The sequence below is a fragment of the Ammodytes marinus genome (genome assembly GCF_949987685.1).
Source record: "Ammodytes marinus genome assembly, chromosome: 18".
Taxonomy (NCBI): Eukaryota; Metazoa; Chordata; class Actinopteri; order Uranoscopiformes; family Ammodytidae; genus Ammodytes; species Ammodytes marinus.
In genome coordinates, this window is record NC_137222.1 from 18,938,190 (window position 1) to 19,082,368 (window position 144,179).

Genomic DNA, 144,179 nt, shown 5'->3' on the forward strand with positions numbered 1-144,179 from the left:
CACACACACACACACACACACACACACACACACACACACACACACACACACACACACACACAATATGTAGACGGTATACATTTGACTATATCAAAACGTGAACGTTTCCAAGACACAATGCCGCCTACACTACACCTGAGGAGAACTCTGTTTGGCTGTATTGGCTGGTCTGATGAAGGCTATAATTTGCACCGGATTAGACTATGTCCGCGTTCTCCAGTGACTCCATATGATCGGATCTTGAAGCACTCACAATAGTGCAGGCAAAATATGAAATTCAACCGGATTATGCGAACTTTCTATTTTTCCTCACTTGGAGAGAGAAAAAGCGCTGTTCCCGTGCGCTCTGGCAGCACTACACCTGTGCCCGGCGTGAGCCTCAAACTGCGTCTTAATAGAAAAGATAACTGCAGGTCATATGACAAAACTAGCGATCGGACTAGGTTAGTAAAGCCTAATTAAGCCTTTCCCAGGAAGGGATCGTGTGTGAATAAAACACAGAGTCTGGACTGGCGTATTTTTAATAGCCTATAGCAGAACTTCCTTTGCTGTGCGCTGGGGAGAAACAGACACGCTGGTAACTATTCTGCTCCAGATCTGCACATTGGACAGCGCCACGCGATCCTCACAGTTTTGCTGCTGTTTAGTTAAAATTTGTGATTTTTTGGGTGCAATAGATGAATAACATGTGCCGTCGGGTGAAGCCTCTTATCTCTCTCCAGTGACTCCATATGATCGGATCTTGAAGCACTCACAATAGTGCAGGCAAAATATGAAATTCAACCGGATTATGCGAACTTTCTATTTTTCCTCACTTGGAGAGAGAAAAAGCGCTGTTCCTGTGCGCTCTGGCACTACACCAGCTGTGCCCGCCTTGAGCCTCAAACTGTGTCTTAATAGAAAAGATAACTGCAGGTCATATGACAAAACTAGCGATTGGACTAAGTTAGTAAAGCCTCATTCACACTTTCAGCCTTTCCCAGGAAGGGATCGTGTGTGAATAAAACACAGTCTGGACTACAATAATAATAATTAAATAAAAAAGCTAATTTTTTTCTCTTCCGTTCTGAGGGAAGCTTTCGTGCGTAAATGTGCCACACCGCTACATGCCTACATGTTTGTCTCTGTGTACAAATGAAACAATCGATCGCTGATTATAAAAACTAAATTAAACTAATAGTTTGAGGAGAGTCTGCACTGGTGATTTCTAATTATAGCAGAAATTCCTCTGCTGTGCGCTGGGGAGAAACAGCGCCTGATTTGTTTTGCCTCGCACACGGTCGAGAGAGATAAGAGGCTTCACCCGACGGCACATGTTATTCATCTATTGCACCCAAAAAATCACAAATTTTAACTAAACAGCAGCAAAACTGTGAGGATCGCGTGGCGCTGTCCAATGTGCAGATCTGGAGCAGAATAGTTACCAGCGTGTCTGTTTCTCCCCAGCGCACAGCAAAGGAAGTTCTGCTATAGGCTATTAAAAATACGCCAGTCCAGACTCTGTGTTTTATTCACACACGATCCCTTCCTGGGAAAGGCTTAATTAGGCTTTACTAACCTAGTCCGATCGCTAGTTTTGTCATATGACCTGCAGTTATCTTTTCTATTAAGACGCAGTTTGAGGCTCACGCCGGGCACAGGTGTAGTGCTGCCAGAGCGCACGGGAACAGCGCTTTTTCTCTCTCCAAGTGAAGAAAAATAGAAAGTTCGCATAATCCAATTGAATTTCATATTTTGCCTGCACTATTGTGAGTGCTTCAAGATCCGATCATATGGAGTCACTGGAGAACGCGGACATAGTCTAATCCGGTGCAAATTACTCTTTGCGACTCATAATAGCCTTCATCAGACCAGCCAATACAGCCAAACAGAGTTCTCCTCAAGTGTAGGCGGCATTGTGTCTTGGAAACGTTCACGTTTTGATATAGTCAAATGTATACCGTCTACATATTGTGTGTGTGTGTGTGTGTGTGTGTGTGTGTGTGTGTGTGTGTGTGTGTGTGTGTGTGTGTGTGTGTGTGTGTTGACAATTAGACCTCCGCTCTCGGTCCATGGTGCGCCAAAATGAAGTGAATCATTGTCACTTTTCTCTCCAATGTGCATAATAAACGTTAGATTTAGGCCAAATAGGTTGTAGTTTGGTGTTAGTGTGAGAAAAGAATGCTCCAAGTACTCCTCCATGACACTATTGTGTGGTTTCCCATAAATTAATTGATATGCCTTTGATGCATGGACCATTGGTGACGGTGAGAGAGGTTTGAAGGCAAAGTCGAGATCTCGACTTTGAACTCGAGATCTTGACTTTAAACTCGAGATCTTGACTTCAAACTCGAGATCTCGAGTTCAAACTCGAGATCTCGAGTTTGAACTCGAGATCTCGAGTTTGATTTTTTTTTTTTTTTTTTTTTTTTACCAAAAAATTTTTTTTCCTCCATGTCCCTTTAGGGGCTCCGTAAAAACCAGATGCTTTTTAACAGAATAAGCAATTTCCCATATTAATATTTAATTGGTGATTAAAGTAACAATTTATATTCTTGGCTTTTATTGCTGGAACTTAAAATAGCACATACTGGGCCTCATTTATCAAACTTGCGTGGAAACTGGTGCAGATCCTGTCACAAATATCATCCTACGCCAGGTATCACGTGGGATTTATCAAACTGTCATACTCCGCCAATCTCAGCGTACACCAGAGATCAGTGTTGATAAATGTGGCGGCTGAAAACAATCGTAATTTGAATATCACGATATATTGTCCCTGCGTTCCGAATCGCATACTCTTTCTTTTTTCTATTCTACATACTACATCCAACGATAAAAATAATCTTGTAAGGATGCAGTAGGCATACTATTGGGACATACTTTTACTCTTTTATTTCATCATAACATTGCGCCTTGATCTTGCCTCTTGCTTTTATATCCGCCGCATCCCCGTTTGTTTTCATATGGAGGCTTCTTCGATGTGACGTCACTTCACGTGCGCACCGGATTGTGGGTCAGAATCGCCCAAATAGGATGCAGTTTTCAACACTAACAATCTTGGCCGGAAGAAGTAGGACATCCGGGTACTTATAACCATCCTAAATCTTGCCACAAGAATCGGGACATCCTAAATATTTTTTCTACATACAATATAGTAGAAAGTATGCGATTCGGAACGCAGGGTCAGTTTAGAAGCCTCGACTGGTGGTTTTGCGACATGGATATGCGCATTACGGCAAAGAAGAGGAACTTCTCTGAAGTAGAAATTGAAGTAGACATTGACAGCATAACTGGCTTCTGGCAAGATGGCGGACTGAGCGGTTGTGACTATTTAGAGCACATGTGGGAAAGTTCCTCAAAGTGAGTTTTTTGATCATATACCCCGGCTAAAAAGTCTTAATTGACCGTCTGACCATGTCCAAACAACCAAAGAAGCTAGAAATGAACCGAAAATTGCATGAAGATGATGCAAATAGCGCAGAAGCTACATCTTCTCAGAGAGAACACGACTATGCCATGGATGTGGAGCTAACAGCTAGCGGTGAGAAACGAAGCCTCGACGAGATGAGCGATTCCCCACCACTGACAAAATCCATCTGCCACTGATGTGATGGAGGCAATTCTAGCGCTTCATTCTAGATTCGACACCCAAGAAATAAAAATGGCGGAGATTAATACCAAAATGACCCAAAATGCAGTGATGATTGCTAACATAACAAGATCAATCGAGTTCAACGCTGAAGAGGTAAAGGAGTGTAAGGAAAAGGTCGCTGTTTTGGAAACCAAGGTATCCGTCCTACGAAAGGAAGTTGACAAGCTCACGGAGCGGTCCAGAGAACAGGACCGATACAAAAGACGATGGAACCTGAGAATAAAGGGAATGCGAGAGAAGATGGAGGAAAACATCAGGCAAGATGTGATTCGTCTGCTCGGGGACATCGTTCCAGAATGGTCCCGGAACATGGACGACTACGTTGACACGGTACACCGCCTGGGGAGGATGGAGGAGAACAGGACGCGCCAGGTGATTGTACAGTTTACCAAGCGCCAGCACAGAGACGGCATTTGGAGAATGACTAATAAGTCGCAGGTCTGCGAGGCTGCAAAAATCCGGTTCACCGAGGATCTGACCAGAGAAGACAAGTTGGAAAGAGAAAAACTTTGGCCGCAGATTCTGCAAGCAAGAAAGGCTGGTGAGAAAGCATATTTCCGCGGTCCTTTTGCTTTCATAAATGGTCGACGCATCTATGCTAAAGAGTAAATAATATGACGTGACATGGACAGGCTTTTGAATATATAATTTAAAGGTAGGGGTATATATACATTTTTTTTTTAATGTAAGAGGATTACCCACTTCTTTTTTCTACTTCTAAAGCTAATTTAGAGAGCACTTTAACAGTATATTTGCATACACTGCTGAATTATTATTAACTTTTTTACAGCAGTATTTTACTTTATTTATGGTAAAAACAAGTTTATCTTTTATTTCTTTGAACACAAGGGGTCTAAGGGACAATGTGAAGAGGAAAGCAGTATTTTTATTTTGTAAGGGACAAAAAGCCCACTGCACTTTTTTACAAGAGACTCATGCCTGCAACGATGATGCCACCTTCTGGTCAAACCAGTAGGGTGAAAAAATCCTATTCAGTCACGGTTCTAATCGTTCTGGCGGTGTAGCCATATGTTTCAGTAGATGCCCTGGGAAGGTAATCACCTTTAAAGCTGACGAGTTTGGTCATTGGCTAGCTGTTGTGTTAAATGTTGAAGAGGAGTTTGTTATTTTGATAAATATCTATGGTTTTATTAACGGTAATCAAAAAAATTGCTGTTATCAGAAGTGACAGACGTTATTGTTGAATATAAACAAATGTATCATTCTGAGCTTATTTTGATCGTGGGGATCTAAACTTGACACCCGATGAATGGCAAGATAGATGGCCTTCTAAATATAGTAGTAACCAAAGGAACCCTATTTTATTTGATTTGTGTAACTCCAACAGCTTAAGTCACATGCACATTTGTTAATCAAAAAAATAGATGGGCATCAAGAATCCAGCTGAGCCTTTGAGTGGGGCAGGGGACAGATACAATGCACTTCAGCATGATTTCCACACAACACACAGTTTTTTGCCAAAGCTTTTAACATGGGACCGAAATTGAAAAGGTCAATTCGTACAAATACCTGGGTTTCATTATTGATGAAAAATTGTCTTTTAAATTGCATATTGAAAAACTGGTCTCCAAATTAAAAATTAAATTAGGTTTCTTTTTTAGAAATAAATCATGCTTCTCATGGCAGGCCAGGAAACGTCTGTTCACTGCGACCTTTTTACCGTTGTTAGATTACGGTGACCTGCTGTTCATAAACGCCCCTGACCAGTACCTCAAGAAATTGGATACCGTCTACCACTGTGCTCTGCGATTTTTAACTGGCTGTGGAAACCGTGTCCACCATTGTACCCTGTATGCCACTGCAAAATGTCCATCGCTATCTGTACGCAGACTCTCACATTGGTTGTTTTTTGTTTACAAGTGTCTTATTGGGCTGGTCCCTTCATATCTATGTGGTTACATGTCCACAAACAAATGTAGCTATGGTTTGCGTTCTAGGCATGTGTTACAGATGTTGGTACCCAGAGCTAGAACTGAGTTAGGGAAAAAGGCCTTTAAATATGCTGCGCCTTCTGCCTGGAACACTGTGCAAAAGCAGCTGAAGCTGCCGGAGCTGGTCACCTTGGGAGAATTCAAAGGAATCCAGAAGGACAGAGAAGATAGTTCTCTTGGTCAATGCAATTGTTTGTAAAGCTATTTTCTGATAACGGCCGGGTTTATTCATTCATCTGTCACCACTTTATTTATTTAATTTTTAACTGTACTCATTTCAATCTTCATATAGTCTTGTCCCTGATCTTGTATTGTACTTTACCTGACGTTGAATGTGGTGTATGAGAATTGTGGTTGATTCTTCTTATTGTATCATGGTGCTGCCTTCTTGGCCAGGTCATTCTTGAAAAAGAGATTTTAATCTCAATGAATTTTACCTGGTTAAATAAAGGATATTGATTGATTGGAGTTGGAGGGTACACAGAGTAGATTCCCTGGCCTTTATGTTCAATTTGCTGGTATGTAATGATGCCAGGTCTTTTATCTCGTATTAATCACATACTGGTTATTTTTCTGTTACCCGACACTTTAATTTTTTTTCTCCCCCAGTACATGCCCAAAGATTGCTTGTACTTCCGAAACATCATGCTGTTCAGAAGCCTCGGAGGAAATCGCTATAGTTGCATTCTCTGAATTTTTTTTATTTCTACACTTTTAAAAATCTTGCAGTGTGCAACTGTTGTCATGCATGTTTCCTTTGTCCAATGCTGTGTTGTTTGGCTATACGATATTCTAACTCAAAACATTCGAATATCGTGCAAAAGTTCATTTATTTCAGTAATTTGACTCAAAAGGTGAAACTAATATAGTAAATAGACCCATTACATGAAAGGTGAGACATTCAAAGCCTTTATTAGTTATAATTTAGATTATTATGGTTTACACAGTTTATGAAAACCCCAAATTTAAAATCTCAGAAAATTTGAATAGTACATGAAATCAATAAAAAAACAGATTTTTAATACAGAAATATCAGCCCTCTATAAAGTATAATCATGCATGTGTACTCAGTACTTGGTTTGGGTCCATTTTGCATGACTTCTAGCCTCAATTCCAATTCATTTTCCATGATATTCTAATTATATGAGTTTCACCTGTATGTTTTCTGCAGACAGGTCTGCCTGACGCATATGTGGGGATGAATTTCACAATTCTTTTACATGAATGTCTTGCTTGGAGGAATAGGAATAGCAATTCCCTCATCTGGTTCAAAATCAGAATCATTAGAATCAGAATTTAGCTCAAGATACATCCTCCTCTATTTCACTGTCATGATCAATGATGACTTCCAGAGCCTCCTGGACTGTCGTCCTTTTGTTTCTGCTTCTCATTTTGTAAATGTCTGCCTGACACTCTGCCTGAGTGTAATGTTGGTAGGACTCCCATGCAGCGAATATTTTATATGTTTTGCCCCTCCCCTGTTGAGTGTCCACTGAATGTGGGTGGAGTTTTCCCAAGGGAACATAAATGGTTCCCGTCAAAAGTCATAACACTTGCAACTGTGTGTGTGTGTTTGTGTGGGTGTGTGTGTGTGCGTGCGTGGGCATGTGTATGTGTGTGCGTGTGTGAGATTTGGGTGAAATATGTCTCACAGTTGTAAAGAAAGAAATAGTCTTACATTTCTGACACCATTTTACCTCCAGTTTTACTGCCGGGTCAAATTGACCCGAACAGTATCTATGTGATATAAACATGCAGGGGGTGGTTGCAAATGTGTGAGATGAAACATTTTCATATTATATGTTGATTACACTAATTAAGGCAAGCAGAATAAGTTTCATACTGAAAAAATAATTTTAACTATTTTTCCTAGATCTTCAAACTTTGAAACGGGTCAATTTGACCCGGAACATCACAGGATGGTTAACGGATATTTGGAGGGATAGAAATCCAGATGTCAGTCAATTTTCATGGAACAAACCAAATGGTAACTGTAAATATAGGATAGATTTGTGGTTGGCAACTCCTGAAATTACAAAATATGTTTCAAATGTGTCAATTAGTAGTGCCCCTCTAACAGATCACTGTGTGATTCATCTCACATTAAACCCAGAGAATAGGACTAAGTATAAAAAAGATTATTGGAAATGTAATGCTGATCTTTTAAAAGATGAGGAGTTTATTAGAGTTGTTAGAAACTTAATAGGATAAATAAAAAATTACATGAGTATACAACGTTGTAGCAGCAGATGGGAGTATTTAAAATGTAAAGTAAGAGAGTTCTCGATACAATATAGTAAAGCAAAAAATAGACAACAAAAACAATATGAAGTTCAATTGATGCAGGACATAAGTGATTGTTGTAACAAGACTGTAATATCTGATGCTGATAAAAGTAACTTCATAAGCCTACAAAACAAGTTAGATAATTTATGTATCAAAAAGGCCCAAGGTGCTTATGTTAGATCTTGGGCTAAATGGGAAGAGGAAGGGGAAAAAAATACTTCTTATTTTAGTGGATTAGAGAAAAGGAGACAGGAGAGAACGGTGATAAATACATTAATGGTCAATGATATTGAATGTACAGATCAAAGAAAGATATCTGAAGAAATGTATAAATTCTACTCCAAACTTTATTCTTCAGAGTTTTCCACCTTTGACTCAGATATTTTTCTAGAAAGTATAAAGTCACATGTCCCCCAGATAGATTTAGCTTTTAAAGAAATTTTAATTTTAAAGACTTATAACTCTCATCCCCAAACCAGGTAAAGATAAGAGATACATTGACACTCTTCGCCCTATCACCTTATTGAATACTGACTATAAATTGTTTACACATGTGATTGCTGAGAGATTAAAGGATGGTTTGACGCATATCATATGTTGTGCCTACACAGAGTGTCTCATTTGAAATGTTGTAATGGGTTAAGACGGATGCCACAGTGCATTCCAAGGGACTAAAGTCTAACGCATGTTTACATAAGTTTCTCTGTTGCAACCATCCCAGACCCCTGCGGAGGTCATAAACTCATTTAAGATGTGATAGTCCCTTTTAAAAGGTTGGTTAATCCTACCAGACCTTTGGGGACTGATTCTCTGCAAGTTCCACAGGATGAAACTCTTATTTGGAAGCTACCATAAAGTTCAAACCAGACATGGCAGGGCCCAGGCACCCTGCTGTGTTTACCTTATCTCAACTCTGAGACACAAGCTTCAAAGCTCTCTTTTCCTAAGGAAGGAAAAGCATCTTATTGGCTGGTTTGAATGTAAACACTGCTTGCTGATTATACAACTAACTTCTGATTGGATGAGAATGCATTTGGACTGTTTTAATACAGGATGCAATACTCTCATCTTTGCCATTCGCCTCCGGCTTCCAGCCGTGATAGAAGGTATGACATGCTTAACCCTGAGGCCTAGGATTAAGCAACTCCAAGTCCCAGTCTTTATTCTCGCTGGACGAGTTGATGGACTGCTTGGAACATCTTCCTCTGTTTTCCCGGATTCGAGAGAGTTTTCCTACAGAAAACCGCTTCAGCTGAAGCACACCTCAGCCTCTCCTCAAAACAGAACGACCCCACACGCATAAAGCGTGAGCAAAGACGCAGGATCCCTTCATCAAGACGCCTGCACTGCCCGTCCCACGGACCGGAGACAGCCAGCGGACCCGACGAGAAGTGAAGCCGCCTACCACTTATCATCTGGGCCGCCACTACACTGCCCCCCAGACGCAGCGCCAGCAGAGAGCAAGGCCCGACGCAGAGGGAGTTCTCCGCTTCCTCTCCTCCCAAGGCGAGCCGAGGTTCCCGCTCCCCTCTCTCCTCCTTGCCTACGTTCCTACGCTGCCCATCGGACCGCAGACAGCCCGCTATTGCCAAGAAGAGCTGCTGATCCCCTGCTTTCCTTCTCGGTGTGGCACGCTGCCCTTATCAGCTGAGCTGGTTCCACCCCACTGTCTTCCACAAGACGCGCTCCATCAGCGCACAAGGCCCGGCAAGCGGCCTTTTTCTCCTCCTATCTCCGCCAGCTGCCTTCAACCAATCATCACTGGACCAAGCGATTCACTTGAGGCTATTGTCTGGGCTAAGATAGTTATTTTATGTTGTTCATTAACTTGAAGTAAACGTAAGAGCTGACGAGCTCACTATTTCACTATTTCCTGAGTTAAAGTAATTCTGACTGACTTATGTTTTACATAAGTGTTTTTCGCTCACAGTGTTTTTCTCCCGTTAACCGGGAATGTATTGATGTGTTGTTGCTGTCACTCTTAAAGCCAGTGAATTCTTTCCTCTTTATCAATTCAACTCAGTATACGCAAATGCGCATTTGCAGCCACTGTGTGATTGGAGGAAACAGTTCACTACGCGCTGGAGCTGCGGCTACTGTCTTTTGTTTCCTCTCCTTCTCATTTCTAACTACGTACATCACACACACACACTGACACTCGTGATTTCCCCCTCAAGTATTCTTCATGAATACATGAGTGTTGAGTTTCTGTAATTTTAAAGTTAAGATTGCGTGAAGACAAACCCAAAGTCTCCCAGCATCATCCTTTATAATTCTTATGTGTTTGATTGAAGCAGTAGGTTACATACATGCTTTGCATGCTACTTCCCCTACTGATTAAAGGTAGAATATTCAACTTTTAGAAGTTGTACACATTGCTATTAGCAATTGATCTACCCGTGGCTTAAAAGCCACTTCAAACTCTCGCATGACGTCAAGGTCTCGCGTCTGCCATCTGAATTCATCTAATTCCTAGAGTGACGTTCCTCTGTCACACACACACACACACACCACACACACATACACACACACACACACACACACTACACGTGTGCACTCACCCACACATAGATAGAAATACATGGCTTTATAATCTAAACTGTTCTTATTATTGCTTGTGCTATGTCTGCTTTCTTAAATTAGTTCATGGTTATTGACTTATGTGTATCGTTTTAATCAACTTGCCTAAGTAAATAAACCCTTACATTTTGATTTTAAGAAGCAGTGTCTGTGATATTTGTGTCTTGTATTTCACTAATGGCTGGTAAATAAGGTTTATGCTCGAATATTCACTCCTTCATTATCTTAAATGTACATTGTAACCAACTTTGACATTTTCAAGATAAATCCCTTTAACATTATGACACTGTTTTCTGATTTGATACAAAGTTCCCTTTTTCAAAGGGTGGTGCTCCGTAGGTATTAATAAGTAATTTGATTAGCTGGACTAATTTAATTGATCATTAATTAACAATTTTTCTTAATATTATAATTTCCATGAAATTAATAATATTCTTGACTTTGACCAAATCTACCCCTTATGAATTCCCAACACATATATGACACCCAATATGGTTTTCTCAGGGATAGATCCATACATAATAATATAAGATTGGTATTAGATTTATTGGACTATAGACATTTAATTGAAGATGATGGAGTGATTCTTTTTTTTGACTTTTACAAAGCTTTTGATTCAGTTGAACATTCTTTTATTATAAGAACACTGGAGTACTTTGGTTTTGGAGAAAAGTTCATTAATATAGTTAACCTACTATATAAAGACATTAATAGTTCAGTTTCCCTACCATTTGGAACAACAGGGCGTTTTGACATAAAAAGAGGTATTCGTCAAGGTTGTCCAACCTCGCCTTTATTGTTTATCCGTGTTGTTGAGTTATTGGCAATTCATGTAAAAAATTGTCAAAATGTCCAACCTTTAAATGTAATGGGAAATTCATTGGTTATAAGTCAACTGGCAGATGACACCACTTTATTTTTGAAAAATACGGCACAAATTATAGCAGCATTAAAATAAATATCCTTATTTTCCAAAGCATCTGGCTTGAAATTAAATATGAAGAAATGTGAAATGTTAAGTATCCATGATCATCCTTTAAGTACTGTATATAATATCCCATTTAAAAGTGAAGTCAAATATTTAGGTAGTCACAAAAGATAAAAAAGTATGAGAGACATCAAATATAGAAAGTAATATTAAAAACAATAAAACTATTAACAGTTGGCTTCAGAGAGATTTATCCATTTTTGGACGCATTCTACTTACTAAAATGCAAAGTTTATCTAGACTAATTTACCCTGCATTTTCTTTGGAAATACCCGACAAACTAATCAAGAGAATTAATCAAGATAACTTCAATTTTATATGGAAAAATAAATATCATTATATAAGAAAAAACGATATAGTTAAATCTGCTGAAGATGGTAGTCTAAATGTCATTGACTTTGATCCTATGAATGGTACCATCAAATTAAAATGGTTACAACATTTTATTAGAAAAGGTCAATGTTTTTGGTTTGATTTCCCGTCTAAGATCTTCAGGAAATTTGGTAACATTGATTTCTTATTAAAATGCGACTTTGATATTTCCAAATTACCAGTCAAATTATCAGCTTTTCATCGTCAGGCTCTCCTTTACTGGAAACTCATATACAAGCATAATTGTACTCCACATACTGTCCCAATATGGAATAACAGATGTATTCTGGAGAAAATCTTTTTTTTACAAGGAATGGATGGAGAAAGGTACCTGGTCAATTTGTCATTTGTTGGATAATAGTGGTGATATCTTCTAAATCCATTATCGGACTGCTCCCCTGTTATTTGTCAATGTATCTGGCACGGAAACAGTCCGATCACAGCCTCCGGTCACTGGACTTCATCTCATTTGCCATCCCGTCAGTCCGTACTGAACTGGGCAAGAAGGCATTTTCCTATGCTGCGCCTGCAACCTGGAACAAGCTCCAGCAGAGGCTGAAGCTGTCCAGTTTTATTTCTTTAGGGGATTTTAGACTGCTAGTAGGAAGGCTGTTGAGACAGTCCGTGGGGGTCTGCACTTGTACATAACTTAACTTGTACTTAATTTGTTCTTTGCCCTTTGTACTGTGTTATTTTACCGTTTGTGTTCTGTGTTGTGTCTCCTGTATGTTTAGTTAGTCTGTAACTTTGTGTTGCTGCTGATGCCTACCTGAACAGGTCTCTCTTGTAAATGAGACCCTGGGTCTCAATGAGATGTTACCTGTATAAATAAAGGTTAATAAAAAAAATAAAATAAAAATCTTAACATATAATTCTTTCATTGTGAAATATAATTTGGTTTGTACTGAAAAGCAATACAAAGTGGTAATTAAGGCAATACCACAAGCTATGATCCTTTTAACCAAAGGCATGCTAACCTACTCTGTGATCATTCCACAAGAGCCTTCATTATTCATAGAGGGAGAACATTTTCCAGATAAAAAATGTAACAATACATTTATAAGAACTGCCCTTAACTCTATCTGCTTCCCTTCACCACTTAAGAGAAAACATATATTCCAGAAATTTACTAAACATGATATAAAAAAGATAAGAACCAATTACCTGTCCTTTCCAGTTCCTCCCAAAGTGAAAGAAGTCCACTTTAAAATGTTGTATAAGATTTATCCATGTAATGACTTCTTAAATCAAAGATTGAATCTTGATTTGAATGTATGTACTTTCTGTAATTCCGATATTGAAACTGTAGAACATCTCTTTTTTTTTTGTAAGGCAACCCAAACTTTCTGGAATAGGTTTCAGTACTGGATAAGTTATAATGAGAAAGATATCCCTATTTTGACGTATGAAAAAATAAGATTTGGTCTAAAAATGGAAAACAAAAAAACTCAATTTGGAAATAATAATAAAATTTTATTGGCAAACTATTTTATTCATAAATGTTGAAAACTTCCCCCGTTTTTGTTGCATTTCATAACGAATTAGTATTATATAAAATGAAAGGAGCCCAACTTTTTAGTGAATATTTGTGTGCCCTGATTCCTGATTGATCACTTGTGTTGATGTTTTTTGTTTTGTTTTTATTTTGTTTTGTATGCTATTTCCTTTTATGTAAAGTGTGTTGATCTCGCTCGGTTTTGTGTGTATGATAGGAATATGAATGTGATAGGCTATGCCTTTTTGAATTGTGTAAATGTTGTTCTTTATAATAAAGAATAAAAAAAAACAGCATAACAGCTAACTGCTGCTATCAACAGCGTTGGTGTTGACAAACGAACCCCAGCTGATTGGTGTATGTTTGGTTTACATCAGTATTATCGATAAATGATATAAAATAGAATTTTGTGTCGCAATTGTTTTACATAGGTGAAGAAAAGATGGTCTGACTTAAAAATCGCCACTGAAATGCAACACCAGCTGGAGGTGCGGGCATAAGTGGTGGAGGAGAAACAGACGCACCGACTGTCCAATAATGTATTGGCTAAATATTAGAGGTGGGCATAGATTAATTTTTTTAATCTAGATTAATCTAGATTAATTTTGGAATTAATCTAGATTAATCTAGATTAAAATGGCTCATTTGAATTCATTCATAATATGTGTGTGCTCCCTAAATAATGACTCAAAGTAAGTCTTTGAGAACGTGTTTCTCAAGCCAGGTGGCGCATCAGACCAGGGGCTCATCTCCTGTGCAGGTGCACACCTAATGCATCAAGTTAACTTGCGTGCAGAAAGAGGATGTCACGGAACTCATGTCCGTTAGCTTTTCAATATAAGACTGTCAAAATAAAAGTCCCGCAAAACAATCGTTATTTTGGGGATTAACTTCTCCGCGTGAGAAATTTGAGTTGTAGGTTAGCGTGTGAGAGTGTGAGCTGGTTGATATGAGTGTGTCTCACGGCCAAAAGGGTGAGACTTGGCAGCTCTGTCAGTTGTCAAACAAAGCGGACGGACGTGGTCTCTATAGCAACGAGATCAGCTGAGCTATCACTGATAAAAAAAAATATTGTTTCCATAATGATTTCCATAGCCTTAAGACATAGGCTAGCCTACATGTTGTGTAATTCAGTGATTTTCAACCTTTAATGAGTCGAGGCTATGCATTGGCTTTGGCGATTTCCCTTGCCTCTTTTTTTTCTCTCCACACAAAGCTCTCCCATTGCACACACGCATGCCCCGGCCGCTTCCGAGACCACAGACTGTTAGAACTCCTACAGTAAACCAATTCCGCATTGCACAAGGTGCAAACAACCTTGGTCTTGTCGAGTTTTCCATTGGGAAGCTTCTTAAAAATACATTTTCCCTGAAGCAAACCCGGCGGCTTCCTAGCTGCATCCATGTCAGCACGTTACGTTTGATGTGGTAGGCTACACAGGTGCAAAGTCGGACTCGTTCTGACTCGTGCACTACAGTGCAATTCGGCCAGGTATATATCCGCGCTAAAATAAGAGGAACAAGAGATTAACGGCGATATTTTTTTTTATCGCCGATAAGAGTCTGGCGTTAACGCAGCACGTTAACGCCGTTATCGGCCCACCACTACTAAATATTAAATCTTTAACACATGTCTTGTTTTTTTCCCCATGAAGCAAATACGCGTCTGCAGAGTTTTGAATGATTAGAATGTTTTTGCCCTTTCAGATAGCACTACTCAAAAGGGTTTTAAAAAATAAAAATAACACATTTTCCGTTTTACTGTAGCCTATGAAAGATGCGCTTGGCACGAGTGGTCAGCCGTCAGCTGCACAAGCCGGCCCGTATTAACCTCCACAGGGCCAGGCAACCACCAGCTGTTAGAGCGCCCACTGTCCCTCAGTCACCCCAGCTGCTCCAAGTCAGAGACAACTGCCCTTACGCAGACCCATGAAGTGACAAAGTGGCCTGTGCATGTGCGCACTATTGAATCAGCGCTCCTACTCAGTTGCACACCATGCTGCACATGTTTAAGTGATTAATATGTTTATCTCGGTCTGAGCAAACAATGCATTAGTATTATCTGCTAACAATTGTCCAACAAAGTCATCGGCTACCCGGCTCAGCCGGCACTGCAAGTCCATGCTGTTTCCAAACTTGTGTACACAATGTGAGAGCTGGCGTGTCATTCGAGCACACCCACTTTTCTGGTCTACGCACGGTTGATAAATGAGGCCCACTGTGTCTGCCACGTGAGGCACAAGCTCAGTTGTTCCCACTTCCAAAGTGCACTGTTACGAAAGCAGCCGGTTTGATACAGAGAAGCAGAGGGAAACATAAGCAGGATTCCGGCTTCTTTCTCCGCTGTTTACGAGCACACTCAAGATTAGCACACAAAACAAACCTTCCCTTCTCGTCACCGGAGATTGACGATGACTGCAAAAATTTGGGACGTTATTATTGTTGGCGCCGGACTCTCTGGACTGAGTGCAGCTCATTTGCTCCAAAAAAGGAATGCCAAGTTGAGAATACTGATAGTTGAAGGAAAAGGTTTGTAAATTACATTATGATTTTAAAGTAATTGGTTTTGAGTCGGTGGGTCATTCTAAGGTGAATTCAAGTAAAAAAAAAACAGATATTTGATTCTGATTTAATTAATGTCTGGTGTGCCACACAGATCGCGTTGGAGGTCGCACATTGTCCACCGAAATACCAGCAGCCAATGGTGTTGATGTGTGGGACGTTGGAGGCCAGTGGGTAGGAAGGTATTGTTGATTCAAAAGAAAGAAAACACACAAATAGAGAGGGGTTGCTCTTATGACATCTCCATTACGAAAAAGGATAAAGCATCTCTCAGTTGCGTCATTCGTCTACATTTCACCAATTTTAATCAGCTTTTACACTTGTTCAAGGACTCACCTAGGCAATGTATTCTCAAGCCAGCTGCTCCGAACTCAGAATAAATCTAATCTTATGCATCAGCCCAAAGTATAATTACCAACCCCATTGTAATTCCTGAAACATTGCAACCAAAGGCCTCATAACATTGTCCTCCTCATACTCTTTCAGCACCCAAACGCACATCTTGGAGCTAATAAATGAGCTGGGTTTAGAGACCTACCACCAGTTCAATATTGGCAAGAAGGTGCACCACATGGGCGGACCAGGTGGCAAAATTCGCACCTACAAAACCAGCATCCCTGCTCTATCCCCAGTAGTGCTAATGGACTTCAGCCATCTCCTATGGAAGGTGAGGCAACACATTAACGTCACAATAACACCTTTCTAATTTAACACGTCTACAATAATTTACATAGGACTATTTAGCTAAACATGTCCTCCCCAATGATTCAGAATGAAAATCCGATATGGATTTTAGGAGTGGGTTTAATAAATGTCTTGTTTATCTTTACATGCATGAGCTGTATATGTTAGCAGAGATCCTTCAGAGAGCTAATGCAAGCATATATATTTTATTATCAGCTTCACTGTCAAATATGCTTAACATCTTGGGAATACATATGAAACCCTGTTGATTTTATTTTGCATTCGGAGTTTTGATGCGCATTTGGATTGCCAGGGCGATTGTATATTGTTTTCACACAGTGAACGACACTTTCTGCTTTGAGTCACAAATGGAGCAATTTTGGGACATGCCCGGCACAAGAATGTTTGGCGGCTTCCAACAAAATTGTAGTTTTTGTGTATCAACTTGATGCAATGTTCACAGTGTCATGTATGTGGGTATGTTGTTTACTTTTCATTCAGATTGACAGATTGTGTGCCACAGTATGTGTCGAGGATCCTTCAAGGACTCCCAATGCTGTTGACCTAGACAGTATGACGCTGCACTCGTACATTGAGCAACATGCCTGGACTGCAGGTAAGTTTTATCAGGTTAAAGTAGTACGGTACATAGTACATCTCCTGAGTCCTCCTCAACTGAACATATGCTGTTCCCTTACAGGAAATCCACAATGATTTTTCACATGAGAAATAATTGTGGTCCCAAGTGGAAGATTACATTTTACATTACATTTAACTCACACTTTTATTCAAATGGATATCCAATAAGTGCATTCAACCATGAGGGTACAAGCCAGCATAACATAAGTGAAACGATGTGGGACACAGCTTTCACATGGGAAACTTGGTTTTCAAACATTTTCATGGTGTCATTTGTGAAGCCCATCAACAATTCCAGATTCAACCTCTGGAATTCACATCTGAAACCCACAGGGGTTACTTAACCCATTGATGCCTGATGCGGCGTGATATGCATTGGATACAATGTTGCTTCACGCAGCACCAGGCATCAATGGGTTAAGTAACCCATGTATGTGCTCCGCATGTAACCTGATTCTTACATTGTTACAACATGTTTACATGTGATCACCATGGGAGAACATGTCAAAGTCATGTGGTCATGGTCCGTAAGGGTTCTTTCTTCTTTGTGTTGGCCTTTGTGATGTATGTAAGTGAAGTCGTTTTGATTGATTTGCTTTCAAAATGATTGAATTAAATAAGAAAAAGAAAAGGAAATGCTATTGCAACTAATGCTGGGCTTACACTGGAGGACTTTTAAAAGAATTTGAAAAGACTGAAGACTGAAACCCTCTTACATCTGAAGACAATCAACTCACACCTGAAGACAACTAGTCATTAGTTCTCAGTCACAGAGTGAGATTTTGAAAACATAGGGGGTCTCATATTGCAAGACTACAATTAGATTCCTTTTGAGATTAATATTATTTCCGCAAACGCGATAGTGAAAAAACTGAAAATGCAGCATGTGTGTTAGCATGTTTACATTGCTAACGTATTAAGGACACAGTATACAGCTAATGCGATTGGAATTGTCATTAATTTTCCAGGTATTTGGTCATAAACATTCGGACACATTGAACATTGGACCTGCTGATAGCGCTATATGGACAAAAGGCCAGGGGATCAACGAAGACATAACCAATCAGCCTCTAAGCATCTTATCTGGCCTCACTAATATGTGGTGCGATGTCACCATTCATGGAGCCATGCTCATTTAGTTCGGTTTTAGTTTGTATTCACTCAATACAATGTCTCAGTATAGACTGGTATTCATGCCTGGATAGTTCTGCTTAATCTAACAACACATAACCGTGCCGGATGTATTGACTGCGGGCTAAAAAGGGATTTGATTTGATAACAGAAATAATTATCATCCTGTCTCTGTTACACCGTCAGTTGTATATTGACTGGTGGTCAATGGAACAGTTGTCAACATCATGTGGCAGATTAAATTACAGTGTGTCAGTGCACCGTATAGTGGTTATTTACAGAATGTAATGATATAGCAAGACTGTCAGTGCAGGTGTGAGAGCTAAAGTATGTATTCACCCCCGTCCCCATTCTCTTTGCTAGAGCTAAAAGAAGAGATGGGAGTGTGCAGCAGGTCTGTGTTTGGTATGGAGCCCTCCCAGATGTCCTTCTTGTTCTTCCTCATGTATGCTGCAGCAGCTGGTGGGCTCTTGCCGCTGCTAGAGAGCACTCCAGGCTGTGCACAGGAGTTCAAGATTAAGGTATCTCTCTTAGCTCATATCCGTCCCCCAAACTGCACATTGTTTACTTGAGTGCTTGAGCTTGCCTTTTGTTTCCCTCTGTCAAATCTGGAGAGCACCAGCCACTCATCACAGTCTGTGTCATCGATTGGCAACGTTTAAACACATGCAGCTGCTGGTCTTTTATTGGATTTTCCGATGTTCTATCATTCTCTCAGAATAACAGTTATGGTTTTTCCATACTGTTCTATTTTTGCCGATATCTCCTGCATGTTCTCACTCCTCACAGTTGGGGAAATTCAAAAAACAAGGACGAGAGAAAGCCTTAAAAGAAAAGGCAATGAGGCGTCTCGAGCTCTGCATTATCCAGTCTCTCACACTCAGACGTATACATGTTGAGCTCATGTTGGATTACAAATTTAAATAAAATTTTCTTTTTCAGAAGATAATTCAAAACTATTGACAGCAGCTCTGTTGCCCATAGGCTGAATAAATAAGACGTGATCTTCAGAAAGAGACGCTGCCGAGGTGTTTCTCCAAATGTCATTTGGAAATTGCTTGAGGAGCAAAAAACTAAAGGTTTCATTGCACGTCAAAATGTTGGCAAATATTATTACCTGCATGGCTGAATAGAATTCACCGGGGGTATGTTTTTTATTTTATTATTATTTGGGTTCGGTGACCCTTTAACTTCAAGCACTCTCCCTACAGGGTTAGGGTTAGGGGGCATATCTGTGTTGTAAGCCCCCCCCCCCCCCCTTACGGTGTATTATCTGTCTCTCCACAGGGAGGCACCCAACAGCTTTCCGAGCGTCTGGCAGAACGTGTTGGGTGGAAGAATGTCCGGCTGGGTTGCGCCGTCACGGCCATATGGCAGGTAGAGTCTCTACAGTAACAGCTCACTCGGGGACTGATGAGGCGTGTCGCCGAGTTAATGGCTTCCTCAGTGGGGAACAGGTCTTCCCATGTGGAGCCACTGTTTGTATTGCCTGACTGTCTTCTTTATCCACAGCTGAGTGTGCCAGGCAAGGCTCCCATGCACGTGCCAAGCCTTTCCTCAATATAGCCTACTACGGTTTATGGTTTTGCGGTTAATGTATTTTTTTAAAGGGTATAACACAGAATTTCCATTACTGGATGATACTATAATAAATGATTGGATTATAGCCTATACAATACAAAATTAAAAAAAAGTATAATGTGACAGGAGGCTGTTACTTGACTCCATCGGCATTCCCTAATTCGCTTCAAGGTTGTTCTTAATGATGAGTCGTTAAGCAAATAGTAAATCGTTTTCTGCCGATCAACTGTTTGCTTAACATTTTTAATTATCAATTTGCTGTTTAAGTAATTTATCAAGCAAAGCTGCCATTTATGAACTGGCTGCAGCTACTTAAAAGAGAGTATTCGGTGCTTTGCGGATTTCTTCACGGTAGATTCAGTAAAGTTATCGGCTTATATTTGCTTTTGCCATTGATGGGGCAAAAGGATAATGGAATACTTCTCAGTATTAACTGACTTATTTTGAGCTGAAACAATTTATTGATTACTTTACAGAAAATGAATTGTCAACAAAAAAGCCTAGAAGAGAAACAGATTGGAGCTTTTGAATATCAATATCTGCTCAATTGTAGTGGTAGGTCATATATTTTATGTTTTTATTTTGGACTGTTGGTTGGAAAATAATTCATAATTAACACTAACTAATGTATCAATGTGAAAAAAATACCATTTATTATTGTATGTAAGTCCTTCGCCAAAGTAAACTCAGTAAACAGAATTAAAAAATAAGGAAGAAGAAGAAAAACAGTAAGACATGCATTTTCTATAACCACGTATCCTTTGCAGGGTCACCGGAGGCTATAGTCTATCACAGGATGCATGTGTGGAGAGGCAGGGCAGTGCACACCCTTGACAATTTCCCAGTCTAGTACAGGGCTAACACATTGGCTATTGACGGAGAAACCCATTCACACCCACATTCAGGCCAAGGGCAACTTAGAGCTTCCACTTCACCTAATCTGAACCGAAGAAACCAGAGGGGACTCACACAGGCGCGGGGAGAACTTGCAAACATAAGTCAGAAATGCCCTAAAAGCCTGGTTGGCTTCACATTCAGGGCCATCTCATAATATTTCCATACACATTCAATAAAACAAGGGTATTTCTCTTTTTAAATTAATAATTTGGCTTTGGCAAGACTTTGAGGAAATCTTTTTTCCAAAGGAGCTGGAAGACTTTTCTTTTCTAGCCCTGACCTTGACAAAACTAATAGTCTCTGCTCTAAAGAAGTTGCGGGATGTTACGAGTGGTGCTGGCAGATATGACCTTCTAATTACAGAGGGCCTTGGCTGTGTTAACGCTTTTTGAATGCAATTTTTTAATAGGAAAATAATCTTAAAGTTACTAGGGAGTCAGCCTAGAGAGGCAAAAAAAATTCAGCATCCGAGGAATATCAGGCCAATTTTACAGTCTCAGAAGAAGAAAGAGCTCTTTCTAAGTTGCAAAGTGACGTGCTGCGGTGGGTGAGTTTTAATTATCACCAGGGGCTTAAGTTTAGTGGAAATGCATGTGAGACCAAGGGAGCTGGCACAACTGTCTGTAATCATTCAAAACTCTGTGATGAGCAAGTGCAATCCTCTTGCCATCACAATTTTCCCTTCCCTGTTTAATACATGCTTAAAGAACAGAGTAGCATATCTGACCCCCATGTACTGTATATGGCATTTAATGACGCTTGTCATTTTACAATTTCTCAAAAAGGGTCAAGGTGCATGCATAGACATATAATAAATCATGTCTGCATTAATGGTATGCAGAAAGGCATAGCATTAATGGCTCCAAAAAGGTTATCATTCTGCCGATGCGATTTTTAAAAGCCTATGCACACTTAGATGCTTATAAAATATAGGGTCAGGTAGCAAAAAATGACTTTAGTTAAGTGAAATTCATGTAAGTGCATGCTGTATTTGAAATAAATTGTGTCTCAAACCAGTCATCCAATCCCTCTTAGGAATAGCTCCACAACACCCAAGATGATGTAATGTACTTACAAACCCCATTGAATGTCTGTATTTCTGTGTATGTGTGTCAACAGGGTGCCGAGTGGGCTAGGGTGACGACTGCCACTGACACGTTCTTGTGCCGAGCTGTGATCGTCAGCTGCCCCCCTCATTTAGCAGGTCAGTGTGGGTCTTTCACCTCCGTCGACGCGCTAAATGAAATGCTCACTGGTGCCGGAGGCAAATGTCCCCCACCCTCGCCATATCTGTCAAACTGTGGCATACCGTGCATCCATACCGATAAATATTTGATTTTCCTGAATGTTTTTGTCAGTCAACTCTCTGTGCTCCGTGGGCTGAGGAATTGCCCGGATTGGATTTTTTAACCAGATCGAGTGTTAAGGCCGAATGTGACATCCGTTATGGTCGGTGGTGGGAAGTGGGAAAGTGACAAACACGTCATTACCAACCTCTCGGCTATCGAGCTACTGAGTCGGAAAATATGTGGAGGAAAGTTTAGTCTGGCTGTTTTACAATACCCTAAAAGTTTGAAGGAAACCAAACCTTTTTGCAATCAAAAACATGACATGTTGGTTTTTCAAGGTGCACTATTGACTGTGGGTCCAGTCATTAGACATCATAGTTTTGTGCAAGGGAGTTTGAGAAAACATAGCCCAGTGGTCAGAAAAAAGGTATCCAACATTCCAATTTATAACAAACACGCAGGGCGAAGAATAGTGTCTTGGAGCTGTGTCAGATTACATTATTTACAGTCTTGTTGTGTTTTTTTGGTCACATGTAGGACACATTGTAAGACCGGGGCTAGCGCTGTCTAGTTTTCTTTTTGCCATGTTCTGAGGGGCAGTGGCTGAATCTGAAGGCCAGGTCTTCCTCTGCTTGGGCCTGTGCCCGTTTGTGCTAAGCTGGCAACGGATCTGTCACTCAAAGGCTCATACTCGGAGCCATGGACCATGGCCAGGACCCTTAATGAGACAGGTTTGAGAGCAGCATTGAATTATGCAGCACAGATTGCTCCGGCTTGGGATGCCACGAGGGCCACGCGTTGGCGTTATATCAGCGGCCGGGAAGATTGACAGGGACTTTCAAAAGCCAAAGTCGGGGCCAGCAATTTAGACGTCACCTCTCACAAAAGGAGTTAGGGATGAAAAAATTATTCGCTGCTTGAGGTCATCTGTGTGACACGGTTAATTTTAATTTCCTGGCGTTGGGGGGAAAACCTCAAGCAGCTTTTCAGTTAGAAGACGAGTAAAAAAAAAGAGACAGTGTTTAACATGGACGCTGGCAATAATTGCAAACCTCCCCTCTTGGACAGCATAATAGTAAAGCATTGTTCAAAGTGTCCACGACCTCTCGTGTTTGGCTCTGCTATTACAAAAGGTTTGTTTCTGACATGCCTGATTTATTCCTGAGTCACTAGCTGTTTGAATCAGTGAATAGGAAAGATGGATGGATGGGAGAGAATGTAAAAAAAGAAAGAAAATAATGCTTTCTAGGGTCCAAGAGGTGTTAGATATTAAACCATCGCTACATTAACACAGCGAAACACAAATGCTGGATATGAGCTGTGTGCTCCCTAATATATCACGTTTCTCCTCTTCTTGGCTCCTGGATTTATCTTCCCTTTCAACCATCCATCTTTTATAATGAGTTCCGTCAAGTTTTTTTTTCCCCGCACCCTATTTTTTTGTTACCACTTCTCTCATTCACCTCAATGATTTATGAACCATTTTTGTTCTTTCTTTACCGCATATGAGATTGCTATGCACAGAAAAAAAGTATGAGCTTGGAAAATGGAAAATGTGGGGCTACTTTGACTATTTTCTGAAAGTGCAGTGTGCAGTTGGAGTATAATGCAATTAGGCGTACAGTCTTACATCCAGCCATAGTTGCGGTTATTGAATTATAACATTTAGTCTCAATGGGTTTGTCTGTCCCCACATCAAGTCTCTGGCAGGGCTCGCAAGCTGACTGGCTCTGTGTATGCACATGTGTCAGCGTAGGCATGTGTATGGACAGTTATGTTAAGCGGGTGAGGCTTAAGTTCTTGATGTCACTTTCCAAAGTTCTTGTACCTGACTTAAAGCAGGGTGTTCCACCTGATTTCAACTTGACATGACAGGTAAACAAAACAACTCTACATCAGATGTTGCCATCTATCTTCTCACGGAGGAGGAGCTGCTGTAATGAGAGCAGGCTGGGAGTGGTGAGGAAACAATCTCGTCTGTCACTCACAGTTAAGTCCAGAGCCCCTTGTTTACAATAGTAGACAACAAGTAAGTAGTGAATTAGCATTGATTCGTCAACTGACACCGTGTGTATGGGATTCTGGGCCAGTATTTACTGTGCTGAGAGTGAAAGTAATGGACCTAATTCTAGGGATTAACAACACAGTGGAGCTGAAGTGACAGCTAACTAATTTATGTATTTGTTTCTTATTGCAAAGGTTGTAAACAATTTTTATTTTTTTCATGAAAACTGTCTGTCTGTGTGCATTTTGCATCCCTCCTGATGAGCAATACCTTTAAGTGTGTTCAAATATAGTCGTAAAGCAAATATAGCTGTAAAGCAAGGCGGCAGAACACATGCACTTGCAGGTGTAGTCAGACAGGCAGCAATGAAAGTGGCCACTGAATTAGAAGTGGATGGCATGGTAGATGATATCCAAAGGGCCCATTTAACAAGTAGTGAACAATGTGACACTGACAATGTTAAAATCTTGGGCATAGCCCACTTCCCATTTCTGCGTGGAGCCGATGGTAATGGATGTTTGAGACTCGACTGACTTATACTAGACATATATTGACATTGATATTAGAGAGCTTCTCTATTAAGGAAATTATGTATGTTACACATGTTACAATTTTTTTATGTCAAGGATTCTTACATTTTGTTATCAAAGAAATGTGAAAGATTTGTACTTATTATGACATTTTACATTGCAAAATATAATTTGGTTCATCTAATGGATAGACTTTGTAATGGGTTCCAATTGACCTTTGGCAATTTTGTTGGCACGCCAGTACTGCAATTACTGGCTGGCTTATAGAATGCTGCATCTGTCTATCAATTTCACTATATCTACTGTATATTTATAAAGTTGAATAACTCATCATTAAATATTTTTGTCTAAAGTATTTATCATCAAAAGAGAGTTTGAAAATAACGCCCTATCATAAATGAATAACAGTTCACACCCAATAACCAACCAACACATGCATCTCCTTCCTTGGGACTGTGTGCTGTGGGTTGATAAGATTTGACTGACGGTGGTGCCTCTCTGTCAGCATAGGCAAACAAGTCCATCAAATTAAAAACAGCCCTTCTCCAATCAAATACACCATGCTTTCTCCCACCAAGCATGTTTCCGTTTTCTCCATCATCTAGTGGAACATTTTCAGGGCAACACAGTAGAGCTGCTGCCCCTTATATTCCATGATTTGAGCCACAAGACCACAATAATATACTTGCAATCCGGGAGCAACAGCATGACAGACTGTAACAAGCCAAGCCTGTCTAGAAAATCACCTCAACACAGAAACCACTGTGATGGAAGTCGAGTATAGGGGGATGGAAATGTGATGGCTGCACTACCTCTGTCTGTTGGCTGCTACACCAAAAATAATAGGTAAGGGAGAGTGTCAGACAAGTAGAGCTAGGTTGAGCTATATACAGTATATATTTGTTTTATTTATTTCTCTCTCTCTCTCGCTCTCTCTCTCTGGGTGCATTTACATTGATACAATTGATTTTGATTGTTCTGAGTTTTTTAACGCTGTTCTAAAAGCTTTGGCAAGTATTTCCATCCTTGAACAGTCATGCTAATGAAGCTGTATTGAATTGAATTGAGAGAGATACATTATGTTTGAGACAGCGAGAACTATGGAGATAATGATTGAGATCATGTCTATCCATTCATCCATATACAATTATACATACACTCAACAAAAATATAAACGCAACACTTTTGTTTTTGCTCCCATTTTTCATGAGATGGACTTGAAGATCTAAAATTCATTCCAGATACACAATTGTACCATTTCTCTCAAACATTGTTCACAAATCTGTCTAAATGTGTGATAGTGAGCACTTCTGCTTTGCTGAGATAATCCATCCCACCTCACAGGTGTGCCACATCAAAATGCTGATCTGACATCATGATTGGTGCACAGGTGTGCCTTAGACTGTCCACAATAAAAGGCCACCCTGAAATGTGCAGTTTTGTCTCACAGCAAAATGCCACAGATGCCACAAGCATTGAGGGAGCGTGCAATTGGCATGCTGACAGCAGGAATGTCAACCAGATCTGTTGCTCGTGCATTGAATGTTCATTTCTCCACCATAAGCCGTCTCCAGCAACTTCGCACAGCCATTGAAGAGGAGTGGACCAACATTCCACAGGCCACAATTGACAATCTGATAAACTCTATGCGAAGAAGATGTGTTGCACTGCATGAGGCAAATGGTGGTCACACCAGATACTGACTGGTTCTGAGTCCCCAGACCCCCAATAAAGCAAAAAAATGCACATTTCAGAGTGGCCTTTTATTGTGGACAGTCTAAGGCACACCTGTGCACTAATCATGATGTCAGATCAGCATCTTGATGTGGCACACCTGTGAGGTGGGATGGATTATCTCAGCAAAGCAGAAGTGCTCACTATCACACATTTAGACAGATTTGTGAACAATGTTTGGTAACACTTTATAATAACTGTCCGTTGTAACTCGTTAATAGATCATTAGTAAACTCTTAATTAATGATTATTAATGATTTGTTAAGTGTTTGTTAGCAGTTTGTTAAGGATTTATAACAATGGTAGATAGTTAATAGCTTAATAATTGTATCAGTTCATCTGGGAGGTAATCCAAGATACCGACGAGTCTGAAATAGGCTATAGACTATACACAGTGCATGGGCAACTGAGGGCAGCCCCATTTTCAAATATTTTTAAATAAACTCAATACACACTGTGCATGCCATGGACTTGAACGTGACGTGATCAGTTAATCTCGGATTACCTCCCAGATGAACTGATTCAATTATTAAACTATTAACTATCTACCATTGTTATAAATCCTTAACAAACTGCTAATCAAACACTTAAAAAATCATTAATAATCATTAATTAAGAGTTTACTAATGATCTATTAACGAGTTACAACGGATAGTTATTATAAAGTGTTACCCAATGTTTGAGAGAAATGGTACAATTGTGTATCTGGAATGAATTTTAGATCTTTAAGTCCATCTCATGAAAAATGGGAGCAAAAACAAAAGTGTTGCGTTTATATTTTTGTTGAGTGTACGTACCACATATTGTCCAGGCAGCTATTCATTTCTTGGAGATTAAAACAGAACCACAGAACCAAATGAATTCCTAAACTAATGAGGGCTATTATAACCAGAAGGGTCATCGGTTCTTTGATTCTATTTGTGTAAGAACCATATGTGTGTGTGTGTGTGTGTGTGTGTGCGTGTGTGTTTCTGCCTGTCTGTCTGTGGAGATGGGGGAGGGTGTGTAAGGCTGTTGCCATGCCTTCAATTTCAATGAGTGTCAAGGGCCCACGTACATAATTCAATAAAAGAACTGTCATGTAAGGAGCCCGTAGACTCCATTTTTGGATTAAGTGGTTGGCAAATTGTATCCATCTCCCGTTAGTGCCTCATTCCTTTGAATTGACCTTCCATCTAGATACCTACCTGTGTATATGGTATGCCAGGTTCTTATGTATCTTTGTTTATGGAATTACCTTGTCTTATTTTTCTCCACAACAAGTATGGACATCATACCCCGTGGCAATGCTCTTTTGGCTTTACAGGATGAAAGAGATGATCCAATTCCACAGCATACACAGGCATATAGCCATGAACTCAAACCCCAACCCCAGCTATTGCTTAAGCTATTTGTTTTTCATACCGTTTAAAAGTTCCTTTACAACCATCACCCTTTATACATTTTCATTCGGAAAACTGCATCTCTGAATCATCATCATCATCATCTTCATCTTCCCCTTTGATGTTATGACTTGGTTTGAGTGGCCTATTCATCTTTCACATCCCTCATCCTTTCTTCTGACAGTCAAAGACAGTGAGAGTGATAACGGTTCAGAGTGAGAACATAATGGGACACTCTCAAGCCCATTTTACTGTAACGCCGACGTGAGTCGCAGGCCAGTGACGGGGGGAAATTACTAAAAAGCTAAGGTCAACGATGTCCGGGGCTGTATTTTTTAATATATTTTTTTTCATACAAAAAAACGTAGTAGAAAGAGGATCAAATGCCAAGAGTGTTTCAGAAGGGAGAAAGTAAGATTAAGATGGACTGAGGGAGAGACGATGAAAAGACTCTTAGAAAAAAAAGCCCTACAGTCCAGGCGGAGGGCGAAAGCAGCGGCCTTAGAAGTCAGAATGTTAAGCATCCAGAAGCAGCAGCCGTTGTTGCAGATTTGATCGGGGAGCCGCCAGACACTCTTGAACTTGCAGCTGCAGGTTTTTTTTTCCAAAGATGACAGAGGGATGCAAAAAGCACTGTGATGAACTGACACATGAGAATCCGTGGCACTGAATACAGTTGTGAAAAAAGAAAAAAAAGAGAGACCTTGCTTTATCTGTATTCCCTCCACCTCTGTTCAAAGGATAAACTCTTTATTCTTTAGTCTTTATTTGACTTTCAACTCCCATCGTCGGGGGTAAACTAGAGCAGAGACTCAAATGACTTGGATGGTTCAGGCATCATACATATGGTTTGTATCATTCTAAAATGGCTATGTTCACTTTTGTAGTAGGCCTACATATGGCAGAGTCTAGGTATTTGATTTAACATGTGTTGGCTAGTACACAATGTAAATCCCTCCAACTTTTGTTTGTTGTGACATTCCACGTACAAAAAAAAAAACCTTAAGGTGGCACCAGAAAGAAAAGTCAAGGTATTTTGTGGGAAATGTCATGGCCATCCATCCCGAGCTATTTCTGTATAGACCAAAGTGGTTGACCGACCAGCATTGCCTTCTGAGCCATGCTGTTAGTTACACATGATACACTCCTATTGACCTCACCTACCCCCTGAGTAAATACAATATATTTGGAAGAACATCATTATTTTCTCTAGTTGTGAGTATCAGACAGACTCATACTGAATGTGCCTCCTTTTTGTAGGTTTTTGAAGGTAACCTACATCAAACTATCAACAAACACTAGACTGTTTAGATATTGAAGATTTTTGGGGGTCATTTCTCAAGTGTGTAGGGGAGAACGGGGTAATGTGAGACACTTTTTTAATTTGTTCCCCTCTAAGCGAACTAAAATGAATCAGTCAAATTTACACATTTCCCATTAATTCAGGAAGTTTCCTAGAAAAGGGCATTAGCAGAATTTATTCAAGATAAAGGGCAGAGAAAATATGTTTGTTTTAAAAAAAGTTGTCTTATGTCTCACTTTACCCCAGCTGTGGGGTAAACTGAGACAGACCAGAAAAATCAGAAAAAGGGGGTAAACTGATCCACTTACTTTTTCCACTCTGAAACTACCATAACAACACAGTTTGTAACAGTTAGAATCCTGACAGCAAGCTTGAAAAACAAATATTCCAAAACTAATGTCGGACTAGTAACATAATCATGGGGTTTGGTCAATTAAGCAAAACAAAATTCTAAACACTTGAAATTAACTCTGATCAAATACAACATATAATTAATATTCAATAATTAACATTCAAATTACAGATACAACCAGTAAGATTAAAACACAGTCTGAGGGTCAGAACAGAGGACCCTTAGAGCCAGCTATTGTCTGGGGGTCAGAGCAAAGAACAATCAGAACCAGCTAGAACAGCCTGGGACTCAGAACACAGGACTAGACCCAGCTGTCTTTTTCCATCTTTTCAGTCTTTGAATAATATTTTTCTGCATTTGTTTTATTGGGATCATTCATTGAATAAAGACATATTACTAGAGTCTATTGATGTTAAAGGTCACTCTCCTGTCCCCCACATACATACGTGCCAAACCATGCCCTTGCTGACACCCCTTCAAACATCAACCCCCACCTCCAGCCCACATTGTCTTTTGTCTTATTCAAACTACACCTCAAATATAATGGATTCATTAAAAGAGGGCGTAGACACTGTCTCACTTTACCCCATAGCATTTGTCTCACTTTACCCCACTGCTACAATTTGAGAAAAAACAACCTCTCTCAGCAATTCAGGCTAATCTTCAGTTATCATCATCACATGGTTTCATACGTATGTTGGTAGTTCATCAACATGTGTGATAGAAGTTTTTCTTCCTGAATCAATTTGCTTTGGCACAACAATCGATTAAGTTGACAGCAAGAAAATTTACTTTCACATGCAAAAAAGACATTTTTGTGAAAAAAACATGCTTACAACATCACCATGAGGTCCTCTCTTTCATGGCCAAGGGGAAATGAGAGGGGCTTGAAAACACATATCTCACATGACCAAAAATGTGTTCGATTGCCTAGATACAGGGGGTGTCTCACATTACCCGATGCATCCCATTCCCCCGTTCTCCCCTATAGTTATCTCGACAGGGAAGTAATCCTCAGTATTTGCCCTGTGGAGATACAAAGACCCAACATAGAGTTTGTAATTAAGGGCACTTTTTCAGAAGGTTCCCAAAGTGTAGTGCTTTTGAAAAGTTCAAATTGAAGTGTGGAAATTGCAGGGTGCCAGAAAGAATGCATGGCAAGAGTCTTATTGTGTCACCGCTGCTACATTAGTGTCTGTGTACAAGCAGCACAGCGCCTATATCATCTATCTATCCTTCAAGTAGACACAACCAGACGGGTGTGCTTAATCGCTTATATGTTATCTAGTCACATAAACTAAAACTGCCATCCCATTGAACCTGTTTATTCACATTATCTCAATTTAGCTGTGAGGCTCTGTTGTGATGAAGTTCCTCTAAAGTGTCACAGCAGATTTGTGCATGTATGAACACGTCAGAATATGTCTCATTTTGCCTCAGACAATTTAACATCAGCCTGACAAATAATGAGGTCGAAGGTTTTTTTTTTTTTGCTTCTTCTGCTATCAACTATGATGTTTTGCGGTGTCAAAACAAGTAGAATTATGGATATGATACCGCTTGACAGGTCCTATGTCATCAGCACAGTGCTGTCATTTGAACGTCTAAGTGACCATGTCAAATTTGTTTGGAGTCACTTATCATGTCACTGTTTTTCAACGTTACTGCTCGGGGCTCATCAATTTTCTTTAGCATTAAGGGCATTATTTTTAGCTTGCTGACAGCCTCTTGACAGTTTGTAAATGATGTTTCACATCTTCCACTGGTTCATTCGTTAAAAGCCTGGCTTTTGGCCAGACGTCGCTTCACTCGCCAGAGCAAAAAGCACAATGTAGCAGAGCTGGCTCCTCTGCATGCATGACATGCCCTATACCTCTGACGGAACTGATGAAGTTACTTGACTGCTCTCACATCAGTGGGATGGAGCCTTTTACAGACCTAAGTGCTGTGATTAGTACTCTGGAGCGCAGCAATAGCCAAAGTAGTATGAGGTCATGGGGGATTTCTTTGCAAGACGGCCTTAATGCTTATGATTCAAGATGAAACCATTCTGATCAATACAGGAATTAGCACACAAGCGCTATCCATCTTCACATGTTCTTACGTCCCTTTCTTACTTTGTCGGTCAAATAAAGTGTAGATTTGTCATAATACATGTTGCATAAAAACTACACCTTATAGTGAGACTGGATTTTTTTTTTTTTACCAACAGCAAAGATCCACTACGAGCCAGTTCTGCCCAGCCAGAGAGAATATCTTACCCAGAACATGCCTGTGGGCCACCTGATGAAATTCATAATTACCTACCAGACGGTGAGTCACTACAGATAAATCAGAAGTGAACAGGCGTTTACATGAATCATTTCATGATGATACAAATGAAGAAACAATCATTTCAAAAAATCATTCTTTTTTGCCTTAAAAGTTGTTGCTGCTTTTACATATTTGTCTTCCCCGGGGGGTTAAATAATGTTATAGCCATCACATCCGTAAGGGAAACAATGATTTTGTTTATGAAGTAGATTGGCTATGGTGTATTGTTAAATTGGCCATACTTACAATTGGTTGTTATGTGAAGTTATTTTAATATAATAGTACATAGAACAGCATGCATAATGGATTGATTTCAAAATTCAATACAAATAATAACACATTACATTATGCCATATGCTTGTCAAATTTGATATTTTACACTCGCAATCCAGGGGTCCATTTCATAGAAACCAATTTGCAAGAGCTGTTTACTCACACATTGCAAATGGTGGCAGCGTCACGTCTCACAATTGATTATTGCCTGCAAATTACAGGTGAGTCCTATTCTGCATGCAAATGTATAGTATAGCAGTTGTTTTGATAAGTGGGATTTGGTGCAAATAAGCAGAAGATGTTATCTTGTTTGTAAAATACAGCATACATGGTGCAAATGTATTGGAAAAGGGGTCATGCTTTTTTAATGTAAACTATACACAAGACTTTATCAAAATGCCTGAACACATATGTATCCAGTCCTGACTATATATACAGTATACATTTGAAATCTATTCATTTGAAATCATATTTTCACTGGCAATGTTTTCTTTCATGTAGAATGCGTGTAGAACAGGTCTTGGCATCAGTAAATGAGAGGTGAAACTTGTTTTCAAATATACATTGATTTACCTACACCAGTTAATTTTTCTTTCTTTCTATTGATTACATTTCATTGCATGCCATTTAGCAGACGCTTTTAAGCAGAGTGATTTACAACGTGAGGTAGGCAGTTAGCATTAAGGCTTTATTCACACCAAATCAGGTAGTGCGGCGAAACCGGAGGTATTACGTTATCTTTGTTAGTCAATTTACCCAAGGCACATTGAAATATGTCTTTTCGCAGATACCAGCAACTTCCTGGTTACTGATCCTACCACTCCTATTCTCATTAATTTGAATGAGGCCAGTCATTTTGGGGTGCGGCAGCTCCCCTGAAATAAAACTAGTAGAAAAAGTAGAAGACTAGTAGAAGTGAATTGTATTGGAAGCAAAAGTAGAAGCCTGAGTAGAGTTATAATGTTATGTTTATTTATTGAAACTTCTACCGGGTCTTAATATTGCGGCAAGACTGCAATCACCTGAAGCAGCCTAAAGGTCTAAGGACCCTCACTTGCCTGACCCTGACCTGGAATCCAACTCTAGGTTCCCATACAAAAATCAGTGGCGTTACCATCTTTTTCTTCTCAACACTTTGTACAAAATAGCCTCCAGCACAGGAAATTTGATTTGTTTAATCTTTTCCATTTTGCACTTGACAACCGCACAATTAATTAACCAAATGCCTGTGCACCTTGTTAGTAGATTAAATGTGTCTGCTGCGGTGAACATACAAATCATCAGAGCGCATTGAAACAGCTATGAGATTTGTGCCTTGGTCTCATGCCAGTCTTATGATATCATTAGTCACTCATCCAGATCAGGGTTTATTTGACATAATGTTCTTCTTTTCATATGTGTCCGTCTGACAGGGAGTGCACAGCCATCGGCAGAGAGAGAGACACATAATACACATGAAGCACACATAACTGACAATAGCAGCTGAGGGTCAGACATACCCAGTGCACTGATAGCTACTAAATAATTACTCTCTTTACGACATGTTGTACTTGCTTTCCCTCCGTCATTTTTCAATCCACGACAGTGGCGTGCACAGACATTTCGGGGGGCAGGTGCTCAGTGCAAAAAAAAAGGGCACAATATATTCTATCGATGAATGACCAAATCATTGTAAGGGTACTTCTACAGCTTATATAGCTTCATGACTGATTTAGTACCACCAACCCACTTTGCGTAGTTAAAATAAAATGTGTGGATAGCTTTTAAGATATTTCAATAACATTTGAGGAACAGTTCAACATTAAAATCTGAGCTTTAAAAGGCCCTGAACAGTTAGCATGACTCTGGTCTTGACTCTGACCCTTCATCTTCATCTTCCTCCTTGCTGCTGGTGGATGCTTTCATCCAGGAGAGCAGAGAGCTGCTCCCCTGGGCTGCCTGCTGTAGCTCCCTTTGTTTTTCCTTTTTTAATCTCTCCTTTCAAGGCATTATACTGCAATTTGTAAATAAAAAGAGACCAACCATATGAATAAGACTGCTTGGTTACATTACAACAAGGCACAAGGCTACTTTTTCTGCAGGCAATTGGGAATTGCCTGTTTGTCATTTAGCAAATAAATTACTGCAAGTGAAGTGTTAATTATATAGCCTAAAGTAAACCTAAACAACACTAAATATTCAGCATACTGATAGATTCACATGCTGGACCAATGACAAACTCCGCCGACATTAGTTGTGTTCATCACGTCATATCTATTTTTTTTTTGTTGGGCTAGCTTGTAGCAGGACAGTTGGCTAATTTATGCTCAGCTGTGTGGCGCTGCATGATAGAGGCTACTTTAAAACAGAGACAAATAAATGCAAGTTATAGCTTGGCAACTGAGGCTTAGGGGGCAAACAATACACTCTTGACTCCATTCATGTATGTGTTACCTTGCTGGTGGGGCAAGACAGGCCGGGGAGTAGGTGTGTATGTGCAGCAGCTGCGCTGCGGCAACGTGCCTCCGGTGGTTTGTGTCCACTCTGCGCGTTCACGTTGACAAAGGAAGTGTGTGCGGAGGAAGAGGAGGGGGGGCATATTTATTGGGGCATTATTGTCAAACGTTTTTAATCGTTGAGCATTTATAGATGATAATTTCGGCATGGGCCACATACACTGTAAAAAAATAAAAAACAAACTTTCAGATTTTTTTTTTTTTTTCAAAAGGGCACTCGATTCGGCCAGGGGAAAAGGGCAGGTGCTTCAGCACCACTTCAGGTCTACCTGTGCACGCCACTGATCCACAATATGAGTGTATTTTATTTATTGGTTTATTTCAGGGACATTGCACACTAATCAACAGTCAAACTGTAAGTGAGCCAGAGATGTTAGATATTCAAAAGGCAACCTAAACTTACAGAAATAAAATGCATGTGTACACACAGATTAAAAAAACAACATGGTCGACTCAGAAAATACAGTAACACATAGTAAGAACGAATTGACAGACAATGGCAAACAAACAATAAAATAAGCAGACAATAAAACACATCGTACATTAAACATTATAGGAAAGTGCACAAAACAGTAGATTAGAGCAGGACAAACACACCTACAATAAAAGCACAAACATATACAGCAGCATAAAGCACAGACATGCAGCACAAACGTGCAGCACTAACATATTCATTTAGACCAGGGGTGTCCAAACTACGGCCGCTTTTTATTGGCCCGCGGCCGATTTAAAAAATATAATGCAATATGGCCCTTTGAAAAAAAAATTTTTTTTTTTTTTTTTTTTTTTTGCATTTCTTAGTTAACCCACTAGTGCAGGGGTGTCAAAACTGACTGATTGGCCCTTGGCACATTTAAAAAATATAATGTAATATGGCCCTTTTAATTTTTAAATAATCTAAATGCACTCATTATATTACAGAGAAATATGTCCCATAAAAGAAAAAGAGCACCAAGGCCATCCCAGAGGACCCTGCATAATATTTTAATTTAAATTAATATTATTATGGAAAATCCATGTGTCCTTCTCCAATAGCTTCTAATTCATCTGACACAGTGTTTACATTTTTTTTCATACAAAATTCTTCAGCTTTAGCCTCTTAATTTCCCTCTCAAAGTGCACCAGATTCATGCATTTCACTTTAAAAACTTAAAAAAATCTCCCGGGGGGGCATACCCCCGGACCCCCCTTGGAGGGGCGGGATCTCGGCTGGCTACTATTTTCACCAAGCTGGACATTAGACGTAAAAGCAGAAAACACTGAGTGTATTAATGGCATTTAACAAGAGGGGGGATGTATCTTTTTAATGTGCAAGTAAAGTGTTGCCGTGAAGAAGGATTACAATTTACGAAGACACTATGAAACTAAACATCAGAGCAGCTACATGTCCTGATAAATGTGTTATTTTTGCAAAGTGGCCCGGCCCTTCGTAGATTTTTCTGTATGTGGCCCTCAGTGAAAAAAGTTTGGACACCCCTGATTTAGACACTAACATGCACAGCACAGGACAGAAGCACAAGACAGGACAGAAGCACACAAGAGACAAACAGGACAAATGTACATGTATGCACTGTAGTGTGTCATGAAAAGACAAAATATCTGCTGTGAAAAAGTCCGGTCTGCAAACAACCAAGAAAATGTGATAATCTCTCACAGTGATCACTATGAGACTGAACATGGATTGAGGTTGTGCATCCATTTGTAGGTTTCATATTGAGACTAATTCAAGCAGTTGCAATACTTCATTTCCTCATAGCTGAGACACCTCACACAGTGATCATTATCATTCTCAACCATTGTTATACCTTAGGAGTGACTTGTAATGGAAGCTAAATATCTCGTTGGTCTTGAGTGCTCATTTTAGTCCAGTACATGTAAATGTGAAATAAAGGAGATTTCCTCTTTAATATATATTTGCTATGCGTCTGAATGAGGCTGTGGGTAAAGGACAGCCACAGTGTGGTGAGAAACTGATCAGTTTTTAAAGGACACATCTGGTTGTAGTTGAAGCCCTTATTAATCCGATGCCTAAGGTTGAATGGCGTTTTTTCCACAGTAGCATTGGATATAAATGGTTGTGATGTGCTGGTTTCAATAATACTACTACATAATACAAAACCATTGAGACAACTATTCCTTAAGTTGTGTTCTAAGATAAATGACCTTGGTCATTATTTTGCACCTTGTGTGCTTGCAAATGTTTTTGTACTAAGATGCATCCAAGGCTCAGACAGTTAGACTGCATTAGGACAAGAGACAGCAGAGTCTCATACAGGTCAGAAACTGCACGTTGACAGGGTGATGTAACTCACCTTTTTTCACTGCGTTTTCCTTCTATAATAATGCAGTTAGTGATCTAGGGGTGGGATGGTCGGGTAAATCACCAGAAATCTCCAGTCACGGGAAGGGAAGAGCAAGTTTAGTGCTGGACATTGCCATTTCAGAGGAAAGTGGTTGCTGAAACCCAGTGCCGGAAGAAATGAGACACTATGGTAGCTGATGGCAGCAGACATCTCTTTACTAGAAGAAAACAAAACTGACTTACACTGCTCAAGCCCAAAGATTAAGCAATTTAACCATAAATAGTTGATTCAGCATCCAGCTGCCTTGGATGATCTCATCACCAGTGATGGACAATCTTAGTAGCAGAAGCTTGTCTCTCTAGGGATGCAGGTCCTTAGAGGCAGCCCCAGGCTTGGTCTCACATTTGACATTTGACAACTTTCCTCCCAGTTAGGCAATGCCTTCAACAGCTGAATGTCTTTGGCAGTACTGTATATGGAACTTACGTGAAATTGGGACGCACAATACTGAACTTTAACCAATTCTATAGCCTGACAACCCTATGTGTGCATGGTATGTAGGCAAACCCAGGTGTCAGGTGATGGATGGCAGCAGTTGTCCTGCCTTGAGGTAAGAATAATACTCATAACAACTACCTGAAGAAGATCTGCTGAGGTCAGGATCCTCCATAATGGTGTGTGTTTGCAGAACTGCAACCTTATCCAGCATGCTATGCATCTGTAATAACAGGAAAAAGAGTTGTTTGTTTTAACAGCAAAGGGTCCTTAATCTCATTTTATTTTGAGGGATTTTCGCTACTTCAATAGTTTCTACTATATGTCTTTTTAATGTTGTGCAAAATTGCGTTGAAAGAATGTGCTTTGTTTATTCTTAAAGCAATCCTTGGGAGATTGCAAGATCAGTGGACTGTGAGTTGAATGTGTTTGTTGGACTGCTGTTGATATATGTTTTTGTCTACCTCTTACTGCTATTAATAGTATTATTAAATGAAATTGTATTGTGAGACTGGGAAATGTGAACTACATTGCCCATCTTGGGATGACTACAGTTTTTTCTGATTCTAATTCAGAGGTTGTTTTATTTTACTCAATTGGTTGCTGTACGTTTCCAATGTACCATCAATACGTTAAATAAGCCACCAGGGGTGAATAGAAAATAGACATGTGTTTTTTAAAATGTCAAAATAAAAGCATATAAAGCTCCATCTTTTAGAACCGCTCAGCACTGCGCACCATCACCTCATCCATCTCATCCTTGTCTACCGCACAGTTACAGAGAGAGCGTTGTCCAGGAAACTGTGAACGTATGGGACAATAATGCATGTGAAACATAAAAAGGGTGCTTTGACTGTACAGTCACTCACAGCTGTCTGGAGGAGGCCACTGCCTGTCACTCACTACATCCCTTTTTTGTGAGAAGATGGAATTTCCCACACAAACTATTAAAATATTCTCCAAATATAAACTATGGATCACTTCAAGCCCCAAAGGCCACACTCAGTGAAAGGAAAATAGCTTTTAGGTCAGGGAACATAGTGAGTAGAGTTCAAACTAATTCAGCTGGACAAACAAATAAAGGAGGCCAAGAGAGAGGAAGAAAATTAAGAGGTTTTTCCAGGATGGTAAAGCCTGAAACATCTGGCAAGGGGTTATGACACTGGCTGGTCTATCTAATAATCCAACTTTAACCAGTTGTGAGGTCTGTGTTGATAGCAGAAAGTCTTAATCCACTGGAGAAGGGGGCAGATAACACCTGACCTGGCTGTCATGTCACTCACTACTGCAAACCATATAGAACTGCAGCCTAGGGAGGTGGAATTCACCTTGAAGAGGATGAAACCAAACAATGCGCCTGACGTTGACCAGATGTGTGGCCGCCTGCTATAAAAGCTTGTTTATATACTCAATGCCTTGATGTTTTCTGCCAGCTCTTCAACCACTACTTGGTGGAGCACTCGATCCCCTTCATATTAAACTCCTCAATTGTTTTCCCTGTATCCCAGAAAAGCACTTACAGACCGAAAAGCCCGAGCATACCTGGTCATGAAAAGCTTTACGAGGCTTGTTCTTACCCAGTTATTGAGGGAAGTAGGCATTCACTCTGACCTACTCCACATCCACCTTGGGAAGCCCAGAGCATACAGCATGTCACAATGGTATTTGTGGACTTTTCAAGAGCATTGAATACAGTGCAACCCCACCTGACAGGGAGACACCAAGTGGTGAGAATCAATGGACAGAGCATCTCCACATGGACCAAATCAATTGGACCACCACATGGCTCCATTATCTCATCTGTTCTCCTACCCTATACACTGACAACTGCAGAAGTTCAGACCCAGATATCAACTACAGTATATCAAACACTTAGATGACAAGGTAATCATTGACACCCCTAACAGAGAAGGACACCTCAAGGTTGAGATAAACATAATGTCAAGATCTTGCAGAAGGACTGGTCTGCACCTCAATGTCTAAAAAAACTGCGGTGATGGACATCAATTCTTGTCAAGGTCCACCCTCTATTCCCACACTAAAGGTCAGCTCCCAGACCATACAGAGAGTGGAAAATTACCTTGGAGTGGGTACCAAAATAGGCCACAAAGCCACTTTCAAAAGTGATAGTGAACAAATAGTGTCAGCAACACTTCTTCTACCTGAACAATCTCTCTATTCAACCAAGCACTCCTACTTGCTTTCTTCAAACCCATCCTCACCTTCAACATAACAGCCTGATTTGATGCCTTGAGCAAGAATAAATGTCAACCCTCTCACTAAAATGATCAGAATGAGCAGTAACATCATTGAACTGGACCTTGAACCACTCAGCAGCATCAACAGGTGATGGACCCAAACAAAAGGATTACAAATAGCCTCAGACCTCCCACACACACTTCACTATAAGTACAGCCCCCTACACTCAGGCCGCAGATGCAGGTTACTCCCCCAAAGGACCCTGCAGGCCACATCAACATTTGTATCCACCTCAATCAGACTTATAAATGCCTGATCTTTTTAATTGGGCCCTTTTGGGGGGAAATATCATATATATATATATATATATATATATATATATATATATATATATATATATATATATATATATATATATATATATATATATATATATATATATATATATATATATATATATATATATATTTGTATTTGTCTCCATGCCAAACCATTTCAACTGGTGCAGCCGCCTTTGCGCTTTGCTGAGTAGTGTGTTGTAGTTGTTTGCTGTGGAGTAGGACACTTTTACACAAATGAAGGTCCTAAAGGATGAATAAAGTTTTGTTGGCCTTTGTCCTTGCCATATGCAAATGCACATCACATACAAACAAACACCCACATAGTAAGCAGAAGTGTTAAAGGCTGATATAATTCCTCCAAAATTGTAACACCATAAATAAAGCATGTCAAAGTGAAGTGTAATTGAATGCAAACTCAAAAAAGGCTTTACTGCCCACAATTCTTGTTTTACAGTAGGTACATCATACTTAATTTATGGTTGCCTGAGACTGCAAGCTTTGCAGCAGGCTACTAGGGTGTGCGAGAGAGACACATATTATTATGTTATGAGATGTGTGCTGCATTTGTCGATCCCATGCTATCTTAGAAAGTTCACAAGCCACACATGAATGAGTGAAGGAAATCCTTATTTCGAAGGATTACAAATAATTGACAAAAGTATAACAAGGGAAAAATAAAATAAAATGTCCACCTCCATAAGGTTTTATTTAGATTCAAGTGACAATCTTGAAGAGATGGCACTTCATGTAACTCCTGGTTGGGTTTTGTGGGAAATGGCTGTAATTATTGATATATGATTTAGCAGTGAACTGTCTCTCTGTTTCTCCACAGGCTTTTTGGAAGGAGAAGGGCTTCTCTGGGGAAATAGTGGCGGGATCCTCCACTGACTGTCCATTCTGTGTTACCTTTGATGCCACTAGCCCCAGCGGGAATGCTGCTTTGGTAGGCTTCATTGCCGGCCAGCAGGCATCCCACTGGACCTCTGCGGAGGTAATGGTTTATCAATCTAGAGACAGATGCAATTATATTCCATATTCATCTATAATTGAAACATGTAACTGTTCTCTGCTCGTAACAAAATGATGCCTTGTGCCATCCAGTTTTAATTCATATTGCATATGAATAGGAAATTAGACAAAAACTGGTGAATATTTTCCCCAACATCAGTGTGATGTTTTGTAATTATTATTCAACTGATGCAGTATATAACAAGACATGCTGTAAGCTGAGCTGGTTTGTGGGTGAATTAAATGATCAGATATACTGATACTTATCGGTATCAGTATATCTGATTCCCTGATTGCAAGTTACCTGATGAGACGTCACTGTCTAATACATCTTACAGCAAGTCTGGGTAATTAATGAGAGCTCTAGGCTTAGCAGCTCATCAGGTTCATTAATCAAAAAACGTATGTCTACTAAAAATGTGTATATATATATATATATATATATATATATATATATATATTTAGATACGGTATGTAGCTATTTGTTAATAATGTGTTTGATATGATGTAAATACGAAGCTAATTTGATGATTATTAAAAACAGAACGGTGCAGAAGGAGTAGGCTTTAATAAGCTTTTGCTTCTTCCTATTCTTTTTCGGACATGGCAAATTAATATACATTTATTTTCTGGTTGTTCTGCTTCTTTTTTACATGGTCATCCATTAATTCATTCAAATAGAGTATTTTAAGTTATTTCTCCAAACGCTGCCTTAGGTCCCTTATGAATCATGGAAAAAGCAAGCTGGATAGTCCAGTTCTATTTTACGCATCATAGTGCTTTACCCGTTTCTCATGCATGTTAAGATTAACCTAGCAAACATTGTGTGGAGATACAGAAGGCAACATAGGGTGCATAGGCACATTGATGTTGTTGTGTAAATCCTCTGGGGCATCATTATCAAAATTGCATGCGGTATTGCAAACCACCTGAGCTCCAAAACAGACCAGCATATACTGTAGAGAGCAGTGTTATGCTCCTGCCTCCTGCCAGCTTTCAATGACTGTGTGTTTACTTTGGGAAAAATAAGACCTAATGGCTGAAGTGTTGTGCAATTCTGTTGTTTTTCCAACATGATTGTTCATACTATTTGCAGAGAGTATTGAGGTGTTGTATGTTCATCTCTGTTTGTGAACTGTCAACTCTTTGCCTAAAAAAAGCTAAGACGACAGACATTTTTAATTGCACCTAGTGGAAGGATGAACAGCGCATCTACTCAAAAATAGAGAATTGTGAGGAGCAACTGGATTTGTATTGGTTATCCACTGCATAAAAAAGTATTCCCATGATAAAAGGCCTTAAACAATACTGTATAACATTGTTTAGTTAAAGAATCAACCCAATATCAAGTGTTGATGCATTCCTTTCTGCAACATGTTTTGTAGTGGACTCATGCAGGCTTTATACCCCTTCGTGTCTATACGGTTACATTTCACACATTCTGACAGTAACTCAGTGTTGCTATTGACAGCTGTAATCCTCTTGCTTTCCCATACACACTTCACAAAGCCAGCCTGTATCTTCTCCTCTTTCCTTTCCTTGCTTTCCTGCTGTGTTGACATCTTTTGTTTCGTACCAGGGCTTCTCCCTTTCCATGTTTTACCTGAAAATAATAATTGAATAATAATAATTTCGAGAACAACCTGTGCTCTAGGGTTCATTCATTGTATATATACTATACATGGGTTCATTTGGACTTTAGGTCATTAGCCTGACTTGTTACAAATGCAGAGGGTGCTAAATAATTAACCCCCACTTGATGCCTCACTTCTAAACAGACAATAGTTGTGTCTATGGAGAGTTGATTAATGTGGTATGTAGATATCAAGGTCACAATATTACACTGTTTGGGATGTGTTATTATCATGGAGCTGAATTTATATCTTAAAAAGTATTGTTTTTTATATTTGGCTCTCTTACCATGCACTTATTATCTATTATTAAAGAATATTACAATTTCATAAAATGTTCCACTGAAAGCAATTCGACAGCATACTTTAATTTGCTCTTTGCTCTTCTTCCAGCATTGAATTAAGAGGTTATGAGTTTTAGCTCCGGATTATTGGACAAGGGTGTGCTAGGAGCGAAGTAAAGTGACATGCAGATGAGGAATCTTTGAACATTTTGCAACATCGGTCAGCATGCTTTATGGCAATCTGTCCTTTTGGTCCTCAGGCTGCAGACACTCTTATACATAACTCACAGAGTGAACTAATACCACCAGGAGCATGTGCTGACCATGCTTTAGTTATTCAAATTGACTGCTGCCTTCCTCTTGTGTCCAGCTGGGATTGCTTTCTGGAATATGAAATTCATATTTGAGCAGCCCACTGTTATATATGTGAGTGATGAGCAAGTGCAGTGCAAGTACCATGTTGACACAGGCATTTCCTTATGATTACAGGCTGGAGAGAGAAGAAACGCTGTGTTGACCAGTCTGGTCAAGTATCTAGGTCCTGAGGCTGAATCTTACATTCACTATGAAGAGAAAGTAAGTAGTTTGGTGGCAGATGTCTGATGTAATGAAATAATAATGGTGTGGTTGGAGGCAGCATTTTGTTTTCCGAAAAAAATATTTTTATATCGTGGATTCCACATGAAAGATTTTTTGGGTTTCATTATTCTACCTCTCTCTCAGCAAAACTGAACTTGTGATTTATATACAAAGGAAAAAGAAACACTAAGTGCAGTATGGGAGTGAACAAGTAGCCAACATTGGTGTTTCAGTTCAGTTTTCACTTTGTCACAGCACCAATGCTGGGCATGGGACACATGCCAAAGTATGGAGGGTGCAAGTACTTTCAAAATAATTGAAACTGCCTATTGTTGACGCATGTGAGCTTCTACAGCACAAGTACCCGAAAAAAACACATATTACATGCATTATATATCCTGCTTGACTATCATTTTGTCATACAAACATAGCAAATAGCTAGATAGCTCCAATACATGATGCATGCATACGTAGACAGTGAAACAGCACATTAGTCATGCAGATACCGTATACTATTTTAGTCCCTGGGCTTCTTTTTCTTCATTATATGAACCTTAAATGGAATGAATAAGAATTGAGAAACTTGTTAGTGGAGACATAATGAATGCACTTTGCAGAGACTGAATGGGAACATGCATGTATCAAATACAATTACAACTCAACCCGTTGTAAAGAGGAAAACAGATAGATTAGTGGTACAGGGTTGAGAGACATATTTGGCCTGATTTTATGTTATCCCAGTGGGTATCGGAGTGTCTTGATATTGTTTTACAATTTATTTTGCTACTTGAAAATGCACATGAATTATGCTGAAGAGTCAACTCACACTTCACAATATAAACAGAATATCTCCTCTATCCTAATGTCTACCCAAACAATTATAGCACATTTTGGGGAACATGCTATTAGAGTTGTGTCCATTGTATAGGTTTTTAAACTGCTGCAAGCCTCCTCAGGGAGAATCTGTCTCCATCATGATCAAACATCCATGAATGTAAACCGTTGATAGTTGTCTGTACACCCATTACTACATTGCAAACAGGAACTTCTACTGGCTAATTCTGCATAATCGACAGGGGTGCTTGGAGTTGTAGTCCTCAGTACTAATGAAACTCGCGGGATTGTGCTATCAAATAATATCAGGGCAAGATTAAACTTGGAGAGAGCCATCATGTGTCATGACTCATATTGTTAAAACAAAACTAGGCTTTTGGACTGTGCCAAGAAATGCCATAATGTAAATGTCATGTGAATGTTCTGCTGCTTCACAGGATTGGGCAAAAGAGAACTACAGCGGGGGCTGCCCTGTTAATGTCATGGCCCCAGGTCTACTAACATATTACCACCCAAGCCTGAGGGAGCCATGTGGCAGGTAAAACCCAATGAAGACAAATACACCACATCATCACACCTATCATTTCTCCCAAAACTCAAAAGAGGTCCGCTTCCCTCCATGTTACCAACAGAACCAATGGTTTTGCAGAGCGATGTATAGCGGATTAAACAAAGGATGACAGTTCCTGAATCTTTGATATTATTTACAATAGCTAAAATAAGAGTTTATAGTTCAGGGAATAGTATTACCTTGCCAACCAGGTATTACTCAGTAGCAGACAGTGCCTATAGATCATTGACATGAGTCGTGGGAGTGATTATGCCTTCACCGATATGCATTAGTCCAGCTTGGCAAGAGGTCACGACGAGTTGTGTTCTCATAGGAAAATGTCCTATAATCCATTTCTAATGGCCTGTTCTGAAATGCACAAAGCTGAACAAGAGGTGGGGAGGGGGATCCAGGTAATGCATTTCGATAATGACATTAAGTCCGTGGGGAGCAGAGAAAGCCCATTACGTAACATAACTCAGCAGCATGGAGCGGTGGACCTCATCCACATTCCTACCCCATATAGAAAATGGATCCTCAAGGACATGCTATGACCTTGACACAAATCCAGCACTTTGTAATGAAATGAAGAAAATGCTTGGTTGACTAAAATGCTGCTGGCGCTTCACACGTATAGATAATCTAACAGCACATCATATTCTAGTTGCGCCTGGTGGATTGTGGTATTCAATTTGGGATAGCTTGGATCCCAATAGTGACCACGATGTGGTGTACTAATTAGTTAATGCCATGCCTGAAGGAGCTTTGTGCACAGTAGTCCATACCCCATACTCAATGCTAGGTGTGGTGAGTGATACAGAAGATAATGAGAGTATGAAGAATAGAGGCATAGAATAAACTATACATATAATGACCTCAGTTGTTTCATGCTTACCTAAGTGAACATATTCCAAATGCATGCAGAATAAACATAGTGCTTAGTAGTATGCTAAATGTTTTACATCAAAACAATTGGTTCTTTGTGCTGGTCATTTGTTTGTTGGGCGCATTACTAGCAAAATAAAATCATTAAGGATTTTGAAATGAAACAGTTCTGATGAAGCTCAGGATTCATCAATAAGGGATGCCGTATTACATCAAATCATGGCTGCTCCATTCAATGAAGCAACTGTGCATGGTGTGAGAAACACTGGGAAAAGACCTGCTCACTCAATTAACCGCCAAAGGAGGCGCTCATCTGCCAAAAATGTTGGGTGTGTTTGGTCTGGCATATCATTTGTGCAAATTCTGTGGATAAAGTACTAAAACCGGACAAGTTGCTAATGCTTTTTTTACGCAAATCAAGGTGCTATTAGCTGGCGCATTCCATTCCTTGTGGCTCTGGCCCATAGGATGTAACTCAAAACATGTTCAATCCTTTCAAACCGTGTTAAATGCAGTCCAGCTATGTTTTTTATATTAATGTCAGATTGTTAGGCTTTAGAACCTAAGTGCTTGGAATGATAATGATACAATCCATATATATGAGTGGAGCTCTCCATCAGAGCTCTGTAGGCTTAGCAGCGCATCCGTGTGTGTCCGCATTCACTCAGCCATTTCAGGATTAGCCTCTCAGTTCTTTTCCATTCTGTCATTGCGTCTTTGGAAGGGCAGCAGCAACCAGTGGAAAGACCCATCAAGGAGCCTTGCTTGTGACCAAAAGAGCAGAGTTACAATGGTAACACTTTATAATAATGTTCATTTATCAGTGATTCATGAGTTATGCATACGTCATATAAAGTATAAGTCATTAGATAATGATGAACTAATCATTTACAAAACAGTAATATATATTTGTAGATGATTAATAAGTCATTTACAAACCTTTCTGCATCCCTCTAATCTAAATTGTAGACCATTCATCAGCTACAAATGTGTAGTAGGGCTGTCCTAGACTACAAATGTACATAGTTGAATATGGTTGGTCAAATCTTGCCTATAGTCAAATCAAGATTTTTTTTCCTGCTTATTGGTCCATATTCTCATTTGCCACATTGGCACATATGTTTCCTAAACCACATAAAGGGGCTAAAAGACCCAACTATAGTGTGTCTTCTTGAGTTGGCATAAGCATGTATGTCTACCTTTAGTCATTGACTCACACTATGGAGGTTGATTAAAAGCTTGAGTTGGTTTACATTTGTTATTGATTTGCTTATCATTTGATCAATAAACAGGAAAACATATCTTGGTTTGACAATTAGTTGATTCAACAATGTGCATTTTTAGTTGAGGACACCCTACTAAACATGTGTTGCTTATGAATGGTTTATACTTTAGATTAGAGGGATGCAGAAAGGTTTGTAATCAATGATTTATTAAGGAGAATTTCATGATTTACTAAAAGCTTTATAGATGACTTAGAACACATCTGTGATATGCTAACATAATAATACCTATTACTCATTTACAAATACAGTTTATGTAACTGTTCTGTAGATGATTGTTGCATCATTATCTAATGACTTATATATGACTTATAAATGAACATTAGTATTAAGTGTTACCTGTCTTTTCTATTTCTACACAAGCTCCTACTTCTTACAGGTCATGTCTGGTGTTTACCCCTGGACACTTTAGACTATCCTAAGCAAAGGAATAAATTATCATCAAAAACACCTATTATTCCTGCTTAGCATTGGGTCACAGCACAACCATGACCGTCACTGAGCTTCAAGGCATGAGCTTTACACAGTATTTTCAGTGCATCAATGATATAAGTGACTCATTCAAGTCCCTAAGGGGTCTACATAAGGTCAGCTATTTGAGGTGCATTCAGCTAAGAGCAATACTGATATTTGGCTGGATCTGATTCTTCTCTGGGTTTAAACTGAGCTTTGAAAGCTCAATGTCCCACTGCGAACAGACTTAAGGAAACACCTTAACACATCCAACAGGCCAAATCTGATAAACAGGCAATAGTCACAGAACCGCTGAACACACACATTCTCCACTGAAAAAGACTGAGTTGCAACCTTACTTCTCAATGCAGTAAAGACCAGCACCATCTTGAAGTATATGTGAGTACCCAGTAGTACTCGTAAAAAATTGAAATTTAAAATTAAAACAATAAATTATTCTCCTTTTTTAAAATTAAATAAACTGAATGTATTTGTTTGAAAGAAATTCTGGCTCCAACGATTGTCTTTTTTTGGTGTGGAACACCACTAGATTTCTAACCCCAATCCTCACAACCAAATATCACGTTTTCTACTTCAGAATGCCTCTAAGTTGCATCTAATGCAGCAAGAGGAAGCGGAGGGGTTTCCCTCCACTTCCTGCTATCAAGAAAATAAGAAAAAATAACAGAAATGAATACTAATTAACGTCCAAAACGGGGCACCACCCATATTAAGTGCGAAATTGTTAGCTGATCATCTAAATCAGTCTCATACATGTACTAACTATTAATTTTGAAGTCAGATTAATAATTACATTGATAACTATAACCAAATTACCATATTATGAGCCATTAGGTCAAGGGCATTTTACATATAATAGGATAGCAACAAGTATTCTTATGCAACATTAAAGACACCAACATCGTTGAACACAATTATTTTATTAACAGAATATATACAAATATAAGCTAGCTGGGGAAGGTGAGTTGAAAAGGAGGAACAGATCTTAGTGGTTCTTCTTCCTTTGAGGTCACCTTGCAGGCCTTGGTGGGTTCCTTTCGGTTAATTAGCATGGAAGTGGCATTGTTTCTGATGGAGGAAAAATGTCAAGTGACAACAAAACCTGTCAAAAAGTGGACTGGCTCTGTCACCATTCGAAAGAGAGCAACACGGTCTTTTACAAGGCCTCACGTGGCAAGCTTCCTCTGTATCTGTCTGCGATGCCAAGTTTCACCGACACAACATATAAGACACGCTTGTAGACAAACATAAGACTGGCCATCTCATGTATAAATAATAATCCTGCTCCTGCCAGATTGAACATGCTTCAGGGCCCAACTCAAATTGGAGCGACTGGTCTCTATTGAGATGTTCAGGATGCTGATCAAAGTTGCATCACAAAGGGAGTGCTCTTGTTTTAAGAATAGTCCTCTCATAAGCCCACATCTGCAATTTGATTTTATCATTTTTATCTATTGTAATTTATGGCTTTGCTTAATTATTTTGTTTATCAACAGTCATTTTGGAAATGTTTTATGTCTATCATTGTGGGATTGTTTTCTACCTTGTGTGCTGTAATCAGGGAGTCATTGGAAAAGACAGCTTGCTCATTATAGCCCTCTCCAAACAAATACAGTTTATTTTTACAGAACATAACCAACCTCATAACATTGGAGCGGATCTTATATCAAAACATATTTTACATCTGTGTTGAACTGCAACATAACTAAAGGTTGGCTAAAAGCCGGCTGTACCTCAAGTTAATTAGTTTCCAGCAATGTAGTCAAGTAGGTCATAGTCTCGCAAAGCCAGACCAAACTACAGCAAGTAGTATGGTCTGGAAGCACGCCGTTTAGAGCTGTCTATTCGGGGGGGAAACTGGGCTGGCCTGTTTTTATTTCTTTAAACCAATCACAATCATCTAGGGCGGGGCTAACCCCGGGAAACAGCAGAGGTGTCCGTGCAAAATAGTGCCGGGGGGGGGGGGGACTTATTTTGATGGAACGTCTTCACGTCCAGAGGCTGTCAGAGAAATGGCTAAATCTAACCCGCAAACGCCACAAAAAAACTATTAAAGAAAAAAGGAATACACATAGTGTGTTGCTTTCTAACCAGCATGTCAAGACACCATACACTTTAGCCCCCAAGGAGCTCACGGGATAACTTAACCGGAATTAACTAGCCACGTAGTCACGCAGTTATCTCTGGAAACATTATCATCGGCGGCCCGTTGTCCTGTAAATCACCAAAGAAAGGGAACGGCGGATCTTAATCTAGCTGGTTATAAGGTCCGGTGCTCAATTCAAACCCCCACGCTTCATTTTCCAGAGTTTATGAGGGTATTTCTGCCCGGGGGAAGTTGTACAATGAAGTTGGACAGCTAGGCTAGGCTAAGCTAGGCTATGCTGCGTCTCGGACCGCCGCAGCCAATATTATTATCCCAAAGTATCGCCACACTATATTTCTGTCTACAGTATTATTTCTGTCTACAGTAATGTGACTTCTCACACCCTGTGTGTGTGTGTGTGTGTGTGTGTGTGTGTGTGTGAGAGAGAGAGAGGGAGAGCGCTGCACAGAAGCACACAGGTTGACTGTGAGCGAATTGTTTCCTAGTTTGAGGGGGAGCTCAATATGGGAACGGCAGCAACAGGAAATGGAGGCATAGCGTTGTTAGCCGACGCCAGCGCTAATAGACGCTGGCGGAAACGGTTCAGCCAGACTAAGTAGGTCATCATCCATATGCACTTCATTGCCACATGTATAAACAATTGAATGAGCAACCAGATGAAATTAAACCGTGCGCCTCTCGAGTATTCCTACTTACATCTCAATTTGTCAGACATCTGTTTACTCTGTTTATGTAACACTTCATATTACCATAAACATCCATATGGCATTTCATTATATTATAGACCACTTTATGCCAGAGAATGCTATAGTCAGTGTGATGGATGCGTTCGAGAATGCATGAACGCTGTATTCGTTTGTCTTTGTGCTTAATGTGACAATGTGGTCCAATTCCTTTCAAGGCCATTTTGTTCATATGCTGTTAATGGATCTGATCAGGCGCACTGGGAAATAGTATTACATTGAACAGAGCAGAAGGGTTTGTATATAGCGGAGGTCAAAATGACATCCTACTACCTCAGAGGGATTCTTTAATCTTTATTCCCACATTTAGAGAAAGGATTAATCCAGAACTTTGTTTTGTAAATACCCACATTGGAGATTGGAATGGTGGGCTGCCATACTCACAGGCTTAACCTTTTGTCAAAAACAAAGCATTGATATTGACAGACAACTTCAGCGGTAGGTGCAGTCAGCCAATCAGTTTCTCTTAACTCTTATCTTAAAATCACCTAGTGTATGTAAACAAGACACCAATGAAGTTTTGTCAAAAATGAACTTTTTAATCTGACAAGCATTTTACTCTTATCATAATGCTGCTGTTTCAAATACCTGCTATGCATGGCCCTGTAATGATTTTTTCTTGGTTGATGTCTCCCTACTTCACTCCTGACGTTTTTTTTTTTACCATTCTAAGTGAATGCATTGCTTTCCTTTTTCATCAACATTTGTATATAGCATATCTCAGTGATCTTTGGCTTCATCCCATTCCTAGGGGAGTCACCGCTGTATAAATACATTCAATCCAGCATGCACATAAACTAAAGCGTATAACCGCTATTGCAGTAAATACACCTGTATTTGGTGGTAATGTCAACAATTCTAGCAAACACTTTCTTTAAAAAAGTCTCACAGTTTAAAGAGACCAATCGGGCTGCAGGACCTCTCAGTGGGTTGGGGTGTGCTGAAGCAACTCCATGCTTGTTGACATGTTGCCAAAAGCCTATTTTAATCTAAAGTGTAAAGGGATTGGATAGTTGGCCAATTAAGTCTCCGGTGGTATTCTTTTGGTGAGCTGGACGTAAAAAATCTCAACACTTCTGAGCATTTCTTATTGATGCTTTGGCACACGCTCATCCTGTTTCCATAGTCGTCCACATTTTTAGTTAGCTCCCTTGCTGAATTGTGAGGTCCCTCTGTGAAATGAATTATCATATCCTGCATTACAACATACATCAGAACAGTGTGTGGAGACCAGAGTAAGTGAGTTTGCTGCTAAAGCCTCTAACTATTTAGATAGCATAAATAAATTATTAGAGTCACTGGCCACATTAAAGGTGCTGAAGGGGAGCCTTTCTCCACTCATCTGATTAGTAAACAGGGGTGCGGACTGGCATTGTGGATGAGCCTTGAAGCACGTACGATGGGCTAGAAATGAATACATGAGTAGTAATAAGTGGTTTTATGTGTACATTTTGTAAGGGGAATACGTTAAGTGGTACATAGGTGTACACATACAGAATCTAGTCGGCATGAGCCAGCCTTTTAGCTTAATTATAATTGGCTGATGCTTGTAACCAAAGCAGCATTTAAGGTTGGCACCAAGAGTGTTGCCTAAGGACCAACACTAGACATTGCACAACCTGGCCTGGAACCAGCATCCTGGAGCCTTGAAGCAAGTACGATGGGCCAGTGAATACATGAGTACCGGTAGTAGTGGTTATATGTTTAAATTTTGAATGGGGAATCAGTGGAATGTATTGTGTCTAAGAGGTACATTCATTCATTCGGCTGATGCTTTTATCCAGCTGCTGGATAGCTCAGTGTGGCCGGGATTACAGTTCTCCAACACTTGTACTTTCGTAAACACACTTAACACAGGTGATTTCTGGAGAGGCTGTAAGTGAGCCCTTCAACTCACCTCAAAGGAAACACTGAAAAGCGCTACATAACCCAATCAGTGGTTAAGTGCCCATCCACTCTATTGGAACATGACATCACATTTGATGTCTATCAATGGCTGCAGTACAGCCAGCTATGGAGCTGAAGCTAGGAACCTCCTGTATGCCATTATTGTAACAAAAAAAACGATATAGTAACATTTGGCTGGGCCCAGCCTCACCAATCTGTGTGGCCACAGAAACTCCATCTGTATCCCAGAACTGTGGCCTTTACTTTTTGCTGCACCAGCATTGCAGGAAAAGCATTGCATTTCTTATTTCTCACCACCTTGTTCATGGTGCCAATGGGTGAAAAGGGCATGATCATGTAGTGCTTCTCCATTTGGGCTCACATTTGGTTCCCAACTCCCCAGCTAGACAGGTTACAGCATAGACAAAGACCTTTACTACTCCCCTAACCCTTGCTTCTATATGGCCAATGGGCTGGGGTTAATAACTATCCTGCTTCTAAGGTGCAATCCATTTGAGGCTGGGTAGTAGTATGGTTTCACAATGCCACTGGTAAAAAGACATGGCAATGCATCATCTTAAGCTCCGCGGCTATTGTCTACACCCTCTTGGGGCTGGCAGTTGGCAGCGGCAACAGCATCCAACCACCATATTTTACCCCCCAAGCCTTGACTCAGGAGCTTGTTTTTTGGATAAACTGTTACACAATCAAACGCACAAACACATGACAGCAGTATGTCCAGCCCTGACATGATTTGAACTCATGGTGACAACACACCTGGGCACCACCGGGAGTCATTTAAGAGCCCTACAGGGCTGAAAAGGCTCAACGTGATTTGCTGAGCATGTAACGTGCTGATTCCAGTGCAAGGAAGAGACATGGATCGTGTAAACCTACAGAGACTTCTTAAAAGGGTAAAACTGGTACTCGTTCAACAGATCATTAAATCTCCTCAGCGTTGCACGTAAAACTGATCCAAATGGCCCAGGACGCTACATAATTATGTTGAAAGGGATGTATAGAATATAAAATGAATGCTTTTCTGCTTGTAGCAACATGAAGCAAAGCGTTTAGAATAAGACTCACTAGGTTTGTGACTCTTTTGGAATCCCACAACTTGATTCTGATTCATGGGGTCACGATTCGATACAAAATCGATTTCAGATTCAAAACGATTACCGATTCAAAATTAATTTCTCGACTCATTTGAAAGGAGGATTTCAGGATCTACTCCAGTCCACTGTGTGCTAAGAAGCGATGTGGCAAATTGTGGCATGCAAGCAAAATAAAGCAATGTCTTATTTATCTTCATTTAAGCCTATTTTAATGTGAAGCGTGAAAAGATTTTGGCAAACTACAGATCGAATCGCAAGATATTTGAATCGCAATTTTTACATGAATAGATATTTTTATAGATATACTGACTTTTTCTTGATTTGCAGGATCCATTGGGCAGGCACAGAGACAGCGACCCAGTGGTGTGGGTACATGAGTGGGGCAGTACAAGCTGGTCAGAGAGCAGCTCTTGAAGTACTGGGCGAGCTGTGCCCCGTGACCCTGACCCAAGAGGAGCAGGAAACTTTGCAGCACAGTCAAACAGGCAACGGTCCCTCCAAGCAATCATCACCATCCACACTCCCGTACATGTCTAAGAGCAAGGCTATGGTCATCGTAACACTGACCATAGGAGTTGCACTCATGCTTGCTCAGCATCCAAATGCATTACAGAAGGTCAAATGGCACTTGACCAACGTATTTTGAACAACCAGGTATTATATATAGGCCACCCTATTGTACCAGAAAGCTGTAAAACCGGTTCATATTCCATCTCTCAGAGTTAGTTGACTGAGGCTCCACATTCAAAAACAAAGGAAGGAAGTTAATTTGATTTATTTCATTACATGGTATCATACTAATGGAAAATCGTCTAAAGGTTAATTGTTGCAATATTGAAATAATCAATTTAGAATTCATATTAATTTTCATTTCAAAAACATGTCTAGTTTATTTGTAATAGTTAAATCAAACCTACCTTTGGTCTTTTCTTTAGAAGGCTCATGAGGTTTACCTCTCCTTGTTTGCTGAATTAAAATACAACCTCTGGAAGAATTTTTTTTTTGGAAGATTGTAAAATAGATGTTGGGTTAGAAGCCCTTCCGTGCTTTCTATGTTGTTTTCAAAGCAGTCTGAGTGCAGAGAAAATGGACCATTCACACTACATTGCCTCGCTTTGTTTCCCGGAGAGCCATAAAACCTGCATCAGTAGATTGGAGCAGAGTCACGCGTGTGTTCTTTCAAGCACAGACAGAACCACCAACAGTGTAAGATGGATGAACCAGACACACCATGATAACGTCCCTGAGTAAGAGATATAAACTCTATCACGTCATTGCACAGTTGATTGAAAGGATTTATGTCAGTCGCCATGTGTCTCTCCTAGAGAGTATCACCAACGCCCACTGATCATTGGACGGTAGTGTGTGGATCCATTGGTGTCATGGCTTGTCATTTGTCTCTGTTTTCACTAGATTGCACTGTGTCAACTGCCTGGTTGTATTTACGCTAGTGCAGGCTGAATCAAGACCTTGTGAGTTTTTTTTTTCTTTTCACACTGCTGAATCAATGATTCGATCCTTTTTCGGTTGACGGTCACCAGAACAATGGTTCTCATGTGGATTTGAGTTTGTATAGACATCTCATGTTAAACATATTGCCATGCTCGAATCCCTTCCCTGTGTCATGTGTTCCCCTTTCTTTCTTCGTTTCTGTCATGTCCCTGTTTTTTGTTTGTGTGTATGTGTGTGTGTGTGTGTGTGTGTGTGTGTGTGTGTGTGCACGTGTGTCAGCTGCCCTCCACCTCCCTATACAAACCTGGTTCCAGCTCTATAGTGCGCAACTGAGTGTTTCATAGTTTGTCGTTCCAAGTTAAGATCTTGTTTTTGCCTTGCTCTATTTCCTGTTTTTCCTCCTGCACACATGCCACGGTGCTCGCGATAATCCTTCCTGCCTAGCCATTTCGCCATTCCCATCTTCTCCCATTGCTTCAGCCTCTGCCAGCCATCCCCACTTCACTGCCACCCGGGTCTGTGTTCACAATAAATCATTTAAACTTCCATACACTCCTCTTCGTTCTGAGAATTTCACATGGGGCCACCTCAGCAGTAAACCTTAACACAGATTCACACTTTCTTTTTCTGACTGTAAACTGGATGGGCAACTCGACAGCACCACTGTACGTCGTTGCCAGCTTCAGGCATACACACAGTAATGTACCGTGTGAGGGATTGGCAGCCTGCTATGCCAGATGCTGTTTTGTCGTTCAGTCTAATCTTGTTCTATGTTCTGATGAGAAATACGATGATGATTGGGGAAAATGGTGATCATTAATTAAAAAAAATCTACTAAAATGGTGTGTTAATTAATCATAACACCGACATGTCATAAAGTGCGGAAGTCCTTGCAATTATTTTTCAAAGCCGCTATCTTGTGTTCATCATCTTGTTCATTATCTTGTGACCCCCTCTCCACGATGACAAGAAAACAAAAGGTTGACGATTCTTTTTACTGATGATGTTATCTCAAGGTCCTGAGTTAAATATCTTATGATCCTGAGAAAAAACAAGCCCTTTCTCAAGATAACACGTTTCAAGCCATCATCACAACATGTCTTTTGTTAATTGTGTTGTGATCCTGAGTACCATAGGTTTCTTACGATATTAATAAAAAAAGAGCTAATCTTCTCATGATCACAGTATCACTTGATATACATAATTATCCTCAGTATTTCCATGAAAATAACGTTAAGTTTGAATGCATGAACACTGCGGTAAATAAACTAAATGAATTTTTTGTTAATATTGGACCTAATTTAGCAAAAGGGATCTGTGGGAAGAGTGTAGGGGAGTCTGGCGAAAATGAAGCGTCTCTTCAACACTCCATGTTTTTGAAGCCAGTCGAGGCCAACGAGATAAGGGAGATATTGCTCGGAATGAAAACAAAGACCTCTAGAGACGCGCTTGGGTTTCACATGAAAGTAATCAAATCAGTGCAAGAAAGTATTATTAAACCCCTAGCACACCTCTTTAACCTATCTTTTCAAACAGGAATTTTTCCTTCTAACATGAAAGTAGCTAAGGTTATACCATTACATAAGAATGGTGATGAACATTCATTTACTAATTATAGACCAGTCTCACTTTTAACACAATTTTCTAAAATTCTGGAAAAGTTATTCAGCAATAGACTTGATGAATTCATTACTAAACATCAACTTCTGTATGACAGTCAATTTGGCTTTAGAAAGAATCATTCCACCGCACTGGCCTTGGCTGAATCGGTAGAAATTATTAGTAATGCTATTGATCACAAATTGTACTCTATAGGAATTTTCTTAGACCTCAAAAAAGCATTCGACACTATCAATCATGACATCCTTCTTAATAAACTGGAGAAATATGGCATTCGAGGTTTGGCACATGACTGGGTCAGAAGTTATTTACATGACAGGAAACAATTTGTGAAATTAGGGGAGTTCACATCGACATGCTTAGATATTGTTTGTGGGGTCCCTCAGGGGTCAATCTTGGGGCCGAAATTATTCCTGCTTTATATAAATGACATATATAAAGTGTCGAAAGTCTTAAGGTTGATTTTATTTGCGGACGACACAAACATCTTCTATTCGGGGAAAGATCTGAATAATATGGTTGAGATCGTAAACAGTGAATTGACTAAGTTACATGGGTGGTTAAACCGAAATAAGTTATCACTAAATTTAGAAAAAACTAAATTCATGATGTTTGGCAGGAGAGCATCAGATGTCGCTGTAAAAATCAAGGTAAATGGGATTGAAATTCAAAGGGTCAAGCAACACAAAGTCCTAGGGGTAATAATTGACGATAAATTAAGCTGGAAACCACAAGTTAGCCATCTCAGGGGCAAAATAGCCAGGAGTATTTCTATACTTTGGAAAGCACAACATTGTTTCAATCAAAAGGCCTTGCTTGTATTATACTGGAGTTTAGTTTCCCCACATCTGCATTACTGTGCTGAAATATGGGGAAACACTTACAAAGGTACATTGCACCCGTTGGAGATTCTTCAAAAGAAAGCAATACGAATTATTTACCAAGCCAATTACAGGGCACACACTAATAACTTTTTTATTGAAGGTAGAATTCTCAAATTACGTGATGTGGTAAATTACCACACAGTACAAATTATTTACAAGGCTTCAAAGAAAAGTCTTCCTAACAGTTTACAAGCAATGTTTGAAGACAGAGAAGTTTCGCATGATTTAAGAAGAAAAGGTAAATTCACTGAGAAAAATATACGGACCACACTTAAATCCTTTTCGATATCTGTAAATGGTATTAAGCTGTGGAATGGACTTGATGAAGTTGTCACAGGGAGTTGCAGTTTGCGCAATTTCAAAGCAAATTATGTTTCAAAAATTATTGAAAATTACAGACTAATAACCTGAGCACAATGTCAATGTCACTTTCATTACAATGTTGTAACAAATAATACAGGCCAGCAGACAGACTTGTTTTGGAATACTTTTGCAGAAGTGTTTAGACTACCAGTTTAGTAATGGAACAGGCCAAATACAAGGCCACTTCACACTTTATACACTTGGCATTGTCACAGAAAAACTGAACTGTGCTGAACTGATTTTAAAAGCTGAAGCAATTAGATTAAAATTGACTGTGTATTGGACTGCAGATTCTTAAAAAAAAAGTATGTGTATGTATATATATATATATATATGTATATATATATGTGTGTGTATATATGTATGTATGTGTGTATGTATGTATATATATATGTATATACATATATAGCTATATATATATAAAAAATAATGTTTTTTGTTTGTTTTATTTTTATTTTGTAACAGTAATCTGTGTATCTGAATCCGAATTTGATGAAAATGGGGGCGGGACCTGATAAGCCTTTGGCTTCTTCCGTCTCCCTTCGGACAACACAAAGTATGATGTATGAATATTTGCAAGAGAAAATTGTGTATTGTGTGGAATTGTCCGAAAGAATACTAAATAAAATAAAAAAATATCGGCAACAAAAGTACTTGTCTTGTACAGTGCTTGACTGTGAAAATAATTACATACGGTAAATATATGGAGCAGCTGGTAGCCTGTCTCACAATACAAAGTCCTATCAATACGGGAAAAACATTGTGTTACATAACGACTTAAGGGAGAAGACTGTTTGCTCAATATCTAGATGCTCCCTGGTTAAGGGTGAATCAATAATGAATTTTCAACCCCTGAAAAGTCTGACGGATCAACATTAAATACATACATAAATCCAATCTTTCACCATCACTCAGTAAACTGTGGGGTTTTTCAATGCATTTTCTGGCTATTTTCTTTGTTTATTTTTGTCCTATATCTATATCAAATACAGATTTCTAGTAAAGGCTTTAAGTAATATTGCTGTAATTACTGTACCCTTTGTAAACACCCGTCAGAGCTCTTGCCTTGGTGTTTGCCTTTCGGGCAATTGCAACAACTTTAAAAATTCATGTATTGCCAGTGCAGTGTAATCAATATTTGTGACTTTTATTACAGAAATAACCAGAGTCTATTTGTTGAAGCACATGCTTAATATAATATCATATGTTATGTTGATTTATAGCTAGTAATACAGGCATTTGTAATAACAAAATTACCAATATAATGCAATGCTGCTGCCCTGGAATACTGCATGTATGAAGCTTAAAATGTTAATTTATTTTAAAGCATGTCAGAGAGGGGTGGATTCAACTCTGGCAATAATGTGTAGACTGCATTTTGTTGCATTGTTATGTAAATATATCCCATCAATTGCCTCTCAGTTAATCTTGGCAAAGGTTTACTTATGGCCTCTGCTCTTCACCAAAGCAGCTTCCCTGTGTTTAACATACATCATCATTGTGCAGGCTGTTCTGAAAACGTAATGAGTCGTTTGCACACCTTCTGATTGATTTGCCTCATACTTAAAGGCCAATTTTCTTTGGAATCACGTCCATACAGCATATTTCTGCACCAGCGAGTTTTCGTTTAGTGCCAACATTCAAAAGTGTTCTCCGGAACTGTTTATCTGGTCAGGCCAAAGTAAACAGTGTGACAGAACACAGGCGCTTCACGCTGGTATTCATTACTGGTTGCAGTCCTCCTTTTAATGCTGGCTTTGATTTCTACATTGACCAATAATGTCCCTTAATGTTAACTCAGCATTTTAGCTGATTAGCCTGAGCCAAGAATACTTTACTAGCAATGCACAAACATTATCAGCAACTTGTTTATCGTTTTATATATATACAAAAACAAACATTTGGGGATTTGCAAAAGCCAGCTGCACAGTTTGTCATTTTACATCATACTTTTTGAAAATAATATTAGATAACATGGCCAGGTCGCCAGGTGGATTGTGGACTGTGTTCACTCTTGTAGATATACCTGCATTAACCAAATCCTACAATATAAGCGTTTAATCTTCATCACTGTATTGCTCAGTGAATGCGAAGGATTTTTTGTAGCTCCCCATTTCTCTCCTAGAGAGTATCTCCAACAGCCACTGATCAATGAATAGGACTCTGGTGTCGTGGCTTTCTATTTGTCTTCGCTATCACTAGCCTACTCTGGTTTCAACTGCCTGTTCTCCCTGCTTTCATTTAAGCCAGCCCAGGCTGTGCTGTATCAAGGCTAACAACCCAATAGATTTGTTTTCACCACATTGTGGGCACCAGAACAAATCTGATTTCTATTCAGATTCCCACATGAGGGACGGGCATAACAAAATATCTGATTGAGCAGCAAGGTGTGTAGAAAAAGAACAAGCTGCCGGGCGTTTAAACCCCAAACTGAAACTGACATTCGTAACTACAACACACCACAGCAAGACAGAGAAATACAATTCCACCACTCCCTTATTGCATCCACGATTCAGCACCAAGGACAGCGACAATGTTGCCCTAACAAAGAGGTGCAGACATATGTGGATGTGAGAATTGTACAAATGAATCCACGGCAGAAACAGAAGTACAGTCACAGCCAAGGGTTAAAACACGGTATAAGCTTAACAGACCATGAGAATAGCTGCAGGCATTTTGTTGAGCTGGGTGAGGATAACATCTTTCCAGTCATTAGTGCACTTCTCTGGAACGCCACCCGCACTAGTCGGAGCCCTCCATGAGTGAAACGTGGTTAGATGATGTTCACTGAGAATTTATGATAACTTCTGATGCACTTGTGGCAGTCAAGGAAAGAGCATTCTTGAATGTAGTGGGGAATCTCTTGCCCCCGGCAGTGCTACAGACAGATGCGCTAGATGGTTATGGAGAAGATGGGTCAAAGGAGTAGTTAGGGATTCTGGAGAAGGCTTTCTGTCAAAATCACTTTTTGTCAAAATCCGTGAATATCTCCTCACGATCTGCTACTTGTCCTTACTGTGTGTGCACTAAAAAGAGAGCTTGTGTTAATTCAAGCAAAGTGTTTTCAAACAAAGGGGCCCACCATGGTTTGCAACTTGAGCCTAGGCTGTGAAACTGATATTCAGAAATAGTGATTTTGACAAAAAAAATAAAAATAAAAATCTCCAAAATCACTGATTCCACCTTTGATGAGGGGCACCTGTCTACAACTAGTCACCGAGGTGCTAGCTTTAGCAAAAACAGATTTGTTACAGCAATCATTAGACATGATGCTTTTCTCCACTAGCCTGGGTCCATAATCATATTGTTCACTGATTTAAATATTGAAGATGACAAGTCCCAATTGTCCCAATGATTATTCAGTGGCTTTGATGGTCTCACTTAATTATGCTGTCTGCCACTTGCAAATACAGACAACCACAAAGGCAGCTATATCTCTTCAAAAACACATCAGGACGTGTTCTAAGCATATTCAAACTGAATTGGTGATAAGGGGGAAAAACAGATCGATAGAAATGTTCTTAGTAACATCAAACACTTGTCTAAAATAGTCCCTTTAACTCATTTCCAAACATGTGATACGGCCTCAACAAACATTGGCTTTGGTAAATTTATTAGATTTAACAAGATCTTTTGAAGAGAAATATTGCCACATTGTGATTGTTTTATGTTGGCTTGTTTTATTCTCTCTATCGACAATCTTCATTTTTGACAAGATTCACAAAAGGAGACCGCTTGGCATATTGCATATTGCATTACAATTAGTGTAACTCAATGTGAAAGTTTAAACATGTGTCATTGAATATGTATCCTGTCTGTATTGCAAACTGAAAGACGCATGCAGGCTTTTAAAATGTGCTCTACCAAGTAAAGAAAAGTCATTATAGAAATTCCGATTGTTTTTTTATGCCGACATGTTTGCAGATTGTTATGTAAAGCTCTTAATTGTGTGCAGCTGCTGGATATGTGTGGATATCCTTAATAACTAATGTGGATTTTCCTCAGTATTGAATGACCTGAATAAATGACTGTTCAACATAACAAATGCAGTAGCTTCCATTGCATGACACAGTAAAGCAATTAAAGTACTCTGTGACATAAAGCACAGAGCAGGTACAGTTCAGCTCGAACAAAAAGAGTGACTTTGTAAGAGATTTTATGCCAATAGCAATACTCACTGAATATTTTGATTAAAATTAAAAAAAAACTGAATCGTCACCCATCTGCATGTATACATGATATAGGATGTGCCTAAAGCTCAGTGAGGATATGATCTCAAGCTGCTCTTTGAGAGTGTGAGCAGATGTGAGGCATACACACACTCAGCTCTTCACTCATGTATGTATGAATGCTTCATTACATATCAAGGTTATTTTTGGCCTGGGAAAGACTGGAAACCTCAGAACTCTGCATCTCACCCAGTGTGTGCGGCGATAGGCTTCTGCCCCCACAGTAACATTAACAGATGTATGTGACTGAGCTGATGGATACTTATTTATACTCAAATAAATGGATGCCAGTAACTGCAGGAACACGGAGGGAAAGTAAACCTATTTATACAGTATGAAGAAAGATTCAAATGAAATGATATAACTTTAAAAAAAGGCAATTAGTTATACATTTATTTTTGGTATAACCTTCTTCACCTGCTATGCATTTTGACGAATAGTGTTCTGCCAATGAGGCATCACTGAGGAATGGGTGATTATTTTAATTACTTTCCAACACCAATGCACAATGTGTTAATGTGTAAAATGTGTTCAATAATTGGCAAGGTCATTTGGATCAACGTTTAATTTTGGAGATAATATTAGGAAATGTTGTTGTCTGTTACAATTAATGTGTCTTTGACAGGCTCAAATGACATATATATATATATAAGACATAACTAGTAAAACACATTGACAATACAAACAATCCAACTTTTCAGCACAAGGGAAACTGAGGAAGAAAGTGAAGCATGTATTGTTCCAAGTGCTATTTTTAGGAAAGTTTCCTAGCCTGGAAGGGAGTCAAGGCATTGACATTTAAAGCATTTTGTGATTATTAAGAAATTAATCAATGTACTTTATTTGCCAGATCAGTAGCCTATGTGTTTTAAATTATATTAACAAAATAAATGATAATATGAATGAATAATCGCCTCGAAATCAGCCATAGAAAAGCTTATGATGGACGTCTTAATTAGTTCCAATATTCAACATGTATTTTTTTGAGCTTTAAAGTTCATTTACCCTGTTGGGAACAGTATGTGTGACGAAATGGCCTCAACTTTGAGGTCCACTTAGCTTTATAAGAGCTTTCATCCATGTTACACATCCTTCATCAGCTACAGTAGATGGTACAGTGCTCTTTGTAGTTGGATGTGTATGGAGTCCTCAGCCCATCTCCAGCCTTCCACTGACTTCTGCTCAATGGCTTCATCCAATTCCCAGTCCATTGTGTGGCCGGTTTTTGTCTGGTGTCTAAAGAAGGATTATGTTGTCTTCTCCCAGTGTTCATTCAGTCTTTTGCCTAGGGGTCCTTAACTGCTAAATAGAACTGTTTGCAAGTTTAACATGGGATTTAAGAACACCCCCACATTGTATTTACTGCAGTAGCCAGTTACGTTTTATGGACTACATACCCCTTATATTCATTGAAAGGAATCAATTGTATATATAATGTATCGCTAATTTACCTCCGTTCGGACACACAAGCCATTGATTTCACTGTCTTCTGTAACTTATCATTGCCTACATGTTAAATTCCCAATACGTAGTCTTAAACCTCTCATCTTGTAGCAGATAATCAATTGTATAGAACTGCCAGGCTAACATCATACTGTGGATGACGCAGAATAGCACGCAGTGAAGGTCAGATAATAGAGATTATAAGTGTATAGGCTCTGAGAATGTGACAGATGTCATGTAAGTGTGTACACTTACACACTTTTGTATTTATCTTTGACTGTGGACGAGAAAATGGTAACTCAAATGTAATGTAATTTAATGCTTAAGCATTCATTTGCAAGGCAGCATGGCTGTGTATGTATTCATGTTTGTGCTGTGAATTCATGATCATCTATTTTTTTGCATCTCTGGAGTATCACTTGTATTCAATTAATAATTGTACAGCATTTTGACCGCGCGTGGTTTATTTAAATTGTGAGTTACTGATGAACTTGTTGACATGAACCAGGGGGGGGGGGGGGGGGGGGTTACACAGTGAGTTCTACATAGCCCGGCTTTATTTGCGAAAGCTGGCTCTACAAAACCTAAAACCACGATCAGAGATAATGGGTATCACGACAGCAGCTTTAAATTGGATGTGTCAACCCAGCTTTTATTCATCAGGCTCTGTGCGCATTCCCATAAAAGAGGCATTTGAAACGTCGTTTGACTCTTCTTTGATGAATAATGGAGAGTTCGCGTACCGCTTTACTCTGTCCCAGAGGAACTAGTCATAACAATGGATAGCTATGAAGAATGTAAGAAAATAGTTGAATGATGAGTTTATATTCGTGTCAAGCTATCCGTGGCCCATCCCACACAGGAACAAAGACACAGATACCATACAACACAAACAGTGTAGTAAATACATAATACACAATACACTTTGAGTAAAACAAGACAAGTTGTTTGTTATAAAGCCAAGTACCTCGGGCAACAGATCAAATGTCTGACGATGACGACATTTTAAGACAGTGTCGTTCATTATATGCCCAAGCCAATATGTTGGCAAGACAATTTCACATGTGTTCTGATCATGTTAAAATATGTTTCTTTAGAGCATATTGCACTCCCCTGTATACTGCCCCCTTATGGGGTAAATTCAAAAAATCAAGTATGCACAGACTACAGGTTGCTTACAACGATTGTTTTAGGATCTTGCTTAAAAGACCAAGGTGGAGCAGTGCAAGTGAGCTATTTGTGAATGCAGGAGTTAACACCTTACAAGCTTTATTGAGGAACCTTATGTATCAATTTATCTGTCGCTTGAATGACTCTAATAATGAAATCATAATGCTGCTGGCAAACCCAAGTTATAGCGCAGTATGCTACCAGTCATACCTTTGGAGGCATTGGTATAAGTGCCTTGTATAATTGGTCGGTATGTTTTTATTCTTATTTATGTGTGTGTTGTCTATTTCTTGTATTGTAAGTTTTTAAATGGACCTTGAGTCTAATAATAAAGATGATGATGATGAATACATCCGCCACCAAATAAACAAAGGCATTATACATTGAATTGTTCAATTTCATTGAGCTCACAAAAGTTATAGCCTACTACAGTCTATTCTCACACCGGCCTGATGCACTGTGTAGACTAGAGGGAGTATTCCTATAAATGTATGTTTAATTGTACCACTCAATGCACTTAGTCTCAAACAATTATTCGATGAGGGATAAGTGAAAATCAATTATTTTTGGTTAAATAAAAGTGAATTACATTTTATTTATTGAATATTATCTATGATAAGTAAACATAGAAAAATGAATCAACCTTCTAATCATTGTTTTATCAGCTGCAATGTTAAGAGACCTTGGCAGAAAATCAGGACCAAGCCCAATCGGATCATGGTGGCTGGCAGCTCCCAGCAACATCTGTTTGTTCAGACTATGTGTAAGTGGTTTGGTAATGTGCAGTACTTAATGCATATGTGCCGTAGTCATCACTTGTGTAAAAAGGCTTTATCCACTTAACAGTTGAAGGAAAGTCTATGGTTTTGACGGAGCCACCAGTGTTCAGAGGTAACTGTCGGAGCAACTTGTTATGTACATTTATCAATGTTTGCTGATGTTAAGCACATGTGCCTTTACCTTTAAGAAGGTGTGCTCCCTGGGAGTGGCAGCTGGTCAGGTGACAGGAAGTGCCATGAGCATATGTTGTAGGCATAGTAGGCAAGATTGTTTGATTGATCAGGTGATGCCAACCGCCATAAAACACCAAAAGAAGAAGAAGAAGAAGTGGGGGGCAGCAATACGCCATAGATGCGTCAAGTCTGCCTAAAACCAAAGAAGAAGAAGAAAGAAGAAGATTGATCAGGTCTTCATTTATGAATCTTTTTGTCATTGTCTTGTTTGTTAAAGCAACGTACAGTATGTAAGTATTAATTTTCTTGTGCATGTATTGAATGGTTGATTTACCTGTTCATGCCTATTGCTAAGCATAAGTAAAACGTACCTTATGTTTGCATTATTTTACAGTTTCATGAAATTCTCATTAACGTTATAGAAAGCAAACATTGTCATAATGGAAAAAATAATGGAGGGTTTACTGTCATTTGCCAAATAGTTGTTGGTTTTTGCTCCTTCTGTTCAATGCAGAATGTTAACTTGCCCACAGCTCATTTACATAGTTATTTCCCAGCACTTCCTTCAATTCCATAATGTCTCTATCGGAGTTCTTAACAAACAAAAGCTAAATAATGTAAACAGTGATTCATGCCACAGAATACTCATGCCACAGAATCTGCACAGTTCACTTGCTATGCAGCGCTTCACTTTGTTACTCAAACAGTGTACCGACAGACATCTGCTGTTTGTGGATGCCACATGGCCTTTCATAAAGAGAGACTATCTGACTATCTATCCAAAGCAAAACCATCATTTAAATACCTTAAATTGATAATCATCTGCTGCTGACGTGTCATAGCCTGTAGCTGGCTATATCAGGTGGACTATTCTCTGTAGTTGTATCCGTATTCCCTTCAATATTTGGATAATGCTTCGTTGGGGAGTAGCTACAGATAGCAGATGCCATATCATACTTTTATATTGAGTCGCTCTATCTAATGCAGTCTCACACATCGGGTTTATTTACACTGCTACATCAGAATGCTAAACGCAGTTTGGCTCTGGCTGAGGTTACAGTTGAGTTGTTCACTGAATTACTGTAAGTGCTGTATTCTCAGAAGCATTGATAAATAGGCAAAAGGCAAACATTTCATTAGTTACCATGGTACTGTTTGCTCATCTTGGTTGAAGATGCGTCAGACCAGCGATGATGAGATCCGAGATGAACTGAACGAGAACCCTGCAATCCCCCAGTCAGGAGCAGATGGCTCAAGCACATGAGCTGATGACTGCCACTCCTGGTGTGGGTTGCAAAAGCGATGATCAGGCTGTTTTTTTCTTATAATAACGGCTGCTTACTTACATAGATGGTGACCATTGGTTCGATGATGACGTTTAGTATTTAAATCACATTTCTTCCAAAGAGTCGTTGACTATCTGCTCCTAAAGTCATCATAAAAGTGAATGCCGCTCATCTAGCTGTATCACATGAGAGTAGGTACGAATCAGTTTTAGAGTTGCATACGCAGTGCTGTTAAAAGCAGTTCAGGAATGAAACGTTAGACTAATTAACCTGCCAGACGTAAAAAGAACGATGTGTTGGTGACTCCAGCTTAGGCAAGGTTATAAGTGGAACATTTGTTTGAAGCAAAGACCATTGGGAAGACAGTCAAGACATGGAATGAGAGGAGTTGTTTTTCTGTTTTCGTCCATGCCTTTGCCAATCAGAAACATCTTTGCAGGGATGAAACGCTACACTTAAAGGCTCAAAAAAGGGTTGCTGATAATACTTGCTATTTGTTCTCGCTCTGACACAGTCTGCCTGTACATCCCCTCTAGAAGTATTGTAAGCCCTCATTTCTAGGTTGGAATGTTTCTTCGGTTGTCTTTATTGTGATCTTTATCTTAATGCGCCATACAATCTGACCATCCCTTAAATTAACAAAGTCATGAGATAATCTCATCTCTCTTATCAAATCGTTTGTCTTAATTTTAGTTTCTCTATTGTGATATAGTTTTGCTTTGCCTATGTGTGCATGTCTTGGCTTCACGCTTTTACCATCCCTATCATCTTATCTGAGATGGTAGATAGATACACTGTGGGGAAGTTATGCTGTGCACAATGTCATGCAAGTGGCTTTAAAATAGCTTAGAACAATGCATTTTGAATATGGAGTTACATCTTCTTTTTTGGACCTTGATGCGGAAATGTTATAGACTACCAACTGTTTGGACTCGGTTCAACAGGGAGCCCTAGCCACATGCATTATGCATGATGGCTGCTCGCAGGCATACAGCCCTTTCTGTGCTGCCACTGCACATGCAGTGCCAGAAAAGGAGACTGAGTAACAGAGATCATGGAGCAGTGGCAGATATGATGAGATACAAAGGGGAGAGGGGCACAGATCATCACAGAATAGGCTACAGAGGACATGGACCATACAATGTGACCAAAAAAATTATGGGGAAAATGGCAAGATATTTACAGGGTCAGTTCACTGAGATTCCAACATGGATTACTTATCCACATTCGTAGCACTGCTAGCGCTGCAATTACTTGTATCATAGATGATTCAGTCAATTATTTAATGTTATTGATATCGTTGACCCTCACAATTACCCGAAGCCCGATGTGACATCTTCAAATGTATTGTATTTTTTCTAACAACCGTGTAAAACCAAAAAGTATTATGTTTATAACCCTCACACTTGAGAAACTGGAACAAGTTAGTATTAGATTTTCTTCTTGTGATATTGATAAATGCAGATTTTCGTTTATAGGGCCGTCCTGGTGGTCGGTCAAGATACTCACAAAATGACCAGCTCCGTTCCATCCATATATGCACCAGCTGCAACAATTGGTCAATTAATGTATTTCATAAAACAGAAAAATTATTATTTTGATAAATAATAATTTAAAGGTGGAGTCAACCATTCTGCAGAATGCTTGTTGTTATATTCAGTTTTTGATGAAATCAGTCAATATCCCCTCACAATCCGCTACCTGTCCGTATTGTGTATGTCCTTAAAAACATCTGGTGTCTATAAACAGCCAAGGCTCTGTAAACTGGTATGTAAACAAAGGATATAGTACAAAGGGGGGGCACTGTAGCTAGCAACATGCCTGTTTACAGAGCCTATTTGTATTGTATTTGTTACTACTATCTGCTGGAAATTATGCCAATTCAACTAATGAATATTCAACAAATCATTTCAGCATTGGCCACACAGATAGTTACAGGGAAATCCTATTTTGGAAGATTTTGCAGCAAAATGTATTTTTTGCAGAAACATTGTCCCAGTTACTCTGGATAATCCACAGACTCAGCCGTCAGCACTCTCATCGAAACTCAATGTTGCCTTTCAATGTTTTGACCACCACAGACACATTCCCATTCCATGCTTTTGCTAAAAAAATATTGCAGTCCAATACAGCAGCCCTGCCATAAATACTACCTTCATGAAGGGGGTACGGTGTTCAGTTTCTGTTGAAACAGTTTAGTCTCTTGTTGCCCCAAATTTTTTTAAGTGTAAAACTGACACTATCTATAAGTAGAGCTAAAGACCTTTAGGGACTAGTGAAAAAAAATATCCCACTTTTTTTGTTTGGGTGAACTGACCCAGTAAGACAGATGGGAGAGACGCAGGGAATGAAGAGCAAAAGGAAATGCAGACAATGTACCAGAACTGTCATAAATAATAAGAAGAAAGGAAAGTGACGAGAGATGAGGCTTTGCCCGACAGAGAGGAAGGCTAGATGAGCATGGGAGGAGTGTGGTAGCAGGGGAAAATAGGTTAAAAAAATAAGGTGCGTGTTAAAATACCACAGGGAGCACCGGACAGATTGGACCATCTGGACCTCTGAGCTGACAGCTTGACATGTTCCCAGTGCAGTGAATGTGGAATAGAGTCACTAAGCAGGGCCCACTGATGAGATATGCAACACGTTACACTAGAAGTGTAATAATGGGGCTAGTGGGGCCCACACTGAACCTCACCGTGAACAGAGCGGTCGAACAGAGATCAATGCTCTGCTCTCTAAATTAATGAGGCTAATGTCGATGTGACAGCCCCGTCACCGGAGACTTCTGGTGAGTAGGACGGATTCCGCGAATGGAGTCTTGGTACAGGGTACAAGCTTAATTAATTACAGAGGACGGCAACACACATACACAGTAAGAAAGTAATTGATGACCCAACAAAAATGATTGATGAATATTTTAATTTGACCAATTCATATTGCTCATCAATAAAGTCATTATTTTCATTATAAAACATACCAGTTGAAAGTGAACAAAGAAATACAGCCGCTTACTAAATATCGACAAGTTCAAGGAGGGGGGGTAAAGCAGAAATTTACAATAGAAAATGAAAATTTTCCAGGGTGTAGAAAGATTAAGTTGGAGTGTTGCAACAAACACAATTCACAATGATCGATGCATCTGGGATATTATTAAGAACTCATAACGGATGGAACACAAGCACTCACAGAGCCACATCTGCAGGGTCTTTTGGGGGGGGAGGAGACGCGCTGATTATTTTAGGGAATGCGAAGCATGTAATCAACATAAGCCATAAAATGTAAGCAGTGCTCAAGGTCAACTCTCAGGACCAGTTGTTCACAAAGACGTTCACGTTTACACACATGAAAAAAAGCCAATTTCCGAAACGGAGCACTGCTGTGTGAGTGAAGTTGTTGATATTTTGTGGATTTCTTCTTTTGTGGAAGAAAGCAAAATCCTGGGTCTGTTAAAATCCCCATGGTTAGGAGAGCCAAGAGCCAAAAGTGCTCCAATTGGGCTCTTTGGTATTTGGTGTTGGAAATGGCAGAAATACATTTTCATAAAGTACAACATTAACAACATTATCATTTCAGAAAAAAATATTTTTTTTACCCTTGATAGGAGCTTTGTCTTTTTTCCCTCTCGTCTGTCTCTGATTGCCCCTTTTTTGTCCTCCAAATCAAGCGGAACAGTCAAGGTTTGATTGCAATTAGAAACAACATAGAAAATAATTTAAAAAAGCAAAACAGACAACAAAACTCATTACCAAGGGCTGGGGGATACTACTTTTCCTTTTTTTTTCAGGCAACTTGTCCACCTGCTGACTTGGTTTTCACCTAATGGAGCCCATTCCTCTTTTACCGGCAGTGCACAGAAAACTCAGTGACTCCTTTCATCTATAGTTTCTGCTCCAGCAAGGCATATTCAAACCACCTTCGCCTTTGATTAGTGTCTCTTCTCAAGAAAAAAAAAAAGTGTTGAAAGATGATAACATGACGCTTCGTATGGAATCAAAACATAGAAACTTACTTTAAATTATACATGGCCGAGTTAAGGGGAGTGGTCACGAAGCCACTTGTTCAATGCATTTTCCCATCAATGATTCATTGCTCAGTTTTCACTTATTATATCCTCTGGAATTTTTACAGTCCTTTGCCACGTTGTCCTCACGGAGACAGTAAGCTATTAAAGTCAATACAACAAGCTCCCATGTAAGTGATATCCATCCAGTTAGTGCAGGAGTCTTCTTCCGAGGCTCTGCCATTTCACCACAGGATTGCATTTCCACCTGTGTCCGTACTGACCAAAAAGCTCACAGGCAGAAAAAAGGGGACAAAAACGTTAAAGACATTATAAAATCTCGAGGTGAAAGATAGTATTGTCTTCTCTTTGTCTAGATCGGTGGTTGCTCCTGTTAGCACGGAGGAGCAGTTTGAATGTATCCTTGACTTTGAATAATGGAAATAGGGTCCTTATGGTGTTCTCTGCACATGTCTCCCTTGTGTCTCCTCACTGTTTCACTGTGGGTTGTCGCTCCATTCCAAAAGCAGTTCCTTGTTCGTGGTTAATGGATGGTAGACATGTCTCCCATCCAGGCACCGGGTAGGGGGCGTGGACACGTGTACTCATTCTGCAAAGGAGAAGAAAAGACAAAAGTTCAAAGCATTTAACAGCTGGTCTATGTGCCATTCACAGAGGTGGTGGTTACATTGTAAAGTTAATTACAGTGCCCGGTGATTTGATAACGGCACAATGGGGCTGTGACAGTGCCAGCGTAGCAAATTAGGCTAAGCAATTAAGAAGATGATGGAATCCCTGTGTACTTAGATAGCTTTGAAGGTGTGGCGACTTTCTTAATGTCTTAATACAGAGAACAATCAAAGCACTACACAGAGAACTCATGCAGGTGTTCATTTTGAAAATGTCAATTAAAGCTCTAATATTTTAGATTAAAACATGTTTTAAATTGAACCCGCTCACCTAAACATTTGGTCACTTTAAGACACATGGTTTTCATTAATAGATATTTCAATTGTCCTTTAGTCAAGCATTGATGGACATCTGAATGCAGAAAAGTTGCACACTATAGCTTTAATCAACACTGAACATATTCAAATGCATTGCATCTTTAGAGTGGGAAGTTCAGATGATGAGCAGCCCTGTTTATATGCAGCCAGGTATAACATCATGTTAAGTTTCATTACCTTTTCAAGTTATTCCCAATGTATATGTATGTATGTTATGTATGGTTGCACCTCTATGCTCAGTATGAAATACCCGTTTGAAATGAACAGACTCAGTCCTACCTACCACGCATTTGTAACAATAGAAACGGTAAGTGAAAAATAATGGGAAGTTAAGGATATGGGACCTTTTTAAATGTCAACGCTTTTTTTCCACGGGTCAACTCAAGCCTGTTGAGATATTGTTACAAATGACTAAGATATCTTGACATTTTACTCTCATTTTGGAGCCACTAGCATTGAATCAACCTCCACACTGAACAATGCAGAGGCACACTCCCCAGCCCACATGTCAAGTTCTCCTTCAAAACTTTTGTGTTCAGAAAACCTCTAACTACTTAACAACTTGACCTTTAAAAATAGGTGAGTCAATCTAGGAAAAAAAAGGGCTTAACCCCAAAAAAATTGATACAAAAGGTTTTTCAATGGATTCCAGTAGTATTTGGTGTGCTGAATAACATACTAAAAGTCTACCAAAATCTACCCCCCAGAAAGCCCTCATTTCCAAGATGGCGGCCGAAATGGCGGCAGGGAGCTTGAAATGGCTATATCTCAAATTGAAAAACTGTTGCAAAGGAATTTTCAACTGATTTTGGTACCTCTGGACATGCTTACAAACATACTAAAAATCTAGGAAAATACACCTTCCGGAAAGGCTTAATTTTCAAGATGGCGTCCAAAATGGTGGCCGGCCAAGCTTAAAATGGCTATATATCTCAATAGAAAAAGATTATTCGAATGATTTTTAACTTGATTCTGGTACCTGCAAAATATGCTTATGAACATACTAACAATCTAGGAAAATATACCTCCCAGAAAGGCTTCATTTTCATAATGGCGTCCAAAATGGCGGCCGGGAGCGTAGAATGGCTATATCTCAAATGGAAAATGTTACAAAAGAATGTCAACTGATTCTGGTACCTCTATACATTAATAAAGTGCGACAAATCTAGGTAAATATAACTGCTAGAAAGGCATCATTTTCAAAATGACTGCCTGTAAGCTTACATTGGTTAAATGGTTCAAATTGGTTACTATTCAAACTAGAAAGGTGGTGTTGTTGTTGAATAACATAAATGCCACACTTATTGTGGTCTTTATTCATCATCATCTTCGGGCTCCTCTGGAAGAAACTTGTTAAGTGGATTGTCACATTCCTTAAGTTGACATGGTCCACAGACAGTAGTACAAGGTAGTCCATATTTTCTGCAAGAACAGCGGAGTGTCTTGCAGGCAGTGGTACAGTTACAATGAATGACCTTCAAGAGACTGTCTGGAGCAACATTCGTTGTTGACATGAGTGGGACAAATCTATTGTCCTGCAGGCTCCACCCCCAGTTCAGGGCATCCATACCATCTTCTGTTCCCATCCAGACCATGACCTGGTAGTACGCTCTACGATTCAGTTGGTGGCAGACGTTCAGGCGTTACAGTTGATGAAGCTGAGACAACCTTCTTGCTGAAAATGTTATATCGCATTGCTGCAAGGGAATCTGTGCACTTTCCACCAAAGAGGACAGCCATTACTTGGCACCCAAGGTCATCAATCACCTCTGTGGTCTGGTTTGGGACAATGAATGCATTGGCACAAGATCGAAGGACGGGATCCCCTTTTACAAGCTTCTGGAAAGCAGTCTTTTTGCAAACCCCGAAGATCCGAGAAGTTGTGTCACAGCCAGTGAGAGCATGGATGAACATCAACTGAGAACACACATCATGTCCAAGTACTTCTTTTAAATGGTTTACGGCATACACTTTAAAACTGCCATCAGCTTTTGACTTGTCTGATCTGAAATATACGCCCTTACTATCTCTCTGTGCATAGTGAAGTAGTAAGACAAGGAGATCTGTATCTTCTCCAATCAGCGTAGTGGTGTGAAGAAGAGATGATTCCACTGCGGCCCTTACGATGTCTACATCAGCATCTCCAATTGAATTGACCACAGTGCAACCCCTTTCTTTCAGTTCATCGCTTATCATTTGGATCAGCCTTTGTTTATTCAGATCTCTTGACATGAACTCCTCCTTCTTACCTGAGAACTCTGTCTCAGCAGTGAAGTTGACAATGGGATGAATATTGTTTCCTCTTCTTTGATGTGTGTTGTCTTTAATGGATGGCCCATCCCCATAGCCATCGAACACAATGGTTGTAGCTGAGCCATAATGTTGGATGGTGAAGTCTGCATATGACTGCACAATTTTACTATAGCTTTGTCCGTGCTTCCATGGTATTCGGTGAAGGAGTGAACCTCCATCAAGAACATAATGATCTGTTTCTGGTACAGAATCTAGGATTGCATCACTTGCATGATCACAGATTGCGTGCGCAAGTTGTGGTTTATCAGCCTTGCGGAAGATGTTTCCAGCTTCAAAGAGGGCAGGAGGGAAAGGACTGAGTTCGTAACGCATAACCTCCTCCAATGATAGCTCTCCAGTTTGGGAGACAATCAGGAAACGTTGAAAAAGAAGTGCAAAATCAATTGTTCGATCAGGAGCAACCTTGATAGACGATTTTTGTCCAAGGGTTATGGCTTTATCCTTTCTACTAAATGAGAACGTGAATGCAGGCTGTCCAATCATTTTGTGCATGATATTGCGTCCAACAGAGTCATAATCATGCACGTTCACTCCGTCCTCAGCAACAACACCTGTAACAAAATTCCTTAAAGAAGAGTCTGGAGAGAAAGGTGACCATATAGCAAGTTTTGAAGTGATCTTCTCCAGGTCAGCAGCATCCCTTTTCATCCTTGCCTCTGTTGAGTCCTTGTGCTGTTCTGATGTTGTGTATGTCTGGTTTGTGAACTCCTGCATTGCGGTGTTGTACTGTGATGTTATGCACTTTGACATGGTCCAAAGGGCTCTCTGATTGTCAGTCATTCCACTTCCATGCGTCTTCAATGACCTCATCAATGTCGTCTCGATGACAAGATCTGAGCTGAAGCCTTCCACATCAACAACGTTAACAGGCAGGATATCCCCGGTTCATTTTAGCCGTAAAGCCACAGGGCTTTTCTGTGCGGCGGCTCACACTGGCGAGGTGTCACTGTGAATGACACCGTTACCCACCGTCACGGAGTTTCAACTGGCAACTCGCTATTTCGCTCACGCAAGGCTTTTGTGTTTCGATTTAACATCAGTCTTGGGCGAGTACTTTAACTTTATGCTGAATAAACCATTGCATTGCAATCACTGAAAGCGAAAGTGTTTGGGTGGGGGCACAGAAGGGTTCGCTGCATTTACCACACAAGACACGGCGTGCGACACAATAATCAATTTATTACGATTATCTTGTTTTCATGATCGAGGGACGCCAAAATCGTAATCGAAATTGAATTTCAATTAATCGCCCAGCCCTCCCCTATACCATCAGGCAGTCATTTTGAAAATGACGCCTTTCTAGCAGTTATATTTACCTAGATTTGTCGCACTTTCTTAATGTATAGAGGTACCAGAATCAGTTGAAACATTCTTTTGTAACATTTTCCATTTGAGATATAGCCATTCTACGCTCCCGGCCGCCATTTTGGACACCATTATGAAAATGAAGCCTTTCTGGGAGGTATATTTTCCTAGATTGTTAGTATGGTCATAAGCATATTTGCAGGTACCAGAATCAAGTGAAAAATCATTTGAATAATATTTTTCTATTGAGATATATAGCCATTTTAAGCTTGGCCAGCCACCATTTTGGACGCCATCTTGAAAATGAAGCCTTTCCGGAAGGTGTATTTTCCTAGATTTTTAGTATGTTTGTAAGCATGTCCAGAGGTACCAAAATCAGTTGAAATTCCTTTGCAACATTTTTTCAATATGAGATATAGCCATTTCAAGCTCCCCGCCGCCATTTCGGCCGCCATCTTGGAAATGAGGGCTTTCTGGGGGGTAGATTTTGGTAGACTTTTAGTATGTTATTCAGCACACCAAATACTACTGGAATCCATTGAAAAACCTTTTGTATCAATTTTTTTGGGGTTAAGCCCTTTTTTTCCCTAGATTGACTCACCTAAAAAATAACCTATTTGCAACTGTGCTACAGGTAATTCCACATTGCCTTGATAACGCATATGCTGCGAATTTAGCCGGGGTAAGCAATTTCTAAAGCTTTCAGAATCTGCTCAAAATGTATCCTGGCTCAACACTCCTGCTGCACAGGCTGAGATTGCTGTCAGTGTGAGGCAGATCTCTGTAACACACGGGCTCAGATGAGTACGCCCCTGTGCAGAACTTTCTATTTAAGTGTAATCAAACGGGCTGGTAAGTCTTCGGTCAACTCTTTATCTCCCTCTCGGGTGGATGTGAGCGATGCAAAGACTGCTGCACGAAAATTGTCATACCCCCAGACGATTCAGACCGAGCACAAGAACAAAACCAGCACGCAGTAGGCTGTGCTCAGGTTCTGCCACAAATACACGCAGGTTAACGTAAAAAAAAATCCAAAGCGTACACAATCTAGACACTAAAGCTGAGGCATACAACACTCTGAGCGCACAGGCACACACACACACACACATACACACACACACAGACACACAAACTCATCATACCAGGTGGTGGGAAAAAAACAAGCAATAGATTGTTCTACCCACTTAATTTTAGTCATTACATGTTCCAAACAAAATCATAGACGCGTTTTGCCCCATTGACACAGTTAATAAAGCGTGCTCTGGAATTGACATGTTTATCTGGTAATAATGTGGAAGTATGACACAGATCCAATAGATCCATAATAAAAATATGGCAAAGATTAGAAATACCATGTATACATGTATATATATTGTAGTTATCTACCAACAAGTTATAGGCCAACTGTGGCTCATAAGCCATATGTTGTAGACAGTGCTTTTTTACATAATTTAGCATTGATGGTCTGAATAACTGTGGGTGTATTTGTCCCCAGACTCCACCAATCCTCATCACTTCTGTTCCCAGCATTCAAGACTGACAGCTTGCTTCCTTTATGGCAGCAAAGAAGACGTGCTGCTGCACAGCAACAAGGACATTTATGTCATCTGTCACCATGAACATGGGACAGCTGCATTTTCTCAGAAGTGGAACTTTCCATTGGTAGAAAGGGAATTAGAATCCTTTAATGCCGGTCATCAGACATTTATTTTCCAGTACAAGTGGAAGGCACTGATGACCTTTCACAACAGAGCAACATTCTTAATGATCTGAAGGAGCACTTGTTTCCCTCAACTTGCCTCTGAAAATGTAAAAAAAAAAATAATTCAAGACTTAATCTCTAAAAGCAAGGCAATAGTAGCTTCCTTTGTTTTAACCAAAGTGCTTTGACAAGTCTGCAAGGTTCCATATAAAGTTAGTAAGCCTTATGGTCAGTGGTCCTTCCCTCCAACCAATGCCGGATTGGAGCATGTGATAGAAGAAGTTTAGTTGTTGGTCATGTATACTGTTCAACATCTCAGAGAAGTTCTGTCACTGGGCCACAATAATCTCCTCTGCCTCAGAGCACATTTCAGTCAGCACAACTGCCCGGGCTAATGTGATGTCCAGAGACAAGCCAAAAGCTGGCCTGAAAACTTTTATGTGATTTACAAGAGGATTTGTTTGCCTCAAGGACGATCACCCACTGTCCACTCTCTTCTGTTAATCTCCCCCTTCCCCATGACAATCTCCCTTTGAAGATGTTGTGTTTTCACATGCACTATAGCAAAACAGGCTATCCTGGTGGTTACAAACTGGACAACTACTAGGCTAATGTAGCCAACCTGGTCTGTCCCCTATCATATTGTCACAGGGGGTGATTGAGATGCACAGAATGAAACCAGACCTTTCATAGCACTCTAAATTGACCTAAATATGGATGAACAAATGATACAAAATACAAAGTGGCTAAACTACACCGGGTTCATGTGATTTTTGTTTGCAAAGTAAAGCCACAGAAAAGCCTCCGTCAATTTGCATTAGCAACAAGAGCTAATCTGGAAAAGCAGGTATAATGTTGAATTCAGTGTAGCAGGTGAACATGCCCGGCCCGCATCCCACAGGAGAAAATTTGGACGGACACATGACATATGGCGGCCACATGACAGATTGGGTTAGCCGAGCTACCAGTACCACTTGCATAGCGCACTGCTACCACGCTTGCTGCTGAAGCCTACTCGTAGAGCAAGCAGTTTTTATAGCGTTTGTGCATTCACTGTTATGGAAACTGAGCCCTAAGAAGAAGAATTACAGTACATGTATAATGGCCATACCATTGTCACCTGAATTTGGGTTAGAATGTCGAACCCTTTAAAATGTTATCTTCCAACCAACTCCATACCAAGCAGATGATATGTTCAGGAATATGGGGGTGTTTTCACACCTTTTGCTCATCTGAATCAGGGAACAACTTGTTTTAATGTAGCACATTGCTTCGAGTTTACACAAGTGTTCACACTGCAGCCTTAACACATTGACTCAAATGTTTGATGTGTATGGAAACTGTACTTTAATTTAATCCATGAGGGAACACTACCGGAAGTAAACAAAGACTAAAAGAACAGAAATAGATTAATGTGCCATCTTCCAATTTTCCCAATGGAGTGACACCATGCGATATAGTCTGAAAATGAGCCTTGGTTGCGGCTGTACAATAATGTGTAGGTGCCCTGGAGTTGCCCAATGTGCACATCAAAACATGTCAGGAGGTGGTACCATTATTCAGACTGCTGCGGAAGCTGGTCTGATCCAAAAAATGCTGCATAGCATCCCACAGTTCGGTCGGTTCGAGGTGACTTGTGACTGAATTGAGACAACCTCTTCAACAGAGTCTTGGGAGTGGACAATTTAGGAGAAAATCTGGATACTCAAACAAACGAACAAAAATAATCAGGTTCTTCACAATGGTATAAAATGTGCCTTATACCTATGACCGACTCGTGCTGGTGGTCCACACTGCATTGGACACTAATCATTGTAATTAAAAAGGTGCATGATTATGAATGCTGCGCCCCCATTCCCAAGGAGAGCGGACTCATTCCCTGGACTAAGTTCTGGTCTTTTAAAGAATGCATGTCCGGAGCTGTCCGTACTTTCAACCACCTCCTATAATGCCATTATGTAGTTTTAATTAGGATACTAATTAGCAGGATACAAACGTGATGTAATTAGTTTGTTCTCAGTCAGGGCAGCTGTACCGCAGACATATGCCAGCAACACAGCCTCTTATTCTACTCAGGGCTCCAATTACCCTGATCTATCTCACCACCCCCTTTGCCTGCTTGTTTGTCTGAAGTGGCAAGTTCCCTTTTTTACCGAAAGACCATTAAAAAGAAAAGGCAGAAGATTGCAACTAGACTGAACGTGTGAGATCTCTGTGAATAGTACAGCTAATGAGACGATTTCAATTATTTCTCAGTGCACTGCAACTTCAGTCCGGAGAAAAACTAATAAGGTCCGCGTGTGAAAATGGCTGCTCTTTTGTGTTTTTCTTTTTGTATGTGGCTATGTACGCGAGGATCACAAAAAATCTCCTTATATGGTAAAGAACAAGGAGAGCAAATTAAAGCCCTTATTTCAGCACGGGCGTCTGTCACGAAGTCGGTATAGCAGTCGTCTACTGGATTGCAGGGTCGGTGGTTTGGTCCCCCTGCCACATGTCGAAGTGTCCCTGGGCAAGACACTGAACCCTAAATTGCTCCCGATAGGTAGATTGCACCCTGAGTGGTAGCTGGTGTTATCTGTGTATGAATGTGTGTGTGATTGGGTGAATGTTTACAATGTAATGTAAGTCGCTTTGAAAAAACAGGAAAAAATGCTTTATATGTGGAGTCCATTTACCATTTAAGGAGAAACAATTATACAAGGGATCTCTTCGTGGGGAAGTGATGCTTTGATAAGCTCTTGATCTCAGCGACAAATACCTACACTTATTATTAAGCTCCCTCTCTCTCTCTCTTTCTCTCTCTCTCTTTGTCACACAAACACCTCTGATAAGTGATATTTCCTTCTCGATAAAATTACAGAATTTAATATTTTCTGTTTGAGGCCTCAGTAATTGATAAAAGCACATGCCGGCGAGCAAGCCACCATAAAGGGATATGATAGACGTTGGTTTGGAGTAATTGCTATCCTCTCTTTGAAAACAAGACAGTGTATAAATGTGTGTGGAAATGAAAGGTAAACTAACGGGCTTCTGCTAATGGTCTGACACAAAAAAAACGTTCAGTAAAGGCTTTTAATCCTGTTTCCAGATAGACCCCATTCAATTAACTTAAAGACCTATTTCATCGGTAGGAATATGATGGTGTATTGAACTCTGAGATCCTATGTAGTATAAATGTGCAAACATTTTAGAAATTGGTTCATCCTAGCCTGAGAAAAGGCAGAAAGAGTGTTTTATGGTCTCACTGTCTAACCCTACATATTGCCATGCGTGACATCGTGCATGGCAAAATTTGGGTTAGGATTAACAGGACAGCTGCGCCAAGGGAAGACTGAGGGAAGAAAAACATAATTTATTATATTATAAAAGCGATTTTATAATGATAAAACGCAGGTTCGGTATGGGTGAAGTATTCCTTTTATTATCTATTATTTTATTTCAATGTGTGGCCCTCATTCATGATTTCCACAAACACCTGGGAGGACATGTCATGTCCGATATAAATGGAAAGGTGAGAACGACTTACTCATAGTATGATGCACAACGTATTTTGTCTTGTTGGAATAAAAGCCCACAGAGCTGAGAGCATGAATGTCTAAATATATAAATCTCAACAGCAAGTGCAATATTCCGCCAGCAGTCATACGCCGTGACAAATGCATACTTTGCAATGGAAGCAGTCAAGAGATTTTCAGGGTAGCCGTAAAGGAAAACAGATGGTAAGCAAACTGTATGTAATACCGCAAATACATCATCCCAATCTTCATGGATATACAGCGAAAGAGAGGCTGAACACGAGTCACTAGAAAAGTGTGGCTTCATCATTTCCATCCAATTTGATTGGCCTGAACAATTGATACAATTCTAGCAAATGCTCTTTTACAAAATAAAAATAAAACAATACGACCCAAATTACTATTTCATTTTATTTTATACAATGAGGTGTTTGGTAACGCAATATCCGAGAAAAAAGGGAAAAAAGCTCAACTGAGCTTAAGTGCGTCTAGCCACTATACGTCCCCTATCTCTAACAGCACAAAATGCAGTTCATTAGAAGCAAGGATATAGTAACCCACATGTAAGTGGGCCAGTGAGAGTAAGTTGCTCTGAACATAATTTGAAGTTAAACTGAGAGGTATTTTGCGTGTGTCTGCATTAAGCAGGCACTGCAAACCCCGGTCCAAAAGTAGAGCTCAATGACGTCCCTGAGGAAAAGTGATGCATTGAGTTGTAGCTGGGCATCCAACCGAGCATGTCTCAGTGTGTGGGCATACTTATGCAAGCTCATGCCCTAGTATTTTTATCTGTGCTTGAGCTTTATGATTTAGGATGATTGTGATTTATGCAGGTGATAGATGACCCCAACTCCCTCTGTATATATCATGTGGTGCACGATAAATTCTGTTTCACATGTCTTGGAAAAAAATGGATCATAAGTGATTAGAGGTACGTTCTGCTAAGTACAAACTACCATGTCATCAATTTTATTTTTTTTATGTTTAATTTTGTGGTTTTGTAACTTAACTTAGATCCTGCTTTTTAGTTGAAAAAAAATAAAATAATAATAGTTATTGTGCCGTAGCTTTCATGCTGCTTGTGTTGCTTGGCAACATGTGGCCTTGATTAACATGGAAAGGGCAGAAATCTGCTCGACAAAAAAGGTATATGATTGCGCTCTGATTACAATTTGTATTCAGACCGTCTATTGAAATGGGTTTCATCACACAAAGCTTCAATGAATCTCAACTCTGAAAGTATGCCCTTAAACTACAAGAGAACAAAAGTGTGTCGTGTCAAAGACAAGACGATATCAAGAGGATCTTTCTAACGGTTGTGTCAACTTGTGTGCATCACCTCACTCCCTGTTTCTCCACCTCTCTTCAATTATCCCACAAACAAGAACACACACTTGATCTCTCTTGCTCTGTCTCTCTCTCTCTCTCTTTCTCATTCTATATTGTTAATTTTCTTTTAAACTCAAACTCTTGAACTCTACACATACGTATCTTCATTATTTGTGAAGGTAGATGTGTTGGGGCTTAGCAGTTTGGGCCCCATTTTCCCTTAATTGTTTTCCCACGTCAGCCATATGTTAGACCTGCAGACCAGCGGGGACACGTATTATTGCTTAATGTTTTAATTTTCCTTGAAAAAAAATATGAAGAATTTGTTATCGCTAATAATTATGAGACTGCTTATAAGAGGTCGGGAAACTAGGGGACTGACAATGGTACGAAGCCAGCAGCCTTCGTACTACAGTACATTGCATTCAAGCCAAGGAGCTATAGTGGATTGATTTTGTGAGGAAGCATGACAGAAACCACACACCAATGAGTATCTGACATGGTCCATGCACACAGACAGCTTGGTGAGAAAGGCAAGGCAAGGTCTTTACAACTTCAGACCACTTTGGACAAGAGTGTGTCCTTAAGACTTTCTCTTCTGGAGTTGTAGAAAGCATCCTAAAGTGTGGGGGGGGGGGCACAGCAGTGTGCCTGATAGGGGAAGACAGGCTCAGAAAAGGCTTCTCTCTTCTGGCCATCAGAAGTGTATAGTTTGTCTTGCAATTTTGTACATTTTACATTTTAGCCCACTTAAATGTATTTTTATCTTATTTTTATACGTGGTACATTTTTCTTAATCTTATGTTACACACTTCTCTTTTAGCACAGCCTTAAGGTTATGCCTTATCCTATTTCATTAGACATGTTTTGTATGCAGCCGACAAATAAGTAACTAATATACCGGTAGTTATCTAGAGATTAGATATAGAATAATTAGACTGGAATGTCTGATTTTGGCTACATAGATGGATGTAACCTTAAAAATCTTCAAAATCCGATACTATGCTGTAAACCAAGAAGCAGGACTGCTTTATCAATGCACACAATATCTAAACACACCAAGGCATACTGTGAGGGTCGCTTAGTCACCAGAAACCCAATAGAAAAAGCTCTGACAGTTGAAAATGTCCACCTCCTTTTGGCATACATCATCATATTGCCTATTATACTGTGCGCAACAAGACTGCTTTTAGGTCTGAACCCTAATCTTTCTCTTTTCATAATGCCTTGTGGGGCACAGTAGGAAACTGAGCAACACAGGGGTTCTGTATTTTTTTCATGTTGGCTCCCTGCCGATTCTCCCGGCTCAGCTCAGGACATGCCTTTGATTGTGCTGTGCAACTCAGCCTTCACAAGTCTGGGGCATATTTGTCTTGAAAAAATAAATCCTCAAGGCAATCAAGGTTGTATTTTGGAATAGTGTGTCATTTCAGGAGACAGGTGAAAGGCAGCGATTTGTTGTTATTAATCATAGCTGCAAAAAGTGCAAAAAAAGAAAAATCTCCTAAATTTCTAATTCTGCCTTTTATTTTAACATGGACAATATAAAGTTCCGGTGTTATTCCTGTAAACTGATATGTAAACAAAGGGGGCCCACCATTGGCTAGCAACATACCTGTTTTCAGAGCCTATAGGCTGTGTCTTAACACTGGATTTTTGAACATACAGTTAGTGGATCTTGAAGAGATATCCACTGAAAAAGGTGATTTTGTCAACAGAAGTTCTCCAGAATCATTGACCCAACCTTGAACTGACAAATAGTTTGATGGTCTGTAACTACTGTCTAGATAAAATAATCAAATGATTACTTATAGAGGACTTAATAAAAGTCGCCCTTAATTAGAGTGCATGTGCATATTGTGATGGTGTTCAGAGACGGTTCAATTAATTATCATTTTATAGGCACGGATGACTCATTACCAAAGTCACACAAGAGTAGTAGAGAAGAAAACTGTGCAGCAGCAAGTCTTGTGTTCAGCTATGAGAAAATCTTATGTTTTTTGGGGTATGTATCCCTCTTACCTTCTGACCTACTGACTCATCAAATAACTTATTTGGCGAGTCAAAATATGCACTTGTTGCCTCGATAAAATGCAGGCCTGTCTTGATGCAACACAATACATTTCAATATGACTATGTACGCTAGAATTGGTGCAAACACTTTATTGTTCCATTATTCCTACTGGACAGCATTTTGGCTTCAGGCTTTTTTTGGCATCAGTTACAGAGAAAAAAAGTACTGGACTCAAGTTAATGATCAGGATAACAAAAAAAAACTTTTTCGATGATTAATTATAATATGTTGAGACGGATATTGGGACAATACCTGTCTATTAGATACAAATCAGTCAACTTAATCGAAGCCTTTCCAACAGGCCATTTTTTCCACAGCTTATATACTGTATGCAGTGTCTTTAATGATGTTGACCTGATTGTGGTGAATTTAAGGTTGAACTAATGTCTCATACCATCACGTTTACAGTATCCATGATAAAAGTTCTTAATGATATTTTTAACTGGATGTTTGGCACTGTATGTTTCGCTGTGAGGTGAACCATTTGGCCAAGGCTTAGAACTTCTAAATTTCCCAACATCTAGAAGTTATTTCGTGAACGAATTTGGCGGCTTTATGAATTGCATTTGACTTTGTAATTCAAGGGAAAAGATGGGGCTTTTTCCGATTAATTTCAAGATATTGAGACGTTATTGTGAGTCTGGATCTAGCAGCCATTATGACATTGTGTACAGTGGATTCTTTGTTCTGCACCTCCAAATTTGCCATGTGAAAATACGGTAAAATAATACTGCCAATGCTTTTGAGTTTATGGTAATGGCGTCAACAGATTAAAGACAGACAAGAGTAAAAGGTAAAGGTTAGGCAACCAAACAACTTTGGTTAAGTTAAGGGTTAATGTAATATTGTATTAATATCCTGAACTGTTGACTTTTACAGGTCATGGGATGTACCCTTGTCATCTGTGTCATTAAGCTATTTTACTTTAATGATAATAGGATAGTTCTCCAATGCCCCCTCCAAAAAAACCTTAGTGTGAATGCAGCCATAGATATGTAACACTGCAAAACACAAGTTAAACTTGAAGTAAACTTCACATCCACATAGATTCATACAGAAGCTGTTGTATTGTTTATCTGATCCCTGATCAGTGCAACCATGGAATGATCTGTGTGGGTAAGAGACCATTGCTCTGCATGGGTGACAGTACGTTGGGAGTGAGAGCCCATACAAATGCTTATACTATTGTCTTGCTTCAATAGTTCTAAATATGATTCATACATGTGTTTGTGTTTATGGTGTAAGGTAGGCACACTTAGATAGACTATTGTTATTGGATCTGGTATGCTAAAGTGAATCTGTTTTTCTTCTTTGGGCAGTTTTGCTATTTACCAAACCCCTTACACATGCACATTAACACAACCTCTAGATTGAAGTAAAGTAGAACCAACAGAGAAGTATCAAATGTGTGCCCATTCAAGCCTCTGATTCAGTTTCCAAACAACAACCTGTATTTATTCATTTCGTTCATATACTGTATGCATTCCACTTACCCACTGCTAAAAATGGCCTTGGCATTTGAATAAAATGGTGGAAATGATCTGTAATCACAGGCCTTGTTCAGTGTTGTTTAGATACTCGTTGAAGGAGGGAAAGTGTTACTCATACTTCCCTACATAACACTCAAATCTGAACAGCTATATGAGCATTTGATAAAATGGCTGCTCGTCAAAAGATGTCTGTGTCCAATAAGAATTTTCATTGTGTTGTAAAAATCCAATGTTCTCCCCATTCAGTGATGTCATTGCTCTGTCAGTGTTGGAACAAATAGACATGGGTTGTAATGTGTTTTGTGGCTGTGAGGGCGAAATGTTCATGACCCCTCATTAGTTTTTACAAAAAACACACATGCACAGTTTTGTATTTTGGCTACTGGTCGCTATTTTCTAGATTTGATTTTTTTATTTGTTAAGCTTAATTAACGAATTGCTTATTTTCAGAAAGAACTCTGCCAGGCAACACAATCGTCTTAAGCTTTGTTTAATGTCATGGATATTAGTGCAAACTACAAGTCATACTTGCGGATGAAAAGTTCTTAATTCAAATCCTATTCAATGTTCCACATCAGCTGTAACTTTCAAATATTTAGGACTTGATCCAGAAAAAAAGATGCAGGAGTGGCTGTTGACATTTCCCTCCATTTTCTCCTCTGTTAAAATGACAATAAATTAAAGTGAAAACATTGTTATTCTTTATGACCATTGCTATACATGGGGCGGCAGTGGCGAAGTGGGTAGGGAGATCGCCTCTGGAGTGCAGGGTCGGAGGTTCGATCCCCCTTCTCCCCGCCACATGTCGAAGTGTCCTTGAGCAAGACACTGAACCCCAAATTGCTCCCGATGGTTCAGAGAGCGCCTTGCATGGCAGCTACTGCCATCGGTGTATGAATGGGTGAATGTGGTAAGAAATGTAAAGCGCTTTGGGGCTGAGAAAATCGGCTAGAAGGCGCTATATAAGTCAAGTCCATTTACCATTTATACATCAGGGGAGGGAGCACATGAATTAGCTCAGGAAAGCATGTTTAGAGATGAGAAGTTTTCAAGGGTAGGTGTATTTTTTTCATGTATATCAGTCTTTTATTGTCTGTGTCAAATGTGTCTGTGCTCTGTGATCTCCACGGTGGTTTCCCCTCGCTTTGAAGCAGCTATGTGTCCCACAAGTAAGATTACAAGTAGAAATGGTACTAAATAAATCTTTAGAAACCATACCCAACAAATTTACCATTTGTACCTGGAACATTAACGGGTTAAAAGAAGGTGCAAAAAAGCATAAAGTTCTAGGTCAGTTAAAAAAAATGTCCTCTGACATAGTCTTTCTTCAAGAGCTCCATTTCAAACCCGGGGAAATACAATTTCTTAAGAGACAGTGGGTGGGGGAGGTGTTTGAGTCTACCTTCACTTCTAATAGCAGAGGTGTTGGCATACTTATAAGTAAGAATATTCCTTTTAACCTAATATCAGAATACGCAGACTCAGAAGGTAGATTCTTAGTTATTAAATGTGATATTTTTGGAAGTAGATATACACTAATCAATATTTATGTCCCACCATCATCTGATGGGTTATTCCTAAATACAATTCAGAAAGTACTTGATATGACTCCAACAGGAATAATTATATTAGGCGGTGACTTTAACAACATCTTTAGCACACATGACAGCTCATGTAAAAATAGAAAAGCAAAACCACCAACAAAACTTTTAGAATTTCTTTCTACAAATGAATTACATGATATGTGGAGGGTAATGCAGCCCAAAGGTAGGGATTACACACATTACTCGCATGCTCATAATAGTCGAATAGACTACATTTTCATATCGGATATAGGGCTCAGCAATGTTATATTTACAGAGATCCATGACATAGTTATCTCAGATCATGCAGCAGTTATGTGTGTAATGACACCACCAACAAATACGTTTTCTCATCAAATCTGGAGAATGAATTGAACATATTTAACTGATAATCAATTTCTTAACTACATAAAAAAACATATTGATATATTTAAAAGCACGAATATAGATAACGCTTCTTCTACTGATAGTCCTCCAATAGATATTATATGGGATACATTTAAGGCGTATATAAGAGGGATAATTATATCATTTTCAGTTAGAAAGAAGAAAGAACTAGATAAAGAGATTGACAGAGTAGAAAAAGCAATGCATTCTCTTCGTAATACCCATAAACAAACACATGCGAAAGAAGACTTAGACAAAGTGCAAAAATAAAAATTTGAATATGATAATCTTCTACTTAAAAAGGTTCAAGACATTAAGCATAACTCAAATAAAATATCGTATATAACGGCTAATAAAACGGGTAAACAACTGAGCGCCTTAGTTAAAAGAGTAGTTAAAAGGCACAACGTAGCATTAAAGGACACTTCCAACAAGCTAATAATAGACAATGAAATAATTAATAAGACATTTGCAACATTATATGGAAATTTATATAAATCTGATATAAATGAGAAATCTGACCCAATGCCCTTTCTAAAGTCAGTTAAACTTAAATGTCTCTCTGATGAACAAAAAGAAGACCTAACAAAGGAAATAACAATATCAGAAGTCAAAAGTGCAATTGATGGTTTTCTCCCAAAAAAGGCATCAGGAAATGATGGATTCCCAATTGAATTCTATTCTATATTCTGGACACAGATTAACCCACTATTATTGAAAGTTATTAATAATGCATGGAAGCACCAGGCTCTTCCACAAACAATGTATCAAACAATTATTAACGTGATACCAAAACCAGGACGGGAGTGCAACAAACCATCTGATTTTCGACCTATAAGTTTAATAAATAGTGACAGTAAGATTATTACCAAAGTCCTAAATAATCGTATAGCCAAATTATTACCTGATATAATCCACCATAATCAAACTGGCTTTATACAAAATAGGAGTCTCAAAACTAATATTAGAACTTGTATATCATTAATTCAATATGCTAAAAGGCAAAAGATTGATCTGACATTGATGGCTGTGGATGCAGAAAAAGCCTTTGACCGTTTAGAATGGGTATATATTTTTAAAGTATTAGAATTATTTGGATTTCCTGATGAAATAATTACCATGATAAAGACGATTTATAAATTACCAACATCACAGGTTTATGTTAATGGGACTTTATCTGAAATGTTTAGGTTAGAAAGAGGCACTAGGCAAGGATCCCTGTTATCCCCATCCTTATTTGCGTTGGCCATTGAGCCATTGGCTCAGAAAATTAGACAAACAGAAGAAGTGAGTGGTATTAGTGTAGATAAACAAAAATATAAACTGAGTCTATTTGCTGACGTTTTATTGTTATATTTAACTAATATTAAAACATCTCTTCCAAAGGTAATTAAGATCATAGACGAATGTTCTAAAATATCTGGTTATAAAATGAATATTGAAAAAACTGAACTGATGCAAATTAATAAAGGAGCGTGCATCCCAGAAGATTTAAAGAACCTTCAGTGGAAAAAAAAGTTAAAATACTTAGGTTGCATCATAAGCCCTGAAAAAACAAAATCATACAAAGATAACTTTATCTCTCTAATAAATGAATTAAAAATTAGTATTAAGAAATGGTCAGACCTGCCCATAAATATAATTGGAAGGATAAATCTTTTTAAAATTATGTGGTTACCAAAATTTCTCTTTATCTTCCAAACAATACCTTTAATTCCTCCAAAACAATTCTTCACACAACTAAACTCTTTACTCACCTCGTTTGTCTGGTCTAATAAAGCACATCGACTGAGTAGAACTCTTCTTCAAAATGTAAGAACAGAAGGTGGTCTTAAACTTCCAAATTTAGAACTGTACTTCTATGCATCACAGATGTTTTACATAGATCGGATAATCAATAATACAGCTGAAGAACTCTGGATTGATATAGAAAGTAACCAATTAAAACCCCAAACCCTGTTCACAGCTTTGTTTACAAAACGCAATATAAAAGTATCAAACTTTGTTACAAATAGCACTTTAAAATCATGGGACAAAATTGGAAAAATACTTGGAGCGCAGATTAGTATCCCTAGGAACACAGAACTTTGGAATAATCCATCAATTAAAATCCAGAATGACGAGCTCAATTGGAGTACTTGGAGTACAAGGGGAATTAATCAATTGTCAGATCTAATTTTGCACAATAGGGTTCAACCATTCACAGAGCTTCAGAATAAATTCAAACTGTCAAACCAAGAATCGTTTAGATATTTACAGCTAAAAAACTGGATAATGGAAAACTTTAATTTACAATATGATTTGGTTCCAGGACCATTTGAGGAGGTTATGTTTAAAAAAGGAAAAAAGAAACAGTTAATTGGTAGCATATATAATATTCTCTTGAAGGAAGAATCTAAACACTACTCAATGCATAAGCTCTATGAACAATGGAATAAAGATCTCCAATTCAAAGAAGCCAATATAAAATGGAAGAAATGCTTGTATCTTACAAATAGAATTACCACAAATGAAAATCTCAGGTTAATACAATATAAACTGATGACAAGAATATATTATACTAGAGATAAATTACATGAGTTTTATGCTGACTCCTCTGACCAGTGTGTGAAGTGTGGCTCTCAAGACTCCCTCATACACACCTTTTGGCATTGTATGAAAGTGAACAAAGGATGGAATGAAATCAAAGAATGGATATCAACCATTTGTAAAACAAAAATGCAGTTCTCAGCTCAGCTGTGTATTTTTCAGAACCCCGAGGGTGTAAGATACCCTACGGGATGGAAAATTATGTTTTCTTCCCTTGTTTACAAGAAACAAATTTTAAAATACTGGAAAGATGCAGAGGCCCCTACATTAAAGAACTGGAAAGAACTTATGAAATATTATCTGACCATAGAAAATACATTATCCGAGGACAACAACAAAACAAAACAATTCAATTAAGTATGGAAACGCATCTATGAGGCACTATGAGAAATAAAGCTTGTAGCATTGCTAAGAAGGGAGGGGGGAACTACGGTGGAGATCACAGGACATGGATTTTTATTTTTGTGTGTGTGTGTGTGTGTGTGTCTTTAAATGTTAAAATAAAACTATTTCAGCTCTAAGTAGGAAAGTAACTTGAGGCAGCATATCTGGTCTACAAAAAGGAATGTCCTCCATGGGTGGCTGTTTGGCTGCTGCCTGAGCCAGGGAACAACATGCCTGTAGGGCACCATTCAATAGTATGTGATCTCAACAAATGTCTCTGCTCCCTTCCGAGAACAACCACTTTAATAATTCAAACATTTGCAGAGAAAGAGCCAGAGCCTTGTGAAATCAACTTGAATGTGAACATTTTTTATTTCACTGAAAATGCAGTGCATTTTTAGCAAGAAAAGAACCGTCCTGAACATCCTTGATGCCAGAAAAAAACAAAAAAAAAACATTTGTGTGCCTTCTATTCAATTGACATGTTTTTACTTTATAGGCCTTGGAGAACCAGCTAATGATCAGCGCCAACATACACTATGAACTACTTTCCAGGATTGCACACAAACACAAACTTTTTCGCTTTTTCTAAAAAAAATCCCTCTTTCTTTTCGAAGGATGAAGCATTTAAGGGATTTTAAATTGTACATGCTGAAAGTTTTGAGGCTCGCGAAAAACATTTGCAGACGCGGCTTTGTCTCAACCCTTCATTACTAGGGGTAAACTGGTCAGCACTCTAAGCCTCCCTTAGGAGCCGCAGCTTCTCCGGAATTAGGTGATTTCATGCCACTTCTTGCCTGATTTCACATTATACACCCACCTCCTGACGCTATATAATTAGCACTTTCTTTTCCTCTTTTGATTGTAGCTGATTTCCTTTAGGCCTTATCTCCCCTCACTGTCTAAACTCGGCTGGTGATAAAACTGTAAACAAAAGTGCTACAAGGGAAGCTTAAATGAGACAAACGAGTCGGTGGGTGTCTATGCTTTCTCCTTCATGGAACAGTATGGTACACTAGGGCTTCAACTGATGATTCATTTTGAACAGAATTTATAATTATTCTTGAAGACTCATCATTTAGTCCAGTAGTACCCTGACTGGATTATACCAGAACTTCTCCCGTGGGTTCAACCAGAGGGATACCAGAGGAACACACAAGGTATTAAAGAGATTGATCATTGGACGATACTGATTTGACTATTTCGGTCTAGTGAGACCAGCCGGATCTCGCGCCAGCTCCGCATTTATCTCTCTCCCGAGCCAATCAGGACGCACGTTTAGACCTTGAAGTTTTTCCCTTATACTGTACTAGAAAGATTCAGATTTGGTTCTTGCAGTTGTCAATATATTTTTGTAAGAACAGCCATATCCCATAAGCGTATTCTTCGATCTATATATGTCAATTCCACTAACCAATCTTGGGGCTGCCTTCCCGTGACAGACAGAAAGTAGGCAGGGTCCGACTGATCTGCAGGAGATTAACAAATATACAGTATAGCTTGTGTGAAATCAGGCTGTTCTCGCCAAGCTATAATTCAGATAGCTCAAGCCTCATATTGACATTTGCCTATCTTATGATGGAATTGTGAATTATTCTCCTAAGTGTTAAGTAGTTTTTTTCCTACTTTGTGTGAACTATCCAATGTCAGAAAGAAAGACACATCACAATTTACCAAAGCCTTGTTTTATTCTATCACATAAAATGAGAGCGGCGTCGTGTGTAGGTGGGTGGTTTGTCCATTTTAATAACACTAGCTATGATACTGCTACTTAAAGACCGACTTCACCAGTTGGAATATGAAGGTGTATTGAACTCGGAGATCCTATTTAGTATAAATGTGCAAAAAAAAAATTAATCGGATCATCTTAGCCTGAGAAAAGGCAGAAATAGTGTTTTATGGTCTCACTCTCTAACCCTACAGTTTCCTTCTTGTGACATCACAGTAAGGGTTAGGATTAACAGGACAGCTGGGCCAAGGGAAGAGTTAGGGAAGACTGAGGGAAGAAAAACCTGATTCATTATATTATAATAGTGATTTTATAATGATAGAACACCGGTTCCGTATGGATGAAGTATTCCTTTAATCCCTTTTCAGTTGTGCACATCTTGGTAAATCTATGTATTCATGCAGCTGCTTTGCAAGATTGTGGCCAAATATGATGTTTGTGTTTCCGACAGAACAAGTGAAAGTGGGTGGGTTGACGCTAGTGTTATGTGAAGATAAAATATACAGTGTCTGCCAAAGGCCCGTGGCTAGAGGAAAAGCGGGGCAGGTAGGAGATTATAAAATTCAATTTAGGGCAAAAGAGGGGGTGGATGTTTTATATAAGGTGCCACTGAGCGGCTTTCCTCTGTTCGGTCGAAGACACAAGCACACGGGCATACACACGCTTTCTGTGTTTTTGTTGCGGTATCTGGCGAAACATCAGATCCCTGTTTGTCTTAGCTGCAGGGCAAGGCCGAGCTCCAGATGCTGCTAATAATACACCGTTGGTTGGTGTTTCTGAGTTTATATGACTGATGTTTGTATTTTCCACATGTGCAATAAGGGGGAGTGCCCTGGGGTAAGGAGCTTGGTTTACAACATTTCAGTACATGCATCATCATCCCTGCACAGCCTCTGCAGGGACAAGTTTGGTTGAGGATGACCCAGCAATCGCGTGAAGAGGGCATGAAATTGCTCCTATGAGACAATGAAGGGGCTGTTGCACTGTGTAAGTGGAACCACTTCTCACCGAGGGGTTTCGCCGATATTGTCCTCGAAGCAGCTGTTCTCACTGTTCGCATTTTTAAATGATGACAAAACCAAGATCTTTTCCCTGGTATTTTCAACCAGGAACACACTTGAACCAAAGTGGTGCGAAAACACAAGTATATGTTTTGCCCTCATTAGCCCCCTGTAGCCATTTTATTGGCTGGCTGACAGTAGCTTGATCTTGCTCCCACTCGGGGGTTCCACTATGGGAGTTTAGTAACTGTATTAAACTATGAAAAAACAATAACTATGGAATACCTCTTAATAATTCAACCTTTAAAACTCTATGTTGCTTGATCACAGAGATGATTTGAATTATTAAAGGCCATAGAGGATTCCGCGATGCACACAATAAAAGCTGCTGTTTCTGTGCCTGGAAGGGATAGCAAATGGCTAAACTGAAATCTGGAATGTGAGACTTTTAGTGTATACTTATTGAAATATATCTTATGGTCTAAATTGTTCTTCGAAACTGATGATTTGAAGAGCAGAGGGAGCGGAAAATGAAAGTGTTCATGAAGATGTTTTTTTTTCTTTTTTCTGGTGGGAGCGCCTGTCAAGTGGAACGGAACTGGAGGGAGAAATTAGCCAGGGGACAAGCAGAGTGAGTGCTGTGAATGGCTGTGTGACGTCCCTCTCTTTTCATAGCTGTCTGGGGGAGGAGGAGGGGGACAGGCACAGTATCTCTGAGAGGCAGGGACTGCTTGAGGAAGAGAGCAGAGAAGCGGTTAACTGGCATATCTGGCTTTTCTGTCTCTCACTCGGTACAAAGGGTATAATACGGAGCAATATTGGTGGGTTAGCGAGATATGTTGCTCCTAAAGCCAGAATTGTTCACAGTCCTGAAGGTGACCCATCTACTTCTCATTGATACATTGGTATCTTATGCTGCACACCTAACCTCCTCTGGAGGTGTTCAGATGTTCAGAATGAAATCAGCTTTAAAAAAGTGTCACTCTTTTATTAATCATCTCCTTTGTCAATCCTGTGGACCTAAGTGTTAAAAATGTTCAAGGTTCTCTACGGAGCTAGTGTTTTTAAGATGGAATTGATTGGATTTGGCTTTTCCTGACATAAGCAATATGGATTGTCTGATGGGACACATTATACAAACTACGTTGAGTCGTATATTAGTATGCCACCAAACATGGCTGTACAATCACAGTAACCGCCATCAGTACCCACCGTGTTTTATTTGTTTTTTTCAGAGGAAGGCAGCTAGAACACACTAATAGTTCACAGTAATATTAATCAGTATGAGGTTTACTTGCCTATGAAATGCAGTATAATTGCTTTACAGGATTCACTAGGTTCATAAGTGCAGTAGATTACGCCCACATGCCATCACTGCAGCATCAGTAGAACATGAGACAGCTATGTTAATAGAAAGTCGGTCACAACATCAATCAATCTTCAGGTAAACTAGTTGATGCTCATTTTTGTTGGTGGATTGGTGGCAAATTGAATACAGATACACGCAAGCTTTGATGAAGTGCACATACTTTGAAATTGGTTAATTTATCATAGATGATATTCATTAAATACATTTTGCTGAATACTAAAGTGATTTAATTACCTCCATGGAACTGTGTCACTTTAAAGTTAAAGAGTTCTACAATGTGCACGTGTCTTGCTAGAAATAAATGGTAGGCATTAGGCAATGGAAGTGCATACACAATTTCTGCCAGCATTTCTCTCTTGCCTCCTTTGCAGCAACAGTGTTGCATTTTGCTGTAATGATTGTTTCATATTCTGCATAGCCATCCATTATAACGACCTTTTCCTCTCGCCTCAAGTAGGCCAAATGAGATCAGTAGCAGACTCAAATGATGCACCGATCTCCCACTTTTATGGGTACGTGCACACAGCCTAATGAAGGCAACCGATAACCACCGTTGTGATACTCATTATCTCTGATTGTGGTTTAGATTTTGTCTGCAAAACTAATGCAGACAAAGCATGGCTATTGTGCAAATACTTGCTTCTTGGTACACACCCTTGATTTCTTAAGACTGCTTTTGAGAGTAGGTTATTTACCAGTCCTTTCAAAGTTGTACATCAGTTCAACTACACAGATCAATGATAAGTGCACCATGCAGTTCTCAATGTGCACTTTGTCATTTTTTGCACAGTGAGCATGGCATATCTTTCATTTTTGTTCACAGAGGGTAGAGAGTATACTTACCTGTGTGAGATTGAGTTCTAAGGAACGGCTGTCTAACTTAATGTTGGTTGCTATTTGTTAGTTAACTGCAATCATTCAATTTCACTCGATTCTGTGAATTAAAGTGTTCCATGACTATACTGGCTTAATGTTTTGTAGCACAGAAGTTGAGGTCTATAGAGGGTATGGAGGTGTTTTTATATCTCCGGTAGTGGAGAAAAGCTTATGTTCTGCATTTTTAGTGCTAGGGGAAATTCATTATATTTTCCATTTTGTTCATAATTCTGCAGTTCTTTACTCCAAATAAAACAAGATATCGTAGCAGTCAGAAAGTCCCGATAACTCCTCATAAAAAAAGAAATTAACTTTTCTTCAAATTCAACTGTTCATATCTATACTCTTTACAAAATCATGTGAATTTGTCATCATCAGTGAATGGATTTTCGCAATCTAAGAAAACCCCCCCGCTGAATTGCCGAATAGAGCTTCCACCTAAACAGAAGTCTTATTTGTAAATGATATCGCCTGTCTGGAGTTTCCAGCCCTAAAACCATTAGGACCGAAGTGAAAGCGACTGTGAACTGTTTCCTGCTGGGCTCTGACACACTTCTGCGACAGACTTGACAATGTCTCACTGAATACCAGCCACAGTGGGTTAAATGTGTTGTGTTGGCTTTTGTTCCTCCACATTGCCATCCACAGGGACTTCTGGTTGCTGCAAAGGGCCATAATGAAAGGTGCCAGCCAGCTGTGCAGCCAGCAAGACTGCACTTTCAGCAAAATAAACCAGGCTAATGTATGCTTCTGAATTATTAAACACCTGAAATAAGCAAGTAACCACTTGAGATGATGAGATTTGGATTACGGGTTATCTAGGGAGAGACAATACACTGGCGCTGATTGCTACAGAAAAGGCTTTTGGTGTGTCCATGAGTGGCCAGCAGGAGAGCAAGTCTATATTTTAGGCAGTGTGTCAAAGAAGTTTGTTACAAAGTTAAAGCCAACAAATCTATTTAAAACTGTATATTTTATGGATAAAATCATGTTATGAATTTAGCAAATCAGTACAAGCATCTCTTTCCAATAGCAATTCACCCTGGAAGTTTTAACTACAAGATGACGTTGTTGGAAATGTGTGGATCTCACGTGAGGGAAACAATGCTCTGGAATAAACTACAATGCATTATTTCACTTCTCACAACACATTTTATATAGGCCTACATACAGTAGGCTACTACAGGTATGCTAATATGTGATATTTCATACAGTACACAGTTGGGCGAAACTGCTTTACAAAGACTACTGACTGTGCCAATCATGATATGTGATAAGTGTGTATGTGTGTTTGTGTTCTAGTAACTGCAGCACATGCACATCACAGGCTTTCTTCCGTCCCAGTCGCTTTCTTTGTGGCCGGTTGCCTCCTTTTTCTCCTTGTGTCAGTCAAAACGCCGTGCTTATTAAGAGCGTCACCATATTCAGGAGCTGTCAAGCATTGACCAAGTATGGTAGATTGTGGGATGAAACTGGGAGGTGAAGTGGGAGGACACAGGGAAGAGATTGTCCACGGACAATTCACCGCAGGTGGGTATTTATAAAGGGATGATTGTGTGCAACTCTGCGCCACACAGTTTTATAAATCAAATTTATGGCTTTGTGCGGATGCAATGTTTTAGGATGGTTTCTACGCACACCGTTATAAATGAGGCCCCAGGTCACTGAGTTTTCCCTTAGCTGCTACCATTGTAAAACATATACTGTACATGCAGATTGCAAGCACAAGTTGCAGTTGAATGTGTGGAAATCTGTCAGTGTTGTGCAATAAAGAAGTTATTTACCTATTTATTTTTTCTTCTACGTAGTACAACATATCCACTACACTTGTCTGTACACTATATGTTCAACCCGATCTCACGCCAAGGCGTGAGATAGACACGCATGGGCCGGCGTGTCTATTACACGCCTTGCCTGACCAGGGCGTGTGAGTTACACGCGCACCTCCCGTAGTCAAGATGGCCGCCGCGGTGTTCCGTCAATGTACACGCGCACCTCCCGGAGTCAAGATGGCCGCCGCGGTGTTCCGTCAATGTTCTATCTATATTCTAACCTCTCCCTGTCCCCTTGCCCTAACCCTAACCACCCACGCCATGGTGTTTGTCTGCGGGGCTGCAGCTGGATAGTATTGAAATGCTGGGAGAACATGTCGGCCCCTGTTGGTGCTATTCCTCCGTTCATTTAGACGGGCGGGAGGTGCGCGTGTAACTCACACGCCCTGGTCAGGCAAGGCGTGTAATAGACACGCCGGTCCATGCGTGTCTATTACACGCCTCGGCGTGATACCGGGTTGATATGTTAACATATTTCACAACAAAGCCAAATGTGTTGCTGAAACTGTCCAATTGTTAGGGGTGATGATGAAAATGAACTATCTTTAACGAAAATGGCATGATTTAATTCAAAATCATGATAATAATTAATTTATAATGATAAATAAAACAGCTTGTGCAAAATTAAGAAAAAAGTTGAACAATCATACTGTTACTCCTTGCTGCCGTTTCTGTTTCTTCTTTGGGCAGTTTGGGCAAAATAATTATCAAATGGCATGTTTTGATTAACCTTTGGAACTTTATTCAACTCATTGTTTCATCTGAAACATAACAAGAGTTGTAGCAATTTGGAAGTTTGCTTTGAAAGCATAAAATGCACATTCCCAAAAAGTGTTATATTAACTCAGTAATGTAACAGTGCCTCCCACACACACACACACACACACACACACACACACACACACACACACACACACACACACAAACTACACATATTCATACACGTTTATCAAATTGATTAGAAAATGTATAAGCCAAGCCATGCTCTTGTGGAGTTGTGTATGCAAAATAGTTAGGTAGTTTCCAATTATCCATGGTCACTTAAAGTCAACATACCACGATGAACATTTTCCAAAGTATAGCTCTAACATTTTCATTACAAATAACACAGAGATGGATACTGTGTTGCACAATAATTGAAGCCACACTCAATTAACCCTAGAGACACAAAATGATGTATCTCATAATTGTCCAAATGTGGTTTTCTGAAACCATTTTATAGATTGCTTCTCGTGGATCAGATGAGTTGTTTTCTATTTCCCACTGAAGGGGTTTAAACATGAACATTGAATAATTGGAGACATCTAACATTTCAAGTCAACCGTGATATGAACTCAGTGTCAAGGGTGCTTAACTGTGATTCAAAAGTGTGTTTTTCACAGGCCATATTTAATAAGGGATTTACCTCAGTTCAGCCTTTGTATTTTGATTTAGATTTTTGATGTCTAAGGCCGATGCGACAGATCATACCTCACACTCCCGGGAGCCAGAAATTGTGCAAGTGCAGGATCCAGTGCCATTGCCTAGCACCTCCAATGCCTCTGGTGTGGCAGCAGGGTTGTAGCTCATGTAATACTCTTGGAGCTGGGAGCTCAAGTTCTGCTCAGGCTCTGGACTCTTTTTGCGTCTCTTCCTCCCCACCATGGATCGCTGCTGAAGCAACCTGGTTGCGCGTGGATAGCGCCGCCACAACACATAGATAATTGTCAAAAGCAGGGACATAGAGAAGAAGAGTGCCACGCTGCCCACCACCACTTTGTGCAGAGTCATGTGCTCCAACTCAGGGGGAGGTATGAGAGTGGGCTGGGTACGAGTAACTGAGTCTCTCTGATCTTTGCTCATATGCCCTGGGGTCCTCAAGGTAGGTTGGGGGATTGGCCTGAAAGGGGGGAGAGGAACAAAGGTGCTGGTTGGTGGCATAGTTGGAGAGCCGCTAGTAGGCGCAAAGGTTGGTTCAGCGGTGGCTTCAGAAATGAGCTCCGACATTGGCGAGGGTGTTTCTGTCAGAACGTAATCAGTTTCCTCACAAATACCGTGGTTCCTTGTCACTTCCATAATTTTTTCTCCCTGCAGATACTTTGGGCTGCTGCATATCATAGTGGTGTCTTTACTACCGCGGAAATTTCTCAACCAAGCAACAATTGGGCATATGCCAGTTCCACATTCCCACATGTTCCCAGCAAGGCTGATGGTGGTCAGTGAGATCCATGCCGACACTGCCTCCTGAGACACATTGGACAGTTTGTTGGATTCCAGGTTGAGGACTTGAAGGTTGGGCAAGCAATGGAACACAGCTGGGTCTAGGCTCTGGATTTCATTTCCAGACAGATCAAGTTTCTGCAGTGTATACCAGGTCCACGGAAGTCCCTGGTTGACCACCCTAATGCGATTCCATTGCAGATAGAGGGATCTCAGGTTAGCTAAGCGTGGAAACAGAAAAAAGTTGATCCGTGAGAACTGGTTGTGTTCCAGATGCAGCTCCATTAGTTTCTGTAGCCCCAAAAAGGTGGTGCGGGTGAGAGCCTTGATTCGATTGTAGCCCAAATCCAGGAACTCCAAGCTTCGGCATTCCAGGAATGCTCGAATTGGGATGTTGGAGAGACCATTTGAGCGCAGGTGTAGGTTTTGTAGTTTTCGTAAGCCATGGAATTGACCTGGCTGCAGGATTTCCAATTTGTTGTACGACAAGTCCAGACTGCGAAGATTGGGAATGCCGTGGAATGTTGAATTATGCAGGGACGTGATTCTGTTGGAGCTCAGTATTAGCTCTTTGAGCCTGCGGACCCCCTGAAATGCTCGACTGTCAACAGCTGAAATCTGATTGTGGTCCAAGTATATCCAGAGAAGTTGGCTGAGGTGAGCAAATTGATATGGGAGCAGGGTGTGCAGTTCATTGTAGCGCAGGGAGAGGCCTTGGCAGCCTACTGAGACATTTTCTGGGACATCGATGAAGCCAGCAGAATCACAATGGACAGTCTTCCCCTCACATCGGCAGCTGTTGGGGCAGGTGCGCTCACCAAAGCTGAGCAACAGGGGAGCCCGTAGGAGGAGGAGTAGAGGAAAGAGAAGGTGTGTCACTCTTCCATCACACAGCAACGGACCTATAAGAAAAGACAAGAGAGAGAGAGAGAGAAGAGGATGGATTTAAGGAATTTACTTAAGATCAAGTCAAATCTTACACTATATTTCACAAAACCTATTGAACAACGGCAGCTTGTTGTTGACAATCTTCAGAGAGCACTTTAAACCCAAACTTGTTTTCCATTTCAATCTCTCTTTTTTTACCATTCCTGATGGAAACTCTATGAAGCAAGTCTATATGAATATAACTATGTTGTAATCTGGATCAATGACAACATGTACCTGTTCCATCCATTTAAGTACTGAGAAATTCAAAGTCTTGTATGGATACATGATACAGGCAAGGCAATCAAGTATTTTGAAATATTTAAATAATGGATTTATTTCCTGACCGTCCAAATCAGCCCCCTGACGTTCACACTTTTAAATTAAAGCTGAAAGATGCCCCTATACCCTTAGTCTTGTTTGGATTTCAAATTCTGCATTTTGCAGTCCACGAGCCAACACAATAATATATATATTAATTATATTTAATTAAATGGACCTCAAGGTCTAGTGGTTTTTAATAATGTCTGCTGCCACAGGTGTGGTGTTTTTAATTTGGGTTCTGGGGTAACTATCATTTGTTGAATTACTTTTAATTAGAATTTTGTGTGTGGTGTGTGTGTGTGTGTGTGTGTGTGTGTGTGTGTGTGTGTGTGTATGTGTGTGTGTGTGTGTCTGATTGTTATATACTATGAAAGACAGAAAGGAATTATGAATTAAGTGATCTGGACTTGCAGTGGTTGAAATACATTGAGAAATAAAACATATAGCAAAACAAATAGCATTAACCATGCTCCAGGTAATTAGATTGTAAGATATTTAGGACTTTTCTGTTTAGGGCTTTGAGTCTTCTGTTGATTTCATGTTTTTGGTTCTCATTTTTACTCCACAGCACATTTTATTTGTAAAGTCATGTAATTTCACACGCTTTAGGTAAAAGTATCTTCATATATTGTGCATAAACAAAGAATACCTTTACATATCTCTTATCTTGCATATGGGTTGCCAACATTAGAAAACACAAATTAACAGAAAGGGAAATCACATTTGTACGATTAAACATTATCATTAATTCACTCCTACATAATATCTTTGAACTTTTGAACTGAGGTTAGCTGCTCACGGAAGGAAGGAGTTGGCCACTTGTACACGCACTAGCACTACTCCTAAGCTCCTTATTGTATCCATAACTACTTTGTGCAGTACTAACTGCAACCCCAAAACCCTTATCCTAACCTTAACCTACACCTAACATAAGCTTTGTTTTCGTATATTCAAGTCACTGTTTGACTTTGGACAAGGTTAATAAAATGACTGCCAGTGAATGACAGGAATACACAAGCAGGAATGCATTATTTACTTGCATAATGTACAACTCTATATACATTGGTTTTGGTGGGACACACTGCTTCCCTGAACTCTGTGACAGGAAGACAGACAAACAGAGAAAACGACCTGAGGGAGACTATAGTAATGACAGAAAATTGCACAAATTGGAAATAGAAATTCATAAACTTGCACACTATGTATTGTGCACAGAGGTCACTTTGTATTCAAACCGACACGTCCTCGGAAAGCTGTGAATGAGTAAAACGTGTTTCCTTAAACATGTATGCTTAAATATGTATATTTAATAAATAAGCCATAAGTCATTAACATACAGGAAATCACTTTTCTTCTCATTTCTGTGTGCTTACCTGCTTTCAGTACATTGTCTGCAGGAAGTAAACTTCACAGTTCGGATTGTTTTTTGTAAAAACCTTATTTTGGGGAGTTACAGTTAACATTTGTATTGGAATTGCATGTGTGGAATTAGGTGGTAATCTAGTTCAAAGGTTCCCAGCTACTTTACGTCATGAATTTTTAAATAGATATGCTCAGCACCAAATTACCTGCATTACTCACAAACTGCTGCTTCGTCACCATGCTTAACCTCGGTACAGGCTTGTTTTAAGGTGTAAAAATGCACACATATCTTAACACTTTCAAAATTATATATAACTGGTAATTGATATTAATGTTTTATTTCAAGGTGTTTTAAGCTGTCCTTGCCACTACGATTGATTTCATCCTACAAAGAGTTGGGTCTGGAACAGTAAGTAAACTTCACAGTTTGGATTGTTTTTGTAAAAACCTTATTTTGGGGAGTTACAGTTCATATTTGTATTGGAATTGCATGTGTGGAATTAGGTGGTAATCTAGTTCAAAGGTTCCCAGCTACTTTACGTCATGAATTTTTAAATAGATATGCTCTAGCAGTAGCACACACATGAACCACCTTATTAGATCTATCACAATATACATGAGAAAACTAGAAAAGGCTCATAACAAACCGACAAGTCCTCAGTAAGCTGTGAATGAGTAAACATGTTTCCTTAAACATGTATGCTTAATTATGTATATTTAAATATGTATATTTAATAAATAAGCTATAAGTCATTTATATACAGGAAATCACTTTTCTTCTAATTTCTGTGTGCTTACCTGCTTTCAGTACATTGTATGCAGGAAGTATGTTTGTATGCATCATTATACAATAACGTTGGGGATGTCACGTAGCACTTTGTCGATTTCATGCTAAAATGGCTAGCAAACATGCACTGCACCAAATTACCTGCATTACTCACAAGTTGCTGCTACGTCACTATGCTTAACCTCGGTACAGGCTTGTTTTAAGGTGTAAAAATGCACACAAATCTTAACACTTTGAAAATTATATATAACTGGTAATTGATATTAATGTTTTATTTCAAGGTGTTTTAAGCAGTCCTTGCCACTACGATTTATTTAATCCTACAAAGAGTTGGGTCTGGAACAGTAAGTAAACTTCACAGTTTGGATTGTTTTTGTAAAAACCTTATTTTGGGGAGTTACAGTTCATATTTGTATTGGAATTGCATGTGTGGAATTAGGTGGTAATCTAGTTCAAAGGTTCCCAGCTACTTTACGTCATGAATTTTTAAATAGATATGCTCTAGCAGTAGCACACACATGAACCACCTTATTAGATCTATCACAATATACATGAGAAAACTAGAAAAGGCTCATAACAAACCGACAAGTCCTCAGTAAGCTGTGAATGAGTAAACATGTTTCCTTAAACATGTATGCTTAATTATGTATATTTAAATATGTATATTTAATAAATAAGCTATAAGTCATTTATATACAGGAAATCACTTTTCTTCTAATTTCTGTGTGCTTACCTGCTTTCAGTACATTGTATGCAGGAAGTATGTTTGTATGCATCATTATACAATAACGTTGGGGATGTCACGTAGCACTTTGTCGATTTCATGCTAAAATGGCTAGCAAACATGCACTGCACCAAATTACCTGCATTACTCACAAGTTGCTGCTACGTCACTATGCTTAACCTCGGTACAGGCTTGTTTTAAGGTGTAAAAATGCACACAAATCTTAACACTTTGAAAATTATATATAACTGGTAATTGATATTAATGTTTTATTTCAAGGTGTTTTAAGCAGTCCTTGCCACTACGATTTATTTAATCCTACAAAGAGTTGGGTCTGGAACAGTAAGTAAACTTCACAGTTCGGATTGTTTTTGTAAAAACCTTATTTTGGGGAGTTACAGTTCATATTTGTATTGGAATTGCATGTGAGGAATTAGGTGGTAATCTAGTTCAGAGGTTCCCAGCTACTTTACGTCATGAATTTTTAAATAGATATGCTCTAGCACACACATGCACCACCTTATTAGATCTGCTCTTATCACAATATACATGAGACAACTAGAAAGGCACATACCACTAAATTAGTTATGTTAATAATGATAAATGTTTTAAAAAAGAAAACAATATTATACTGCTTCTTGATCAACACAACAAAACAGAACACAGCAATAGATAGCCATGGGATGCATATAGTATATCCCCTTAGTGCAGATTCTTGGTAGTAGTTAAAATGGTAAAAATGCTCAAATAGAATAGCGCAATTAGATCTGAAATGTACATGCAAAAACATATAGTAGAGATAGAACTGAATATCCCAGAATGCAAACTAAATGTATTACAGCTGAAGGAGGGTCACGTTGAGTAAATTAGAATGAGTGGTGATTCAGGCAATGTAAAAATGGCTGATATAAATAAATCCCTGGAGTCCTCCAAGCAATAGATGCACCGCCACTTCCATTACCTTCATTAGTTACTCCTTCGACTGGCCAAGCATCAGTGGCACTACGAGAAGTCATCAGTTCCCCTTAACATTAAATCCCAATGGAGCAGAAAGGTCTCTTGAGAGCCCATTGGCAAAACCTCACTTTGCCATATCACTTAAATTAAATTTGGGATCATTCAGGCTTATGCGCCTGATTTAAAAAAAAAATGTTAAAGGCGATGCAGGAATATTTAAAATGGTGAATAAAAAAAGGTTGGCAGTGTGACGTGATGGAAAAGCCACAAGAAGCAGCTATAGGCTCATCACGCCTCCGCATAACAGCCTCTTTAATTAGCACACAGAAGTTCAGCATAGATTTCTGAGTGGACGGGGAGTAATAAAAACCCATTGGACATGTGTACAGCAGGTTCCCATGGGAGGCTTTAAAGAGCAAAATGAAGAGAGACTTCCACTTTAGTACAGATTGATTACCCCATCATTGAGTGAGCTTCTGCACAGGCAGCACACATGTTCTTTTTTTTTGTGTATTAAGTGCTGTTAAAAACCACGTGGGTCTGTTGCACTGACCCTGCACATACCACTTCTGGGAAACAAGGACTGACACAAAACGACATATGTTGCAGCAGCCTACGCAAGCCTCTCCTAAATATGTATTTTAAGGCCAGGACACAAAAAAACGGAAGCCGGAAATGATGGGACAGCTCTCTAGTCCATAAAGAGCACCATTTTTAGCAGAGAGTGTCGAGCATGGTGTCGAGCAGTCAAGAAGGGTTGATGCATGATGCATGTGAGTACTCGCTGAACGAAACAAACAAACTAATTAAAACAATGGCTAGCGATGCGATACTGCTGTTTGTGCTCACTTCCGGGCTTCACTGATTCGCTAGCTCTCCACCAATCAAATTGCTCTGACTGAAAGACTGTCCGACGCCGATTGAACATGATGAATCGGCTGAAAAGAAGCCCGGCGACATCTACGACGGCCGACGTCACCTAACACACCAAACAGATTTGTGTCCCCGCCCCCTCAAGACTCTCCGACCATGGCCGATTATCAGGCCGGTGTGTCCTGGCCTTTACATTAATCATTTAAAATGCTTGTCTCCCAGTCTGGCTCATGTAGCAACCTGGAACAGCCTATATGGTTAACTGCAAAGGAATCTACATTATTGGCAAGTTGCTTACATGTGTGAGGCGATTTGTAGCCTGCCGTCCAGCGGGTTCTCATGCTAATGAAATAGTAGCAAAAAGGTTTGTACAGGTTTCTGAGTCGCCATAATTAAACTACAAGATACACAACTTTATTAATGCCCTGCAAGTTCACCCAGACACTACTCTGAGTTGTCATGATTAAATTTTTTCGCATTTGCATATTTTCTCGAGATTTTGTGTCTCCAACTTGTCGCAAACTGTCGCAGCCCAGTGAGATAGGGGCTTTAGATAGCTGACACTTTGATCCAGCCTGCCTCAGTATTTTCCTCCAGTTGGTTTTGATGAAGAACAAATGATGACAATTCATTTGTTCTAGTTATCCGTCTGGAATTCCTTCTTTCTTCTATCTTACAAACTTCCATCTGTGGACAACAGGCCCGGTTCTACGGGGGTGCATGAGGGTGAAGCACCCTAAAAAAAATTGTTTTCACCCTCAATTGAAACAAGCAGGGAGTGAATTTTTTTAAATAAATATGATAAAAATAATAAAATACTTGCTCACAAAACAAATTGTAATTAACCTTTGACCATTCCCATTAAATACTGCTGTTTTCTGCATTTATTTTGTTCACTAAACCGATGAGAACGTTATTATTATTCGACTGGCAACTGTGGCTAAGCGAACCCATCTCTACTAGTGCGCTCCGCTCTGCCCCCGCCTGAACTATTTCTCTTTCAGCGATTGCAGTGCAATGGTTATTCAGCATAAAGTTAAAACACTCGCTCGCCCAAGACTGATGTTAAACCGAAACACAAAAGCCTTTTGCGAGCGAAGCAGTGATTCACCCGGTGAAACATGGGGTGATACTGTGGACGTGTCCCCCCCAATAATCAGAAGAGATAGCCTACATTTTCCCCCTCAAAAAGTAAAAAAAGACAACCCTATTCTCCCCAAAAGAGGTAAAATAACAGTTCAGGATGTTGGAACATTGATATATGTCTCTTAATTGTTAATACATATTCCCCCTTTAAAGTGTCATAATAGTTCACACTGCTGCTGTTTCATGAATAGTGAGTCCTAAAAAAAATGTTTTTTAACAATACAGTATAGTAAATATTCGAAAGCAAGACAGAATGCCTGAGAGCCTTCCTGCTTTTTATAACAATATATTAACGTAACTGGGAGCCTGTTGTCTTTTCCTTAACAGAAATTTAGACATGTCCGCCATGAATAATTAAATATAAGTACATAAAAATTCACCCGAATGCACAAAATGGTATGTTCGAAGCACATATTTTTCTGGGGGAGTACCACTAGACCCCCACTTATGTTGAAGCGAAAACCTAAGTTCTTGTGCTTGCCACCCAAAAATTCACTGGCCCCATCCTGGCCATCCCAATGAAAATGTTCTGGCTCCGCCACTGCCCCGAAGTGCTTGTCTATTTACTGGTAGAAAGGCCTGTGTAAAAAGCGAAGTCTGAACTGAAGCTGGGTAGCTGGTTTTAGTATAGTACTGGTGCACCCCCTGTAATCTCAGATGCACCCTAAGGCATTCTGTTCTGGAACCGGGCCTGGTGGACACCCTTGTTTTCCCAAGTATGCCATCAACAGGTCACCCTTTCTGCAACAAACAGTGGGCCGTAGAGAGCAGTTAGCTCAGTTTCCTGAAGTACAGTATATGTTGCCCATCTGGACAGTCCTCTTGCCTTTCTGTCTTTGCCTCCATTATTCATGTCTCCGTTTTACCATTAGGCCATGAAAGCTATTCCAGGCGGCTCACTGTTTGAAATGATTCATGCATGTTTACTGGGAAAGCTGTATGCAGTTTGTGCAGCTTTTTATTCTTAATACTTTATTCCTCCCTAGAGGGACGATTCAAGTCAGGCGAACATACAGTAGTCACTTGTCTGCTCCTCCAGTCAAAGGGTCACCACACAGGTAGCGCCACCCTCCAAGCTGTGCTGTAGCCTGCCCTGAATCATTACCATCCAGGGTGACTCATGATTCTTGGCAGTGGCACACCAAGAATCCTTTCATGAAATGGACAACAAAGCTTTACGATGACCCGGACAAAGTTCATGGGGATGGATAAGAAAGCCAAATGTGTACACAAACATTGCAAACATTTACTGAACTAAAAACTCCCAGAAAATCCCACAAAGATGGCCAATTCAGGAACGCATTGCTATCTGTTCCCCATGCAGAAGAGATTTGATCTGATGTAGTAAGCTATACACATCTGTTTAGCTGGTTTGCTCCTCATAGTATAGCATGACCAATCCCAGCCAGAGGGTTTGGAAGATTTCATATCTCTGAGAAGTTAAATCTGTGATATTTGAACTTGTAGCACGGCAATACATAATACACAAGAGTAATTGTCACTACGACGGATCTATTTTTCAAGTTTAAATGGCAGCAGATGGATTTGTGCGCTAGGCTGTGGCTTTTATAAATTGCAAACACTGAAGTAAAATGAATAAGAGAATGGATACTTTTGCTGCATCTTGACAATACTATATCTTAAATCTACCAATAGTATCAAGTAGGCTTTGTTTTCATTCTTATTCTCTATTCATTATAGCCTTCTATCCCTGTTTGTACGTCCATTATGTCTATTTTAATGTGATTTTAAATCAGTGTAGTTAGTATAATAAATATTTTAAAGCGCAAATCATTTATTCAATACAAAGCACTTCGAGCAACCTTCCTTTTATGAAAGGTGGTTCCGTAAAGTTTGTATTGAAATAATATTTCTTACACTTTGAAATTTGGAGGATTGCGTATCTGTATTGTTTCTGGAGGGAGATCACTTGAAGCACTGAACCGTACAGAGTTTTGCTGATATCTTCCAAAAACTGCATCCCCAGTTGATACTTGGCTAAACAGCCTCGATTTGTAGTGGCCTGATTCAAGTTCAATCTGAAGTTAAAAGTGCAGTTTAAAAACTTAAATGAAATCATACATTCCATTTCAACTTTTAATTGGTTTAAAAAAAATTATACATGTTTTTCAAAAGATTTAACTATGTTATGGGTTAATTTAAGTGATAATTATTGTTGGTAAAACCCAGTGGAGCAATGCTCTTGGAGAAGGACAAGATGGGTTGTTGCTTCAATGCAAACTGGAGCAAACTGCTTTTATTTTATTGTATGCAACAGATATTTGCTCCAACACAATTTGTGTCCAATAAAGATGCGACCGCAGCCAATAAATATCAATTAAAAAACATTATATGCACTGCAGTGTCCCTCTGGGCTCAACTACTCACCTACTGGAGGTGGTACTTTGCTGAAGTCAGACTCAAATGTTCACACTAAATCTCATCTAAAATTGGCCTGCAAATGCACAAAAACAGCAAAAGGTAGAATTATGACATCGTTTGATAAAATATATATTTTCACCAATTACCTCACCTATGAACATGTTTCAGCAGCAACCTCTGTGATATCCCATAAAAAGTTTGGGGTGCCCCCTCCCCCCCCATCCCCAAGGCCGAGTGCATGCTGGCAGGCTCAACGGGGTCGGCTGTCGTCTTCCTTGGCCTTGCGACAAGCTGATATTTCATTTGAATGCACGGGGCTCTGGGCTTTGATGCAAAGGCTATTACACAGAGTGCCCAAGTGGGGCAGCCAACAGTGTTAAGGCCGCACGCTGGGGCACTTCAAAGAAATGAAAAACAAAATCTTCCTTCTATTTCTTATTAACTTGTCGGCTGTACCAAGGGTTTTACCCATTAAAAGCAAAGGTTTATTTGAGGCGGCTTTTGAAGGTTAGAGATTGTATAGGTTAAATGTATAATAATAGTTGGATATGGATTTATTGTGCACATGCATACATCCATTTGAAACACTATACTATACTATACTATACTATACTATACTATACTATACTATACTATACTATACTATACTATACTATACTATACTATACTATACGACTAATTGTGTGGACCCCACCATGCTTTTTTTGCCAAACCTCATTAATAAAATATATAAAATGTACAGGCCTTCATGCTGCATTCTGAGGGAAAGACTAGAAGGCTGTGTAAAATATAAGATTATTTTATAGAGCTTAGAGCTTGTCATCATCTGTGACACAGGAACCGAGGGTTTTTAAAGAGTATGATGTGCGATCGAGCTTAGGCAAGCGGAATTTCCTGGGCATTAAAGTGTGTGTGATAAATTACGTTATTGAGTGTGTTCACTCAGATTTAAGGCACCTAAAATTAAAAATACTTTCAGGGCACAGAAGTATGTGACATATCACCACTCACGGGGCCCATCATGCAACAGTGATTAATTGGTCACACTGGCATTACAATATTGAAATGAAGTACCTTTTACACACTTAAAACCCATTATTTTACGCCCATTAATTTGAAAATCAGAGCCGGCTGTTCAACTCACAGCAAAAAGCATGAAGCAGTATAAAAAAAAAAGTCTGATTTATGATAAAAGCTTATTTTACTACTACTGGAGCTGCACGCGCATTCAAATATAGGAGGTGCAGCAAGTCCAAGATACTGTACAACTGGAAGAAGATATATGGAAAAATGGAGCGTGGCCGGTTAATATACCACACCACTAATGGCGACACATAAAGCTTAAATGAGGCGGCGTGCATTTAAAAGTTTAATGACATGAGCAGTCCGTGTTGTTAGCCGAGTTATTCTGTCTGGATTTGTGGGGGATGTAGTCACTGTGGTCCTTTGAGTCCAAGACCTACTCAAGCGTAAAAGTGAAAGAGGGGAATGCGGGAAACTGCTGCGGGTCCCTTTAGAGGTAAAAGAGAAGGGCATAAATTATTACCACTTAAAGACCTAATGCCATGATTAGGTGTATTGATTTGCTAAAGCTAATCATTTACATTCCAGATCGATGGCATTAGCAACACAAGGTATATAGAATTCTTATTTTTCCACAGGAGAAACTGCCTGTAACATACATCAACTTCTCATGGTAAGTGTGTTGCAGACATCCCCGATCCCACTGCCTATTGATGACATGGTTATCATTGTGATTTATACTACAGCCATTGTGATCGATCTATTCTAATTGCCTTGTAGGTGTGGATGAACTTTCAGTGACCACAAAGTATAACTGGGCGCCTTTGTGAAAGAGCTTTGAGCTAGCGTTTGTGTACTTAACAAAATAGATTAATAGCTTCTCAGTGAAAAAATAAGCACTCAAATAACATCCTAAAATGCGTTTGATATTCGCCTAAAGCTTGTCTTCCAAATCAGTTTACAGCAGTAGGAGGAAAGATGGGACGATTATAATTAACTATGTAAGATACAGTGCAGCTAGCAGCCTGCAGAGCTGAGGGATAGCAGCAGGGGGAAAGGGGATTAGACATGAAACCAAATCCCCACAGAAAACAAAAATGAGTAGTCGCAGGTTAGACTGTGTCGTGGAAAGCGAGAGAGCAATAGAAAGCTAACTTGTCAAGATTTGTGTGTGAGAGATACATGTATTCCGCACTGGAAAGACTATTTTTCTATCAAGATGCAGCAATGATGGTTTTTTAATTGGTCATGGTTGTAAACCACCCCAGTCCATCCTATTTTGCCAGATATTGTCTAGCACTGCAACCGTCAAAATAACAATTTCACGATTAAGTAAATTAATCTATTTTGTATTTATTTATTTTTTATGCAGAGCCTATTTAAACTGGTATTCACATTTCCTCAGCACCCTTCTGATTTCACATCAAGTTTAACAATTATTTTTAATTAATTGATGAAATGTTCACTGTAATTTTTTATATTTAATAACCAATGATAGATTGTAACCAGAACATGTTTTGCATGAAATATTGACCAACAATCTATAATGTTTCTGTCATTGCTAATTGTTTTGACATTAGGACTACTTTTCCAACTGGCATACTAGGAAAAAACAACACATTATAGTCGTCAGTGACACGCATTTGTCACCTAGAAATCTATAGACGAGCGTTTTCCCCCTATTCAGGAGCAGCAGCGTGTAATGAAGCGTAGCTCCTTGTAAGACACAGGGCAGTGTGTAACATAACATAGCAAGTGTGTTGGCGAGCCAGAATGTGAGATGCAGTGAAGTGACAGTGAACACAGCAGAGGTAAGCAAAAGGTTTCCATCTGGCAGTACATTTACAGTATAGGTTACGGTATGTTAGTAAAAAAAAAGATGCATCTTCACAAGACCAAGACCAAATATTTTCTCAACTTTTTTTCCCAAACTGCTGGAAAAGTTAAGCGGGTTAGCATTCAAAAATCAACCCTGTGCGTAACCCCAACGTTACTGTCTATCTGCTCAGAAAGAAACTAACAATAACATTGCGTTTTTTGGTGGCTATGTAATGTAAGCTACATTAACGAAAGGCAATGTTAATAACTTGAATAGGCTTGATGATGTAACTATACCTACTTCTCCAGTCAGGTATACACTCAGGGCCAGATCCACTAAAAGAAATTGCTATTTTCACAGAAGCTAAACCTGTGCAAAAAAAGAGAAAGAAATTGTGTCCAATTCACAGTGCAAACGCAAAGGGGGAAATGCATGCAAACTGAACTCAAACTGCACTGCCAAGGGTGTGCATCTCTATATGCATGTATGTTAACTAGAGAATATTCAAAATTCAGCGCAACAAATGCCCCATTCCTCCGCTTATAACCCTTGTTGCAAATAGCACCCAATCCTCAAACACCATCGCTAATTGACACAGGCAGTTATAGTGGTGCAAATGACTGCTTCTGAGAGGCTTGTACTAAAACAATGCACTCTCTTTCTCTGTCCGTCTCTCTCTCTCTCTCTCTCTCGCTCTGTCCGTCTCTCTCTCTCTCTCTTCACAGCTTGTGAGCTTTCAATTATAATGGATTGATATTGAGTTATATTATGGGGGAAATCTACAGGCAGGGGAAGTGGGGTTGTGTACTGTTGGTGACTTAAGAAGCCGCTGTCACTCCTGATTGAAAATAACTGGAGCAGGTTATTTCCTTTTTTCCTATTTATTTCTAGATATAGATTTCAAAATCAGTATATTAAGACACAAAAGGCAAACACTCAATTATATAAGGATTCTAGTGTAGGTGTATCCATTTTAAGTTATTCAGACAAACTTGAACACGGGCCGGCGTTCCATGCTTGTGGACATACGGCAAGTCTAGGAGAAACACTGAACCTTGTTTGTAGAAAACACTTTCAGGGTTGTAGAGAAGAATGTTCATGCTGGGAGACCTTTAGAAAGTCTAATTGGTTATTTTGAATGTCAGCAGTTTAAAACCAAAAAGGTTTTGTCTGACCGTGAAAGCGGCCCGTTGTGGAAAATGGGAAGCCTTAATGAGAACTGTTGGATGGAAGTTCACTTGCAGAAATGACTTTTCATAAGAGCTTCAGCCAAACCATTCTGGCCCGGTGCCTAGAGCTTTCTATCAAGCACCGCATCATATTTCAAAGACTCTGGGCCTCATGAATATCCAGTTATCGTACATCTGTGTATTTGTGTATTTGTGTAGCGGTCTATTGAAAATTGAAAAAGAAAGCTATCTCAAGAGATGTCAGGGCAAAAGTTGAATCAACAACTGCAGCAATAGAATATTAAATTCTTTATGAAATGTACAGATTTTATTTTAATTATGTGGAGCGGATAGGCATAATCAACTTTGTGTCAACTCATTTGGCGATGGCTTAAATGTAACCGACATTCCTTTAAATGAAAACGCTACGTGCTATAGCTCTAAGTGATTAAAGCACAATGTAAACGATTTGATGGGAAGTCATTTACGAAAGCTTGACTGGGGTCTCATACAGCAGTGGACCACATGAGGCATATACTTAAGCTTCACTAATAGTTGCATCCAATAACTCAGTCACACCACTGAAAGTCTTGAACATTGACACCAACAGCCAACAATTATCAGCTTAAACATTTCACAGTATCAGACACATATCAGGCTCTTCTACTGCAGACTTGCTTCCCTACAGACATACACACCCAAGTTATTGGTTTGGAAAATATCTGCAGAGGAGCAGAGTGCAGCGTTCATCGATACGCGGATGTCAAAAGATCAGCACACGCCAAGACGATTAAGCCAACCGGTGTGAGGCTGTTTCCTGTTGTGAAGGCTGAGGCTTTGACATCACAGATGATGAGTGTGTTTGTGCGGTATGTCGGTAATCAGTAAAAGGTCACATACAAATCTATTCAGCGTTGCAAAATGCAATATGTATACGTTATCATCAGAATTCAGCACTTTAAGCCAGTGATCGGTCAATCGCAACTAGCATCCGAGTCAATTCAATTATTTCTCCTATTTACTCTCTACTGAGCTGGCTCCTATAACCTTGAGACATTGACCATGGTGTGTGTGTGATTTATTATTTCAGCCGACACGTTAAGTGGAGCCCCTAGAAGGGATGCTAAGGGAAATAATATAGATGGAAGGAAGTGAAAGCCCGATTTTTTTCTTTCCATTCTTTTGTGGAACTGACACATTTGGATTGAAACACTGTTTGATGACAGGTCTGGACATGTATTTCTTTATTTTTCTTTCCGTTTGCTTGGCCAAGACAATGAAATCAAACCCCCACACACATACACATGTTGTGATGAAGAAGACAGGCTTTGGAGTTTCAAACTAAATACATAACAACTAAAGGTTTTGTTTGCTTGATTTAGATTTATCTTTATGTCGTATGCAATTAACACTTATGCTACAAAGATGAACACAACTATTTTATAACATGTTTCCTCCTGACAGCTCGTGGTTGTGCCAAGAGTAAAGGGATTAGTATGATATGCCTTTGACATATCATTTAACACCTCGTGTTCCAACAACTCTCAGTGTTGATTACTTTAATCCAAGAAAAAGTTCTTAGCCAACTTTTACCAAAAGTTCAGCCTGAATTTAATAAAACTTTAACCAGATCAGAAAACCCTCAGGAACTCAGAAAAAAAAAACAAGTCACAGATGTTGTTTCGGGAGGCACTGACAACACATCAATATTATGTTGTGGAGGCTGGAGTAGGGGAGAGTGGCCTAAGTTGTGCATTTTGGAAGTTGTGAAACCCCTTGTTTCTAGAAAACGGTGGAAGAATTTGGAAATGTGACCACATATTTAAGAAGAGCCATCCATTTGACTCATCCTGTAAAGAAGGGAGACACAAGGAATAAGATATAAGCACATTTAAGCTAAAAGCCAAAAAACTCTGTTTTGCCTTTCAAAGTAAAATTTCCATGATCAAGGTTTTTTGATTATTGTGTCTGAACAATTATAGACAAGTTTGAAAACATTTGACACATGTTTTAGTGCTTTGGTATGCTACATTTTGAGTCTATACAGTTAGCACGATGTCAGCCCTAAATTGCTGCATCATGCTTATTATCCAAATGTCTGGGATTGGGGTGATTTGTGCCAAAGGGCCTGGGTGAGTTATAAGTAAGTAAGTAAGTAAAATGTATTTATAAAAGCACATTTATGACAGTTTGCACTGTCCAAAGTGCTGTACATAGTGCATTCAGTAGGTAAACAATGAAGGTAAAATAACAATAACCAAAATAAAAGACGTAAAGCCCATACATCCACATAAACACAGATAGTAGTGCAGAGGTAAGATAGTTAGTGGGGAGGAAACACCAGGGTGTACATATGGGTTTTGAACCTTGATTTAAAGGCAGAAATGTAGGGGAATCACATTTGTCAGGTGGCAGTTGGTTCCACAAGCACGGAGCAACTAGTGCAAAGTACATTTCTGAGAGTTGTGCCAGTGGCATGGCTGTATACGCTGGTCACCAAAAGAAAATGATTGTCTACAGTAGCTCAGAAGAGAGTGACATCTCAATTCCACTTAACGACACCACTGATGAGAGTTCAGATGGCCAGAAAGATGATGATGGTGACTTTGTCATTGTGAGCTTTGCAGGTAAAACCATTAGATCTGCTAGGCCTTGTTTAAGAAAATTGTCCTTCAATCTTTGTCAACTATTTACTTTATTTACTTTAAATACACCTTAAATAAGTGATTGTCTAATGGATTTGTCTTGCATTGCAGTTTATGAGATATATATCAATGGCACAATTCACCCCATGGTATTCTCTCCAACCGCACAACTTACACCACACCGGGGGCAAGTTGTGCATCAAGACAACTTTTTTTCAGAAAGCTATATTTCTTCAACAGTTTATTCCAGATCCAAAGTTTGTATTGCCAGGGATGCACAACACCCTGAAATATATGTACATATTTGAGTTGGAGACTTTACTGTCAAGGCCTTACTTTAAAGTCACTTTGAGTGAAAAGTTGCACAACTTAGGCCACTCTCCCCTACTATTATGAAAATAAATCCATAGCCAGCATTATCAAATGTAGAAAAAATAAACTGACAACCAACCCTCTGCTGTTAGTGTGCTTTGGGGACATACACAATGCATAATACATTATCATGAGCCTCTTGATGTTCCTGTCCTCGGTGCAAGCTCAGCTCTCTGCTACTGCCAGAGTGACTTCACTGCTGTGCCTCTGCCCATATTTCACGGCATGAGTTCAGAGTGCAGGACACAATGTTTAGGGAGGTTTTCTAAGGTAATTTCAGAACTTTGGGGAAGATTAAAACTGATAAGAAAAAAAGAAAAACTTGAAAAGTCAAGTATTCTGCACCACATGGACCAAAATAAGATATACAATGAATGACCCAGAGGTAGGGCAAAATACTTTGATGGGATATGTTGAATTATAAAACGGTTTGGTGGTGTGTGTGGGTAGAGGAGAACTGTTAAGTACTAAACTGTTGCAAAACTGTGCCTGATGGGGACTACAGGTCACGGTTCAACATTAAGAAACAAGCCTCACACCGACAGAATATCAGATAATGGCTTCCGTTATTCTACAATTATCTATCTATCTATCTATCTATCCATCTATCTATCTATCTATCTATCTATCTATCTATCTATCTATCTATCTATCTATCTATCTATCTATCTATCTATCTATCTATCTATCTATCTATCTATCTATCTATCTATCTATCTATCTATCTATCTATCTATCTATCTATCTATCTATCTATCTATCTATCTATCTATCTATCTATCTATCTATCTATCTATCTATCTATCTATCTATCTATCTAGATTGTTGAAGCTGAGAAGGTTTTTCTTTCTATTATCAAATAAATGCAGTACCTTTTTTCTTGATCACACACACCTTAGCATGTCCCTGGAAGAGGTAGTGTTGAACCCAACAGGTTACAACAACATGTTGTGTTGCTGCTTTCATCCGTAGGAGGGCGAGACCTTGTCTTTTGAAACACTGGCATGTATTATGATGATGAATGTCTAAAGATAAAAGGCTAGATCCATATTGAGACTATACAAGGACCTTGAAGCTGTAGCAGAAGTTTACAGTTTTTCTCAGTTGCTATGGTGCTTTTCTCAGATCAGAATTAAAATTCTCATAAATATTAGTTCAACCTCCGCAACATTTAGTCATTTGAGCACATCATAGTAGCAATTTCTCCTTCCTCTGAACAAATTGCAAATGCTTTTGGACATGTATCAGTTGCTTTCATACAATTCTCTGCTATAACATTGTAATTTGCTTATGTCATGTCAGTCAAAATTAACTATACTTATGGATGCTGAATAGTCGTTCCCAATAAAACTAATAGTCTTCATTTCATTGCTTGAGTCATTACATACAAAATTGTTGAACTAGTTGTCAAATTCTGTCAAGCAAATTTTATACCTTTTCTTTATCATAGATACTTTCCTCGCTGCATTGCAAGGGATAATATCCGTTGTGATGTAGATGAAAATATTTGGCCAGACAGACAGGAACGTCTGGATGTGCCATAATGATTTACCTATATATGTTCAGTTACAATATGTCCTGTTATATTGTTCACATTTGTGCACAGCTCTACCAAAAGGGTGTTTTTTTATGTTTGTTCTAAATAAGTGACTGAAGTGTATTTTTCTTTTGCACAATGCTGTAGAATTGCAAAGAGCATATACAGTAAAAATGTGAAACATACGTATTCAGTGTCTTGTACTCACTACTCCCCTAACTACAGCAATGTGTAACTTTACTGTAGTTTTCAAATGGCTGTACAAGTAGTGCTGTCTTGAGCATTTTCAGGTAGTGTCACCGAGTTCTGACCTTTTTTTTGCATTGGAAAATACTGAGAGAATAAACTGTCAAAATGAAAACATGACAAAGCCATTTGATCTTGTTCATAAACAATGGTGACAAGACTTCTCATTTTGATGACACTGGCAGTTTCATTGACATGAATACTTGCTTTTGAGGAATAGACTATCCATTTTGAGCAAGTGACGTACTTTTGCAGGTTATCCACTAGGTTTTGCAGTTTGCACTAATTGTTTTGAGAAATGCAACTGCTGTGCAAATGTTAATAGTGATGTGAGAAAAGCGACTGAGAAAAACTGTAATTAAGGAATTAATGGAAAAACCTTGTCCAGAGGTTACTTATTTACATCGAAAGAAATGTGGCTTTGGTTTTCCAGACATGTGCTCCGCGGACCAATTACTGCTATGTCTGCTCTAGGAAACTGATGTATTATTGAATTAATTGGAGGTTATTTGGGCTCAATTACCCTGTTGCTCTAATGTAGGCAGCAGAAGAGCTGTGTAGTCAGACCACAGACCATCTGCTCCCTGTGTTGTTAACAATGACTGCTGCAGTAGGCTACTGTTCCCTGCCCTTACTTTCTGCCAGCAGAAAATGTAGCTTATTTGTGTCCTGTTTGGATGTTATGAGAGGCATGGCTATAGACACAATATAGCCTTAAATAGGTGGTTAAAATCGATCGGACCTAGTCCTGTTAGTCAAGACTATGTTCCTGCTTACATGCATACAATTCAATTTGAAAAATAATATTGCATTTCTTGATAGTAGTTTGGAAAAGTATAGTCAAGTATATGAACATATAGGAAAGTGTTTGCAACACTGCTTCTTATCATTTAAGTCCTTCATACAGGAACACTGCCAAATACTCTATAGTTCCGGCTTCTGAAATGTGACATGTTGATGCTTCTCTCTGTTTTTTATATAATTGGTGTTGTGAATTGTTGGTTGGGCAAAACAAAAACAATTTATAGAATTTGTGATGTGCATTCATCACACTTAGGCAGAGTTATTAATGGATTAGACAAACAAAAGTTGATCAATATTGATAATAGTTGTTAGCTGCAACTCTAATTGCCACTCTCACACATTGCCAAACACTGTTTCAGCCCTATTGTGTATAGATGATGATGAAAAAAACTTCCACTTTTCTTGCCAATTTCTGGTAGAAAACCATCAGCTTCAAAGGTAGTGTAAACTTGTCCCTGTCCCTGCCTGATGGGGTGGAAAAGGCAGTGGGTGAAGATGGGGTGGATACTGTGAGTGAACTTCAGTTAAAAGGTGTGGATACCCTCACACATTATGTAACCACATTTTGGCTTGTAACACTGATTGTGATGACATAATTAGAACCGTAATAGCATGTGCTCATTAGTGCACTAGGCTGCTCATTACTTGGGGAAATGCCAACATTCTGCACAGATGTGTGGGCAGTTGGCCTGAAGGCATCCCTCCAGCCTGTGACAGCTTTTAACCAAATGTGGGAAATACAAATTGTAAAATTAAAATATAGTGTAGAAAAAAAATCAATGGTGTAGTTGGAAAACAGCTCAAGCATCTCTCTCTCTCTCTCTCTCTCTCTCTCTCTCTCTCTTTCTCTCTCTCTCTCTCTCTCGCTCTCTCTTTCTGCAACTAACCGCTAATCAAACATGCCCGTTTTGTACATGACTACGAATGAGTAGACTTTTAACTGAGACATTCCACAGCAAATGTTGCCCTAACGTCAAATGACTTAACATATCCAGGGACAATTCTGAGCCGATTGCTGCTTTGATTGTTTTCTTGTTTTTTTTAAAGAGCCATGGTTGGAACCCCTGAACACATGCATAGCCCCCCAAAACACCGATGAGATGAAGTGTGGGTTTGTGAGAGAATTCGAGGGTAAAGAGTGAGCTTTGGAGCCCCCATACAGTCAGTCGGTAAAATGGAGGAGGTGACAGGCAGTGTGGGATGACAGTGTAGGTGAGCTGCCAGGGAGAAGAGACGAAATGGGACGGAGTAAAAAAAAAAAAAAAAAAAAGCCAAATCAGACTCAGACTAGTGCGGGTGGTCAGGTTGGGAATAAACTTGTCATAGCAGCTTCTGCATCAAGGGCATTTAATGGGCTATCAATTGGCTTTAACTCATTGTGCGCTGTCTGTGCACCAAGACGCGCGTCGACTAATGTAGATTTAGGGCTTTCATTAATTCAACATCATAAAGGGGAGAGCACTATTGTTGACTTCCCGTCATTAGCACTGCTAAATGCCTGTAGTATTTGTTTAAAAAAAAGGGAAAATCCTCTAAAATCCTCTGTGGTAATTTTTGCCTCATTTGCAGAAAAAATCAGAAACTATTTGCAAGAAATGGGGGAAAAGTATAAGCTACTGCTCTGAAATAATAAAGATTTGAGCTCGCTGGGCAGGAATAAACTACATAAGATTTGTCTTTTTTCTTCTTATTTTCTTCTGTTTTGGAGCATGCCCACACTCACAGATGCGCCAGAGAATAACTATCAACCCATACTGTTATCGCAAGGTCCACAAGTGCGTTCAACTAATAGCCTACTGCTAGTAATGACCTGCAGACAAAGAGGTCTTTACCCAGTGGTTGCAAGCGTTTTCAGAATGCCACCGTCCCCCATTAACTTACCCATGACGATGTCTCATCGGTCCGTTCCCTCCGTCCTCCTTGGCGCAATCCGCCGCACAGATCACGACTTCCTCCGTGCCTTTTCCTTTCCTGTTCCAGTATCTGGAGCTCTGCGCGCCCTCTCACTCGACGTTTGGCTCGCCTGCATTCATTCTACAAAACCGTCTCTTTATAATAGGACGCTTTTAAAGTAGGCACCCATGCTCCGTGGCGCAGCGCAACTTTCCAGACCTGTCACAAATAACCGTGCCATCAAGCTCCAAGTTGAAAGTCGAACGCCGTGCTCCAAAGGGTTTTCTTCACCAGTCCAGCATAGTCTCGGTACAGGTGCCAACAATGTGGGGAAAAACAAAAACCCTTTAGACGTAGCAAAAGTTAAGGATTGAGATCCGCGGGGGGATCAGTGTAGGCTACAGTCACCGGCGGAGGCAGGTGTCCTCTGCGCAAACATCCAGAGTAGAGCGGCGGAGACAGCAAGCTGAGATCACAGGCAGCACGCTCTGGCACTGTCAGGGGCTCCTGTGCAGTTGCATTGGTGAGTAGGGTTTGTGTGTGCGCGCAAGGCTGCGTGGGGGACGCGTGCGTGCGTGTGGGATAAAGAAAATGATAGAGAGAGAGAGAGAGAGAGAGAGAGAGAGAGAGAGAGAGAGAGAGAGAGAGAGAGAGAGAGAGAGAGAGAGAGAGAGAGAGAGAGGCATTCAATGCAGTTATTAACAGATGCAGGCAGATTTGCTCTAATGTGAGATTTGCTTTTGTATTTCTCGTTGATTAGCTTGTTGCATCCTTCGTCACCACCACCAACATAAACAAACCATTGCAGGAGCCCTTCCTCCCTTAACCATTTTCTGCAATAAGTCCGTTCTGCAGTTATTGTGGAGGATATGCTGAGTGCTATGTGCTCATCATTATAGCGTGAGTGGGTGTCTGCCTTATCCCACCTCATGTTGCATAATTATTGCAGTCGGTCATGCTGAATGCAAGAGCAAGGATAGGCCTACTGTTGATAAGGCTTTCCAAGAGCTTTTTTTAAATGTATTTTTTAAGGCATCATTTCTTTATTCATTTTGTATAGTCAAAATAGCTGTTGTCTGTTTGACTATAAAAAAGGTCCTACTGCATTGGCAATTATCTCCAATTACAGTTCAAGTTCCATATCCACAGTTAAGTAACGCGTTCAAATATTCAGTGAAGTCACACCTTCGTTAGATCACCTCACACTGTAAGTGATTCCTGGGATGGTGTTTAGTGTACATCGTTAGTCTTTCAATCCGTAGGCTTACTCATGTTTGATGATTCAGACACAAGGGAGGAAAAAGACAAAGTGCCCATTATAAGAAACACTGACCTGACTCGGCCTTTGGTTCAGGTGACTTAGTTTTATGACAGTAAAACATTAAAAAGAGTTGATAAACTGTCATCAGTCAGGCTACGAATGTTGCTTCGAGAACAACATTTCAACTGCAAAAAGCTATAGCTTAATAACATTAATGCCCATGGATTTGAAATAACAATTTCAAGAATCTCATATAGGTGTAATATTCAGGTTTCCAAATGCTTTTGGTCGTATATTCTATTTTTCATTCAGTCCCTTACATTTACTTCTACACGCCAGACAGCAAAGACTACTGGCCAGAGGGCAGATAGCTTGAAATTCAAACCATCTCTTAAAGAGCCTCATAATCTACTCTTGAAAGAAAATGGTATTTCCAGGGGGGGGAATTCATTGTTTTCACTTCCCATTATTTGGCTGAGTTGACCGAAAGCTATTACATAAGAAGTGGAAAGATCTAAATTCAAACTGAGCCACACAGATACCAAACAGCATGTTTTCCAACCTAACAAACAAAACAACAACCCCAGCATCCATGTGTGGTCACCAATGGTGTCACAGTAATCTGTTATAGGTTAGGGCTCCTGTACTGTTTCCTTGAGCAACAAACCACAACAGCAGCTCTCCCTTTTGTGGATTTCGGTTAACAAGCCGACCGTGTGGCCTAGAAACTATTCCAGCTGTGTGCAGGGTTCAGACTCGCAGCTCTTTACATATCATACAGACTGTGCTGTTGTAAAACCTTTTGCCCCTGCAGCATTTCACAGAATTTGGCCCCCTTCTTTTTATTAAATCTGGTGATAGCATTTAGTGAAGTGTATAGCTCGGTCAGGGAAAGACACTTAAAGACAAAGAGTGACAAGGGCCATAAAACTAATTTAACAAGCACGGGGAGCTGCCCAGTGGAGGTTTGACATTGGCCCCGTCGCCTCGAGCCACAAGTCACAAGGAGGCAGTGCTGTAAATCAGCCGGACTATGGAGCTCCCCCACCACCACCACCACCCCTTCCTACTCGTTCTCCTTGACCACAAATGGGCCTTGATGCTGGGGCTGAAGAGAAGGACGCAGAGGAGGAAGGTAGATTTTCTGGTGTCAGCATAGATAAGCCAGGTATTTTAGAGGTACCACATAATGCTTATTTTCTGTTTAAAAATTGGAATTTGGATATCTACTTGAGACAGTTTCTCATGTTGCAGGGGCCAAAAAAAACTTCAGTGCTTCCTAATGCACCAAATCTTTTCAATGGGAGACATGACCGACTGCAGACATGCCAGTCTAGTATCCGCACTTTGTTCCTACGAAGCCAAGCTGTATTAAGACATGCAGAATGTGACTCGGTATTGTCTTGCTTCATTAAGCAGGGATGTTCCTGAAATAGAAGTTGTCTGGATGGCAGCATGTTGCTCCAAAACCTGTACAGTGCAGTATGTACTTTTCAGCACTAATGAAGCCTTGCAAGTGACCCATGCCATGGGCGCTGACCAATCCCCATACACAGACGCTGGGTTTTCAACTTTGTATTGGTAACAATCTAGACAGTCATTTGCCTCTGATGCCCAGAGTATACAATTTCCATGATTTACAAAAACTATCTGAAATGTAGACTCGTCAGACCACAGCACACTGTTCCACTTTGTGTCAGTCCATCTCAGATGAGCTCAGCCCCAGAGAAGTCTGCTGCATTAGTTGATGTCGTTGATATCTGGCTTTCACGTTGCATGGTAGAGTCTTAACTTGCATTTGTGGATCTAGCGACAAACTGTGTTTACCGAGAATGGTTTTCTAACTGTATATATTATATATTGCATTTGTATTGTTTTCAACTTGATTCTATCTGAAAAAGGATTAACAAATTAATAAATTACGTTTTACATGACGTCTCAACTTTTTCGGAATTGTGGTTGTACTTTGGGAGTCGGTAGTCACACCGGGGACCCATATTGATGTTCAAAAGCCATTTAACCCTCCTGTTATGTTCCGGGTCAAATTGACCCGTTTCAAAGTTTGAAGATCTAGGAAAAATAGTTATAATTATTTTTTCAGTATGAAACTTCTTCTGCTTGCCTTAATTAGTGTAATCAATATATAATATGAAAATATTTCATCTCACACATTTGCAACCACCCCCTGCATGTTTATATCACATAGACACTGTTCGGGTCAATTTGCAGTAAAACTGGAGGTAAAATGGTGTCAGAAATGTAAGACTATTTCTTTCTTTACAACTGTGAGACATATTTCACCTAAATCTCACACATGCACACACATACACACGCCCACGCACGCACACACACACACCCACACAAACACACACACACACAGTTGCAAGTGTTATGACTTTTGACGGGAACCATTTATGTTCCCTTGGGAAAACTCCACCCACATTCAGTGGACACTCAACAGGGGAGGGGCAAAACATATAAAATATTTGCTGCATGGGAGTCCTACCAACATTACACTCTGTCAGGCAGACCTTTACAAAATGAGTAGCAGAAACAAAAGGACGACAGTCCAGGAGGCTCTGGAAGTCATCATTGATCATGACAGTGAAATAGACGAGGATGTATCCTGAGCTAAATTCTGATTCTAATGATTCTGATTTTGAACCAGATGAGGGAATTGCTATTCCTATTCCTCCAAGCAAGACATTCATGTAAAAAAATTGTGAAATTCATCCCCAAATATGCGTCAGGCAGACCTGTCTGCAGAAAACATACAGGTGAAACTCATATAATTAGAATATCATGGAAAATGAATTGGAATTGAGGCAAGAAGTCATGCAAAATGGACCCAAACCAAGTATTGAGTACACATGCATGATTATACTTTATAGAGGGCTGATATTTCTGTATTAAAAATCTCTTTTTTTATTGATTTCATGTAATATTCAAATTTTCTGAGATTTTAAATTTGGGGTTTTCATAAACTGTGTAAACCATAATAATCTAAATTATAACTAATAAAGGCTTTGAATATCTCACCTTTCATGTAATGGGTCTATTTACTATATTAGTTTCACCTATTGAGTCAAATTACTGAAATAAATGAACTTTTGCACGGCATTCTAATTTTTCAAGTTAGAATATCGTATAGCCAAATAACACAGCATTGGACAAAGGAAACATGCATGACAACAGTTGCACACTGCAAGATTTTTAAAAGTGTAGAAAAAAAAATTCAGAGAATGCAACTATAGCGATTTCCTCCGAGGCTTCTGAACAGCATGATGTTTCGGAAGTACAAGCAATCTTTGGGCATGTACTGGGGGGAAAAAAATTAACGTGTCAGGTAACATAGAAAAATGACCAGTATGTGATTAATATGAGATAAAAGACCTGGCATCATTACATACCAACAAATTGAACATAAAGGCCAGGGAATCTACTCTGTGTACCCTCCAACTCCAATCAATCAATCAATCAATCAATCAATATCCTTTATTTAACCAGGTAAAATTCATTGAGATTAAAATCTCTTTTTCAAGAATGACCTGGCCAAGAAGGCAGCACCATGATACAATAAGAACAATCAACCACAATTATCATACACCACATTCAACGTCAGGTAAAGTACAATACAAGATCAGGGACAAGACTATATGAAGATTGAAATGAGTACAGTTAAAAATTAAATAAATAAACTGGTGACAGATGAATGAATAAACCCGGCCGTTATCAGAAAATAGCTTTACAAACAATTGCATTGACCAAGAGAACTATCTTCTCTGTCCTTCAGGATTCCTTTGAATTCTCCCAAGGTGACCAGCTCCGGCAGCTTCAGCTGCTTTTGCACAGTGTTCCAGGCAGAAGGCGCAGCATATTTAAAGGCCTTTTTCCCTAACTCAGTTCTAGCTCTGGGTACCAACATCTGTAACACATCCCTAGAACGCAAACCATTGCTACATTTGTTTGTGGACATGTAAACACATAGATATGAAGGGACCAGCCCAATAAGACACTTGTAAACAAAAAACAACCAATGTGAGAGTCTGCGTACAGATAGTGATGGACATTTTGCAGTGGCATACAGGGTACAATGGTGGACACGGTTTCCACAGCCAGTTAAAAATCGCAGAGCACAGTGGTAGACGGTATCCAATTTCTTGAGGTACTGGTCAGGGGCGTTTATGAACAGCAGGTCACCGTAATCTAACAACGGTAAAAAGGTTGCAGTGATCAGACGTTTCCTGGCCTGCCATGAGAAGCATGATTTATTTCTAAAAAAGAAACCTAATTTAATTTTTAATTTGGAGACCAGTTTTTCAATATGAAGTTTAAAAGACAATTTTTCATCAATAATGAAACCCAGGTATTTGTACGAATTGACCTTTTCAATTTCGGTCCCATGTTAAAAGCTTTGGCAAAAAACTGTGTGTTGTGTGGAAATCATGCTGAAGTGCATTGTATCTGTCCCCTGCCGCACTCAAAGACTCAGCTGGATTCTTGATGCCCATCTATTTTTTTGATTAACAAATGTGCATGTGACTTAAAATGTGCATTTTGCATACGTTGCATAAGTGACCTATAATACTGTAGGGGACAACGGGGTAAGTAGGCACACTTTTTACTCTAGTGAGGATTGCTCATCACCTAAACATCTTTCAATAGTCATTCCTACATTAAATTGAAGCTTAAGGTGTTGGCTTGAAATGTGTAGCCCTCACTTTTTCTATCTTATTGTAATAAAGAAGAAATTAATCATCAAAGACACCCTTACACATTGTGACAACCAACCCCATCAAGGTTGTCAAACACTATGGGGTTGTTTGTCACAATGTTATCTTAATGGGAATAATCTTAAAAAGAAGGCAAGCAAGTAGAACTAAATTTTAAAGTTTAATTGCATTGTCAAGTTGACAAATAGGCCTACATAACTTACTGTAGCCTTGGCAGCTGGTCTAGTTTGGGATGCACTGGGTTGTTTTGATTGTGTTGCCCTTTTTTCTTTTGCATGCTAGCTGCCTTTTCCTGCTCTATTCTTTCCTTCTCTGGGGTGTCAGTGAGGATACAGCTTGACAATTTATTTTGTTATTGGGTTCCTTTTCTGGCTGCAGCCTTGAGATAACATGTGACAACCAACCCCCCAAAAAATGTGACGACCAACCCCAACTTGAATTTCTTGCTAGCATCAAGGCCAACAACCATCTGACAACTAATTAGCTTGCTAACCACTATCTAAACTATAGCTTACCCTCCACACTTTGTATGGGTAATAAGTGTTTTGTCATAAACCCATTGTGTAAAAGCCTAGAAGAAAAATACTGAAGAGCTAAATATTTTCAAATTGACATGAAAAACACAAACAGTCGTCTCACCTCAAATTCAGCAGTCTAACTCCAAGGAAGACTATGTAGGTGACCTCTGATCCCAATTCTGGATATTTACATACCAAAATTTCACAGACAGCGCCTTCTGGTTCCGAGATATAACGATTGTGACAACCAACCCGTGTGACAAATTACCCCGTTCTCCCCTATATATTTTCTATTTATAGCCTATCATTAAGTACGGGCCCTCAGTATACTGAGGGCCCGTAATTATTGTTCTTCGTTTATTCTTCCATGAAATTTTTCTAGCTGCTACTCCTCCAACACCGTTACACGCAGACATGCAAAACTTTCACAGAACGTGCGTCCCCACCCCACGGGGTGTGCTATTATACAGTTTTTTGAATTTCCGCTAGGGGGCGCTGTTATTAAGCCCCGACTGAAAAAGTTTGAGAGGCCGCGCCCCGCACACCGTAAGCGTACCAATGGGGCTTTTAAACCCAGTGCCAGTGTCAGCACCCATGGGTAGAAAACTACTCAATGGAAGGGTTGTCTTGGTCCAGTAACCCAGCAGTTGAGTAAAAATAACAACAAGTCAACCCTGTATTGTGTTGGCGCTACACTGACCCATGTGGGATACCTTTTCAAGCCAGTGATTTCTAGTCCCTAACATCACTCTATTTCCCCCTTTGCTCTACACTAGTCAAAATTCCTACAAATGCTAGGGAGTTTCATCACTTTGACTTAAAGGTGTTCATTTTTTGGCACTTGTTAAAAAGACGATACTGTTTTTCTTGAGAAGACAGTCTTGATAGGGGCACTTAATCAAAAATATGCAAGGCAGATACAAATTACATATGTTGTCATTTAATTGGGTAGACTTTAAGATACCATGAATATAATGTAGATTTAATGTATTGATATGTCTTGGAAACTGGTTCTTCTTCTGTCCAATGTTGTGCGAACAACCCACAAAATCCCATTCACCTCTACTGTATCGGGGTGGTAGCAACACATGTATTTGAGAAGGATGGATTTGGATTTAGAGATTGGGAAATGTCTGAGTTTTATTTTTGTTGAAATTGCTACAGCATTGCAGTTTTTTTCTCTGTGACTTTACATACATATGGATACGTGTTTGAGAATATTTTGTAGAAAAATAAATGTTCACGGTGCATGAGCTGAAAAATACCATCAGTCCATCCCAGGAGTTTTTGATGAAATCATTTTATTGCAAATAGCTGAAGGATGGGTTGTTTGTGTTCTGCATGATATTGCCTGCACTATTCTCTGATGGATTGTTTGGTGCTGCATGTTGAGCTACCCATATTCTACCCGGTAGAGTACATTATCAAGTTATTTTAAAAGTAAAAAGCTAATTGGCTGTAAGAAGAATGGCAAGAATTAAGGATTCCCCTCAATCCAGTTCTGTATTTATGTCTTTGAGGAAAGAAGTTTCCATTCTATTTGGCATTAGAACATGTGGTAACACTTAACAATAAGGGAAGATTAATAAACTTTTAGTTAACGCTTAGTGCATGTTATTAATGGTTAGTTAATAGTTAATGTTTGGTTAAGCATTATCTATGCTTAGTTAACTAACACTTAGCAAGGCATTTACTAAGCATAATGGTTATTGAATGCTTAGTTTATACTAAGTAAGCATTTACTTAGACATTATTAACATTTACCTTAATAGATTATCAGTAAGCATTAACTAAGTATTAAAGTACAGTTAATCAATTTACCTTTAATTTAAAGTGTTACCAAAAATGTTCAGTTCTCTGCAGTTCTGATTAGATAAGTATCTGTGCAAGTTTTAGTCTGTGGTGAAAACTTTTTGTCATATCTGGGACAACAACAATCTTGTGCAGTGAATACAAAATGTTAAATGCCTCAACTAGGCAGCAATCTTTCTTTATCACATCACCCCTGCTGTTGTAAGCCATTACTGTCTGGCAATGATCATGGGAGAGTCACCACTCTGATGACTCAAGACTAGAGAGGCTGTTTGATTTTTAATGCAGATTACATTGTTACATTTGCGTTTAAATTGGTTGGTGATGGCATGCATTTTGCAGGTATGGCACTCCAAGCAGATTAGACGAGATATCTGTATATTTTTAGCTCAGCAACCACAGAGTTGTTTTCATTTTCAGCTCTGTGAATCATCACACATAAGCTTTTAAGTGTCAGTGCCTCACAATCAGAGCAACATTCATCAGGGAGAGATGCATTTGTTTCAAGGTGCAGAAGTAAGTGTGTCTCTACCAGGAGCTCACAACTTTATCCATCAGCAATGTGTGATTACTGACTTGCCTGAGCGTTCATGGACCAGACCAGTTCACTCCACTACATGTATTTATATCCCCACTCCCCCTCAACTTTTGATGGAACATATAGCACCTTCATATCAGTTTTTCTGCAGAAACGTAACAAGTTGATACTTGAGGCAGAATTGGATGTGGGAGACTGAAGAGGAAATGGTGCCGTAAAAGAGTAAATATGAATCCTTAATTCCCCAAATTGAATAGAAATGTTGATTCATTTTTATTTATTTATTTATTTTTATTTAACCTTTATTTAACCAGGAAAGTCCCATTGAGATTAAAAACCTCTTTTTCAAGGGAGTCCTGGCCAAGAGGCAGCAACAAGTTACATGTTCACTCACAATAATACACTCACAACATATAGACAACAATTAAAATGATAAAAAGCTATTATCAAATAAAATCAGAAAAAACTGTTTTCAATTAAAATAATAAAATAACAGTTCCAAGTAAATAAAAAATCATAAAAAACAACTACAAGTAAAAGAGGAGGTCTGAAATGCTCTCAGCTTAGATTTAAAAGCGTTAAAAGAAATCATTTCGGTTAATTTAAAATCTTTTTGTAGCCAGTTCCATGTGGTGGGAGCAGAATGGATGAAAGACCTTTTTCCTAATTCTGTGCGTGCAAATGGAACTGACAGAAGCATCTGATTGTTTGAACGCAGATTGTGGGAAGCAACACTTTTCTGTGTGATTAAGTTACAAATATAGGAGGGAAGTAGCCATAACGGTTCAGCTCATTTCACTTGAAAGGCAATGATCTGTTTTGATGGATTCTTCTAAGTAAGGTGCACACTTGTGTGTAGTTTATACGTATTTGCTAAAGATAGACAAAGGTAACCAAACTGTAGCAGTTATCCAAGGTAAGAGTCATACAGCCAAAACAGTTATAGCTGTCATGGTTGAGTCATGTCACTGCCTCCGGCTTTTCTGATACCACCCCTTTATAATCAAGGTCAATGTAAATCTTGCTAAAATGTGGCTTATTCTAATGACTGAATGATTGATTTCAAGAGGAGGTCTTAACATTTCTCATTGTTCACATTTGAGGAGCAAAAAATCAAAAGATACGCAATTTTAGAGGTTATATGCAACTGACAAAAACTTAACATGTTAACATTTGAGACGCTGGAACCAGCAAATGTTTGGCATGTTTGCTTAAATAGCACCTATTATGCTTTTTCAACTTCTATGACCTATAAACGTTGTAATAATGATTCATAGTCATGTTTAACCATACTAAAGTGTCAAATGATGACTTACATGCATGTAGACATACTCCCTGTTTACAGTCTGGGGTGGCTGTGCAGAGTGCAAAACACCGCCGGTCGCGATTCACTTGTTCATATTTCCGGGATTTATCTATGTAGATCAATCCGGATTTTTCCATGTATGGTAATGCTGCATAGTGCTCAGGCACGCTCCTGCCATGCCCCCACCTGCTTGCTCAAATCTGCCCGCGCGCCGCTGAAAGTCTTCCGGAAGGTAACCAATCACAACGGAGTGGGGTTGGCAGGAATGGGGCGAGGGGGCGGAGAAAGACGAAGCCTAGTGTTGACAGAGACTGCTGAATACACCCAGATGAGAGGAAGAGTTTCCCGAAAATCGACATAGTTTTTGTGCTGTGCTCTATAGGAGTCATTCATGAGAAATTAAGACCAGAAAAGTAGTGTAATAGGAGATCTTTAATAATCAACACCAGATTAACTGAAGTTGAAACATTACTCAAAATGGGGTAACATGACATTTGAATGACTGAACAATAACCAGAAACAATGTTTGACATACAGTATGTTGGACAGTTATTAGTAGGCTATAGAATTATCTGAATATACAGTATGCTGTTTAAGGAGTCTTCACTGGTCGCCTGGCAACACTGTGGTGATAGGACTTGAGGAAGTCACTGTGACCGACTGCTGTTAGTCAGGAAATAATTACTGCACGTAGCTCCCCATGAAACCACACATGTTCATGTTTTTTTATTTTGGTTCGTGTGGTGTTTTAACAAAAGAGATTCAATGTGTTAAGGAAACCTTGGGACTCGAACTACAGGCTAGAAACAAACAGCATCATGTATTGAGTTGTAGGGGTGTATTATGTTAAGTAGATCAATTATTTCCCCGAATGAAATAAAGCCTTGATTTTATTTTTATTTTTTTGTGTCCATCCTTTATCTGCTTTGTTTTGTTTAGGGCCAACCAGCTTTTTATGGTCATGTGGTCTGGAGTGGCGTGCAGCTCTTTGTACCAATAGTTTTCAACCTCCTCCCCGAAACTGCTGATGGTTCCACGTACTCGTTTGCAGACCAGAGGTGACCGATCCTTCCAGGCTGTTGCTCCCAAGCTCTGGAACGATCTTCCCATCTCTTTGCGTTCAATAGAGTCTGTTGACGCTTTCAAACGTCAACTAAAAACCTATTTATTTGTACAGGCTTTTGCCTAATTTGTTATTGGGGCTGTTATGTGTATCACTGTATTGTATTGGCCTTTTAAATGTATGTACAATTTTAATCTGTTGTTGCTTCCCATTGTGAAGCGCTTTGTGAAGCGCTTTGTGACCCTGGTCTGCGAAGGGCGCTCTATAAATAAAGTTTACTTACTTACTTTAAACGCAGAACCCTGCTGGTTTTCTACCCTAGTAGGTTAATAATTAAACTTGGCTGGTCTCCGTCTGAAATCACACCCTTATGAGATGGCTGAGATTAAAGGCAGCAGTTGTGAGCCACAGTTAAGAACATCGCTGTCTACAAGTTTTCCAGGTCATTACTTCACAGCCTTAATCTCTTCAGTCTCCCAGGGTGCATTTGAAGTAGCCAAAGACTCACATATGTTTTTCTTTTAGTGGTCTTATGTATTTTTTTACATATATGGACAAAAAAAACATAATAAGTAAATACACACAATACATACACAACACCCAACATTACAGGAAAGTGTTTTTGTCGCTATTGTTAGGAAGATTATTTGTCGTTTGACTGGGAGCCCCGAACGAATATATTATATATAAGCCTATTTATTTATTATTTTTAACCCTATATTATATCAAACTGTAGATCAGGCAGTAGCCCACCTCGCCCCGCCTCCCTCTCGCTACAACGTAAATGACTCGTAAATGACTAGCCTTCAGATTTTAATGACACACAGTTATTTGCTGATGGCACAAAATAAACACGGTCGCAGTTAGGGATGAGCCCGAATCCGAATATGTATTCGGATAAGCACGGATAATGAGTTAGATACGGATACGGATAATTTCCGAATAGTCCCGTTATTATTCGGGGATTTTTTTTTTAATATATTATGCGCCTAATTGACGCAGCGCGTTCCGCCTCAATGACACAACAGGTAGAATGACACTAACAGCTGTTCTGCGGTGGACATGAGAGGACCGGGCGCGTCCCGTGACCCGCGGTCTCTCTCTTTTTATCCACTGATAAACGCAGCGCGTTCGCCCTTTCCCTTGAATAGAGGGTTCTACCTGTCGCATTCGCTGCCGTTTTTATGTGAGTTTCCTCCGCTGCCGTGGCGGAGAAGAGACGAAACGATGGAATATGCTGCACCCCGAGTCACCGTCAGCCCTTCCCCGATGTATTTACATTCTCTAGGCCTACTGCTTAAACTCTTTCAAACACCACAACGTTTCCATCAAACTGATGTTTAGGACCTGTACTTTTTCAGCTGTCAATCAATGCGTATAGGCTACGGCTAGGCCTACTTCAGGACCTATACAATAAAATCGGAAACTGCAAACTTGACACATTAAAATCACATGTGGCTTTGTGGAAAGGCTAACATATTATTTAGGGTTTATGAGATTGGTACGTTGATACATATATTGTTCCTAAATCTTAGTTTAGTAAAACAAAAGTAAAAAAAGAGGGAGGGGGAGAGATAGAGATAGAGATAAAAAAAAGTATCATGAAATACAGCTGTATTTCCCCCAGTTAAAGGGATACCTTAATTAAGTTAAAAGTAAAACACTGGCCCTCATTTACTAACAGTGAGTAATGCACAGATTTGGGCTGTTATTTATCAATATTTTCGTTCCCTGAATTTCTTCGTATTCTGAGAACAAAGAAGAGAGAGAGAGAGAGAGAGAGAGAGATGAAAAGGTAGAAATATATCTGACTTATATGTCAACATTACATCAATGTGATGCTTTGAAGGGATAACAATTGCATTGACAATGAATATTAGTTTAGAAAATCAATTTAGGTGTGACTTCCTTTAATGTAGGCTAATGTAAAAGAAACTTCCGGTATACGCCACGCCCACTTCTTGTTGTGTATCCGGATACAGATACAGATACAGATAATTTTGTTGGTTGAACAGATACAGATACAGATACAGATAATGACGTCTCCGCACACCCCTAGTCGCAGTATATCTCCATGATTGTTAACAATTTTGCAGTTGTCACTTCGTGCTTCCTGCTTCTCTTCACCCCAGAATGTCTGTCCAATGAATGAATGACCTCAGATCACGTGTGGTTTTGCTTCGTAATGCTGGTTCACTTGCAAAAAGGGCAACATGAAAGTGGACCACAAAAAAAAAATCTAAAGTCTATTTGGTCTGGACCAAAGCAAGTGAGCTAGCGGACTTTCCCAGTGTGAATACACCCTTAGATTCAAACCTGTAGTTAGATCCAGGGCCAATCAGAGCAGACTGTGCTTTTTGGAAGGCGGGGCCTAAAGACACAGGCTGTGAAACAGACGGTTTCAGACAGAGGCTGAGAATGGGAGATGCAGCAATGCCACTGTGAGAGATATGCAAACTACACTATGAATACCATTTTTAGAAGAAACCCAAATTCCAATTCTGGACCTGGAAATTATCAAAATGTTACCTTCACATAACACAAACAAAAAAATGCACATACCTTTTTACACTCTTGTGCCTTCATTGTATAAGTAAAATATGTATTTCAAATTAGTTCTTGAATTAATTTAACTAATTTAACTATGTTTTTGTTTTCTTGTAAACAGAAAACACTATGTTCATTTAGGGGTTCAAAAGTACATCAGTAATTGACGCTGAGAATGTCGTGAATGACTATATAAGTTGGAAGGACTTCTCAAACTGCAGCAGAAATCAATAGCAGCTCATATGAAGGCTGGAGGTAGAGGTCTGCAAGGAGATATTACTCAGCTCAGACAGTAGGTGATAGTCAGGTGTTGTTTCTTTCATCATGTAGGGTTTAATGGATTTATAGACAGGACGAATACAGAATGCATCCTTTTTTTGAGTAATATATTCCATAATTTAGAAATTTGTATTAATTGCTAAACAGTATGTGCTAAATAGGACACATTAAATACATAGTATATAATTAATGTATCCAAAATGATTAATAGTAATAATGTTTAATCCAAATAGTGAATGTCACTGAGAATACGACTCCCATAATCAGATATTACATTAAGATGTTGGCAAGTATTTCAAATGCAACTGTAACCCCTTTGCTGCTATATTATAACTGAGGTAAACACAGTATACATAATGCTTGCAGTTAATTAAAATGGGCTTGAATGGTAAACAGCAATGATTTATGTAAAGGGAACCACAAATACAGTATGACAAAGAGAGAAAAAAATTTGGTACAGCGGAAATCCCTGACATTAAATGTTTGATTCAAAAACTGGGGTTCCATAATCCTGAATCTAAACGGTCGGACGCAACGTTAAGTAATGTTGTCATTTATTATTAATCAGTTTAAAAGCATTAGCCGAGGCTTCAGGCGTAAGGTTTTTCTGAACTCGACTAAATGATGCATGTTAAATTTCACATGAACTGTGAACATGCATATCAATTATTCAATATCACATACAAAGGTCAGTCAAGCAGATAAGGTCACATTATCATAATAGGCCACCACTCATTCTGTCCAGTGAAGTTTTATCGATACACAACAACACCAACAGCCGTATATAACTCCAACGCAAGATCTAAACGTTGTGTTGCATGTCATTTCTCAAAGCAAATATATGAATACAAATGCCATTGTGGTTCTGTGCATTCTGGACCACTACCAGGAGCTGTGCTTTGCAGGTAAATATCCCATCACATGCTTGTGCAAGATAAGTATTCAGATCAACAGTCGACTGTGATTGCAGTACACATATGTTGTTTAGATACTTGAATGTCCTAAGATGGAAAATCCTCTAAAAGAAATCCTCCATGAAGAAATGTTATAAGCTGTCCTTAATGTATTGTTAACATGGCCTTCTGGGTTGTAAAACAGGCCCTGCCATGACTCAAGGAGTGACACTGATGGAAGTTAGTGAAAACTGGTCATTTATCAAGTGTATCAGTTTGTACAGGACACAAGCCTTGCATCCAATTAACTGATAAAGGCCAAAAACCCTTCAGCTCTGGATGATCCCTGGAATCCATCAAGGACTAATACATGGAACAAAGGACATATTGCAATGCCTAAGGAGATTTACATTCAACAATATGTTATGTAATTAACAATAATGAGAATAAGGAGGCGTTTATTTTGACATGCCAATTCTGGTGCATGAACAACAGATACCAAACCAACAGATTGATATTCAAATTCATACTGTTCAGCAGACAAGAATGCCAAACGTTAATACAGTATACAGACATTTCAATTTAATTCATTCCTTAGAAAGAATATATCTAAGGGAAGAAGAATCAAGACGAGGGATGTGTAGAGTTTTGGCGATCACATCGGACCAGTTCCAATTTTGAAGTTAATTATAAAACAAGTAGAAGCTTCTGCTCTTATTTTTTCATGCTTTTGGCTACTCTGTCTTAATTGGTTGTTTGGTTCTCATTGCTTTTCCACTTCTGCTGAGGCTCAGATCCCCGCTCGCCCAGTGATCAGCTTTTCGAGTTCTTCTGTTGAGTTATTGTTGAAAGGATACAGGGAATTGTAAAGGCAAGAATTTTCCTCTCTAACATAACAACAGTTAGAACAATCAGGAAGACCACAAGCACATCCAACAAGGTGCAAAAGATATTGGCCGCGTTTCCCAGATCCGTTAAGAGCCTCTTTGGGGCTAAGTACTTCTTTGGAGCGCTCTTAAGAACGCAGTGAAAGAAGAATGCGTTTCCCAGATTCGTTCTTAGCGAAATAAGTTCTTTCACTAAGACGGAAGTGTAAGATGGAGCTGACCCACTCTTAAAACCTTCTTAGCGACCAAATCATCAGTGATCATGCCGCGTCAGGGAAATGTATTTCCTCCACTTTTCGAAATAATAAAACAATGCTCAATGCGGACCACTGGCGCAATAAACATAGACTAATAGTAGAGAAAAAAATAGTTTTAATGAATTAGACGTTTACGTTTTCCACACACACTTGAGTTTATAGTACTACTACACTTACAAAAAAAAACATCAACAACTCTGTGGCATTTCACAGATATCAAATAAACAGATTTAATTGAACTCAGCTGAACCTCATCCAGAGCGGCTCCACCTGCTATAAAGGCGTAATACAACACATTCTCGCTGCGAATACAACACATTCTCGCTGCGAACCAACAGCCTCGCCATGCGCGAAGCCAGACGGTTTACATAAATGCATACGTGCGTCGGCACTTCTCCCCACTGGACGTGCTATCAGACATGCCGTCCAGGCAAAGTACCGGCTGCCCCATGCGGAGATCCAACAGCTGATCACTCTAGTGTCTCCACACATCCAGAGCAACCCGCTGCAATTTTGCCTTCAGCCTGGAGATGCAGCTCCTGGCTGCGCTGCGTTTTTAGGAACATATCAACCTCTTCTGAGGTCCAACAACCCCCAGCCCCTACCCCTTTACCACCAGTCACCAAGCAAGCACTGATCACTAAACCACCACATCACCCATATCAACTATCAGGCCTGAAGGCTGAATTAAATAAACAGAACCAGCAGATGTAGGCTCCATGTAACGTCCTGCACACTATGATTATTGCTGCAGTGTCCGGGTGCTTTACCTGAAAGTCTGGCACTGGAATGCTGTTGAAAGAGCGCACAATACGCACACGTCATTAACCTACGCTTAGATAAATTACACATTTCCTGGGACTTTTTGTTGCTAGTTTTGACACCCTCATTTCATTGCAAAATGATCCACACAATACATGGTTGAAAAGAAACCAAAATTGTTTATTGAAACCCGATGGGGGTGGATGTGAACGTGACAGGATCAGATAATTTCGGATTACCTCCCAAATGAACTGATTACATTTTTAGGCTATTAATTATCCAGACCAAAACATTTTATTCCTTTGTTTGTATGATAACTTACATTTGCATAATATGATGTTAATATCAAACACACAAACTAAAACAAAGAAGTTCCCCCGAATAAAGCTCCCCGGTGCTGCCAGACCTCGTCCACCAAGACGCCCATCTCCTCCGCGGTAAATGACGGTGCCCGCTTGTTTCTTTTGCTGCCGCTTTCTTCCACTCTCACATGTGTGTGCCTATACCCACGGGGTATATATGCGCTAATGGGCTTGATTACTACTTGGATACACTTGTTGCCACACACACACCCGCACCCCCCCCCCCCCCTCCCCCACACACACGATACATGCGTAGCCTAAATCCACCTGTGTGGGGGAGACCACGGGGCGCTGTGTGTGACTTATGCGCTGATAAAGAGGTGTGTGATCGATTTGCCTGGCATCGATTTATTCAGTTTCAGCACCACCGCGGTGGACAGCTCCCACTAAGAACCTTCTTTCGCTTCATCTTACGCATTCTCCAAAGAAGGCACTTAAGATGGCATCTGGGAAACACCCGTATCTTAGCGCTCCTTCTTAGGCGAACCCTTCTTTCGACCCTTCTTTGGTCCCAAAGAACGATCGAATCTGGGAAACGCGGCACACTGAGACACACTGACTCCAGGGCTGGTGTGCATCCTCCTCTGTCCCCCCTCTATACAGAGCAACATCCCCTGACCATTTAAACCACCAAGTTGAAACTTTGCATTCCCCATTGATAGGGTTGATAAACTATAATTTAATAGAAGGAATCATGCCTCCGATCAATATAGTATATGACTTTGAATTTCATCACCTATTTTCCCCTTTGGCTTCCCAACAATTTTTCTTGCTGACGTCGCAGTTAGTGAAATGCACTATTTGATGTAAAAGCCACCACTGGTTGGTCTCCTGTGTTTCCACAAATGAAAACATATTGACGATGATTCACTGTGTAATCTGGTAGACATTGGTCATCATTCAGTGTTTCATAGCTGTGTCTGTTGCATTTATGCATTAGTTTATAGCATATACGGTATGTGTCGTTTACAGTTGTATAAACTTTGTAGCATATCTACAGTATAAAAAAACGTAATTATTGGGTCTGTGTGTATGGAAAACCACGGTCGATGCTTTTGAGTTAAAGAACCTGTCGTACACCCGAGGTGAATTTAATGCAGGTTAAATTCTCTTACTAAGCATAAATAATTAATATTTCTAATATTTTTGAGAGATGAAAGTTGAATACAATCAGTCTACTGTACAAATGATTTGAGGCATTATACCTCACACGCATAACATATTCATTTCATTTTCATTTAACTTGTATTTATACTTGAGAGATCTATTGAGGGGTGACCCTCATTGTAATAATGTTGAGTCAACAAACAATTGCAAAGCAAAAACAATAATACATACACAATATACAATGCAAATACATCAAACGCACAACAACTGATAAAGAGACAGCGATGTAGAATGGCTGCAATTCAAATTTAAATTAAATGGGTGAAAGTACAAAATAGCTTAATTGGGTGAGGCTGCATGTTAGGCTATATATTTTAGTGTCTGGCATCAATGCTACATACTTTTGAATTCCATTATTAAGTGCAGGCTAAAGCTATTAAGATGTTTTTCTCATTACAAGTGAGTTTGAAAGCCCCCTGTCATTTTGGTGATCACAAGAGCAGAGGGGATGCATTGCTTCATGTCTTTAATTGGCGGGTGTCTTTGACATAACAATCTACTTTGGTAATCATATGCATTCCTTTGGACTGCGCCAGTGCGGCTGCCATTAATCCTGTCAACATACAGTGTGCTACCAAAACCCCAGGTGGGATCACTTTGAACTAATATAGTACTGAGCTGCCTGTGCAGAGGGGATATGATACATACAAATAGGTATATTTTAAGCAGAGCCAGACCAAGCAAGCAGACAGGCAGATATACTGGTCAATATTTTGTCTGGCAGATACATATTTCAGCTGATTAACACAAAATCTTAGTACAGAAATCCAGGTGCTCCACCAGAAAGCATTGACAAAATCTAGAGGGTTTCCTGAACATGCTGATGGGTAATTTGGGCAAGGCACAGGAATTGACATCTGTGAAGCACTCTTCACCACTTGTTCATCAGCAGTCTACAAAGGAAGCTAGGTAGCATCCCCATCACATGAGCTCTTCAACATCTGGGCATAGTCCAGCAAACTGCTTGCTTGATCGGTTAATGTGATCACAGTCCTTCAAGTCTTTCATAGGCTGCATCACCAAACAAATGACCTGAAACCATTGGCAACTTTGCAAGTCATATCTGTCAACGTAATGTTAGCCTGCCAAGCCCTAGAAAATACAGAAAATGTGTGCAAGGATGCATCACAATTAGGCTCTGGAGCATTAGTGCATGCACAGTTTATTTCTCACCATGCAAACAATCTGGGGAAAGGTTAAAGCAGATTTAGTTTGTTGCCTGTGGGCAAGCCCATAGCTTCTTAGAAGCAATGAACCAGAAACCTTATAAACTGTGAGCCATCAAGGCAACGTAGGAGCTCTTGAATCGTGAGGAGACTGAATAACTGAAATGACCAAACAACATAACCAAACAAAAGTACCTGAGGAAAAAAATTAATTAATAGCGGAGTAAATAATTAACTAGTCACTAGTCTGGGAGTTCCATTTCAGGTGCCAAGTGCTTGAGGAGCTCACTTGATTGTGCGTCACAATTAAAATAAAATTATAACAACAAAGGCATTGGGGAAATGTGTGGAAAACGGATATATTTGCCTCTTCCTTGGGGGGACATTTTGTTCCGCCTCTAGATCCAGGGTAAGGTTGCTGTAGGGACTCCAGGCAGAGGCAACTCATCAGCACACAGACATGTCCCTCTCAAGATCTGCCAACATGGCAAAATTGGAATTGGAATTCATGTATGCATCCTCAGCCCCTGTGTGACGTGATCAATACCAAGACAAGAGCATCATCCATTGTGGCCATCTTCAGGGTTGAAGAGGGGCAAAACAAACACAACAAACCATAAGCACACCATGCGTGGGGAAAATGAAAAGTAAACTATCTGAGATGGCAATCTAGTCTAGTGTAATTGTATCTGTTCTGGAACGGTAGTAATGTCGGAATTTTAATCAGTTCCAACGTGGTGAGTATAGAATACAAATTTGAAAGGGCTTGAACCCAAAAGGCAGTACCTCATGGCGGATTCATCACTAGATTTAGAAATGATTGACGTGTATTTAATAATTTCAGATTATCTGATTAACAATCAGTGGTAATGTGTGGTTTCAGTGAATTGGAGTGTGATGCAGTAATAATGCAGACTTTGATTCTCAAAATCTAGACTCACTGTCTTCTGTGTAAAGCAGCACCTCTGGCAGTTGGGAAGTATTTAACATAACTGACTGTTGAAAAATGGACTGCCTCAGAGCCAGGCCAAACAATAAATGGGAGAAAATGAAAAGGTAAGACCCCTCAACTCAGAGATGGAAAACCTAAGACTCTTTTTGGTGTTTGTTGTGACATAGTGTCCCTGTGGGTTTCGGTAAAGGCAGCAGTACATGTTCACATTTAAGTGCATTAAAGCCAAAGCTTCAGGGATGCCAACCCGTAGGAAAAAAAAAAATCTGTTGCTTGTTTGCTGATCATTTTTTAATCATATAGGATCACACAACTGAATTATTTAACACAAGGGAAACTAAGCAGCAATGAGGTAATGGAAATATGAACAAGGAGACTTCTTTAAGACAAATGTGTGTATAATTTCATACCCATGATCTCAGTCGAGTCTTAATTCCAAGTGACTGGTCTTGGACTGGGGCCGGTTTCCCGATAACGTCATCTCTTAGCGCGCTACGAAGACTCCTACGTTATGACTTACCAAAGTTGTTTACCTCTGTAGTCGTGGTTCCCGAACGGTCTCTTAGGAGTCTTCTTAAGAAACAGTCCCTACGTGGCTCGTACACGGCGCTGTCCAGTGCTGAAATCGATGGCTCAGAGTTCGATTTTCCATTTCCTGCTTATTTCATGCGAAGCTGCATGACAAGTCTTTGCGAATAAAAAATTACTAGAAATCCTTCTAAGCCGAAACATTTATTTAACACCTCTTGCTTTATAATCTAAGTATCTTTAAGAACAATAATCACGTTTCGTGGTGGGTCAGTAAGGAAACTGAAAGTAGAATATCGCCAATGGCCTATATCAATAAAAACAGACGGCCCAAACAGCGTCCAAATGAGCTAAAATCCTAAATACAATAAACAGTAACATGGCACACTTATTTTAAGGTAAGCTTTTATTGATTATTCATTAATTTTTTCACACGTTTACATGTTTTGAGGCGGAGAATCCGACGCACACTGCGGAGCTGTCAGCTGAGCCGGCTCAGCTGACAGCTCCGCAGTGTGTGGAACACAATGCGATGGTTCTAGTGTTAACCTTGGTCGAACGTATTACCATAGCCTATAGGCCAACTGATTTAAAAAAGGTAGCCTAGGCTATAGAAAAATATAGAAACAGCGGAGGAGATTAAGATTGTTTCCAGCAATTATTTTCTTCATGAATAACTTGTGGCAGTTCCATGCGCAACAGGGATGTCACTCGTGTCCGTTTTACGCATGGTGCTTACGGAAGGAAATGTGGGGGTCTGTAGTAGCCAAGCCTATCTCTGGCGATGCCACAGCGATCGCAGGGACTTCACTTGTCATTAAACTTATAAATCTTACTGTATTTCATATCAAAGGGACACAGCGATGACTGTATTAAATATCAAACTGATAAAAACGATCCGACTGTAGGCTGTAGTGTATCACGTATAAAGTAGCCTATTTTCATATTGACGGACATCGCATCCAATCAGTTAATGCTGATTGTCAAGTCAGTTAGATGACTATGTAGGCTACTTATAGTTTGAACACTTTGTGAATCAGAGTGAATGGTATTCTGCTAACATATATAGCTTACTTTAAATGTGATATGTACGCTATATACAGTTATCGTTTTTAACAGTTTGTTATTTAATACAGTCATCGCTGTGTCCGTTTAATATGAAATACAGTCAGATTTATTAGTTAAATGACACAAATGAGAGCTGAAACATCCCTACGGTAGAGCTAAGAAGGCTCTGCGGGCGCTCCAGACCAACCTTACCAACGTAGGACGTACGAAAGAGATTCGTAGCAAAGAACGTTTCGGGAAACAGGCGAAATGTTAAGTAGGAACTCTACGTAGGGGTTACGAATGACGTAGCGTTAAGAAGGCTCTACGAAGGCTTTGGGAAACCGGCCCCTGGACATAAACCACGGCAAGTACCAATGCAGACTGAGCTAGTGATCCCCTCAACTCAAGAGATCATTGTAATGTCTCCTTCTTGTCTGATTTATTTCTTGTAAATGTGAACACATTAAATCTTGATGCTCACTTATGCCCCACTAGATATTGTGGTGGTGTGTTTATCTGAGTCCCTTCCATCTTGATATATTTGGCTTAGTTTTGGTTTATTTTGCTACAGCTGGATGTTTCTGGGCATCAACCTTTTAGCAGTGCGGGAGGTCATTTTTTTTATTTTGTTTTGCATAATTGTAATCTGCTAAGGGATAAAAAATCAAGAAGCTCCTTCAGAGCAAACCCATAAAAGGGGCTCGCTAAGGGTACTTTATTTGGAGCTGAAGATGAAGTTTCAGTTTTTCAATTTGTACCATTTCAAACAGGTTAATCTTAATAGAATCTTCAGTTGTGTGTGTGTGTGTGTGTGTGTGTGTGTGTGTGTGTGTGTGTGTGTGTGTGTGTGTGTGTGTGTGTGTGTGTGTGTGTGTGTGTGAGAGAGAGAGAGAGAGAGAGAGTGTGTGTATTATCTGTATGTGTTTGAAAGAGCCGACACAGAGAGAGAGAAACCCAGGGAAAGACAGAGAGAAAAGAAGGTACCACTCATCCATCTAGCAGACAGTCATCAATGTTCATTTGTATGGCTCTTCGGTGTAGTTTAGCTGTAAAGCTAACACAATTGCACAGTGGCTACTTTTGCTGTTTGTATAAAGTTCATTATATATATATTTAGCTGTGTATCAAAAATATATCAACTTGCACCTTATATTGAGAGACGAGAAGTGGTTAGCATGTCACAAACAATTTAACATACCAACGTTTGAAATGTTAATAACATTATACATGATACCATTTTTAGCACTGACTGCCATTTTTCATTTTGTGTTCCACTCATGATGTCAAGGCATAAGCTGCCGATTTGGTTGCTAGGTTGAAGAGTGATGAATGTGTACATTGCTGCATAAGGGAATGATTTAGAAACGGCTGCATCTGCATTAGTTCAGTGCCTACATTGGGAAATATATGAAAACACGTAAATGACGGTAATTGTGTTTTTGTTTTTTCATATGTAATTCAGTTAAGCGAAATATATATTTCCATATATGCTTTACCCCGTATTGTGCAGCTCTTAACACCAATGCCTTAAAATACATGTCAAATCAAATCAAATCAAATCAAATCAAATCAAATCAAATCAAATCAGTTTTATTTGTATAGCCCAAAATCACAAATAGACATGGGTCTCAGTGGGCTTTACATTCCATACAATATGATACAATATGACACCCTGCCCTTACACCCTTAGCTCGGCTGAGAAAAAACTCCCAGTAAAAAACCCTTTACCGGGATTACAATTTTTTTTGAAGAAATCTCAGGGAGAGTCGATAAAGTAAAGGATCCCTCTCCCAGGACGGACATACTGCAATAGATGTCATAAGTAGA

At 39.5% G+C, this 144,179-nt stretch overlaps 2 protein-coding genes across 2 annotated transcripts; one reads left to right on the plus strand and one right to left on the minus strand.

Annotated features, from left to right (window-relative positions):
- Window positions 1-15,717: 15,717 nt before the first annotated feature.
- On the plus strand, window positions 15,718-53,840 carry LOC307265073 (putative flavin-containing monoamine oxidase A; the record flags this gene model as incomplete). Its single annotated transcript, XM_080046643.1, has 12 exons — window positions 15,718-15,835; window positions 15,963-16,050; window positions 16,355-16,535; window positions 17,054-17,168; window positions 18,686-18,843; window positions 19,610-19,699; window positions 21,920-22,004; window positions 31,608-31,708; window positions 40,647-40,805; window positions 43,227-43,313; window positions 44,588-44,688; window positions 53,522-53,840. 12 exons carry the CDS (start codon window positions 15,718-15,720, stop codon window positions 53,838-53,840), a joined length of 1,602 nt encoding a protein of 533 aa, XP_079902769.1.
- Window positions 53,841-70,947: 17,107 nt separating this feature from the next.
- Window positions 70,948-120,272, minus strand: lrrtm4l1 (leucine rich repeat transmembrane neuronal 4 like 1). The gene is made up of 3 exons (XM_080046293.1): window positions 120,260-120,272; window positions 98,553-100,183; window positions 70,948-71,204 (listed from the first exon to the last, which is right to left on the minus strand). Exons 1-3 carry the CDS (start codon window positions 120,261-120,263, stop codon window positions 71,139-71,141), a joined length of 1,701 nt encoding a protein of 566 aa, XP_079902419.1. The 5' UTR covers window positions 120,264-120,272; the 3' UTR covers window positions 70,948-71,138.
- Between the last annotated feature and the right edge of the window lie 23,907 nt (window positions 120,273-144,179).

Coding starts and splice junctions, on each gene's coding strand:
- lrrtm4l1 (XM_080046293.1), bottom strand. Junction 71,205..98,552: donor CTGGCTCCCGGGAGTGTGAG/GTATGATCTGTC, acceptor TCTCCTTTGCAG/AATGAGTACACGTGTCCACG.